Below are 129,848 nucleotides of genomic sequence, written 5' to 3' on the forward strand. Positions count from 1 at the left end.
TGAGGAAACTGAGGCAGGCTTGGAGAGATTATTATTTACCCAAGGTCAATCATCTAGGAACTTGTCCAGCAGGGGTTCAAACTCAGGCAATTTGAACAAACATAGGGAGTGTATTAAATTGTTAATAATAACTGATGATTGGTTAATAAAACATGTTATAGCAATAAAAAGGAATGGAGCACTGATACAATATGGATGACCCTCAAACACATGCCAGATGAAAGAAGCCAGATATAAAAGACCACATCCTATATGATTACGTTTCTATGAAACATCCAGGGTAGGCAAGTGTATACAGACAGGGTGTAAATTAGTGTTTGCTTAGGGTTGGGAGAGGGGCAGGGGCTGGGATGGCAGCTAATGGACACAGAATTTCTTTTGGGGGAAATAAAAATGTCCTAAAATTAGATTGTAATGGTTGCCCATCCCTGGGAATATACCAAAACACACTGAATTATACACTTTATTTTTTTTAAGATTTTATTTGTTCATTTGAGAGAGAGACAGAAAGAAAGAGAGCAGAAGCTGGGGGGGGGCGCCTGGGTGGCACAGCGGTTGGGCGCCTGCCTTCGGCTCAGGGCGTGATCCCGGCGTTGTGGGATCGAGCCCCACATCAGGCTCTTCCGCTATGAGCCTGCTTCTTCCTCTCCCACTCCCCCTGCTTGTGTTCCCTCTCTCGCTGGCTGTCTCTATCTCTGTCGAATAAATAAATAAAATCTTTAAAAAAAAAAATATAAAAAAGAAGCTGGGGGGAAGGACAGAGGAAGAGGGAGAAGCAGGCTCCCCGCTGAGCAAGGAGCCCAATGTAGGGCTTGATCCCAGGACCCTGGGATCATGATCTGAGCCAAAGGCAGACGCTTAACCGACTCAGCCACCCAGGCACCCCCTGAATTACACACTTTAAATGAGCAAATTGTATCGTCTCTGAATTATGTATCAATAAAGCTGTTAATTTTTTTTTAAGCTGGTGTTTGCCTGTGGGGATTAGATTGGAAGAAAAATGAGAATTTTAAAAATGTTTTTCAATGCACATGTTATTTTCAATTACAAAAAATATTTTAAAAACAACTAATTTGGGGTCGCCTGGGTGGCTCAGTCGGTTAAGCGTCTCCTTTTGGCTCAGGTCATGATCCCAGAACCAGCCCCGCATCGGGCTCCTTGCTTGGTGGGGAGCCTGCTTCTCCCTCTGCCTGCCACTCCCCCTGCTTGTGCTCTCTCTCTCTCTGACAAATAGATAAATAAAATCTTTAAAAAAAAAAAAAAACAACGCTAATTTGGGGTGCCTGGGTGACTTAGTTGGTTGAGCATCAACTTTTGGTTTTGGCTCAGTACATAATCTCAGGGTTATGAGATTGAGCCCTGCATCAGGCTCTGTGCTCAGCATGGAGTCTGCTTGAGATTTTCACCCCTCCCTCTCCCTGCCCCCTTTGCTCCCCCCTACCTCTCTCTCGCTCTCTCTAAAATAAACAAATCTTTTTAAAAACCCCAACAACTAATTTACTTTAAAAAATCAGCAAATAGGGGCGCCTGGGTGGCACAGCGGTTAAGCGTCTGCCTTCGGCTCAGGGCGTGATCCTGGCGTTGTGGGATCGAGCCCCACATCAGGCTCTTCCGCACTGAGCCTGCTTCTTCCTCTCCCACTCCCCTACTTGTGTTCCCTCTCTCGCTGGCTTTCTCTATCTCTGTCAAATAAATAAATAAATAAATCTTTAAAAAATAAAAAATAATAAAAAATCAGCAAATAAATAAAATGCTACCCTAGACCCAGCTGGCCTAAATTGTGTAGAGGGTCCCCATACCTCCTTTGAGGACAGCAGCCCCCACGAAGGAGCACTAAAGATGTTCATTGTGTTATTCACTTAGCAAATATGTACTGATGGCCCATTTGGTGGTGATGACTCACATGTGAATAATACGCACCTCCCGCCCTAGCTAGCTGACAGCCTAGTTGGGGAATCAGCTCTGGGCAGCAACAACTACAACACACAGTGTTTAGACGCAATAAAGCAGAGGAGAGAATGACTAATGAGGTGGAGAGGCGTCCCAAAGCCAGGGGTGTTTGAGCTGGTTGTGGGGAGGAGCACCCAAGGCCAAGGCTTCAGGGATGGGCTTCCACAGAAGACAAGCTAATGCCTCTCTGAGGGCCCCATGGAAAAATAGCTAAGCTCCAGGTTCTCCAAAGGAGGCCACCGTAAGACTTTGGGGGCCATTTACAGTCATTCTGCCTATCCCCTAAGGGTAGCCAAATAGTCAGGAGTGAAGCCCTTTCTCCCAAGGAAGGCTGCCCAAAAGGACCCTGTGCAATGAGATAATGCAGCCAACAAAACTGCACTAGGCAATGGCTGAAACTTCTGGAGGACCTGTCCCCACTCAGGGCCTCCCTGTAGCTTTCCTAACTTGAGGCTGAAGAATGAGTCTTTGTTCTTTGCCACCCAAAGCATACAAACCTAGAAAATGGCTTTCCCCCCCTTAACAGCTGGCTTTTTAGGCAGAGCTTATCTATTATGTACAAAGGCTCAGAGTATGAGCAAACCCTGTGTGTCTTCCATGTAGAAATGTCCTTTGGTACACGGAGCTATTAGGTCTAGAGCTCAGAAGAAAACTCACAAAAACTTTTGAAGGTATATGTAGAAATTGAAGCCGTTGAAGTTAAGTCACCCAGGGAGAGTCTACAATATTGAGACTTACTTGGTGCTTACCAGGTGCCAGAGAGTTGATCTCAGCCCTTCACAGGGGTGTGCTTATTAAGTCGTCACAAGAGTCCAATGAGGTTATGTGCCGGGCACTGCGTTAGCATGGTCTCATCTACTTCTCTCAGGAGTTTGCAGAGTTAAGCACCACGATCAGCCTCTTTCACAGAGAGGGAAGTGAAGCTCAGAGAAGAGTTACAAAGTATCAGAGCCGGGATGCTCTCTCTTCTCTGGCCACCTCCCAACATCTACACGCACCAGCACTACCCCAACCTTACCTCTGAGTTTTAGGGCCTACCAACATCAGGGATGCCTCCCTATTCTGCCCTAGACCTTCTTGATGCACCAAAGTAGAAAATGTAGGGGAGACAAGCCAGGCAAGGCTTGCATTCTCCTGAAGCAGATAAATCCTATACAGCACTCAGGCCTCTGCCGAAATGGCTCTTGTCCATTGTCCGACCAGTCCTGGACCCTCAAGCTGGCAATGAGGATGGACACAGAAGTTTTGCCTATGGTCAAGGCCCTGAAGGAAACGCCAGCAAAGTTGAGTAGGTGGTGATCTCTTTTTTAGCATCCCAGGAGCAGGAATTGTAAACCCTTGGTGACCTCCAATCATGGGTTGTATTCCTGGGCACGCAAGAATGAGGCTGTCAAGTGTGGTGGTTACAGATATGAGCTCTGTGGCCAGACAGACTGGGTTAAATTCAGTACCTACCTTACAGAGTCGGTGTGTCTAGAGGGGTACCTTGCAAGTGGCAAGCATGAAAAAAAATATATCCAAATATATCCAAAGCAAGGAAATAAGATTTTGGTTGAAGAAAGCATTAAGTATATGGTGATATATGTATGTCCTCTAGTTCCCCTCATTGCAGATATACTGTCCCATCTTCTTGGAAAAATCATGAAGCCTTTCATTACCCACCTTACCTTGGAACAGTTGACATGAGTTGAGTTAAAGGTTTCTAGTGAGTAAGAAAATGTGTTAAATGGCAGTGCAGGACTTGGAGGGTGGGGTGGGAATGAGTGGTCAGCCCCATTCAAGGGATTTTCCTGGAGTCTCCCCAAGTGGTAGGCAGGCGGGCATCCCCAAAGATGTCCACACCCAAATCCTCCAGAACCTGTGGATATGTTACTATATATGCCTAAAGGGACTTTCCAGATGTGAGTAAGTTTATGGACCTTATGATGGCAAGATTATCGTGAATCATTTGGATGGGCCCAGTCTGATCGCATGGGTCCTTCAAAGAGGAGAATCTTTCCAGCTGAGTTAGAGGGAGGTGTAACTATGGAAGAAGAGTCAGACAGATGTAACTTTTCTAGTTCTGAAGATGGAGGAAGGGGCCATGAGCCTCTAGAAACCAGAAAAGGCAAGGAAACGGATTCTCCACTGAGCCTCCAGAAGGGACTGCAGCCCTGCCAAACCTTAATTTTAGCCCTGTGAGACCCATGTAAGGCTTCTAACCTATAGAACTGTGAGATAATAGAGGTGTCTGGGTGGCTCAGTCGGCTGAGCATCAGACTCTTGATTTCGGCTCATGTCATGATCTCAGCGTCCTGGGATCTAGCCTCAAGTCAGACTCCCTGCTCAACGGGAAGTCTGCTTGTCTCCCTGTCCCTCTGCCCCTCTCCCTGCTTGTGCTCTCTCTCTCTCTCTAAAATAATAAATAATCTTTAAAAAAAGAATTGTGAGATAATAAATTTGTGGGGGTTTATTACAGCAACAATGGGAAATGAATACACTCCCATACAAATCCTTTATTCCATGCAGACTGTCCTCCTGTTTATTCACTGTCCACAGTCACAAAAGGCTGCTTCTCCAGTTCTGTCTCTACCTTTCCTGCGGGAGGCTGAAGACCCCTCAAACGACTCCTAGATAGATCCATGTGTCTCACAGTATTGTGTGTGTGCAAGTGCACGCGTGAGGACACACACAGCTCTGGGACCCCCTACTGTGGCTGCCACTGACCTTGTTGCAGTGATGGCAGCTGGGCAGGGTGCTGTTGTTCCCAGGGCCTAAGGCATGGCCTCCTGCCTGACACCATTGCTGTAGATGCTTATAATTTTCATTCTCTGGCTGCTGGAGTCTGTGGGGCCAGGTGGGGGGACAGTCAGAATGTAACGCATAGTTCTGTGCCTTTCAACCAAGCAGGAGACTTCACTCTGTGCTCTTGGGAGGGGGCCTTTTCCCCAGAGGCTCCTTGGTCTCCGTCCCATCCCCAGCCCAGGCAACCTAAGCCTGACTCCTGGGGCCCTCTACCCGAGCTTACGTAGTTCTCTGAAACTTACATAGTTCCCTGAAAAGTACTCAGCACAGTGCCTGGCATATAGTAAGCACTGCATAAGAGAGCTTATAAACAATTATCTTACATATGTTCTGTCTTCTGTCTAGTGTGATTTGTATAGCATAGGGATTAAGGACACAGATGTTAGGGTCAGACTGCTGGCCTTAGTTTGTTTTGGATCCTGTTTGCCCCACCTACTAACTTTATGACGTGGGCAAATCACTTAATCTTCCAAGTATCTAATCTTCTAAATTTCCCTATCTGTAAATTAGTGATAATTCTGTTTACCTCCTAAGATTAAATGTGATGATAAACTTGCAGTGGTTTTAAAGCGTGTCTGCAAATTGTTTGTTTGACACTCTTCCTACCCAGGGTGGAGACTAATTCCCCCCATCTTGAATATAGGCTGGACTAGCAACTCACTAGTAATGAGTAGAAGGCCGTAGAAATGACACCATGTGACTTCTGAGGCTGGGGCAAAAGGCTATGCAGCTTCCGTCTGGCTCATTCTTTCAGAACATGGGTTTTAGAGCCCTGAGTCATCCAGTAAGAAGTGCAGCTACCTTCAAACCACTAGGCGGGAGGTACCACATGGAGAAATTACACACTTACGCGGACTCTTGCAGCCCCCAGCCATTTGAATCGTCCCAGCCCAGGCATCAGACCTGTGACTGACGAAGCCTTTGAAATGACCCCAACTCCAGCCAGTGTCTGACGGCAACTCCATGAGAAACCCTTTAGCCAGAACCTCCTAGCTGAGCCCATTCAACCTCCAGAATGAGCAAAAGTAATAGTAATTATTACAGTTGTTGTTTTACAATTTGGGATGTTTTGTTATAGCAATAGCCATAGAGAGAGCAATACATAACTAATATGCACATAGAGCCCCTTGAACATGAAAAGCACTGAGTAAATAATAGTCTTGATTCTTATTACTTCAAACTAGCATCATCCTGGCCCACTAGGGCTTCATTTATTCATAATGGCAACAATCATTTCTTGAGTGCTTAGTATAAATCAAGCATAGTCCATATACGACTTCTTCACTCAGTGCTCAGTGTATGAGTATCAATATCCCTTTTTTACTGAACCTCCAAGGGGTTGAGTAATTACCTGAGGCTACACCCAAGGAGTAACGTGGCTTAGATTCAACCCCGGGCTCTTCTGACTCTCAGAGCCTGACATAAAGCATACTCCAGGATAGTAACGGTCGCTTGAGTCCTTCTGAAGTGCTGCCGGTGGTGATCTTCTGCCCAGGCTGGGCCATGGGCTATCTCTATGAAGATCTAACTAGGGCTCTTGCCATCCCCTGCGGCATTCGTTCCGGTTGGCTTCTGCACACTCGACACCAGATATGTATGGTCAAACATAAAAGAGTACAGCAACTGACAAGCCCAAGACTCCTTGTCCAACTTCTGTTTTCACCACAAGGACTGGAAAGACAGTTGATTGACATATAAGATTTCGCGATGTTTCTCTTAGCCAGTTGTTAACTTGATCCCTCAGGTAATTAATTTCTGATGAATCAACCTCTTGGCATGCTCCCTAGACCAATGTTATTGCTGTCCTGCACATAACGTGAGCTTTGTGGCCAGACTAATGGGGTTCAATTCCCAACTCAGCCACTTCCTAGCTGAATATTGGTGGGCAAGCCACTTAATCCCTCCCGGACTCAGTATCCTCATCAGTAGAATGGGAGTAATTATAGCATTGGCCACAAGAGGTGGTTGTGAAGATTTAAGGAGATAATCAATATGTAAGGTTAAGTTTAGCAAGAGCCTAGCACACAGTTAGAGCTCAAGGAATATTAGCTATCATTGTTATTCTGTGTTTATTGCCCTATTTATATATAGAAAACACCTCAGCTTACCTTTAAACTATTTCCTTAACTACTTCCCTCAGGCAGGAGCCAGAACTTGAAATTTCCTACCATGATGCTCGGGAGGTGTGATGAGGGAAGAGCCTATCCCTTTCCTCCTTGTTTCCCCCTTCTCCGGGGAGTTCAGTTGTTGTTGTGAATTATAGCAATGACGACATATGTACTGAGTGCCGATTATGTAGCTGCCAGACCCAGTCTTGAAATCGTACCTATATTATTAACTCAGATCTCACAACAAATCATACAGGCGAGGTCATCCTTTTTTCTTTTTCATTTAACAAATAGTTATTGTGTTCCTTCAATGATCTAGGTACTTGGAATGCGTTAAAGAGTAAGACAGACAGAAATCCCCACTCACATTCTAGTGTGCAGGGACTGCTGTAAATAAACAGATAACAAATGTCGCATGTCAAAGAGTGATAAATACTGTGGAGAAAAACAAAGGTAAGAAGGTAGAAAGAGAAATTTCTCCTTTAAACGAGGTAGTTGAGGGAAGTCCTCACTTTGTGAGAGGGTGACTTGTGGGCAGGGATATGAAGAAGGTTTCGAGGACGTGAGACATGAAGAGACGTGGGGCAACGTTCTTGACAAGGGGAACAGCAAGAAGTATAAAGTGTAAGGAAACATAAAGGAACATGCCTGAATGTTTGAAGAACACAGGGAGCCAGTGTGACTGGAGTAGAGAGTGATTGAGTGACAGGAGAGTCATGGGAGAAGAGGGTAGAGAGGTATTAAGGAAGAAGGGAGCAGGGCAGGTCACTGGGTTCTAGGCCACTGGAAGGACACTGGCTTGCACTCTGAGTGAAATGGGGAGCCGTAGGGGACGTTTGAGCATAGAAGTGGCATGCTCTAATTTAAACTGTAAAAGAATCTTTCTGGCTCCTGTGTTGAGAAAAGACCCTATAAGGGGGGCACCTGGGTGGCTCAGTCGTTAAGCGTCTGCCTTCGGCTCAAGCCGTGATCCCAGGGTCCTGGGATCGAGCACAGCATCGGGCTCCATGCTCTGCTGGGAAGCCTGCTTCTTCCTCTCCCACTCCCCCTGCTTGTGTTCCCTCTCTCGCTGTGTCTCTCTCTCTGTCCAATTAATAAATAAAATCTTAAAAAGAGAGAGAGAGAGAGACCCTATAAGGGCAAGGGTAGAAGCAGGGACAGTGGGAAGGCAAAAGATCATGGTCCATGATGGCTCAGTCCAGGAAGAAGCAGTGGAGAGGGGAGAAACAGTCAGATTCTGGGTATATTTGAAATATATCCAAGAAGATTATATGACTGATTGAATTTGGGTATAAGGAAAAACAGGGGTCAAGGATGACACTACAGTTTTTGGTCTGAGCAACTAGACGGATGGTATTGCCATTTATTGTCATGGGAAGGACAGAACCACGACCACATTTGGGGGGAAGATCAGGGATTCAGTTTTGAATGTCTTTTAAACATCGAAAGGGCGCCTGGATGGCTCAGTCCGTTAAGCATCTGCCTTTGGCTCACGTCATGATCTCAGGGTCCTGGGATCAAGCCCCAAGGCAGGCTCCCGCTCAGTGGGGAGCTTGCTTCTCCCTCCCCCCTGTTCATGCTCTGTCTCTCAAATAAATGCATTTAAAAAAATCAAAACAATCAAATAAGCATTTGGATACAGAAGTTTTCCTCCACTTTAAGTGACTGAGTTGGGATTTAAACCAAGGTAAGTCTGACTCCATCACCCTGTCTTTCGTGTTAAATAACTGCCACTGGATTTTTGCTTCTGACCAAGATGGAGTCACTTGGACCTGATTTACCATCATGGCTGAAACAACCAAAAAAAAAAAATTTTTTTTTTTAGATTTTATTTATTTATTCGACAGAGACAGAGACAGCCAGCGAGAGAGGGAACACAAAGCAGGGGGAGTGGGAAAGGAAGAAGCAGGCTCATAGCGGAAGAGCCTGATGTGGGGCTCGATCCCACAACGCCGGGATCACGCCCTGAGCCGAAGGCAGACGTTTAACCGCTGTGCCACCCAGGTGCCCACCAAAAAAAATTTTTTTTAAAGAAAAAGTACATGAAAGAAAGATTTTCGATGAAGGATGGCAATTTCTGAGAGACAGAAATAAAAGAAGTGAGCCCTATAGTAATCCAGCTTACTGTTTTGAGAAAGTTCTCAGGACATGATGCAGGGAGGCAGAACAGAGGCAGAGCCTGGCGGACTCCCTGAGTTGAGAAGACAAAATGGAGAGCCAAAAGAATCAGAGGCTTCTAGAATTCATGAAACAGAGTAGCAGAGAGAAGAGAACCATAGAGGGAGAGGACTCTGGAGATCTACAGAGGGTCCTCCTCAAGTATCCAGCGGGTTACTGAACCAATGCATGCATGTGAGGAAACTGAATGTGGGGGAAAGAACAATCAGGAAAAAAAAGGAAAATAGTGCCTGTTTCTGCCAATCAGACTGGGAAAACTTGTAATTCATTGGGTAGAATATTGAGGAAAATCTTCCCTCATGAGTGGGAAATAATGAGCTCTAGACTGAGCATTGCTACTGACCTACCTAGAAAATAATGAAAACAAAACCTAAAAGGATCAAACTGTTTCCAAGTAATATAACTGCATCCCAGAGCAAAACTCAAGAAGATTTATAGGGACATAGATGAACGTTGAGGACATTATGCTAAGTGAAATAAGCCAGTCACAAAAGTTAAAATAACGTGTGATTCCACTTATACGAGAAATATAAAGTAGTCAAATTCATATACAGAGTAAGTAAAATGATGGTGACCGGGGCTTGGGGGCAGTGGGTAAAGGGGAGTTGTTGTTTAATGTATATAGTGTCAGTTCTGCAAGACGAAAAAGTTCTGGAGACCTGCCTCACAACAATGTTAATATACTCCACACTACTGAACCGTAGTTCAGTACACTTAAAAATGGCTAAGATGATAAATTTTATGATACATGTTTTCTACCACAACAAAAAGTTAATAGATAATAGCATTTCTATATGATGTCAATAATAAGTTAAAATGTTATGAAAATGATAATAAAATTATCACCTCATACAAAAAAAAAAGAAGGTTAACCAGAGACATAAAAGATATCAAAAAAGGCCCAAACCAAAGTCTAGAGTTGAAAACTAAAAGATTTGAGCTTTTTTTTTTGCCCCATCTACCATGAGAATAAAGATCATTCTCAGGAATCAGACTGATGGCATACCAGAAAATGTTGACATCACTTTGGAGGGCTATACCGTTATTGTGAAGCCCCCTCGAAGAAACCTGAGGGGGGCCCTTGGGTGGCTCAGTCATTAAGCATCTGCCTTCGGCCCAGGGGGTGATCCCAGGGTCCTGGGACCGAGCCCCGCATCGGGCTCCCTGCTCCGCTGGGAGCTTGCTTCTTCCTCTCTGACTCCCCCTGCTTGTGTTCCCTCTCTCTCTGGCTGTCTCTCTCTGTCAAATAAATAAATAAAATCTTTAAAAAAAAGAAGAAGAAGAAGAAGAAGAAGAAGAAACCTTAGAAGGGACTCCAATTACATCAATGTAGAACTCAGTTTCCTTGAAAAGAAAAAGAAGGGGCTCCAAGTGGACAGATGGTAGGGCAATAGAAAGGAACTGGCTACTGTTCACACTCTGTAGTCATGCGCAGAACACGGTTACGTGTGTTACACTGGGCTTCCAGTACAAGATAAAGTCTCTGTGTGTTCACTTCCCCATCAATGCTGTGATTCAGAACTATGATTCTCTTGTTGAAATCTGAAATTTCTTGGGCAAAAAATGCATCTGCTGGGTTCAGATGAGGCCAGGCATTGCCTGTTCAGTATCACGAGCCCAAAAGATGAGTTAATTCTTGAAGGAATGACATTGAACTTGTATCAAATTCAGCTGCTTTGATTCAGCAAGCTACAAGAGTTAAAAATAAGGATATCAGAACATTTTTGGATGGTATCTGTTTCTGAAAAAGGAAAAGTTCAGCAGGCTAATGGATAAGATCTAAGCTGTTCAACTACAGAAACAGTGAGATGCCAGATGATTTTTCAGACTTCTTTGTGATATTTTAAAGATGCACCAGCAGCTGTGTGTTAAAAAAGAAAAGGAAAGAAAACTGCGAGATTTGAGATACTGGATTGGATGGATAGCAGATTAGACATTATAGAGAAAAAGTTGGGTGAATTAGAGGCATAAAAATAGGCACCATCCAAAATGAAACACAGAAAAAAAAGAATCAGCAAAAATAAAAGACCATCAATGAGCCGTGGGATACTTCAAGCCTGTGTACAAAAAAAAAGAAGCAAGAAGGGGTAGAAAGATATTTTAATATTAAAACCTCTAAATCCACAGACCTAAGATACTCAACAAGAAAAATGAAGAAAACTGCACCAAGACATATCGCAATCAGTTTCTCAAAATCAGTGATCAAGAAAAAATCTTAAAAGCAGCTAGAGGGAAAAAGAAAAAAGACATGTGACATATAGAGGTACAAAGATGAGCTTGACAGATTTGTCGTTAGAAACAATGCAAGTGAGATGACAGTGGAGCAACATCTTCAAAATACTGGGGAAAGGAGTCAAGGTAGAATTCCGTATGTGGGAGAAATATTTCTCAGAACAACAACAGGATGACATGAAGACATTTTCAGGGATACAAAAGCTGGAAGGATTCATCATCGGTGCTATAGAAAAATAGGGAAATGCTTCAGACAAAAGGAAGATGATAGCAGATGGAAATCTGGATCCATACAAAGGAATAAAAAGCCAAGGAAATGCTGACTACATAGGCAAATATGTAAGATTTTTTCTTACTACTTAAGTCTCTATAAACACAATTGATTGTTTACACAGAAATAACCATGAAGTAAGAATAGAACGGAACTTTCTCAACTTGGTAAAGGGCATCTAATAAAATCTGACTGTAGTGGATTGAATTGTGCACCCCCCACCCCCACCCCCCGGCCCCGACCCCCGGAAAATATATTCAAGTCACAACCCCTAGGACCTGTGAATATGACCTTATTTGGAAATAGGATCTTTGCATTATACTCAAGTTAAAAGATTAGGGTGGGCCCTAAATCCAAAGATTGCTGTCTTTCTAAGAGAAAGGAGAGGGAGATTTAGATACAAAGACACAGAGGAGACCTAGGAGAGAAGGCTGTGTAAAGATAAAGGCAGAAATCAGAATGATGCAGCTACAAGTCAAAGAATGCCAAGGATGGCTGAGAGTCACCAGAAGCTAGGAAGAGGCAAAGAAGCCTTCTTCCCTAGAGACTTCAGAAGGAGCATGGCCATGCTGACACCTTCATTCCAAACTTCTAGCCTTCAGAACTGTGAGAGGATAAACTTCTGTTGTTTTAAGCCACTGCAGCTTGTGGTACTTTGTTATGGCCATTCTAGGAAACCAATACACCTACGTCTAACACCATACTTAATGGTAAAAGACTGGATGTCTTCTCCCTAAGATCAGGAACAGGACAAAGATGTCCGCTCTCACCACTTCTATTCAAAATTGTACTGGAAGTACTAGTCAGAGCAATTAAGCAAGAAAAAAAAAGCACTCAGATTGGAAAGGAAGAAGCAAAAACTATATTAGCAGATAACATGATATTGTATGTAGAGAATCATAAGAAGTCCACTAAAAAAAACTGCTGGATAATCAAATTCAACAAGATTGCAAGACACAAGATCAATATATTGAAATAAATCACATTTCTATACATCAACAGTGAACAGCTGGGAAATGAAATCAAGAAAAACAATTCCATTTATAATAGCATCAAAAAGAATAAAATTCTTGGGAACAAATTTATCAAAAGTAATCCAAAACTTGTGCTCTGAAAATTATAAAATATTATTGAAGGAAATTAAATAAGATCTTATTAAATTAGAAGCATCCCGTGTTTGTGACTGGAAGACTTAATATTGTTAAAATATCAGTACTCTCCAAATTGATGTCAATACATCCTTATCAAAATTCCAACTGCCTTTTTTGCAGAAATTAACAAGTTAATTATACAATTCATATGAGGATGCAAGGGACCCAGAATGGCCAAAATAAGCAACAAAAGAAAAAAAATGGATAAACTGGACTTCATCAAGATTAAAAACATTTGTGCCACAAACAGTACAAACAAGAAAGTGAAAAAACAATCCACAGAATAGGAAAAAAATATTTGCAGATCATACATCATATACCTGATAAGGGACTTGTATCATCAAAATTAAAAACTTCTGCTCTAGACAAAGCATAAGAGACTCTTAATCTCAGGAAACAAACTGCGGGTTGCTGGAGAGGAGGGGGGTGGGAGGGATGGGGTGGCTGGGTGATGGACATTGGGGAGGTATGTGCTATGGCGAGTGTTGTGAATTGCATAAGAGTGATGAATCATAGGCCTCTACCCCTGAAACAAATAATACATTATATGTTAATAAAAAATTTTTTTTTTATTCTAAGAAAAATGCTGTTCAGACAAAGAAAAGACAAACCACAGACTGGATGAAAATCTTTGCAAAGTGCTTATCTGGGTGAATGACTTGTATCCAGAACATATAAAGAACTCTCAAAATACAGCAATAAGCAAAGAATCCAATTTAAAAAGGGCAAAAAATTTGAATAGACACCTCACCAAAGAAGATAACACATGGATGGCAAATAACCATATGAAAAAATGCTCAGCATTAGTCATTAAGGAAATGCAAATTAAAGCAATAATGAAACACACTATACACCTATAAGAGTGACTAAAGTCAAAAAGACTGACCATTCTAAGTGTTGACAAAGATGTGCAGAACTGAAACTCTCATATACTGTTGGTGGGAAAAGTAAATTTGTATAACACTCTGCAAAACTATTTGGTAATTTCCTAAAAAATAAAATATACATCGACCATATGGTCCAGTCATTCCATTCATAGGTATTTATCCAAGGGAAATGAAAGCATATGTGCATAGAAAGACTTGTACATGCATGTTTTATTTGTAATAGCCAAAAATTGGAAGCAACCCAAATGTCCATCAACAGACAATGGGATAAACAAATTGGGGCATATCCCTACAACAGAATACTACTTATCAATAAAAAGAAATGAACTATTGATACATGCAATAACATGGATGAACCTCAAAATAATTATGCCGAGTGAGAAAGCCAGACAAGAAATAAATTAGATAGATAGATAGATAGATAGATAGATAGATAGATAGATAGATGATAAATAGATTGATCTGGAAAATACAAACTAATCTATGATTACAAAAGGGAGTTCAGTGTTTTCTGGCTGTGAATTTTTGCACCTGTCATTTAATAAGCCTTGAGAATTTGATTCAATCTCAGCCACCATTTCTTTTGCATTATAAGATTGAGACAACACTAGCAATTCCCTGGGAATGGACTCACCCAGTCTGCAAACACCAGCAGCCACATCCTGTCAGTCTAAAGGGGAACTGGGTCTGATGGTCATCAAAGAGGTCCTTAAGAACGATGCACTTGTAACTGCTTTCCACAATGGCCCAAGAGCCAGTTTTCTTTCCAGTCATGCTCCCAGGCCAAACTTAGGGTCCTCCTGAACCTCCTACTTGGGGCAGGAGTGGCTAGGCTATTGTATGGACTAAGTGTTGCCTCTTGAAGGCCCGAGATAGTCACCCTTCAGATCCCTTGTCTGACCTGTCTATGGACTACAGGTAGCAGAGGGTGGCCTCCAGTGGTTGGAGAGGACCTCTTCTTCTTATCCATCTTCCCTGTGCTGGCAACAGACTGGCCACTGGCAGGAACCCTTCTCCAAACCTCTCTCAGCCTCCCTGAGGTTTTGCTCAGGGACCTCAGCTTTTTCAGAGAGAACTTGGTTACTGTGCTTCCATGAGTCTTTAATGCCAAGGGCATTTCCTTAAGATCAAGGGTCATGTCCATGTTAGTGTCTACTGTCAGAGCCTTAACTGCAGACTCTTTTGATTTGTCTGCCTTTTTTTCCTTCACAAACCTTCATGCTGCCTTCTCGTCTTCCTTCTTCTGAGTTTCTTTCCCCACCCGTGCAGGGGCCTCTGCACAGACAGAACAGGCTTGCTATATGCTGCAAGCAAATCTGAGGTGACAGTCTCTCTTCTGTCATGTGTGGTCAGCCAGACTGTCTGTTTCTAACTGGTTGCTCACAGGCGTGTCCGCTAACCCCTAACCCTTTGCAGCCTCAACCTGTAAATAGGACCATTGTAAATAGGACCATTGTTAGGATAAATTAGCACTGTCTGGCACCTGGTGAGCCGATGTGTGAAGTGTTGTATTTACAGCCTTACCTGTGTTATGCCTCATGCTTATAGCCTTGCTCTCAGACATCTTCCTGACTCTCTTTCCAGCCTCAATTCATTCACCAGAGGGTTTGCCCCTGCATGTTGCTAGATATTCAGGGATGTGAACTCATGTTTGCAAAGTACCACTGGTGCTCACACGTGGCCACCCGGGAAGCGAATGTCAGGCTTCAGACCCTAGCAGGTAGATCCCAGGGACTTGCCACAATGCTCTCTCAGTTTAGAGGACCACATGGCTCACGGCTGGTTTCATGGGCTTCCCCATCTTTATCTAACTGTGCCCTGATGCAGCCCAGTTCTGGGGGCTTCTGTGGGAGAAGACAAGAAAGGGTGGGAGTCATGGAGATAATGTGGATGAGGCCTGGGTAGGGGAGAGGACTCAGAAGCTACAACTACAGTGCTCTCCATTCAGGAAAAGACTACTAGATGCTCCTATAGGATCTAATGGGAGCCCAGAGCTGGACACGTGTCAGCTGGGAGTCTCCCCAGCATTGATGATGGTTGGCTAGAATACTGATGGACAAATGGGAATAGTGAGACACAGTGAAGGAAGGGCATTCCAAGCACAGGAAAGAGCACTTAAGGAGGCTTGAAAGAGCCTGATGCATTCTAGGAACTGCAAGTAATTCCGGTCTGTTGGTCCCTATGATCTACAGGACCACTTGACATTCAAAGCCCTTCGTAATCTTGCCCAAACATACTTCCCACCACTCCTGGTCACCCTGCTCCTGTCCCTTTGTTACAGCTGCTCTAACCGGTTCCTGTTCTCCAAGCAGGCCATTCACATTCTGGCCTGCAGGCCTTTGCCCAGCTACTCCCTTTGCCGGGAAAATTCTAATCCTCTTCCTTGCAGAGCTAATTCCCTCTCATCTTCGGGGACATCTCCATCAGAAGCCCTTTCAGGGCACAAGCTGGATGCCGTACCTCCACTGTCTAGAACCCAGCTTCTCATTTTGTTGAATAGTTAATCACGTCAGGGAAATCTTCCCTGAGTACCCCAAATAGACGCCGCCCTCCGTGCTGCCGTCAGGGCTCCCCGAACACTTGTCCACGCTTTGTCAGGGCTTTTTGAGCCAGGTATCATTTCTTGTGCTCATTTCTTTTTCTTCAGTGTCCAACTCTACCTGGCACAAAGGAGGTGCCCGGTACCTTTTGTTGAATGAATGAATGAATGAATGAATAATCGGGCATGCCTTTTCACATTATGTACCCTGTGAGCCCGCCAGGCCTGGACGGGTGTTTCCAATGCCAGGCACAGTGTGTGGCCCTCAGCGCTGTCGCTCAGGCACTACCCTCACCACCCTCACCCCAGCCCTGGAGCCGCTGGATCCTAAGCCACTCCCGAAGCGGCTCCGCCCACAGCCAGGGTTGGAGGGCCCAGGCAACGCCCACTCCGCCAGGCCTCCTGGGATTGGTGCGCCCGCCGCCAGGAGGCGGGCACAGGGCCGGGCAGCTGCTGACGCTCGCGCGGCCAGAAAAGCCCCGCCAGGTGGCTGGCTAGGGGACTGACCGCGCGGTCAGGAGGTGGTAAGTGCGGGACAGGCGGGACGGGCGGGACGCGCGCGGCGGGCGGAGCGGAGGACGCCGACGACCGTGGCGCGCGCGCTGGGCGCTGCCCACGTTCGCCTCCCCACAGGCTGCGCGGGGCCAAGCGTAGAGCCGGAGGCCGGAGCCGGCCCCGCCCGAGGGACCCCGTCCGGGCACCGAGGAGGTTGTCAGTCCCGGCTTGTCTTCCAGACCAGGATCACCCAGGTTCCTGGACGACGAGGAACCGCCCATCATGGCATCGGAGGTGAGTGGGATCTCGGGGACGCAGGTCCTCCTAGTCTCCAAACGAGGGGGAGGGGCGCTCTGGGAGCCAACCAGGGCCGTGACCTGCACACGGGATCTCCCGATGCCAGACCCGTCGCCGGCCACCTTCCTGGTAGTCGTCTTCGCTGGCTCCAGGCGACGCGTACGTCCTGGTGCACATGCCGGAGCCTGGGAGAGACCTGTGCCTGGACTTCCCGGTGGCCGCATTACCGTCGGCTCTCTCCCCTCTCCTCCCCAGGGACCTGTGTGGCACTCACCAAGTCACAAGGCTAGGAAAGGCCCTGACCTGACCTGATAGTGCTCCCAGCGAGGGGGCAGGAAAGGAGCTGCCCACTCCTTCAGCTCCCTCACCTCTTCATTCCTTCTTCCCAGATGCCCTTCCTGTTAGTCCTCACCCTGCGCCCCTTCTCCTGCTGCCGCAGTTGTCCCTGTGTAGCCCAGTCCACTTGATTCTGGCTTGTGCGAAGAACCAGGAGGTGGGGGACCATGTCCTGTGGCCCTAGTGGCCCCAGTGCCTGGTGGCTTCCTGTCTCACTGGCCTCCCTTCCTTAGAGCCAGGGGGCCCCTGGGTTCTCTTCCTGACCACTGACTAGGCACAAGTCCCTTTTCTCGGGCCTCAGTTGAATTATCTGGCAAATGGGGATAATAATAGATCTCTGCCTGCTTCTGTAAGGTACTGGATCATGAAGTCAGGGCTTTGAACCTTTCAGGTAAAAGGGGCTCTTTGCTTGATGCCAGTGAAGGTACCTGTGGCCTGGGAAGCAGGAGGTCTGGGTTCCAGTCCTTTTGGGTCCTCATTAGTTAGCAAGGCACTTCCCTCTCTCTGGACCTCGGTTTGTTCATCTGAATAAACTGGGTAAGAACGCCTGCCCTGCTAGTTTCTGGATCATGGTGCGGGGGGGGGGGGGGGGGGCGGACAACAGGCCTTTGACTTTGGAGGCAAACGAAGTTGGTTTCTGAAGCAGTCAGTCGACCTCCCAGGGTAACAGTGCCCACCTCATGCCTGGCACAGGGCCAGGCTCTCGTACTACATAGCAGGTGCCTGGTAAATGGTGGCTAATGATACTGACAGTAAGAACACGTTATTTTCCTTGTGCATTCTAAACGGGCTGTTGCTCATTCATCCCAGCCCAAACCAGTGCTCCTGCCCCCTTGCCTCAGAGGTATCATTCTGGCCCAGATGTGCCCTAGGTCAGAGGAGAGCCCTTTCTGCCACATTGGGTCTCCCCCTCTCTTCAGAGCCCACAGGGTGGCACCTCATTCTGACATCCTTCTGGGATCTTTTTTTTTTTTTTAAGATTTTATTTATTTATTTGAGGGAGAGATTGAGAGCTTGTGGTGGGGATAGGTGGCCAGGAGCGGGAGAGAGAATCCCAAACTGCACACTCCCCGCAGAGCAGGGAGCTGAGCGGAGCAGCTCTATTTCAGGACTTTGAGCAGAAACCAAGAGTCAGACGCTGAACGGACTGAACTACCCCGGCCCCCTCTTTCCGGGTTCTTTTTAAGCCTGCCAGTGGGGTGGGAGCTTGGCGCCCATCCAGAGTGGGCTGCCTTCAGGAGACCAGAGCATCAGGTGCCTTCTGCTTGCCCCAGGCTGCCCTGTGGGTTGGTGCTAATTGGTTTGGCTGCAGCCTCGCTTGTTAAGTAGTTGTTATTACTAACAACCCAGGCAGGGAGTCCAGGGCCTGCTGGAGGAGGCAGTGCCAGGTTCTGGCTGAGGGGCCGGCTGGTCCCAATCCTGACCGGCACTGGCCGGCCCTGGTCCTCTGACCCCAGCAGACAGGAAAGGGACCCACGTGGTGCTTTGCGGAAGGTCTAGGCTTGGCGGGTAAGGGGCGGATCTAGCTCAAGAGGTTGAGGGGGGCGGAGGCTGCTTCTGCAGGGCAGAGTCCTCAGACAGCCAGGGCTGCTGGGCAATGAGGGGTCACTTCACAGCCTGGAGCCTGAGCGGGCTGGAGGCCCCCACCCTGCCCCTGGCAGCCCTCGGCCCCTCCCTTACTAAGAGAATTTACTGAGTGCCAGGCACTGTGCTATGTATGCACTTAGAAATTTTACCTAATTGAATGCTCACAAGAACTCCGGCAGAGAGGTGCTGCTATTGCCCTTATGTTATCGAGGGGTAACCCTGCAGCTTAGAGAGGTTATATACATACTCACAATCGGGGGGCTAGGAAAGGTCTGGGACACTGCAGGGTGACAGAGGAGGACAAACGTCCCCAGCAGCAGTTATAAACTCCCCCTCCGCAGGAAAGTTGGCAATGCCTACCCTCACCCAGGGAGCACTCTGCTAATCCTTGGCATCCTGGGAGCTGGGACAGCTCCCCATGTGTTCCGTACCCCTCCCCCATCTGTCACATGCCCTGGCCTCTGTACTCTTTCAAAACAGAGGTGTCTCTGTCCCACCCCTCCGCCCTTAGCTCCTGGGGGGCAGAGGGTCAGCTAGTGACCTTCTAGAAGGCCTATGATAACAGATGTGCCAGAGGCGCTCTCCAAAGGAGTGGTGGAGGTTGGGATCTTAAGCCCTGCCCCAAGCTGTGGGAGAGAAATGCAGGCCATTGGAGCCTGATGGGGCCCCTCAGGCGCTCCTTTGCCTGTCCCTGCTGCAAAAGTTCAGGATACCAGAGCCAGCAGAGAGGCCCTGGTGGAACACGGGGTTTAGTGTGTGCGGACTCTGCTTCAGATAGCTGGGCTGCAGTCCTGGCTCTACCACCCAGCAGGGGCTCTGTGCCTTGGTTTCCCCCGTCTGTAGCAGGTTAGGATTGGTAGCAACTTCAGAGAGCTTCTGTCGGTGCATGCCAAGCAATTAAAATTATGCCTGGCCCACAGTAAGAATGTGATATATGTTAGCCAGGATTATTATCCTTATTGTTGGAATATCAGAGCTGGATTCAAACTCCAGATTCCAGCGTGACTTCTCCCCTCGGTCAGTGGCAGGACAGGTCCCAGAAGTTCTGCTGTAGTCTCAGGGTGCCTTGTACCCTGCCATCATTTCCTTAGACAAGCATCACAGGGTGGGAGAGAACCCTAACTTCAGTGTCCAGCCACATTCCCACGCTGACTCCGTGAGTGACTTCGGGCAAGTTCCTGAGCCTCTCTGAGCCTCAGTTTCCTTATCTGTCCAGTGAGAATAATCCTGCCTGCTGGTTGCCACTGCCATCAGACTTGATAGCTCTCCTGTGGGCCTTTTGTGAGAGTCACTGTTCTCAAGGGTGGGGAGATTAACTGCTCCTGCTCTCCTGGCCAGAGTGGGAAGCTATGGGGTGGCCGGTTTGTGGGCACAGTGGACCCCATCATGGAGAAGTTCAACTCATCCATTGCCTACGACCGGCACCTGTGGGAGGTGGACGTGCAGGGCAGCAAGGCCTACAGCCGGGGCCTGGAGAAGGCGGGGCTCCTCACCAAGGCTGAGATGGACCAGATACTCCGTGGACTGGACAAGGTATTCTCTACACCCCAAGGCCCACCCTAGAGCCCCTTCCCGTGGTCCCAGCCTCCTACCAAGTCCCGAGCACAGGTGGTAGGGCCATCCAAGCACATCATTTTCCCTTGTGATGATATGTCTATTGAGAGCTCTTTATTTTTTAAAAAAACTTTTAAAAGCTTTATTTATTTTAGAAAGAAAGCAGGGGGAGGGGCAGAGGGCGAAGAAGAGAGAGAGAATCTGCAGCAGACTCCCCACTGAGCGAAGAGCCAACACGGGGTTCAGTCCCACAACCCCGAGATTATGACCTGAGCTGAAATCAAGAGTCGGCCGCTTAGCCTACTGAGCCACCCAGGCGCCACCGTCAAGGTGCCCTTTAAACCATGTGCTGTGCTGTGTCTCTCTTCATCCTTTAATGCCTCCATGGCCCGTGGCTCATGGGGGAAGGAAACCTGGGCCTGAGATGCTCCCTTGGGGGTGGGGGCTACACTTCCCTGTGGAGCACTCCTAGGACTCAGCTCTTACACGGAGACCCTCAGTGATCAGAGTCAGGGTGGGACCAAGGCTGTGGATGGCTGACCCCTGACACCTGCGGTTGTTGCCATCTGCTACAGGTGGCTGAGGAGTGGGCTCAGGGCACCTTCAAGCTAAACCCCAATGATGAAGATATTCACACAGCCAACGAGCGGCGTCTGAAGGTATGCCCCCCTCCCTGTCCGCCTGGCCTCCCCTCTCCACCTCGCCCTAGGCCACTTGGAGCATAAGCACCGCCATCCTGTTCCCTTCATCAGTGGCAGAGTGCAGGCCAGCCCTCAGAGCAGGCGGCCTCCGCAGAGATGGCAGGGCCCAGGAGTAGGGAGGGAAGGTGACAGGGCTGGGAGGAGCCAGGCCCTTCCTGGGCTGACCCCACTGGGCTACAAGCAGGCAGACCCTGACCCCATGCCTCCCTCCACCCCCAGGAGCTCATCGGTGAAACCGCAGGGAAGCTACACACGGGCCGAAGTCGGAATGACCAGGTGCTGCCTGCTCCTACGCCCCCCGCCCCACCCCACCCTCGGGCCCTGTGCATTCCCAGTCTCGGGGAGCCTAGGTGGCAGATTTAGGGCTCGGCAGTGGCCCTGGCTCCCCAGCGAAGCCATGCATCTGTCTCCCTGAGTGCCACCCTCTCCTCCCCGCAGGTGGTCACAGACCTCAGGCTGTGGATGCGGCAGAACTGCTCTAAACTTTCTGCCCTCCTCCGGGAGCTCATCAGAACTATGGTGGACCGGGCAGAGGCGTGAGTCTCCCGTGGACTCCCAGGTGGTGGCAGGGAGGGGCACGAGGGCAGCCAGGGTCTCCTCTTCCCCAAGACGGGCAGCCTGAAGGCCAGATCTAGGTGGCAAGGGTGAAGAGGGTCGGGGAGCCAGGCCCTGGGGTTCAGGGGTGTCCTGGAACTCCTAGACCAAGTAAGCCAAAGCAGCCAGGAATGGGGATGTTTCCTGCCGTGTTTCCTACTCCCGTGTCTGCTGAGCTCAGCAGGCAGGGCAGGCTCCCCTCTGAGGCTTCATAAGTAGGAGGCTGAGGCCCTAGGCAGATGCTTGAAGCCTGAGGAAAGGGGCTGCCTATGCTTGGGTAGGCTTGGGGCAGCCCAGGTCTGTGCCCTCTGTCTGCCATCCCTCCCCCCAGTCCCTACCCAGCGTGGCTGGCGTAGGACAGCCAAAGCTGCCTCCCACGGGCCTCATCCCAAGTTTTGGCTCCTGTGACCTCACGTCTTTGGGGTTGGCTTTGTTCCTGGCAGACCTGGTGTCAGAGACAGGGTTGACCCTTCCTCTTCCCCAGCTCCCTGTGACCTCTTTCACAGACCTTACCGTCTGGGGGAAAACAAGGGCTAAGAACCGCCACCCTGGGGGTGCTGGGAGAAATAGGGGGTGACTGCTAATGTCTACAGGGTTTCTTCTCCGGGGGAATGAAAATGTTCTGAAATTGATGTGGCGATGGGTATACACTGACGTGTAGAGTTTAAATGGGTGAGTTTTAGGTGATTTACATCTCAGTAAAGCTGTTTATTAAGCAGAACAAAACAAAAAACCAAAACATCGCGTACAGCACCTTGGTCTCTGTCTTGCCTACGGGAAAGTGCCCCCTGCTCTTCCGAAGTCCCTGGGAGCTTCTCAAGGGGTCACGAATGCGACTCCCCCTGCCGAGTAGTACCCATTCTGTGTCTCCTCCTTTGCTCTCCAGTCCTGCTCCGGGGAGGCTCCACGGCCCTGGCCCAGTCCTTGGATCACACCGCCCCACTTCTGGTTTCTTCTTTTATGATGTGTTTGTCCCCAGGAGATCACTTGGTTTCTTGTGCAGGCAGATCCTTGGAAGGCTGGCCCTGCTTTTCCCTGGTGGGGCTCAGGCCTGCAGGGTGTGGGGTGACACAGGCACACCTTGCATGGACTTCCTGAGCCCCTTAGGCCCCTGCTCCTAATCTTCCCCCACAGGGAACGTGACGTCCTCTTCCCAGGGTATACACACCTGCAAAGGGCTCAGCCCATCCGCTGGAGCCACTGGATCCTGAGGTGAGTGGGCTGGGGCATAGGGCAGGGGTGCTGTGGAGGGGCTGTGATGGAAGGGAGGGCCCCGGGATGCCCTGACTTCTTGCCCCCTGGCTTCCTACAGCCATGCCGTGGCGCTGACCAGAGACTCTGAGAGGCTGTTGGAGGTACAGAAGCGGGTCAACGTCCTGCCCCTGGGGAGGTAAGACCCCCGTGTTCTGAGGACCTAGTTGGGGGTGGGGGTTGTGCCACATAGTTAGCATGGTCCTCGGGGAGCAACAGAAGAAGGGGAGCTAGGACGGACAGGGCAGACAGCCAGGTAACTAACTGCCCTCTCCGTCAGGGGTTCTTCGTACCTGGAAGGGAGGGAACCCTGCATAGACCTGCAGCTCTCTCTAAGATGGGGATAACCGGGGGGTTCTCAAGTATGTCAGAGCAGAGCCAGAGCTCTCCAGAGAGGTTCCAGAGAGCCAGCCAGTTGCCCACAGCCTGCCATTGCGGCTCCCTGGGGACAAGTGTTCCATCAGCCATGCTGCCTGGGTGGCAGGCCTGACAGGCAGGGCTTGGCTTTGGGTGTGCACGTGCGTATGTGCCAGGAGCCCTGGTCACCTGGGATCCCCTGTTCCTGCAGCGGGGCCATTGCAGGCAACCCTCTGGGTGTGGACCGGGAGCTGCTCCGAGCAGGTGAGGTGCCCTGCCCCTCCTCCCCATGGAGATCCCCCTCAGCGCCTGTCAGCTCCCACAGACACACACTTGGAGGGGGCAGGGGTCTGGTTGAAACCCTCATTTATTAACTACGGAAGCTGAGGCTAGAGAGGCAAGAGAAGGCTTGTGGCAGGGGTGCGTGGCGCTGGGGACACTCAGGGCTCCTCCTTCCTTCCTGGGACCTGTACGAGAGACCTTCCCCCGCTCCTGCCCCTCCCTACACCCCTCCCTAGAAGGGTCTCAAGGAGGACATGGGTGGGCAACCTGATTTGGGGTGCAGGAAGCCCCTCCTTGCCCTCCAGCCCAGCCCTATTGCCTTCCCCATCTCCCCCTCCTCCAGAATTGAACTTTGGGGCCATCACCCTCAACAGCATGGATGCCACCAGTGAGCGCGACTTCGTGGGTGAGTCTAGGAGCCAGCATGCTTACCCTCGATAGGGCCACTCCCCTGCAGTGTGCTCTGATTTGTCCTCTAGCCCTGGCACCTCTCCAGCCTCCTCCCACAACATGTCTGTTCCACCTGGGGCTTCTCCAGACTGAGTGAGGGGAAGCCCGGGGACCAGAAGGCCTGCTCTCCCTTTCCTCCCACAAGCTGAGTTCCTGTTCTGGGCTTCGCTGTGCATGACCCACCTCAGCAGGATGGCTGAGGATCTCATCCTCTATGGCACTAAGGAATTCAGCTTTGTGCAGCTCTCAGATGCCTACAGGTAAGCCTGGGCCCTGCCCTGCCCTGCCCCAGCCCTGAGCCCACCCGCGTGGCTTCCTTCCTCCCCACCCCCCGCAGGCCCTGGGCAGACCTGGACTGCTGGACTGCCTGCTGCTGGACCTCACCTGATCCAGCCTGCAGACCAGCCCCGGGGGCAGGGGAGCCCTTTCAGCATCTCTCTCCCCAGCACCGGAAGCAGCCTGATGCCCCAGAAGAAAAACCCAGACAGCCTGGAGCTGATCCGGAGCAAGGCGGGGCGAGTGTTTGGCCGGGTAAACAGGGCGGAGAGCGGGGCAAGGCTTCTGGGCTGACCAGGAGGGTCTTACGGGAACTTCCAGGATGGGCTCTGAGGTCCAGCCTCCCCATTCTCACTCTTTTCCCAGTGTGCTGGACTCCTGATGACACTCAAGGGCCTTCCGAGCACCTACAACAAGGACTTACAGGTGCGAGGCTGGGCCGTGGGTGAGGGACCCACGGGCACATACACCACCCATTTCTCAGGGCCCTGGCACACCCAGGCAGGGGCCCCACAGAACTGCCACCGCCCCTGCTATGCAGCCAGCCCTTGACTGCCCTTGAGAACTGTCTCCTCTCTGTTGGTGTGGGTTGTATGAGGTGCTGAGTGTTCCCTGTGGAGGGCAGTGGGGATACCTCCGTGGGGGACAAGGCTGCTGGGCTCTCACCTCCCTCCACGTGCCTCCCAGGAGGACAAGGAAGCTGTATTTGAAGTGTCAGACACCATGAGTGCCGTCCTCCAGGTGGCCACGGGCGTCATCTCTACACTGCAGGCAAGCCCCCGGTCTTCTCCCCCAGGCCCCTACACTCTGGGATGGGGATGCTGGGAAGTGATCTTGCGAGGAGGTGAGGGTGGGTGCATCCAGAAGATCCGGGGGTTGGGGGAGGTGGGCAGGCGTTTGCTCCTGCCCGTGGGAACAGGGAAGGGACAAAATGTGTTAGCTGCAGTAGAATGGAAGTGGGTTAGACTCTAAGGGTCCCATCAACGAGCCTGACCAGATTTCTTTTTTAGTCATTTGCGATGGGAAATCTCAGGATGCACAGTTGAGAGCACGCATAGGGAACCCCTATGGACTAACCCCCAGCTTCAACAATAATCAACTCACGGCGTTTCTTGCTTTGGCCATCTGTATCCACTACCCACCACCACCCGGTGCTTCTGATGCATGCTAAAGCTGGGGGCAACCCCAGTAGCACCCCTAAACATCATCAGTGATGATGGCAAATGGCTCAAGCAGAGAGAGCAGAATAGGCTGGGTCAGAGTGGATCTGCCCAAGGCTGGGGACGTCCTGGGTAAGGGTACCCCCCCTTAGGCCTGAGGCTGGCAGCTTCACCACCCAGGTCCCCAGGACTCACCACTCCCCCCACCGGTGTCCCCCAGATTCACCGTGACAACATGGCACGGGCTCTTAGTCCTGACATGCTGGCCACTGACCTCGCGTACTACCTGGTCCGCAAAGGGGTGAGTGTGGGGTGGTTGGGGGGAGGGCCGAGGAGATGGGGATGTCCCCTAGGCAGAGGATGGGGGGCGTGAGGGAGGTCATGGGCAGAACAGGGAGCAGAGGAAGATTGAGTCGGTGCTGCCCTTACCCCGGCTGTCCCAGATGCCATTCCGCCAGGCCCATGAGGCCTCCGGGAAAGCTGTGTTCATGGCCGAGACCAAGGGGGTCGCCCTCAACCAGCTGTCACTGAAGGATCTACAGACCATCAGGTACAGCCCCCTCCCCTCCCTCTGCTGCCTCCCAGGAGGTAAGCCTGGGCCCCTGAGGCCCCCGGATGGCCCTGCTGGGCCCTGGCCCACCTTCTCTTCTTTCCCCCAGCCCCCTGTTCTCGGGCGACGTGAGCCGCGTGTGGGACTACAGCCACAGCGTGGAGCAGTACGCCGCCCTGGGTGGCACGGCGCACTCCAGTGTCGACTGGCAGATCGGCCAGGTGCGAGCGCTGCTGCGGGCCCAGCAGGCCTAGAGCCTTCTCCACCCCGCTCCCAAATAAAGCAGGCCCAAGAGGAGGCCTCTGCTTCTTTCCTGCCCAGCCCGACTCCCTCAGCAGTTGGCTTTCAGGGGTCTGTCAAGTGGGCAGTAGGGGCCATCAAGGAAACAGAGAAAATGGACAAGGGTGGCAGTAGTCATAGATGGGGAGGGAGGAGAGCGGATTGCCTTCATTAGAACCTCCGCCCTGCTCAGGCCCTACACCGTTCACTGCAGGCATCATAGTAACCTCCTGCTTAGAGCGTTCTGGGAGGGCTGGCCTCCTTGGAGCCTTGATGGTACCTGATACGCTTGGTTATCTCAGTCAGTCCTTGTTCATTGTCCTTCCTCCCAGTGTCCTCTAGGCTCCCCTGCTCATACTCTCCCCTTGCTTAACCCACCCTTCCCTGAACATGACAGCGCGTCCTGTGCCCTCGTGGGGAGAATGGTATATTTGGTGGTGAAGTCGGTCATCCAGCTAGCCTGTGATGCCAGGCACTAGGTGAGATTCATACACATGCAAAGATGTCTCCTTTGGACCATGAGGTGAGGGGCCCAGACAGGCAGTGCCTGGAGGGGCCTGCCCCATGTTGCAGTCAAGGACTTGCATTTAGTCTGCAAAGGGCCTGAGGCCAGGTCTGGTACACAGTAAATGTTCAATAGCAGTGAGTCCAGGGCCAGCAGAGACCTCTTCTACACAGATGTCACCAAAATCCTGATTAGAAATAGCTGAAATTTATGTTTTATTAACAACAAAGCTAAACTCAAGGAAGAATGAATAACCCCCCCCCAAGTGTTTCTTGGGAGCAATGGAAACACTTCATAAACTCAACAGCCAAAGCTCCAGCAGTGGGGACACCACACCACATTCCAAAAAGGGCCAAAGCCGTGGCTCGCAGAATGTTCTAGAGTCTTGGCTCTCAAAGTGTGGTTCCTCCTTCCCCTCCTCCTCCTCATCTGGAAATTTGTTTAAAAATGCAAACTTTCAGGCCTGAGACGTGCTAAATCAGATTCCAGGTGGGGGCCCAGCTATCTGTTTTTGCAAGGCCTTCAGGTGGTTCTGATGCACGTTCAAGTTTGAGAGTCACTGGTCTCTCGAATCTTGTTACCTAAAATTGCCGCAGACCGCCAACCTCTCCCGGGTCCCAGCCTGACCTGATCCAGAATGTGCATTTTAGCAAACTCCCCAGATGCTTCTTGTACACATTAAAGTCAAAGTGCTGATCCAGAGAAATCTCAAATCTGGTCTCAGAAAGGAAGGAGGGACTTATGTCCGTCAAACACCAGACAGGATTGAAATAATGATTGCAATCCATGTGACACAGGGCACAGTTGGTTGGTAGGGCAGCACCGCAATCTAAGTGGGAACTCTGTTTTCAGATAATCCTATTAGAAGTTTCTCCTTAATTAGAATCAGCCCCCCAGTGCTTCCCACCTGTGAGCCTGGCCACATGCCCTCTGACCGGACCAGAGGAATGAGCCTCTTCTGGCTCAGGGAGAGCAAGAGTTTGTGTAGCCTTTCTCCAGACTGTCCATACATGTCCATACCTTAGAACATACCCTTGTCTGCCTCTTTCTGTTCTGTCACCAACTGACTACACCAAAGTTCAGTAGGACCTATATTGTTTTCCCGTTGCTGCTGTAACAAATTATGCCATATGGTGCCATAAGACAACATAAACATTATCTTATAATTCTTGAGGTCAGAGTCTGAAATGGGTTTTACAAAATCAAGTGTCAACAAGCCTCTGGGAGAATCTGTTTCTTTGCCTTTTCCAGTTTCTAGAAGCCACCTGCATTCCTTGGCTTGTGGCCCGTTCCTTCTTCTCTGAGGCCAGCAATACAACATCTTCAAGTCCGTCTCTAACTCTGACCCTCTGCTTCCTTTGTCACATCCTCTAACTGACCTTTCTGCCTCCCTCTTATAAAGACCCATGTGATTACACTGGATCCACCTGGATAAATCAAGATAATTGCTTCACCTCATGATCCTTAACTTAATCACATGTGCAAAGTTCCTTGTACCATGTTAGGTGACATAGTCACAAGTTTGGGGATTATGATATTGGAGAATCATTGTTCAGTCTACTACGTTCTGTTGTCTGGCTCTCAAAGACTAATGTCCTTCCCATGTGCCAAGTATTCACTCCATCCCATGCCCCCCGCCCAAGTTTTAACCCTTTAAACACCAACACAAGTTCTAAATCTCATCAGCTCAGAAGTCCCATATCTCATCATCCAAATCATCTAAATTAGGTATGAGTGAGACTCTGGGTATGATCCATCCTGGGGCAAAATTCCTCTCTATCCACGGATCTGAGAATCTCATGTGATTGTGGTGTGGAATAGAGTTCACACAAACAAACTCAAGAAACAAATGATCTAATCCCAGAATACAGGGCTTGGTTAGGCACAGGATAACACTTAGAGGCATTTCAATTTATTATTTTTTTTGAAAGATTTTACTTATTTATTTTAGAGCACAAGTGGGGTGGAGGGGGGTGCGAGGAGCAGAGGAAGAGGGACAAGCAGACTCTGCACTGAGCACAGAGTCCTATGTGGGGCTCGATGCCAGGATCCCACAATCATGACCCGAGGTGAAATCAAGAGTCAGACACTCAACTGACTGAGCCACCCAGGCGCCCCAAGGCATTTCAATTTTAAAAAGAAGAAGATGGGAGGGAAAAAGGAATCACTGGTTCCAAGCAATTTTGAAATCCAATCCAGAAAATTCCACTAGGTTTCAAGGCCTTGGGAATGCAGGTTTCCCCTGGTCTCTGAAAGTACAGTGTTCCTATGAAACTTTTCATAAGCCAGAATGGGATAAAGTAAAGAAGCAATTACCTTTAATGTCATATGGAAAATTTTTGAGGCTCTCTTAGGCTTTTCTGATACCTTAGAATATACCTTGGTAACAGAGGCACAAAATAAATCAAGACAAAGCACAGATGCTCACAGACACAGTTCAAAGCTCTGGTGGCTTGATGCTGAGAGGCTGAGTGCAGTTCCTGGGGAAGGAGCTAGGTTGGGGCCGCTCTTGCTGCTTGGGGTGCACACTGCCTCCATAAAGGCTCATGGCAAAACAAACAGAATGCCGATTTTGCTTTTTTGCCTTTTTAAAAGCAAAACTCTTTGGATTTCTTTTGGTTAGTGAAAACGGGTACTAACGTAGATCTTTCATAAAAGGGAAGTGGCATAAGGCAAACTTGAAAAGCATGGGATGCCTGCAATCCTCCCTGCTTTTAAGCTCTGCCCTCTGGACCTGCCCCAACCCCTGCAGAGCCATCATTCCTTTTTCCCCGAAGGATAGCACATCTTTACAGTAGAGCAACATGTAAGTACATCGGCCCGTTTCCTGCTTGTAGAATTTTGAGAAAACTCAGGAAGCCTTTAATTTCCTCTCCTCTCTCTCCCTTTTAGTCCTCGCTAGCAGTGCTTTGGCTGATATAATATCCTCAAAAACTTTGCAGGTCTCGTGCGAATGTCACAGGGCTTCACTTCATGAGACCGGAGAAAATGGACAATCGTGGCAGGGGGAGAGAAAAGTTGGGGATCTCAAACTTCCTGATTTCAAAACCTACCACAAAGCTACAGTAATCAGAATGGTGTGATACTGGCATAAAGACAGACATATGGACTAATAGAGTTTAGAAATAAATCCTCACACATATGGTCCAACAGTTTTCAACAAGGGTGCCAGAACATTCAGTGGGGAAAGATCATCTTCAATAAATGGTATTCAGGAAACTGAATATCCATGTACAAAAGAAGGAAGTCGGACTCTAACTGAACGCCGTGTTAAAATGGATCTATGACCTAAATGTAAGACCTTAGAACTGTAAAACCCTTGGAGGAAACCACAGGGAAAAAGCCATAGGACATTGGATTTGGCAATGATTTCTTGGATATAATCCAAAGGCATAGACAACAAAGAAAAAAAAATAGATTGACTTGATCAAAGTTTAAGAATTTGGTACATCAAGGATACCTAGCAACAGAGTAAAAAGGCAACACACAGAATGGGAGAAAATAGTTGCAAATCATATCTGTTAAGGAAATAATATCCAGAACCCATAGACAACTCTAACTCCACCACCAAAAAACAAACAACCCAATTCAAAGATGGGCAAAGGCCTTGAACAGACATGTCTCCAAAGAAGAGATACAAAAGGCCAATAACCACATAAAAAGATGCTTAATATCTCTAATCAATAGGGAAATGCAAATCAAAACTACACTCAGTAGGATGGCTACTATCAAAAACCAGAAAATAGCAAATGACAATTATGTGGAGAAATTAGAGCCCTTGTGCACTGTTGAAGAAGGGAATGTAGAAAGACATCCGTCACTGGATTTAGGGCTCCTCCTAATCCAATATGACCTCGTCTTAACTGATTGTTAATCGGGTCTCCATTCGGCACTGGACCTTTTTTTCTGCTTCCCATCTACTCCAGCTCAGCTAAAATGCCCCCCTCCCACCCCTTTAAGATTGCCCTAGTAGAGTTTAGATTGAGGTTTCCGGAGCCACCCTTCTCCCTAGAGCATCTAAACTCCATGAGTTTACACTGCAACAGCAGCTCACTTCTGGGTCATGTGCTAGAGTTGTATGATTCCCGCCCAATATTTGAGACAAAGATTGTCATTTTTGCTAAGGAAAGGGTGCATTGTGGGAGCAGGGACCTGGTTGACCTTCCCTAAAGGTGGACAATGACTTCATAAGGAGTGGATCAGTTTGACAAGCTCCCTCCTTAGGGTCAGGACCCAAGCAGAGCTTCCATGTGCTGCCTTAGCGGATGCCCGTCCTGTGGCTGACCTTGAAGAACACCTCCAACCCCCTGAAGTGCCCTGTGCTCCCCCAAGCAGGCTCAAGAGCTGGCCTGGTCAGTTGGCAATGGCCTCATCTTCAGCTCTTGCTCTGATAAGTGCTCCCACCTCTGGCCAATGGGACATTCCTCTCTTTTCTCCACTCTTGCGCCTTTGAAAGGCCAACTCTGGGGTGTCCTCAAGCATCCTTCCTACTGGCAGAGCAGCTCTGCAGTCTGGAAATGGGAGAGGAGAGGCAGCCTTGACCCATCTCCCAGGCTTTTGCTCCTCAGAGGTGAACTCAGACCCCTGAGCAGGCATAGCCTGGAGACCAGGGGCCTAGATAGCGAGAACTTTAATAAAAGTTCAAGACATCCTAACTCCCTAGGTTGTTATTTTTTCCTTCTCTTCATTTTGTTTCCCCTGGAGTGAATTCTTTTTTTTTTTTTTTTAAGAATTATTTATTTATTTGAGAGAGAGAGAGTGAGCAAGAGAGAGAGCACCGAGCAGGGGGAGGAGCAGAGGGAGAGGGAGAAGCGGACTCACAGCTGAGCAGGGAGCCCGATGTGGGGCTCGATCCCAGGACCCTGAGATCATGACCTGAACCAAAGGCAGACGCTTAACCAACTGAGCCACCCAGGCACTACCTCCCCCTACCGCCCTCCCTCCCCCAACTGGAGTGGACTCTTAAAGGAAAAAAAAAAGCCTCTGGGAATTTTTTCAGGGATGGGAGGAGAAAATTAAATTCTGTATTTGCTGTAATATTCTGCTTATCTTGAAAAAAAATGTATGAAGTCACAGAGCTAAAAACACCGATTTCATTGTTTATTTGTTTGTTTTAAGATTTTATTTATTTATTTGACAGAGAGAGAGACAGCCAGTGAGAGAGGGAACACAAGCAGGGGGAGTGGGAGAGGAAGAAACAGGCTCATAGCGGAGGAGCCTGATGTGGGGCTCGATCCCAGAATGCTGGGATCATGCCCTGAGCCGAAGGCAGACGCTTAACGACTGTGCCACCCAGGCGCCCCTTAAAACACTGATTTCAAATTTGGAATTTCACAAAGCAGAATTACAGTATAAACATATTTATTTTAAAACATTAAGAGACAAAAGACCGCATATATAATTCCATTTACACAAAACACCTGGAATAGCCAAATTTATGGAGACAAAAGATAGATTAGTGGTTGCTTAGGACTAGATGCGAGGAACAGAAGGATAGAAAGCAAAGAACACAGAATTTCCTTTCAAGGTGATGAAAATGTTCCAAACTTAATTGCAATGATGGTCATGCACATCTGGGAATATACCAGAAACTATCGCTTTGTACACTGTAAGTGGATGAGTTATGTGGTATTTGAATTATATGTCAATAAAACTGTTTAAAAAAATAAACATTAGGGTGCTCTCTTTGCTGAATCCACTGTGAGAATGAAGAGCATTTTCAGTAACCACGCTGTCCACATTCCAGAAAATGTCATCACTCTGAAGTGACAGTTATTGTGAAAAGCCCAGAGGAATCCTGTGGAGGGATGTCATCAGTGTAGAAATCAGCCTCCTTGGAAAGAAAAGAGAGAGGCACTGGGCTGACAAACAGAGAGGAACTGGCGACCGTTCCGTCTGTAGTCAAATATAGCACATGAGCCAGCGTGTTCCACCGGGTTTCCATTAGGATGAGGTTATTTCCCCATTTATGCTTTATTCAGGAGAGCAGGTCTCTTGTTAAAATCTGCAAATTCGGGACACCTGGGTGGCTCAGTCGGTTGAGCCTCTGCCTTTGGCTCGGGTTATGATCCCAGGACCCTGGGATCAAGTCCCATATTGGGCTCCCTGCTCAGTGGGGAGTCTTCTTCTCTCTCTGCGCCTTACCCTGCTCGCTCTCTCTCTCTCTCTCTCTCTCTCTCGCTCTCTCTGACAAATAAAAAAAATCTTTTAAAAAAATCTGAAAATTCTTGGATGAAAAAAATCTATCTGCTGGTTCAAATGAGGCCAGGTATTGCTTGGTCAGTATCTCAAGCCCAGAAATTTACTGGCATTGAACTTGTACAAATTCACCTCTTTGATTCAGCAAGGTACAACAGTTAATGACAGGGATGTCAGAAAATTTTTAGATGTGCTAGACAGATCGCTGACGAAAAAGGTCTGAGGTTGTCCATCTCGAGAAACAAGAAGATGCCAAATGAGTCCCAAGACCTATTTGAGATATTGTTTAAAAGCAATAAAATTTATCTATTGGGAAAAAAAAAAAAAGGAAGTCTCAGGTGCCTGGGTGGCTCAGTCGCTTGAGTGTCTGCCTTTGGCTCAGGTCGTCATGATCCCGGAGTCCCAACATCGAGCCCCATGTCAGGCTCCCTGCTCAGTCGGGAGTCTGCTTCTCCCTCTCCCTCTGCCCCTTCCCCTGCTCGTGCTCTCTCGCTCACTCACTCTCTCAAATAAATAAATAAATTCTTAAAAAAAAAAAACCAAAAAAACAGGAAGTCTCAAACTTGTGCTCTGATCAGCTGAGTATCCTGTGACTTGCTTGTTTAAGCTCAAGGCTGCATCCCACCACAAGGGGAAGCATTCTCTATTAGTACTTCCTGTCCGGGACATCAGAAAGTCCTTTGCATGCAGGGTCATTTGGGAAAAGGAGTGGAAGTGCCATCAACAATGTTAATGCAATTTGGGGTGTATTGCCTTGAGTAAGTCATTTTACCTCTCTGAGCCTTAATTTCCTCATCTGTAACAGAGACAGAAGAAGCATTTTACAGTGTTTCGAGCTGTAAGGATCCCTTCGCAGAATCCCAGCTCACAGGGATTGCTATCAGTATTGTCATCAAGCAAGAGGAATCCAGCGGGCTCCCCCACACACCCCCAGGTCACCTTTGCCCCAGGGATGGTCTATATGTTCTCCCCTGGCAGGGCCCATGGGATGGTCATGGAACACGGAGGGGGATCCGTTGCCAGAAAGTCATAGTCTGGCTACAACCAGGCAGCCAGGACTCCAGTGCGGATCCCTGAGTACAAACGTAGTCACAGCGGCTGTCCCAGGAAGAAGGAAAAGGGAGGGGTTGCTTCTGACTGAGGAAACAAAATAGCTGGTGTCTGAACCAAGCTTAGAAAGATGACCCGGAGAACAGGACAAAGAACGCTGCAGTCTCCAAGACAAGCCTGGGAAAGTATTTCTGGGCCCAAGAGGCAGGTGCACGAGTAGGAGTGCGCGGAGCTATGGGAGAGACGCTCGGAAAAGCAGCTTAAGACAGACAAGCTTACAGTCACATAGCAAAGTGACTCCAGGCTTCAGATGTACAATAAGGGTGACTAAAACACAAACAGAAGAAGACCCCAAAAGATCTATCTCGTCAAGATTAAAGTAAGTGAGGGGCGCCTGGGTGGCACAGCGGTTAAGTGTCTGCCTTCGGCTCAGGGCGTGATCCCGGCGTTATGGGATCGAGCCCCACATCAGGCTCCTCCGCTATGAGCCTGCTTCTTCCTCTCCCACTCCCCCTGCTTGTGTTCCCTCTCTCGCTGGCTGTCTCTATCTCTGTCAAATAAATAAATAAAATCTTTAAAAAAAAAGAAAGAAAAAAAATTACAAAAAAAAATTACAAAAAAAAAAAAAAAAGATTAAAGTAAGTGAGACCTCTTTGCGAACCAGACACAAGCAGGAGGGGTGAACGGGGAGCCACAGGGCCTGCCCCTGGCTCAAGGGCAGAGCTCATGGCTGAGGGCTTCCATTTTCTCTCCCCTGGGGTAGCAGGAAGTACAGCTGCCCATGGGTGCAACCCCCATGGAGAGCCCTCAAGATGCCCGGTAAAGGGGGAGATGGACGGACCCTCCACCCCGCAGCTCTACGCCTAGAACATACCCAGGCAAAGTCTCACACGGGAGCACAGGGTCAGGAGTCACCTGAGGAATGGAGGCTGCAGTGTTGATGGTGAACGTGAAAAATGGAAACAGCCTACACGCTGAACAGGGTAAGGGCACAATCAGTGGTGGTGTATTTGCACAGGGGAATCCTCTCCAGCAATCGAATGGTTGAGTTAGAGCTACGTGTCCCAGCGTGGACAGCTCTGGCCAAAGCACGTGGCCACGCTGGTTTCCGGGGTGGGAGAGTAGACTCCTCTCCCAGGGAGGGGCGCTGCGGTCCGTGAAGGGTTGTTCAGTCTACCACGGGTATTCAGAGCAAGAAATGAGCGAGGTCACTTCAGACTGCGACCAGGGTCAGGGATGAATCAGGGAGATGTGAGAAGGTGACTGGAGAGGCTGCTACTTTATCTCAGGTGTATGAGAGAAGAACATTACATGCCCCTTACTCCTCCCATCTTCTGTTTTTCTCTTTCCCATACTGTTGGTTTTGAGCTCTTTTCTTGAGGTGGTGGAAGGCTGATATTGGGTCTTGAGAATGCTGCGGGAGAAAAGGAGTTTCAGGAAGGGTATGTCTCCTCTTTCCAGCAACTGCTACGCGGAGACGCCATTCCATGTCATGAAGTTGGTTCAAGGAATCTTACCTGAATGAAGTGTGGAATTGAGAATATTTATTTATTTGTTTGTTTTTTGTTTTTGTTTTTGGGGTTTAAAATTTTTTTATATAAAATGGAATTGAGAATATTTATGAAAGTTCTGTCCAGACCTGAAACTTGTTCTATTTTCTGTTACTAGAAGCTGTCCTTGGAAAGGAGACACTGATTTATACAGCAACATGGGGCGTCTCAAATCATTATGCTGAGCGAAAGAAGCTAGACACAAAAATCATCCTGCATAATTCTATTTGTGTGAAACTCTAGGGAAGCCAGATCTAACCTGGAGTGACACAAAGCAGATCAGTGGTTGCTTGGGGCCAGGGGTGAGGACAGGATTGACTGGGAAGGGTCAGAGGGACCTGCGTGGTGCAGTGGAAAAGTTCTATATTTTGATAGTGGTGATGGGTACTCAGGTGGGTACATTGGCCAAGTCTTATCAAACTGTACACTTAGAATGGGTATGCGTTTTATTACATGTAAACTATACCTCCAGAATTTGTTTGGAAAAAAAAAAACTGCCCTTGGAAGCATTTCTGAAAGGTGGGGGAAAAACTTAAGACAGTTGAACTTTAGAAACTATTTTTAGATCTTGTAAAAATAATCTTTAATCTCTAAAATACCTGTTACTTTAACTAGTTGTTGTATGTCATAACTGCTGCCCTGATACTGATATTAAAATAGCAGGGGCTCCTCGCTGGCTCCATCAGTAGAGCATAAACTCTCGATCTCAGGGTTGTAAGTTCGAGCCCCACCTTGGGTATAGAGATTACTTAAAAATAAAATCTTTTGGGGCGCCTGGGTGGCTCAGTTGGTTAAGCAGCCAACTCTTGGTTTTGGCTCAGGTCATGACCTCAGGGTCATGAGATGGAGCCCCATGTGGGGTCTACGCTCGGTGGGGAATCTGCTTGAGATTCTCTCCCTCTCCCTCCCCCTTTGCCCCTCCCCCCATAAATAAAGAAAGAAAATCTTTCAAAAAATAAAAAATAAAATCTTTTTAAAAATGAAAATAGCAATCAAAATGTCAAGTGACATCTCTGTATTCCTAAAGATGTAAATACTTGTACTCATTTATGTATTTGTCAACCCTGAGGATAAATCTGACAGTTCCCTTTTCTTTATATATGTATGAATGTATAATAAAACCCATAACGCTGTCAATTCCTGTTCAGACAGGAGTGTGAAAGGCTTTGAGAGGTAGTACGACAGAGTGACTACAAGTATAAATCTGGAACCTGATTGGTTAAGTTCAAATTCCACCTCTGCCTGTTACTAGCTCTGTGGTATTAGCAAAGTTTCTCAACTTTGCTGTGCCTCATCACTGCATTAATAACATGAGAATAATAATAGTATCTACTTTGTAGGGTCATCGTGAGAAGTAAATAAGTTAATACACCAAAAGCAACCAGTATGTGGCACATAGTGTATCGGTCAGGTTAGGCTAGTTATGCTGTGGTAACAAACAGCTCCAAAATCTCAGTTGTTTGAAACAATAAAGGTTTATTTCTCCCTCTTGCCATATATCCATCACAGGTTAGAAGGGGGGCATTGATCACCCTAAGTCACTCAGCCCCTTAGGCTGATGGAAGTTTAATTTTGACTCATGTTTCCATGATCTGACCAAGTCAGGAAAAAGGGATGTGGCCAATTAGACCCTGGCTCTTAAAATGTCTGCTATTTACATTCCATTTAGCAAAAATAGTTACACTGTCACGCCTAACTTCAGAGGGGCAAGACCATGTGTCTAGAAATGGGGAGAACCAGAAATAGTTGGTGACCAGCACTAATGACTACCATGGTTAGTTATTATAATTGCATTTTGAAGTAGGTAGAGGAGGACTTAATGAGGAAGTGACATTTTTGCTGAGGCCAGAATGAAAAAGGAGAAACTATGGGAGAAATATGTGTAAAGTCTGTAAGGAAGGAATGGGCTTGAAGTATTTGAGAAACAGAAAAATGGTTCAGTGTTTGGAAAATGAATGAATGAGAGCTAGGAGGGCTGGGTCACAAGGCCTTATAGGTCATGGTAAGGAGTTTGAATTTTATTCCAAAGTGTAACGGGAAGCCACTGGAAGGTTTTAGCCAGGTGACATGGCGTAATCTTTATAAAGATCGTTCACCGTGGTTGCTCTTGTGGGACGGGCACGTATGGAAAAAGGGAGATCAATCTGGGTGAAGACGCTGGTGGTCTGGACCAAGCCAGTAGCAATATAGTTGGAAACAAGTAGGCATAGGCAAGATTAATTTTGGAAGTGGAGCTGTTGGATTGGATGTGGAAGGGGAGGGAAAAGAAGGAATCAGTAGGTTTCTGGCCTCAGAAACTGAGTGGTTATGTTACCCGAAACTGGGTTCATCTCCTGGTGGGTGTTGAGTCAAAAGACAGAACCAAGCCAAAGAATAGGAAAAGGCAGGGTTTTTACCTGCAATGAGTAAAGGAGAACACCAGGGATATTTCCCAAAGCAGTGACTCCTTCAGCAAAAAGGGAAGTTTTAGGCCAAGAGCACATACATACTTAAGAAGGGGCTTGTGCAGTGGGGGATTCAGCATGGAATTGGGGCAAAAGTCATCTTAATGTGACAGAGTCCAGGTCGAAGTCACAGGGCCAGCAAGGGTCAGCATCATCAATTCTCTGGCGCTGGTAGGTCTGGTATCTGAGTGCTCAAAGGGGTTTAGATCCTGCAAAGATAACTCAAGAATCTTTATCAGGTCAGTCTTCACCTTTGAATCAGAGCTGGGAGTTTTACCATGGATTTATTGTGCCTGATATGATCAGGCTGTCCCTGACAGTGGCTATTTGTTCTTACATTTTTCGTTCCCTTAAAATCTTCTCCTGGGGTCTATTCTTCTGCAATTTCAACATATCCCAGGAAGTGCTGCAAGAAATGTGCTTTGGGCAAGCAGTGCTTGTCAAGCATAGATCTCAAGATGGGTGGGGGCCTAAAAAGACTTTTCTTATGTCAAGAAAGCTATGCCTTGGCTTTCTTTTCCCAGAGACCTCTAACTCCTGCTGCTCATAGTTATTGAGATGGAGATTTTTCCTGAAGTAGAAACTGGGGGGTAGTGGGGTTTTCTGAATCCAGACTTTTGGTTTCCCCTGTTAATTTTGAGATGCTTTTGCATATTTAAGGGTTGATATCAGGTGGTACTTTGGTACATGAATTTGGAGCAATGTGGAGAGGCCAAGGCTGGAGATGTAAACTTAGGGGCTGTGTTAGTTATCTATTGATGTGTAACAAATTACTCCCACACCTAGTAGCCTAAAGCAACAGACATTTATTATATCACAGTTTCTGTTGGTCAGGAATTTGCAAGTGGCTTAGCTGAGTAATTCTGGTTCTGGGTCTCTGATAAAGTTGCAGTCAAGGTGTTAGTTGGGGCTGCAGCCCTTTGAAAGCTTGATAGGGCTGAAGGACCCATTTCCAAGATGGCGAACATAGAAGGCTATTGGCAGGAGGCCTGAGTTCCTTGCTGGCAATTGGCAAGAGGCACATGAAACATCATAGGGTACTTCAATATCCTTCAGGAGTTGGCAGCTAGCTTCTCTAGCAAGAGATCCAAGAGAGAGCAAGAGGCAGAAACCACGCTATGACCCAGTCTTAGTAGCAACATATCATCATTTCTGTCATCTTTTCTTGATCTCACAGACCAACCCTGATGTGATATGGGAGGAGATTACACAAGGACATGAATCTCAGAGAATTTTATCATCATGTATATAGTATAGAAAGCCATGAGAATAGATGAGGTGATTTGGTGGGGGGAGAATATAGATAAAGAACCCTAGGACACTCCAACATTTAAAGATCAGTCAGAAGAGAAGGAGCCAGGAGAGGAGGCCGAGAAGAACTCTTAGTGAGGCAGGGGGCAAAACAGAAGCATGTGGCTTCACAGAAATCTAGGGGAGCACTGACTTGAATAACGAAGTCAAAGGTTACGGAGAGTAAGAAGATTGCAAAGTAGTTTGGATCTAACAACACAAAAATAATTGGTGATCATGCCAAGAGCAGTTTCCATGGAGTGTTAACCCTCACTGGAGTAGGTCGAGAGTAAAGAGAATGGAAAAATCTGGCAACACTGAGCACAGAAAATCCTTCTGCTAAATTTTGCTATGGAGAGGAACTCGGGATCAAGGGAGAACACTTTTCATGATAGGAGATCTAGAACGTGTTTGGATGCTACACAGAAATGGCCCAAAAGCAGGACAAACACTGTCAGTGCCTGAGAAGGATGGGTCACTGAGAGGAAGTCCTTGAGAAGGCATGAAGAGATGGGATTCTGAGCCTACACAGAGGGGCTGGACTTGGATGGGAACAGGGGCAATTCATCCAGGGTAATAGAAATGCAGGCAGAGAACGTGGGGGCAGCTGCACGGGGGTGGGTAGATTTGGTGGTGGAAGGAAGGTATGGATTTCCCATCTCAGAAAGGTTTTATTTTATTTTATTTTATATTTTATTTTATTTCTTCCTTTCCCTTACCTTCCTTCTCTTCCTTCCTTCTTTCCTTGACTTAAAACCACAGAAATTTATTATCTCACAGATCTGAGGCCAGGAGTCTGAAATCAAGGTATTGGCAGAGTTGGTTCCTTCGGGGGCCCTGAGGGAACACCCATACTGTACTCCTCTCTTAGCTTCTGGTAGCCGCCAGCGATTCTTGGTATTCCTTGGCTTCCAGACTCATTACTCCAACCTCTGCTTCTCCTGTTTTCTTCATGAAATGTTAAGATGAAGGTGTACAATAAACATGGATCCTTAGAGTTTTAGTTTCCATTGTGATACGAGAGTTTTGACATTTTGAAGCTTCTGCCAATCTTTTCCTATTTCTTTTCTTTTTTTCCCCCCAGCTTGCCATTTCAGCTTCCTCTAGGATACTTTACTCCCTTCTGTTATGGACTGAATATCTGTGTCTCCCCAAAGCCTGTATGTTAGGGCCGTAATCCCCATTGTGTCTAATCTAGAGTAAGGAAGTAATAAAAGTTAAATGAGGCCCTCAGGGTGGGGTTCTGATCTGATAGGATGAGTGTCCTTGTACGAGGAGACCCCAGAAATCTCTCTGTCTCTGTGTGTGTGCACCCTGAGGAAAGGCCATGTGAGAACACAGCGAGAAGCTGGCAGTCTGCAATCCAGGAGGAGAGCTCTCACCAGAAACCGAATCAGCCAAAGCCTTGATCTTGGACTTCTGGCTTCCAGAACCATGAGAAAATAAAATTCCATGGTTTAAGCCACTCAGTCTGGGGTATTTTATTATGGTGGCCTGAGCAGACTAAGATACCATCATATTTGAAAAATGATATGGTTCATACTGAGAGAGAATACAAAATCAATCTGAAATGAAAGCATTCACAAGAGCAATTCAAATGCATTTCATAATAGTTGCTACATGGATACTGAGCCACATAATCACCCCATCAAATTACTCTTTTTCAACATTCATTGATTTATCGGTATATATGTGTGTGGACAATCCGTCAGTAGAACATTTGTTTCTTCAGACCATTTCGCTGCACTGATGGCAATTTTGCACGCTGTTTCTTTTGGAGCCACCGGACTTTCCAGGACGAATGCAACAGCTATGCAAAGACATGAGCTCATACATGGGATGTGAGTTCACAAAAAGATACAATCACAAAAAGATACAATATAGTACTGGTATAGGTTGTACCCTACCAACACAGGAATTGTAATAAATTCTATTTTACACAAATCTTCTAAACACATTCTGAGGCTATTCTGTTAAGAGTGATCTTACCTTATGAGTAGGTATCAACAAGAATGTCTGCTTGCGGTTGTACTTGCCTAGTGATTGGAAGAATTTTATACACATTCACTTCCGGCTCCGTACATTTAAAGCCTAGTTTCTCCTCCACCACAAACATACATCCAGGGGCCGTAAAGCAAACATTCGTCTCTGGCCCTGCTTGTTGGTATCACGGTATCAGGGAACTAGGTTGGCACAGCAGGTGGCAGGAGCACTGTTGGAAGCCTCCTCCCGCTGGACCCAATGGCAGTCACTCTGTACGACTGACTCAACCACATAATTATATTTCATCAAACCCAAACTAAAGCTCCACTTCCCCTTAGCCGTAAGCCCAAGATGCTGGAGTCCATTCCAATGTCATTGAAAATGAAGACAGGAGAGAAATCAGAGAGGAAAGAAAGAGTGGTCTTAAATAAGTGAAGTAAAAGCTATCTTACTTTTCATAAATTTTACAAAAAACATAAATCTGTGTGTTTTAATTTGGGCTCCCCCAAAGCAGAGCTGGAGATAAGGGCTTGGATGCTGCTAGTTTGAGAGGGGATTCTAGGAAGCAGGGAGAATAAGAGAGGAAAAGGGAACAGCCTAGATAGGGGTGGGTTATTGAAGACAATTTTATAGGAAATGGGGGCTTGATTCCCCTGGGGACTTGGAGAAGCAGACACAAGGTCTGTTAGAACATGCAGCCTAAAGGAAAGGAGGTGGGAGGGGTGCCTGGGTGGCTCTGCCTTTGGGTCAGGGCCTGATCCTCAGGTCCTGGGATTGAGCCCTGCATCAGGCTCCCTGCTCTGCTGGGAGCCGGCTTCTTCCTCTCCCACTCCTCCTGCTTGTGTTCCCTCTCTCACTGTCTCTCTCTGTCAAATAAATAAGAAAATCTTAAAAAAAAAAAAAAAAAAGGAAAGGAGGCGGGAGCATTTATCCACTGGCTCCCAACCCCCACTGTGGGGAGCTGTCCCTGCCCCTCACTTCCCATCTGTGAATTGGATAGGGATAAAATAGGGACCCCCACTCGGGCACACTTTGTCTTAGCTGGTGGCTCCATTCTGCGGTACCATTGGAGTGAAATATTGCTTCTGTTTACTATCTTGGCAGATGGGATTGGGGAAGAGGGGAATTGCCAGGACTTCCTCAATACTCCATCAAAGTAGTTTGAACATCCTTACCTCACTTACAGTTAGCCACTGTTGTCTTCAAGAGGTGAATAGCCTTGCCAGGAGTATAATAGGGTTGACTTCAGATATCCTTTCCAAGACATTACATCCCAAGTCACAGAAAAGTTGCCCTGCCCTATGTCAGTAAACATTCCCTATCCAGCTTAATGTTCCACACCCCGCTCTGACGTATTCAAGTGCACTCCTTCACATGTTCCCCCTTTTCTGTCAGTCTTGAAATTCTTTCATGAGTAAACTATTTCCTCGGAGTGGGGCCTGTATTTTTCTGCTCACGTTGTGCGGAGACCTAACCCCAGGTATTGGTCTGGAGGCAAGGAGAGGAGGAGGGTTGAGATCGGGAGGGGGACATCGTGTGAGGCATCCTTCTCAGGTGGGATCTTCACCTGTGATTTCTGTCAAGGGGAGGCTACTTTCGAGGATTTAGGGCTTATTTAACTGGTCAGAGGACTGAGGTATATCTGGGGGCTCAAGATTTTCAGGTACAACCACCCAAATGTCTGTATCCCAGATCCCAGAGCCTCACCCATTCCTTGTCCGGACCCTTAGTCTAGCAACTCTGGCACCTTACGGGTTAAATACTTGGCCCAATTTTCAATACTGTCTTCTATAACTGCAGGAGGAGAATTCTTTCCAGTGCCAAGGAGGCCTTCTGGCTTTCACACTGAGCCCAGTATTGCCAGTTGGCTGAACGGAGCCTGTCATTCTTTTTCTTCAAGGTTCCCTGGGCACTCAGCAGAAGCAGCTAACTCCAAAATCCTTATAATCACCCTTACTCAAATTTCATTCAGTTATATTGCATGACCTAGCATTTCCCCTCCACCTGTATTTTACCTCGATTCATGCTAAGTAAGAGTCTTAGTAATTCTAAGGCTTCAGCACCCCCGGAGCCATCACTCTCTACCTTGAGCAACCATGGGGTCCTTGTTGAATGACCAGAAATGCTGTCCAGTTCCAGAATCCCATCCTGATGGTTGGCTTTCTAGAGCCACTTCCAGTTGGATCCTCTTGAAAGCGGAGCCTAAAACAAAGACCTATTAGATACAGGCATTTATCTGGGAAGGGATACTAGGAGTAAGGTAGCAGAAAGAGTAACAGAAGAAGGAAAAGCCAACATCAAAGTGCATTATCAAGGTCACACCTTGACTGCACGTAATGCAAAGTCCCTTTCCTAGTGGAGGAAAGGCTGAAACGTTCATCCAATGCTGCTTCTTTCCCTTTGGATGACAGTGTCTCCAGGTTCTTAATAACCTCACTTCTCAAATCTCTTCAAGAAGCAGCATTTAGCAATTTAGAGCTCTAGGTGAGACGCGGTCAGCAGGGGGTGAGCCTGAGCCTTCAGGGAATGGGTCCTTGGTAACTGAGCTTTCAGGGAATTCAACTCTGGTTGAAATCAGAGGTGGTGGAGGGGATGGGACACATGTGAACAATTGCTAGCACCCCTCTTGGGGACTTAGAAGGGGCTTTGGCAAGTGAGGGCCCCTGAAGCTTAAACTTTTAGCTTCAGGATTCATCTACCTCTGCAAGGAACTCGTGTTTATCCTGGAGGGAGCATTTGGGGAGGAACATTTTACTCCAGGCAGGCTTCCACACATGGTTTGCCCTCCTTCCCTAGTCTCCTGCTGCTTTGGCGTCTCACAGGCACATCCTGCCTGCTCCTTTTTCCAGCTCTCCAAGAATCCCGCGGGTGGAGCACAAGGCAGTTGGGAAGCACCAGTCTTGTCATGGGCTTTACTGGGACATTGCTAAGGTTTAGGAAGGACAAATTCAAGTGTCAATTGCTCCATTGAAATACCCTCGATTGAAGATTTTAAAAAAAGGCTGGATTTAGCAATTTGCAGACAGGAAGAAAAGCCTTGCGGGGGTTATTCCAGAACAGGGAGGAATGAGCCCCCTCAAAGCCACTTGGGATTTTCAAGCTGGTCACGGGAGGTTGAAGGGCTACATCATCTGGTGGCCGACTCAGGCAAGGTCTCCGAAAGATGTTTGGAGGAAAGGCTCGGAAATAAGAGCGGGAGCTAGAAAGATGTTTGGAGGAAAGGCTCGGAAATAAGAGCGGGAGCTAGAAAGCGCCCATGAGAGCTGGAGATCAGTAACGTGCCCACATTTGTCAACTCAGTTTCCTTTTTCCTTCTGTAGAGTTACCGGCAGATGAGTCCTTAGACTAGAAAGAGTTTGTGCACCTGGATCTGGGAATAGCAAAGAGGGAGCTGGTCTCATTCCCAGGTCAGGCTGGGGGGCTGTAGAGGGGAGATTTCTTGAGGGTGAGGTGGGTGTGGCAGCAAGTGAGGAAGACAAAGGGGGAGGCAGGGGTGGAGATGCTCCAGAAGAAAAGCTGTGGAGCCGTGGGTGACCCCGGGGAGAGGCAGGGCACTGGTGGAAGAATGGTTTCCAGAAAAATGGGATGAGGGCTGCTAGGTTCAGAAAAATGGGGAGGACAGAGGAAATGGAGCTTCAAGGTGGTAAGGGATCAAGTTTATACTAAACAGGGATGGGGCTAGTTGGAGGAGATTGTGGTCTGGGAGGAATCCCAGAGGTAGTGTGGTTTCAGAAAATTAAAGAATCTAGAGTATTATCCAGTAAATGAGCAACGATGGGAAGAGAAAGGACTAGAGGTCACAGAACTGAGGCCCAGGATGGGGAAGCTACTCACAGGGACAAGAACCGGGATGGAGAAGGGGCCTGAGCCAAGGGCCAAGTTCCTCAGTTAATTCGTGTGTGGGAGGAGAGTCTTGGAGGCCAAAGGGATGTGAGGATAAAGCTGTTTGTTTTTAAATTTTTAAAATTATTAACATATAATGTATTATTTGTTCCAGGGGCACAGGTCTGTGATTCATCAGTCTTACACAATTCACAGAGCTCACCATAGCACATACCCTCCCCAGTGTCCATCACCCAGACACCCCATCCTCCCACCCCCCTCCACTCCAGCAACCCTCAGTTTGTTTCCTAAGATTAAGAGTCTCTTATGGTTTGTCTCCCTCTCTGGTTTCATCTTGTTTCATTTTTTCCTCTCTTCCCCTATGATCCTCTGCCTTGTTTCTTAAATTCTGCATATCAGTGAGATCATATGATAATGGTCTTTCTCGGGTTGACTTATTTCGCTTGACATAATACCCTCTAGTTCCATCCATGTCATTGCAAATGGCAAGATTTCATTTTTTCATGGCCGAGTAGTATTCCATTGTGTATATATACCACATCTTTATCCATTCATCTGTCGATGGACATCTGGGCTCTTTCCATTGTTAGCTATCGTGGACATTGCTGCTATACACATTGGGGTGCAGGTACCCCTTCAGATCACTACATTTTACCTAGCAGTGCAATTGCTGGGTTGTAGGGCAGCTCTATTTTCAACTTTTTGAGGAACCTCCATACTGTTTTCCAGAGTGGCTGCACCAGCTTCCATTCCCAAGGATAAAGTTGTTTGAATGGAGTATCAAAGGATGAGAATGAAGGGCTTCCAGGCAGAGGGAAGGGCACAGAGGTATGCAGCCACATAGCGTGTTCAGGACCCAAAGGCCAGGAACAGGTTAGATCACTGATGAGGGAGCAGAAGGCTAACTGAGGACAGGCAGGAGCCGACCTCACAAACCACCCCACCCCTGCATGGGATAGTATGTGACAGCACTCCTGGTTGCTCTAAAGGAAAAATAAATAGTTAAATTATAGGGATTACAATCCTGCAAGACATGAGTCTCCCTCAGTTCATAAAAATCTTAGCAATTTATAAGAACAAAGCATTTCTATCAATGGCCTAGCTTCCAGAAGGGAATGTAGATACAATTAAACGTCCTTATAACCTGCAGCCCATTGACAGATACTTGAAGTGGGCTGAGTGTAATGTTCCTCCAGGAAGCTCCCAACTGTCTTCATGTTAATGCCTTGCTAGAGGGAAAAACAACCTTAAGTTGACAAAGGCAAGGCCTCCCGTATCCTGTGAGTCTTCTTTAACATACCAAAATCCCTTTGAGAGGGCGCCTGGGTGGCTCAGTCGCTAAGCATCTGCCTTGGGCTCAGGGCTTGATCCCAGGGTCCTGGGATTGAGCCCCGCATCGGGCTCCCTGCTCTGCTGGGAGCCTGCTTCTTCCTCTCCCACTCCCCCTGCTTGTGTTCCCTCTCTAAAATCTTAAAAAAAAATCCCTTCAAAACCCCCCTTCTTATCTTCCCCAACTCCCAAGTATATAATCAACCACCCCTCATGAACCTGGGGCAGCTTTTACTGTCCCTGTGCTTTAATAAAACCACCTTTTTGCACCAGAGATGTCTTAAGAATTCTTTCTTGGCCATTGGCTCTGGACCTCACCCCACCTATATTCTCAAACCCCAGCATGATGACAAACCAAGCTAGGGGGGTTGGGTTCGTCTTCAAAGAGATGGGAGCCTGCTTATCCCCCCTACTCATCTTTTTTTTTTTAATTCTTTATTTATTTATCCGACAGAGACAGAGACAGCCAGCGAGAGAGGGAACACAAGCAGGGGGAGTGGGAGAGGAAGAAGCAGGCTCATAGCGGAAGAGCCTGATGTGGGGCTCAATCCCATAATGCCGGGATCACGCCCTGAGCCGAAGGCAGACGCTAACCGCTGTGCCACCCAGGCGCCCCCTTCCTACTCATCTTCTGTACTCATAATGTTGGGGCGTCTCCAGACTCATTTTCGGATCCCTTCTCTATCTGCCTTCATTCCTCTGGTGACCTCATTCATTCTTAAAGCTGACAAACTCCCAAATCCACAATTCCAGGATCATATATTTGTACAAGGCTGAAAACTTAGGGGTGGAGGTGGGAGCAGGGGGAGAAAACTGGCCAATGGACTTCACCCGCTAGTATCTGGTTTTCAGGTTCACAAGCGCGCAAACTGTTTCATTAGTTCTCTATCCTCTTCTCCATTAGAGAGTAGAAAATCAACTTGTATTAAAGCTGAAGGGTAAATGAAAAATCTATTAATTTATAGGAGCTGATAGACCTTGAATTACTTATTTTTTTGGCCTGTTTGTCTTAAAAACACATGTATTGATTTGATTTGATCCCGCTTTGATGAGGGAACAGAAGGCAAACTGAGGATAAAGCAGAAGGTGACACCCCACAGCCCCCCATCCCCCAGATGGGATCTGTGTGACATTCCTCAGGCACTCCTGGCTGCCCTTAAGCTAAGGAAAGGAAAAACAAACCGTTAATGTGTAGAGATCACAATCCTGCAAGACAGGAGTTTCCCTCAATGCAGCCCATTGATGGATCCTTGAAGCGGGCAGTGTAGTGTTGCTCCGGGAATTCCCAACAAATCTGCACGTTAATGCGTTCCTAGAAGGAAAAACCTTAACTTGACAATGGCAAGGCCTCTGGTATCCTGTGAGTCTTCTTTAACATGTGAAAATCCTTTTGAAACCTCCCTCTTCCCTACCTCCCAACCCCATGGTATATAAACAGCCACCCCTCACAAACCAGTGCAGCAGCTCATTCTGCCCACGGGTCTTGTCCTCGTGCTTTAATAAACCACTGTTTTGCACCAAAGGCGTCTCAAGAGTTCTTTCTTGGTCGTCAGCTCTGGACCCACTGAACCTCACCTATATTCCAAAACCCCCTCAGCTTCAAGTATCTGTTACTGGGCTGCAGATTATAAGGACATTTAATTGGATCTATATTTCCTTCTGGAAGCTAGGCCATTGATAGAAATGCTTTGTTTTTGTAAATTGCTAAAACTTTTGTAAACCGAGGGAGACTCCTGTCTTGCAGGATTGTAATCTCTGTAAGGTAACTTTTTCCTTTAAGGCAGCCAGGAGTGCTGGAATGTCACATATATCCCATGGTGTGTGTGTGGGGGGCGGGTTGTGGGATGTCAGCTCCCTAATCACTTGCTTCTTTCTTTATGACCCTGCAATGCCGACAGGGGGGCACAGAGCCCCCAGTTAGAGATTTGGGTCTCAGGCTGATGAGGGAGCAGGCTAGCTGAGGACAAAGCACAAGGTGACACCCCCCCACACACCCTAGGGTGGGATATGTGTGATATTCTTCCAGGAAGCTCCCAACTATCTTCATGTTAATGCCTTGTCAGAGGGCAAAACAACCTCAACTTGACAATGGCAAGGCCTCCAGTATCTTGTAGGTCCTCTTTAGCAATAGGAAAGTTCTTTTGAAAATCTCCCTTTTCCTTACCTCTCCCAACTCCCAAGTATATAATCACTCGCCCCTCACGACCCTGGTGCAGCAGCTCTTTCTGCCCACAGGTCCTGTCCCTGTGCCTTAATAAACCCACCTTTTTGCACCAAAGCATCTCAAGATGGCCACGGGCTCAGAACCTCACCCCAGCTATATTCCCAAACCACATTAAGGTGACCATAGGTGGAGGCCCGGAGTCAAGGCTATGGCCACACTTCGGACACCACCAGGCACGGCAGAGGCTTCCCCTGGGCTCATTAGGTACCCAGCCAATTCCCTGGGTCCCTCTCTGGCCTGTGGCCCTGGACCCGCGACCCCGGGCTTCCTAGCGGTCCCACCGGCCAGGGCAGGACAGCAGGGCAGGCACAGAGTTGGCGACCTCTGCCTTTTAGGGCTGGGGCTAGAGGCGGGGGAGGAGGGGGGTCCCTCTCCTGAAGGCCCAGCTTCGGGGTCCCTGCCGGCCCTCCCCCGCCGTCGCCATGGGGCCAGCAGGCAGTCTCTCCAGAAGACCCTTGGGCCTCGGGGTTCCTCCGGACCTGGCACTCGCCCTCAACCAAGATGGCGCGGGAGGCTTCAGGCGGGCCACGTGACCTCGCGCACCGCCCCGCCCGCCTCCCGCGGGCTGCTCGCCGGCTGCAGTCGGCAGTTAGCGAGTGGCCGCGAGGGAAGCATGCACGCGGGCGTGTGGGCCGCGCTCGGCCCGCTGCTTTGGGCCTGCGGGCTGGCGCTGCAGGGCGGGATGCTGTACCCCCGGGAGAGCCCGTCGCGGGAGCGCAAGGAGCTCGACGGCCTCTGGAGCTTCCGCGCCGACTTCTCCGAGAACCGACACCAGGGCTTCGAGCAGCAGTGGTACCGGACCCCGCTGCGCGAGGTGCGGCCCCGTGGGGAGGGGGCAGGGAGCCTTGCCCTGGGCCCTCGCGGCGGCCGGCCTGGAGGAGCTTAAAGAAGGACGAACTTGGAGGCGTGGGGGCCGGCCGGCAGGGAGAGGGACCAGGAAGGAGGAAATGGGCGGAGGGCCGGCCGGGACGTCGGTGGGGCGGGGGGGCAGGCCCCTGCTGGACCCCAGTCCAGTGGGACAGGCACCTGCGGCGCGGGCACCGAGCTGGGGGGCGGGAGGAGGGGAGCGCTGGACGGCTTGTCACCAGCTCTGCCTGGCACAAAGGACCAGGACATGCCAAGGTTCAGAGAGAGGACGGGGTGTAACCCCCAGCCAGCCAGGGATCCTCCCCACCCCAGGTCTCCCATCTGACTTGGGGCGGGGATCGGCCTGTACGTCCACTGGCCCTCGCCTCTCCTAGATCTTCTTTTCTCAGTGTTTGCCATCCGTTCATCAGCGGAGGAAGAACGGGAGGCTGGGCGCCAGGCTTGTGCCCCACTCACAGTTTCCTCAGCAGGGCAGCCCCTGCCCCCACCGCGTTCCTCTCTGGGCCAGTCAGTTGATATCTTTCTCTTAGGGTCTAGTCTGCACGGATCCTCTTGCCTCTGGCAGGGTTGTGGCCCTGGGCTCACCCCTGTCCACACCCCTGTCCACAGACTGCCATGAGAAAGAACTGCCCCCTGGCCCCAGCCCCAGCCCTGGACACAAAGCCACTGAGCTCTCTGTCCTCCTGTTCATGCCTAGCCTTCTACCTGAGGTGAACAAGGATTCCCTGCCAGGTTCAGGTTCACCCAGTTCTGCCAGCCTTCCCTGACCCCTACGATAGTTCCCTGCGACCCTCCAGACTCTTCATAGAGCTGATGACCTGACAGCACGGCCTTGTGCACGGTTTTATTCCTAGCATCTCGAACAGCATCGTAGGTGCTCGCTGCACACTGTCCATTAAATGTCTAAGGGACCAGCATCTGCTTCATGGAGTTGTGAGAATTAAATGAGCTCCATAAAAGTCATCAGTCAGTTGCTCACAAAGAATGACAATGGTGGGGCTCCTGGGTGGCTCAGTTGGTTAAGCGCCTGCCTTTGGCTCAGGTCAGGATGCTCAGTGGGGAGTCTGCTTCTCCCTCTACCCCTCCACCCTGCACGTGATCTCTCTCTCACTCTTTCTCTGAAATAAAGTCTTAAAAAAAAAAAAGAATGACAATAGTGGGACGGCCTGGAATCCCAGGGCCTGGGAGAAGTCATCTTGTCCAACTTTCTTCCTGCAGGCAGGGTTGTGGTGTGGGGGAGGACCTGGCCCCTGGGGAGGGGCTGCCTGGGTGCTGGTCTTAGAGCCCTAGGTGGTCTGGACCTGATCGCAGCCCTTCTGTCCTCAGTCGGGCCCCACCCTGGACATGCCGGTTCCCTCCAGCTTCAACGACGTGGGCCAGGATAGGCAGCTCCGCAACTTTGTCGGCTGGGTGTGGTACGAGCGAGAGGTGACCCTGCCCCAGCGATGGACCCAGGACCTGGGCACCAGGGTGGTGCTGAGGATTGGCAGTGCCCACTACTATGCCATTGTGGTCAGTACAGCAAGCAGCAGGCAGGGCGACTGGTCCCGTGCAGTTGCTGAGCGGCTTGGGGACGCCTGGTTCCCAGGGGTCACCGGACAGCCTGCCTCCTGGGGTGGACGGGGGGCACGCTCAGGCCCCACACTGGGGTTCGTGCCCTGGCTCAGGGGAGCCTTGCTTGATCTGTTCTGGAGCTTTATTCCTTCATTCCTGAGACGGGTGGCAGCTGGCAGGGCCCTTGGCCCCCACGGACTGCGCTTTGTGTGAGGGAGTGCCCGAGATGCCGGCCCTGACTTGCTCCCCCCTCCCCATATCCCCCTGTGTCTGTAGTGGGTGAATGGGGTGCACGTGGCGGAGCACGAGGGGGGTCATCTCCCCTTCGAAGCTGACATCAGCAAGCTGGTCCAGAGTGGGCCCCTGTCCTCCTGCCGCATTACCATTGCCATCAACAACACGCTCACCCCCCACACTCTGCCGCCGGGGACCATCCTCCACAAGACGGATCCCGCCATGTGAGCAGCGCCCTGCTCCCCCCTCCACCCCACTCCCCACCCTGCCCACTGGTCTTCTCCCTAGGGGCTGGGTAGCCTTAGCAGAGGTGAGCCCCTGGCTCTGGGAGGCCAGGGAAACACGTGAGCTGAGGTTGAAGGACCCCACTTGGGCATTTTTCTCCCATCCCAGGTACCCCAAGGGTTACTTCGTCCAGAACACAAACTTTGACTTCTTCAACTACGCGGGACTGCATCGGCCTGTGCTCGTCTACACCACACCTACCACCTACATTGATGACATCACCGTCACCACCGGCGTGGACCAGGACACTGGTAAGGGCTCCTGGCAGAACCTCCCTCAGCCAGGCCCCAAGTGGCGCTGCTCCTATAGGAGAGAGGCTCCCTCCCAGCACCTCTTCACCCTCAGGCTTCCCATCCACCAAAGGAGAGCTGAAACCCAGCCTGTCGGAACAGGCCGCAGAAATCACCCATCCGGTCTGACCTCATTTTGTGAGGAAATGAAGCCCAGAGAGAAGTGGGGCTTGCCTAAAATCATAGCTCCAGTGAACAGCTCAGGATTCATGAGATCCTATGTCTCTTCGCACTGTGCTGCCCTCACTTAATCTCCCCTCACTGCAGACAGATCCAGAGTGGTGGCCGCAGGGAGCTCCCCTCCGTATGACCCGGCCTGTGTCCCTCCCTTTTTTGTCTGATCTTTCTTGTCCCTTGCAGGGCTGGTGGATTACCAGATTTTTGTCCAGGGCAATGAATACTTCCAGCTGGAAGTGTATCTTCTGGACCAGGAAGGCAAAGTCGTGGCCCAGGGGACAGGGGGCCGCGGCCAGCTGCAGGTGCCCAACGCCCACCTCTGGTGGCCTTACCTGATGCATGAGCACCCCGCCTACCTGTACTCGTTGGAGGTAATGGTGGTTAGGCCTGGGGCTGCAGAAGGCCTTTTGCTCCCACCCAGCAGCCTTGGCTTCCGGAGGGGGGGTGCAGGTGCAAGACACATGGTCAGGCACACGTGGTCCTCCGAGCTTCCTAGTCAGTGGGATTGCAGTGTTCCCAGCCTGGTCTTCTCATTGCTTGGTGGGGAGGCCCAGTGTTGAAGAGCAGGCCCCAGGGGCCGGGTGGGGGAAGGTTCCTCCTTGCTAGTGGCCAAAGCCCGGAATCTCTGCGTCTCTCTGCTTGCGGGCCCAGGCCTCGGCTGCCGTGCTATATGCAGAGGGCCCTTCCGGCTGAAGGGTGGGCTGTGCGGGGCTCAGGCCAGCGAGGATGCCTCCCACCCGGCGCTCTGCGTTCACAGGTGAGGCTGACTGCACAGACAGCAGCTGGGGCCGTGTCTGACTTCTACACTCTCCCCGTGGGCATTCGCACCGTGGCCGTCACAGAGCACCAGTTCCTCATCAATGGCAAGCCTTTCTATTTCCATGGGGTCAACAAGCACGAGGATGCTGATGTGAGTTGTGGCCCCTGGGTCCCCATGAGGGCTACTTCCTCGCCTCGCCTTCCCCACGACCCCTGAAGCCATGGAGCGTGCCTCGGGGCAGCTCAGCCAACTGCTGGAAACCACTGCCCGATGGGACCCGTGCTTGGGCCAGATCGAGGGCTAACGGGGTGCCCCTCGAGCCGCCCGGCTTTAGGAAGAAGTGCATCAGGACAGGGGCAGGGGGTCACTCCTCGGTGCCTCCCCTAGATCCGAGGGAAGGGCTTTGACTGGCCCCTGCTGGTGAAGGACTTCAGCCTGCTGCGCTGGCTCGGGGCCAACGCCTTCCGCACCAGCCACTACCCCTACGCCGAGGAGGTGATGCAGCTCTGCGACCGCTATGGGATCGTGGTCATCGATGAGAGTCCGGGTGTGGGCATCGTGCTGGTGTGAGTTGTCCCGTCCCCCCCACCCCAGCACCGCTCAGCCTGCCCCGGGCTGGGGGTGGCAGGCCCTGCTGACACGCTTCGTGTCCTCCCTGGGCCGCAGCCAGAGCTACGGCAACGAGTCTCTGCAGCACCACTTGGAGGTGATGGAGGAACTCGTGCGCAGGGACAAGAATCACCCGGCCGTTGTGATGTGGTCCGTGGCCAACGAGCCCGCTTCCTTCCTGAAGCCTGCTGGTTACTACTTCAAGTGAGTGCTCCCGCTGCCCTGGGCCGGGTCAGGGGTGAGAGGTCAGCCCTGTGGCCTGGCTCGGCCTTGGTTAGCAGCCGTGGGCGCGCTGAGGTCAGCGGGGGGCGCGTGGGGGGGCTATCTGTACGCGGTCAGTTCGGAGGACCTCGTGCCACCCATCCCATTAGGGTGTCAACCCAGTGAGACCCAGAGTCCCCTTTCCACACCCGAAAGGAAATCTGGAGTTCACTTACACACAGAGCTCCTTACAGAGCTAACTTCAGGTTATGGGGAGAGCAGCAGTCTGGGCGATGATCTGGGGGACGGTCATTTACAAAAGCCTGTGTGAGCGGATGGGCCTGGCTCTCCAGAAGCCCCGGTGAAGGGCTCGGGGGCTTGCAGCTGCTCGTGGAATTGCCTTGAAAGCGTGGCCACAGGCGCTGGCAGTGGGGGTGCGGGTCTGGTGCCTGCGACCTCCGTCAGCGCTGCCTTCACTGCTGTGCGTTTCTGAAATTGTGAGCCATGCGAGGTGACGTCCAAACGAAACCAGTTATCTTCGTCTCTCAGTTGTTAGGTCGTCTCCATTCCTGGGAAACTCAGTGTATGTTAAAGGTGCAAAAACCACTTTGTGATGCTTTGGGTTTGTTTGTAAAGAGGAGTTAGGCTTTATAAAACTGGATTTTTCAGGCAGATAGTCCTACACAGGTGTTTAAGTGACACGCATATTCTGGCTGTTCCAAAGCGACATCGTTGGGCTGGAGCAGTCCATCTGAAGTTCACGGTCCCATTCACCAAATGCCAGTAGCTGCTCCCTCCCCCACCAGGCACTGCAGTGCACAGAAACCCCGCTCAGGGGCGTCCCCCGGCAATGGGAGTGTTTACTACCTTGGCTGGGGGGGCGGTGGCCCTTGTTCCTTGTCTGTCTTACGATCATGATCACGCGGTTGTAGTGTAGCCTGCAGAGGGGAATGACCTCACGCACTGTGGGGGCACAGCCATGCGAGCTGAGCTGCGGGTAGAAGATGCGGGGCTCTAAGCAGGAGGCCCGCCTGGGCAAAGGACAGCTCTGGACACACAGCCTTGGGGATGTGCTGAGCCAGGGCTGGGGGACAGAAGTTTGTCAAGGGGCGGAGAGGAGTGCAGGTGCCCGAGGTTCCTACAAGCTGTTCTGGGAGGTGCAGAGAGGGAGGTGCGGGACCACTGGGGCAGTGGGGAGCAGGCAGCGTGTGGCTAAAGCCGCCTGGGCCTGAGGAGCTCAGCAAGGCTTCGGAGCTTCCCAGTGACACCCAGGCTGTTTCAGAGTGTGGCTCTGGGGCTCAAGGTGAGGGATACCGTTCTGCCTTGAGGAAACCCCAGCCCTCGAAGGCAAAGGGCAGTGTGGGCAGAGTGTCAAGGAGAAGGAAGCTAGCTGTGCGAAGGGAGAGAAGCAGGCTTCACCAGTGAATGGGGTGACCAGCTCCGGGGTGGCCTCGGACAGGTCCCCGAGCTGAGCCTTGACCACAGGTTGGGCCCTCCATTGGGAAGCCTCTTCTCAGAGTCCCTCCTTGGTGCACGCTGAGTCTGGGGCTGACTTGCCCGTGTCCGTTAAGTGCCCTGTTGCTGCCTCCCAGAGCTCTGCGCCTCCCTTCACGGTCCTCCCGCCACTTGCAGTTGGTGTGTAGCCTTTCCCCGTGCAAGTGTCTGCTCCCACGGCTCCCCGCAGCTGCGGACGGACGGGGCATGAGCCCCATGCACAGCCTCCTCGCACACACCCCTACTTGTTACCATTAGTATCCATCCTGGTCCACACCCCACGCATTCTTGTCTTCAAGAGCTTTTTCAGAGATTCGGAGCGTGGCTTTTAGCCGGAGCCCAAGGACCCCAGTTTTGGGTGCCTGCATACCCCTGCCCTCTGGGCGGGGGGATTTGGGGAGGGAGAAAGATGCTGGGGAACATGATCTAAGGCTGGAAGAACATGTTTGCTCCCCTAAAGTCCTCTTCAAGGTAGGGAGGAGAGCAGGGCTTCTGGCTGGGGGATGGGATGGAGAGAGACGGCTGTGCCGGCGCCCTTCCCGGACTCACAAGCCGTGTCTTCTGCCCTCTGCGGACAGGACGGTGATTGCCCACACCAAAGCCTTGGACCCGTCCCGGCCCGTGACATTTGTGACCAACACCAACTATGAAGCAGACCTGGGGGTGAGCCTGGGGGTCTCTGCACTGCTTCTCCCCTGCCTGTCCTCTTGCCTCCCTGATGCTTGCTAACATGGGCTGCTGGGAAGAGCCCTGAGCAGCTGGTCCAGACGCTTTCCTAGATGGTCTTCAGGTTAAAGAGAACCAGCTGCTTATCTGCCAGGCAGTGTGACTTCATCCAGGGAGGCTGGGCGCAGGGAGGTCTCCCATCGGCATTCGATGCTCCTCAGCGGAAGAGAACTTAGGGTCGTCACGGTCCTGTGTTTCTCAAACCTGGCCGACTGTCGGAACCACCAGGGGAAGCTCTTCGTAAGTCCAGGTGCCTGGATTCTGAGATCCCGGCTTAGTAAGTCCGGGGTGGCAGTCCGAGTTTTGAAAAAGGTCTTCAGTGATTCCAGTCATCACCTGGCTTTGGGAACCGCTGGCTGGGATCGAAGGGATAGCCAGGCTCACCCGTGGCTGGCGAGCCGCAGCCCCTTGGGAAGGACGTGTTGTGCCGCACTGAAGCCAGAAGACACTGGAGCCTGAAAAGGCTTCTTCACGAGAGAAGTACTTCACAAGGCCAGTACTTAGGAGGGAAGTGCGACAGAAGGAGCAAACGTCTTGTGGAAAGAATGGACGAGAAAATGCAGTATACAAATAGAAACCGGAAGCCCCCATTTTAACACGGATGGGAAAGGTTTGTATCCCTGGTGTTTCCCTTGCCATCTCGAGAACACCCCGTTCGAGGAAGCACAGGCACTGGCACAACGCCAGCGTGGCACAGGCAGACGAGGACGTTTTCAGAGCCACGTGCCATCTCCTCTTGTTCCGGCCTTCCGTGTGGACTGGGCAGCCAGTGCCGGAGCCTCAGAGGGTCGCCGGACTCCTGGTGGGACATGCAATGCGGGTGCGTGTGGCCCCACAGGCTTGCTCGTCCTGCTGCTGTCTGCCACCACCGTTTGCGAAGGGGCTCGATCACCTGGGAGCGTCGGACCACATCAGTCCCGTGCAGACTCTGGAGATGGGCATTGGTTCGGGGGATGGGAGGGGTTGGACACCTGGCTTCCTGGTGTTTGCGGCTCTGGCCTGAGCCCCGCACTGTGTAGACCCGAGGCGGTCCTGCCCAGTTTCTGTGCTGCCCGCCCGGAGGGAGTTTTCCAGCCACTCTGTGGCCCACACCACCAGCTCACAAACAGCACGGTTAACCAGGATCTTTGTGAGGAGAAACACTGCGTCCGTCCTTCAGCTGGGAACCTTCCTCTAGGGCCAGGTGAGGGAAGGCCAGTGTGACAGGAGCGCTGCGGAGACAGACCCGCAATCCCGTGTCCGGGCCCCGGGCTGCGCTGAGGCCGGCTCGCGGGCCACCTCTCCGCAGTCCTGCTGCAGCCGGGTCAGGGGCATCGTCCAGAGTGAGACACGTGCCCTGTTCAGGTCACTTCGGCCCACGTTTGCTACACACGGGAGCACCTCGGTCGCTTCCTGCGTCCCCCTCCTCCCTCCTCTGCCGGGAGAGCCCCCCGCCTTCTGGGTTGAGCGGGTTTCATGTTCTCGTCCTAGGCGCCCTATGTGGACGTCATCTGTGTGAACAGTTACTACTCCTGGTACCATGACTACGGGCACTTGGAGGTGATTCAGCTGCAGCTGGCCACTGAGTTTGAGAACTGGTACAGGACCTATCAGAAACCAATAATCCAGAGCGAGTACGGAGCCGCGGCCATCGCGGGCTTCCACCAGGTAAGTGGTGTAGTGCCTTCTGGTCATTCTCTCCCCCTCTAGGACGGGTGTCACCCATTCCCTCTGTCCCTCACTTGTGTGGATGATCTCCCTACGCTCCTTCAGGCTCGCGCCAGCCTGTCCTCTGGAGCTCAGGCCTCTGCCTCGCTCACCTTCTGGCCTTGTTTCCAGAGAGCTTCCCACTGGCAGCCTGAGCAAATCCAAACCTTGGGAGTCCTGTCATTGGCATCCCTGGCCCCGATGTTAAAGCTCCAATCCCTGGTCAGGGTAGTTAGCGTCCTTTGCCCTTTGCCCTCCACCCTCCCCAGGTCATCGTCCTCTTCTGCCTTCACTCCTGGTCCCTGGCTCATTGGCTCCTGCTGCTCATTGGCGCCTGCTGTCGTGTGGGCTGTTCCTTCTGCCCGGAATGCCCATGTTAGCACTACATTCGCCGACTCCTGGATTCTTACTCAGTGTTCAAGCCTCAGCTCCCTTGTCCCCTCTTTGGTGAGGTTCACCCCACCTGCCCCAGGCAGAAGAAGCTGTTCCCTCTGCTTGGTCTCTGTCTCGGCATTTCTCACTGGGTACCGTCATTGTCGCTTTGACTCTCCTTGACCAGACTGTGGGCTCCAAGAGAGCGGCTGAATCCTGTCTACCATTGCTGCCCAAGCCCTCAGCAGCGCCCGGCACTCAGTGGTGCTAAATCGTGCTCGCTAAGGAAATGAATGAAACCTTGGAGCAAAGTTTAATCACCAGCGCTTTCCCTCTCTCTCTCTCCCCCGTTTATCTTACTTCCTACCAAAGATAAGGTGCTTTCGCTTGTGGGCATTTTTTCCTGTGGATTCTTGAACCATGGCCAGCCCCTCGTCCCCGCCCCTGTCACCTCACACTCACCTGTCACGAGTATCACAATCTTTGTTGACACACAGTGTCCTTGCTGCGGTGAACAGCTACCCCTGTGGACTCTAGTTTTCTGTTCACACCCTTAAATTCATCTTGCTCACACAGAATGCCGCTTGTGCAAACTGGTGGAGTCGGGGGAAATGGCTTCTGAGAACAACGCAGATACATACCAGCTCTTCTCTTTGAAAAGCTCACGCACTCTGAATGTGTAGGCAGCTCAGTCTAGACGTAGCACTGACAGAACCGTTTGCCGCGAAGGAATTTTTCTGCAGTGTCCAAAGGGGTAGCCCCTGGCCACCTGTGGCTCCTGAGTCCTCGAAATGTGACTAGTCTGACTCAGTCGACTTAGTTTAATTCAGTCTTGACTTTGAATAGCCAAGCGTGGCTAATATTAGGCCAGGCAGGATTGGTAAGAAAATCTGCCTACGGCCCTGCCCTCGGATTCAGCTCTGGAACCAGAACAGTGCAGCCTAGGTAGCATTTTAATGCTTCTCGCCGGAACAGAAAGCCAAAGCCCGCAGGGTTTGGTTCTCTCGTCACACGGCTGAGATGCTGCCTCCTTGAACATTTAGGATCGAGTGCCCCCCGAATTCCCATGGGCCGAAAACTCGGGCTTTGTGTTGCAGGAACATCTGAACTATCCTTACATGTTAGCCCAGCACACGTAGGCACCCTTCACCGAACACTGACTGAGTCCACAGCTGCGGCCTCTGCTTTTGTTAGGACCCTTCTCACCTGTGTGGAGGGAGCTCGACTGTCCCCTGGGTCACCTCTCAGCCGCCCCCCAGCTAACCGTCCCCCGGCTCCTGCTTCACGCTCTCCTGTTCACCCTCCGCACTCCTACCACTTGAGTTGGCCTGGCTGGAGAGTGGGGCCTGCAGGGGCAGGGACGCTTCCCTCTCCTGCTCCTGGCTCTGTGGCCAGGCCTCCATGGAAGAAGAGGGGGAGCGGTGATTTGTGGAATGGGTGGACATGCTAAGCAGGGGTCACGCTGGTTCCTCTCCACTTACACACTGGCAGCTACTTAAAACTTGAGGCTTAAATTGATTATTCGAAGACTTATTTTTACTTCCCGTGTAGCTCAGCTCTGAGACCGCACCGGTGAGTAGAGACGGAAGCGTGAGAGCAAGAAAATACCAAATTCTGGTGATAAATAAAGCAGTTCCTAATTCAGGTTCTTTACCAAAAATCTCTTTTCCTTGCCCCGGGCTCCCTCACACCCTGGCGGCGTCTGCACAGGCACCAGCGAGCGAGTCCTGCCATCACTACGGCCGGCTGTGAAGATGGGTATTTTGGTCCCCATCACGAGTCTTTATTTTTATCTCACATTTACAATTCCGCCAGTTCTGCCTCTTCTGAATTCCAGGATCCACCTGTGATGTTCAGCGAGGAGTACCAGAAGGCTGTGCTGGAGCAGTATCACTTGGTTCTGGATCAGAGACGCAAAGACTACGTGGTTGGAGAGCTCATCTGGAATTTTGCCGATTTTATGACTAACCAGTGTAAGCAGCAGTTTGGGCTGTGAAATGTACCATTTCTCGTTTTTTTCAGGTTGGCCTGTGAGTTCAGGACATTTGGTTGTAAGAACAGTGGAAACGAGGGGGACAGCTTTCATCAGTATTGGTGACAGGAGAATTTCCTGGAAGAAGCAAGTTCTGTTTAGCAAGCAGTAGTCACTTGCCTGCTTCCCAGATCATTTAATGGGAACAAAACAAAACAAAACAACACCAAACAGGAGAACCTATTATCTTGAGGCAGAAATGGCCAGCTTAACCTTTGTCTGTTTCACAGCAGGGTGAGGAAAAAATGGACCTTGAATTGGATTTACTTGTGGGATACGCTCATTATTCCAGAGTAGGGTACAAAGCCTGGGAAGCTTAGGTTATTTCGGTGTATTTTACATTGTTCGCTTGTAAAAGGCAGGTTTACCAAAGACAGGTAAGTGTCCAAGTGTTTTGAGTGTGGGAGGGTCTGTAAGTCTGCATTCTTTCTGAAGTGTGGAGAGATGAGGGCCGCTTCACTTAAGTCCCAAATGAATGTATCCCATTTCTTCCTGTACCTCTCGGTGTTACTAGTTTCCTGATACACCGTAAATTTAGCATAGCAATTTGGGGAGGTAAGGAAGAATTCGGTAGTAGTGGGAATTAGAACATATTACTTAACAGCGAAAGACGGATCTTTGGAAGGTGAAAGTTTAAAAATTAGAATGGAGAAGCAGGTAAAAGAAAAAGGAATGAGAAGATGAGCCTCTCCCTGTTTGGGGAGATCAGTGGCTTCTGCAGCCAAGTCTCGTGAATGGATGCAATTGGCTTTGGGTAATAAGAAATTAGCTGTGTGACTGGACAGATTACTTAACTCTTCTCTAAGCCTGTAAGGGGATAAACCACCTTGCAAGTTCATGTAGGAATTCATTTGATAAAGGGCTTGGCACAGTGCCTGGCATTGGCTTATCACGGAAAGACCTTCCCATTTAACAGAGGCTGTGGTTTCACCAGGGGGCAGAGGGCAGGTGTGCTGGGAGCCTGTTGCCGGCTTGGTTCCCTTCCCAGCGTCAGCTCCGGCAGAGCAGCCGAGTGGCCCCAGCAGTGAGAGCCCAGCCTTGCCTGCTCCGGGCTCTGGCTCCCGCTCAGAGAGTTGTCTCTTTGGAGAAGCCCCGGTCTTTCCAAGGGTGACTCTGTCTCGGCCCCCCCAGACCAGTTACCAGGCAGCTGCACATGCATGTTTCGCAGAGAAAGGAAACCTAATTTGGGGTGTTTCCCCCCAAACAGACAAAAGAATTAACACCCCAGGGAGGTGAGGTAGTTTGGGGGGGGCAGCAGCGTGGCTCCAAGTTGCTTCCTATTTGGCCCATCAGAATTCATCCGAAACTCCTTTTGCCTTGTTTTTAGCACCGCAGAGAGTAATAGGGAATAAGAAGGGGATCTTCACTCGCCAGAGACAGCCAAAAGCGGCAGCATTCCTTTTGCGAGAGAGATACTGGAAACTTGCCAATGAAACCATGTACCACCAGTCATCCATGAAGTCACGGTGTTTGGAGAACAGCCCGTTTAACTTTTAAAGCAAGAACCACCGCTCCGGGTGGCTCTCAGCACCCCCTCCCCAAGTCAGGGGCCGCGTCCACGGCGATGAGATGGAGTGCGTCCTGGACCATGCGTGGCAGGCTGGGCCGACTCAGGCCCGCAGTTTGTACTAATTCACTAGGAGGGAATGTTAGCGGCGAAGAGAAAGGCTTTTGTTGCGTGTGAACCAAGAGTTGTCTTTATGGAAGTGACCATAAAGACATAAATCGGACGACTGAATAAATCTGTAAATTGAATAACCTTACAGTGCTGGAAAGCATCTGAAATTCTTTTTATGTGTCAGGCTGTTTTCACACACTTTACAGCGTCTCGAGAAACCCGTGCTTCCACTCACACGAGTCAGAGGGGCTGTTCAGACTCCGCTTCCACAGGCCCAGCCCGCGGCCCTGGTGCAGCAGAGCGGCCGCACAAAGGAGACAACTGCCCTTCAGCGTCACACGTGAGCTCAAGTCCCACCGAGGTTACAGAAAGTGGGAGTCCTGGAATAATAAGCAAGGTCTCTGGACCAATTTCCACCAAGTTAAGCTGACAAAGAAGCATAAGAAAGGTAAGAGTTGAAGAATATCGGAATCAGAAGGGAGCTCAGAGGTTACCGGTTCTTCTAGGACATGAGTCCAGCCTCAGCCGTCATCTCGTCTTGACAGAAGTGGACAGATGGGCATTGAAGGCCCACTGTCCCATCACATCTAACTCCATTGAACGTGACGGGACCTTTTGAAACAGGCTGGGCCTACGGACAAATACTCCAGGCCTTTGTGCCCTGTTCCTGGGGGATGGTCTTCGGTCTTCCTTATGGAATCATTCCTCCTCCTCCTCTTCCACAGGCTCCGTGAAGCCGAGTAAGGTAACACTAGTCCTGAGATTTCAGTGTCAATCCTGGTTGAAAGCTCACTCCTATGGAAGAAGACTCCTGTTGGTGTCCAGTCAAATGGAAGACCATGAACCAATGTTTCTTAATACAGAACTCAACTCACTTCACATGTGGTTGATACCTCACGTCTCAACACGTACCCATTTTTATCCTTCCTTTCCAAGCTTCAGGAAAGGAACAGTAAAGATGATTTAACCTCCTTTTAGTGGTCATCTTTAGACCACTTTAAAGAAATGTGAGTGTAGTTGGTTCAGATATTGAGTTAGGGATTCTAGGGGTTCCATGTTTCTTGTGACCCCTGAACTTAAGTTCCTTGAAGGCATCAAGTTTCGTGTTACATTTAATGTCCAGGAATGAGATATAATTCTCTACTTGAAACATTAAAAAAAACATAACAGACACACGTTTTACAAGTTAGGGCTAAGTTCCATTTCCTAAGTCTGAAGTTCTAGCATAGAATACATTTGTTGTATTCAATAAAATCTGGCCGAACTGTATTTTAAACAGATTCATCTTCCTGGCAGATGTTACCTTTTGAGGAGACCGAGTGGAGCCTTCAGGGGGAGCTAACGTAAAGCTGTGGGTGAGAGCTCGTTCTGGGTGCCTACACACCTCGGAGCAGGAACGACTTTCTCATTAATTCTTGACAACCACACACATAACAAGCCCGTGCCAATTCCAGGAACTAGAATCTCTAAGAATGTGTCTTCTACAAATTACAAATAAGTGAAGGGAAAAAGAATCAACTCAGTACACCTGTAGAAGTTACAGTGTCAGCCTCAAGGGTGGTTGATGGGGAGACTGGATCGGTTCCAGCTCCTTGTTTTAACCGTAACACTTCCGCGTAAGAATGGCAGCACAGGGGCGCCTGGGTGGCACAGTCGTTAAGCGTCTGCCTTCGGCTCAGGGCGTGATCCTGGCGTTCCGGGATCGAGTCCCACATCGGGCTCCTCTGCTGGAAGCCTGCTTCTTCCTCTCCCACTCCCCCTGCTTGTGTTCCCTCTCTCGCTGGCTGTCTCTCNTCAAAAAAAAAAAAAAAAATTAAAAAAAAAAAAAAAAAAAAAGAATGGCAGCACAGCTTCCACGGTAACGGCTACATTTATTTTATACCAAAAAAGTTATGTGCAACAAATAAACATTCTTACATATTTACATTTGTTTTTACCAGTTAGCAAAACTGTCCTAAATCTCTGATAAAGAATATTTCTATCTATATTAAAGGGGGAAGTCCGCCCAGTGAACTCCACTTTAAATGAATGTTTGCTCTGGAGCTTAAAGCGCTAGTAATAAATATTTTTGATGGAACATACTATACAGATCATACACCTAATACTTAGGCCATGCTTAATACAGTTTTATGACAAAACATTTCACCTTTTCTGGGCTCATTTGTTTAAAAAAAAAAAAATTTGACCAAGTCGCCTGGATTCCCACTTCTGTCCCTTCTGTTTTATCGAAGGGGAGAGTTCTCACGGATCAGAAATCATAAGTGCTGCCTAAAATGTCTGAATAGAAATGTTCCACCGATGCTTGCGTGTGTGTGTGGGGGAAATACATACGGACAAAGGTTGCATGTTAGGTATTCCTTCCCAAAGAGGTTACCAAAAATGATGGTGGATTTCTTGTTGGCATTTGTCTACTACGAATTTTCAAGACAAGATTTGCCAGCTTCCACTCATGTCGAGCGGTGGGTCCAATCTGTTACGAAGCAGTCGCTGAAGAGAACTCTGCACTTTTGCTGATAATCTTATAAATGAAATACAAGCAAACTAAAGCCAACAAATAGTTATAATTTCACTGGAGTCTTGGTCCTATATCCTACCAAGTAGGGTCCAAAGATCTCTTGTACCAAACGACAGATCTTTGTCTCTGTATGAAAATAGTCAACGCTTTCAACATCTTTAAAAGTAACAGATTTAAAGAGAGGTGACATACATCAAGTAGAAGGAATTCCTGGCACACAGCTAGTTAAACCTGAGTTATTTCACCAGTTTACCTTCGTGGAAAGCACCTAGCTGCAATGAAAAACTGAACGAAATCCTCCAAACCACCTAGATTCCCTAGAATTTGTCATCTAACCACACTTCTCTTATTTTTTTCAAACGATATGGCTACCAAGTAAATAAGGGGCTTCACTTGTTACGACTCATTCCCCAAACCAAGAAGCATGGAATTACAGCAAAATCCAGAAATCCAATCCCTACCCTCTCCCCCCCCCATTTTATTCTTCAGTGTTGATGGCTGGTAATGTTGCAGGGTTTTAAATATCGAGTCTAAAATAGTCATAACAGTCCTCAAATTTTATAGCACGGTGTCTTCTCCTTCTCAGGGTGGAAGAGAGGATGAGCCTACATTCTTCCACCGGGGTCCTGCTGTTTACTGAGATACTGGCATCACGATGCTGTTACTTCAGGCACCACACCTTCATCGCTCAGTGAGAAAAAAAGGTATTAATTCTACTGGGGTCACAGGAACGTGGCAAAAGTTTCTGCACAAATGAAACAGTGGTGTTATCCCCAAGGCTTATTAGGAGAGCAACGGAAAACCTGGAAGGGTCTGGCTGAACATTTTTTTTTACGTTTTATCATATTAAAAGTTGAAGACATTTGCAAGAACGCAACATCTAGACAAGCTTTAACCATACTCTGCTGATTGATACAAAATATGATGAAAAACCATTTTAAACTGGGACACGAGGAACTTATTTAGCACAAGCAGTGTTATATATACCACAGAAGTCTTCACTGTGAACCATTTCCACAAGCCGCTCGGCAGGACTAGAAGCACCTGCTACCAGATGCCCTCACTGGACAAGCTCTTCAACGTTAGGACTTGTTGCTCCGTACACACCAGACATCCAATCCAATGCTTTCCCGAGTTCATTAACTACAGAGACAAGAACAATACATACATAATAAAACAGGCATCGGAATATTCACATTCATGGGAGAACATAAGCCTGGAAATCCGAATTCAGCTTTTACAAAACTGGTGAAAACTGGTGGAAAGTTCGTTACAGTTCAGATGTTACCACCTGCCTTGGGCCAGAAAAATACATTGCATCAATTAGGACAGTTAGTCGGATGCTGCTGCAAGTTGCTGACTCTACGCGTTATGGTTTACAGAGCAGGGCCCGTCCCCTCCCTTCCAAAAGAAGGCTTGTGAAAGCACTCCAAAGTTACCAGTCTATTTATAACATAATGATTAATCTAATCAGAAGCAAAAACATTGCTACTACTTCTCCATCAAAGGAATAAAATGATCATACAGAACCTTTCTAGAGAATAATGCAGGTTTGCTATGTCATGGTAAGAGGAAGGAAGGACACTTCTGCCCAAGTTCAACACAAAATATTTGGTTTGAGGTTTAAGACAGAAGGCACTTTTAACATTCTGATAGAAGGTGTTAACCATAGAAACATACTGTCACAATTTCATTGGGGTTTATTCACGTCACCTTTAAAACCTAGGCATTTGCGTAGTTTCTAGAAAGCGCAGTGACCCCATGAGTGTACTTCACCTTCAGATATTTCTACCTGCACTACTCCCGACTGAGCAAACTGAGCAGCATGTCGGCCCGAAAACTGACAAATCTAATATTGCCTCTAAAACAATCAAGCGAGACATCCAATTAGTGCAGAATGAAACAGGAAATACTACGGAGCTACCCAAGAGCAACCCTACTCTGGAGCAACTGGGCTTATACTGGTTACTTCAAGGTCCTAATACTGTTTGGTCGCCTGGCACCAATGTTAAGGAAAAATATCTGCATGAAAATTCAGCTACTGTAAGAGACTTTACCTAAAAGTGCCATATTAATGTTTCCAGCTTTTCTCAAAGAAATCTAAGCCATTTCCCCATCTTTAGTGTCCTGAAGGCCTTGGACGTGAAGGTCTGGTCACGTGACTCATTTTCAAGGTTATAATTAATTGATCCAGTTTTATGACTAGACACAAGCTTGACTTGAATGTCCAAATTTAGTTTCTTCCTTTCCGAGGAAGGAGATGAAAGGGAACCAGCTACCCTATTATTTTTGCCGTCAGTGCTGGACCCACAGCTGTCAGTACTTCTCACAACATGCTCTGTATGGACTTACTATTTTCACTATTTCTTCAGTCAACGTTGGGCTGACAATTCTTCATCGCTACACTTCAACTGTACAGTACGTTCTGCAGGGGATGGATCCGATATTTCTACCTTTATTTACAAATATCACATAAATGGATTCTAGTTGAATCTACATGTTTAAATCCATCGGCTAAAAACATATTACATATTGTAAACATGGCAATATTTAATACAGGATCTATTCTAAAATATTTTCATGTCATGATCACATTTGTTATACCTGAAATTGAATTTATACACATTAGAGAATTACTAGCAATGGTTGCTCACTTTACAATCAAGGGCAGGGGGCTAGGGCTACATTTTATTATTCCAGAAACATCTTCAAAGTAAAGTTAAAGCTTGTCTTTGATTGGCTCGGCATATCCTCCTTCTTCTTTTTTTTTTTGTATCCATGTTGAAAATGAAGATTGACACACAAAATAGCTAGGGCCCCTTCTAATTTACAGGATTTTAAAAAATCAGTTTAAGATTCTTAGGGAAAGTGTCTGTTGTGAAGAATTAAAAAAAAAAAACACAAAAAAAAACCAAAACCAAAAAACCGCTGCAAAATAAACTTAATGGAAAAGGGGACTTCCGACTGTCAGTTCAGAGTCCGTCCGGCTGTCAGTCCTGCTTAGGCTGCAGCTGCCGTTTCCAGGCCTCATTCAAGTAAACTAGTCGTTTGTAGTTGATAATAAGAAGAACGAAGTTCAGCACGTATGTGATGACGCAGATGATGCAAAACTCCTTCAGCACAAAGTACAGAATGTAGGCCAGGTACAGAGACCCTACCGCAGACACGATGGACGACGTCATGAGCATTAAAGCTGCAACAGCGCTTGCTGTCATGCCTGCAAGAGAGAGAGAGAGAGACACGCGGCTCAGCCAGGCCCTGATGACGGAGAGAAGCCCCTGAGTGAGCTAGCATTCTGTGATCTGCTGCTGTGTTGGGAGTACTGACGTTATCGAGACAGGCCACGAAATCCGGGAACAGAAACTACTGGTCTGTTTTGTTAAGATTGTGCAGGTTGACTTTGCACACGGAATACCAGCCTGATAGCTGCAGTGTTTTTGATTTGTCAGTATGCCGGATGCAATATTACTTAGGCCATCAACTAGCCTTAGTTAAGTCACACAAAGAAAACAGGCAGTCTTCTGATCACCTTCTGCGTGAGGCTCACGTGGAAAATCGACAGCCTCGTCGCTACTAGCGGATAAAGGGACGTGAGGATCGCAACCTTCTCTCCCCCGGCCTTCTCACTGCAGGCTGCCCATTTGTGGGCAGTAAAATGTGCCTTCCCATGTTTAGGTCAAAATTTTCAAAAATCATACAAAGATGATTGTACCAATATGCTGCTGAAGAAGGAGAACACTTGTAATAAACATTTCAGAAAGGGCTCACCCTGGAAGGTAAAAGAAACCACGCTTGGCCAGTTGGCCACATGTGGGTCAAACCAGATCAAGAAAAAAGGCAGTTCTGTGCGCTAAACCAGGGCTCTCTGATGCTATCTGACATCTTACATGCATTGTTTTGTAATTTCCTGTAGCCAACAGTCGTGAGAACGTGTGTGTTTATTCTCAAGGACAAAGGAGACAGCAGAGCATATTAAAACACCCTCCCTCCCAATGACTAATGGACAAAGAGAACAGAAGCAGGAAAAAATAATTGGTGGTAGGAGGTTTGAAGAGGTTAATTAAGGAGCTGAAATCCCCAATGCCAGTCGACAAGAAGCTTGCTTGTGGGCTACTTGCCCCCAGGACCGACCATTCTAGAGCATGACCTCTCAAGGCTCTTCAAGACTAACATACTGTTGGATTCCCTACGCCGGCGGCTGGCAGATCCCATCGGCCACCTGCTCTCGTACATAAAGACTGACTGGACCCAGCCGCGCTCACGCGGACGGAACATCTGTGGCAGAGCTGAGTAGCTCAATAGCCAGCAAAGCCTAAACGGTTTTCGATCTGGCCCTTTACTAAATATCTAAACCTTCAAAAATGAACACTGCCACGTTAATTTTACTAAGAGAGTTAGTTTCAAAATGATATGGACAAGTTATTTACTTTCTCCATGCCAGTCTTTTCCTTAACTTGAGATAATAATATCTTTACCTCCTAATACTGATGTGTGAATTAAAAGAGCTAATAGGTGGGGCGCCTGGCTGTCTCAGCCAGTAGAACTTGTGACTCTTGATCTCAGGGCCGTGAGTTCAAGCCCCACGCTGGGCCTAGAGCTGAATGAATGAATGAATGAATGAATGAATGAGCTAACAGGTATAAAGCACTTCGAATTCTCCATAAATACCGGCTATTAGTTAAATACTACTGGACCCAACCTGTCCCGATGTAATGTAGCTGGTGGCTTGGGATACAATTCCCCGTGGAATTTACCAGGTGCTGTGACTCTAAATAAATGATGGTTCGATCAAGCAGTGGCACGTTTTGCAGCTGTGAAGAAGAGTGAAGATGCTTACTGGACTGCTAGGGAAATATCACGATGAATTAGGTGAGCAAACAAGAAAAAAAGTATGTAAAACAGTATGCACGGCATCTGCCTGTATATTTTTAAAAGGAGACGACAAAGAGGCTAGGTTTGGGTTTCCCTGTACATATGCCTGAAGAAAATACAGCAACAACACGTGGCGACCAGCTGGGGATGAAGGGCAGTAAGAAGCGGGTGGAGGGTGGCAAAGGTCGGGGGCAGGCTTTTCGCCGGACAGCATTTTATATTTTTTTTTACTTTGGGAACTCGTTAAAATATTACCTATGGAAAAATCAAATTAAAAATGCTGTGTCTCAAACAACTTAGAAAGGAGTGAAGATGATGTGCTCTGGAAAACTGTGTTCGATGAGTTCATGTGTGCCTTCAATGTGCCTCCTGACATTAAAATGCTTCATGTGAACACAGAGAATGTGAGCAGACAAAAACACATATGATACACACGATTAAAAAGATAATATATAGGGGCGCGGGTGGCACAGTGGTTAAGCGTCTGCCTTCGGCTCAGGGCGTGGTCCCAGCGTTGTGGGATCGAGCCCCACATCAGGCTCCTTTTCTATGAGCCTGCTTCTTCCTCCCCCACTCCCTGTGCTTGTGTTCCCTCTCTCTCTGGCTGTCTCTATCTCTGTCGAATAAATAAATAAAATCTTTAAAAAAAAAAAAAATCTTTTAAAAAAAATAATATATATATAAGGAAATTCACAAATTAAATATTATAAATGGAAATTTGTTCCATCTCTATCTCCAAAAATTAACATAGTCAAAAGCGTTTCTTAGGCTATTTTAATTTCGGCTTATACGTTATATTCTTCTTTAGAAATCCAAACAGAACAAATAAATGGAATAAAAAATAAAAGTCTCACCCCTGGCCCCCAACCACCGGACCCTTTTCTATGCATTTCTATCCATATATATAAACATATACTTCTCTTACACCTATTATACTACAATTCGCTTTTCTCCAAACTATGTCTTGACCTTTCCAGAATATTCACGTAAGACCTGCTTTTTCCTCTAATGGCTACATAGTATTTTCTAGTATGGATGTAACCTAATTTAGTCAACCATTACGTTTTGCTAAGCTACTTCCAATTTTTTGCTATTTTAAACTATACTGCTATGAATATCCTTGTGCGTATTTTTGTATTTCTACAGGATATGGAACTGGGCAAACCTGATAGGAAGAAAAATTTAGATTCATAATTTGCCTCAAAACAAACCAAATTCAGCTAGGTAGAAAAGCACAGAACAGCTGGCAGGTAACGGGGTCAAATGTTAACAATGGAAACCAAAGGTCAAAAATGGCTGGATTCAACTCAAAAAGTATAAAAAACTTCTGTACAATCGAAATTCACCAAACTACATAAAAAAGGATAAAGAATGGGTAAAATGTGACAAATATGAAAATGGACTATTATCAGGACCCCAATAACGAAAGAGACCATGCAAGAAAATTAAAATGATGGGGATTTGTAAACTATTAAATTAGAAATTTTACAGAAAACACTTTCAAAAAATGAAGATGGATGAAGCTTTGGGGAAGCCGGACAACTGGGGGAAAAGTAGTTTGGTAATACGTATTAAAGTCCCTTAAAAAAATCTGTGTGTTTTGGCTCATTCTCCCAGTGTTCAGAAATTTATTTTGCAGAACTAATTCAAAGAGGGAGGTGTGTGTGAGGGGCACTTCGAATAAAGTCGATCACTGCAGTGTTATTTAGAACACAAAAAACTTGACACATTGATATCAACAGTAACAAAACACCGAAGAGAGGAAACAACATGGAAGAGTTCACATCAAGTTAAGTGAAGAGAGCAGAAGACAATGGACACAGCGGGTGTGGAAAGGTGATGGTACTACGTGCACTGCCTACTGTTAATGTTCTCTCAGGGCATAATATGCTTAAGTAACCACGCAGTGAAGAAACTAATAAGGAAGAAGGTTTCTGGGGAAGACTGTTTGGAATCCTAAGTTCCCTGAACAGGACTGGTTCTTCTGGACGCTATGGGAGGCTGCTGTTCCTGGTTAAATCCAACAGATAACATCAACATCTCAGTGAACCAAATTTTCACAACAGAAAAGTGTGCTACGAACTAGTGCTTCTATCATTAACATCCTTTTATTTAATATAAAGACATTTCAGGGCAAAGACACAAAGTACTAAAAGGAATATAACAAAACAAACTTATTTTTGTATTGCTGTATAAATACTTACCAAGTAATAACTGCAGTATATAAAATATAAGTCCAAAGACACTGTTTGGCTGGTTTAATACACCATCTTTTCCAAAAATGGAACCCAATAGACCAAATCCTCGACCCCATCTGTAAAATAAGGAAAACCAGTAACCCTATTTTGAGTCTTCCTATTGTTAAAAATGTAAAATTGTCTGAGAATGCCATGCCAATATACCCATCTGAATCTCGAAGTTGCCTGTATCTGTATCTCTTATCCAAAAGGTAGGATTAAAGTATTCTTTTCCTGACGGCATCAGTCTTTGCAGAAGAAGGGCTCTCTCAATTTAAGCCAGGCTTCTCAGCAGCACCAATGACATTTTGGGCTGAAGAATTCTTTGCAGTTGGGGCTGTTCAGTGCGTTACAGGGTGTTAGCAGTACCCACTAAATGCGAGTAGTAGTCCCCCACCAGTTGTGACAAGTGAAAATGTCTCCAGCCATTGCCAAAGGTCCCCAGGGGTGGGTGTGCAAAATCTTCCCCAGCTGAAAGCCACTGACTTAAGCTGCCTTATTTCTTCATTCAAAGTATGTGGAGTGAGGGGCACCTGGGTGGCTCAGTCGCTTGAGCATACGACTCTTGGTTTTGGCTCAGGTCACGATCTCGTGGGTCGTGGGATTAAGCCCTGTGTCCGGCTCCCCACTCAGCACAGGGTCTGCTTGGGCTTCTCTGCTTCTCCCTCTGTCCTTCCCCCTGCGCACGCGCTCTCTCTCTCACACACAAATAAGTAAATAAATACACAAATAAATAAAATCACCAAGTATGTGGACTGAAATGTTGCTTCCTGACAAATTTCACCAGGATACGCCATAGGGAACATATCTTAGGAACATACTTTTAAACACAGAACAATATCAGAAACTACAGGTCCTTCCTAGAATCATACCCTCAAGAGTAAAAAACGGATATACAATTTGCTTCATCAGTATTTATTTGCAATTTAACTTCAATTTTGCACTTTAACATTTTCAAAATCTTATTTTCCTGTTTTTAAAAAAGATTATTTCTGATTTAATAAAATTTGACTCAAATATCAAACTAACATTTACTTTGGATGAAAACCTTGGAAGATAACTTTAACTCTGAATGAGAATGGGCTTTTCAAAAATAAGAAGGAAAACACCAGTCATGGTTTCAAGTCCGTAGCGAAGCACTCAGTGAAACCTAAACTTTGGTTTGGAAAACAGACTACCTAAAAACAAGGATATATAAGTGATTCTTTCTTTGTCACACGAGTTTAAGAAAGAGTGAAACCTCTACATAATGATATTGGGAGGGAAGAGTAACCCCGATTTTACAAGCGAGTGAGAGTCCTGAAGATTTTTATTGTACAGTCATACACTCTGAGGAACACAGACTCATCGCCACCGTACTTGCGCATTCTTTAACACAAAATACTTATGGTGCACGTTCTAGGTGCAGATAACGGCCAAGTGCTGGAATACGGGAGCGAACAAGTCAGAACAGCTGGTGTCCTCATGGAGCTCTTACTCCGTTTAGGGAGAAGAAGCAGTTGAACATGTAAACAAATGACAAGTTACCTTCAGAAATGGATGAAACTATTAACAGATATGCAGGAAAAGTGCCGGGGGAGTCATTCTAGACCAGAGCTGCCGAAAAGTTAAAAATTAACACAATCATCTTGGGGTGTCATGAAAATCCAGGTTTTCCTTTAGCAGGTCTGGGGTAGGCCGAAAGATTCTGCATTTCCAAACAAAACAAAACAAAATGCTTCCAGCTCATGTTTCTGGTCTGAGGATCACACGCTACCATTGCTCTAGAAAGAGAAGCGGTGGAGGGAGCTCCTCTAGCTAGATGGTCAGAGATGGCCTTTTTCAGGAACTATATTTTGAATTAAATCCTGAATGATGAAAAGCAGTCAATCTCTTCAGGAATGGCAAGTACAAAGGCCTTGAGGCAGGAATGAGCAATGAGTGGGCAAGAAGGCCAACAAGGCTGACACAGTGATGAGGGAAGAGTGGCAAGAGAATGAGGCACCCAATCATTTATAGCATTTATGGCCTTTTGTAGGCCATGATAAAGAGTCTGAATTTTATTCTAATTGCAATGGGAAGACATTCAGTGGCTTTTATTTTATTTATTTATTTTTAAAATATTTTATTTATTTATTTAACAGAGACAGCCAGTGAGAGAGGGAACACAAGCAGGGGGAGTGGGAGAGGAAGAAGCAGGCTCCTAGCAGAGGAGCCTGATGTGGGGCTCGATCCCAGAACACCGGGATCATGCCCTGAGCCGAAGGCAGACGCTTAACAACTGCGCCACCCAGGCGCGCCTCAGTGGCTTTTAAATAGGAGAGTAATATAAGCTTATTTATGATCACTCTTAACTATTGTGTGAAAAACAAACTGCAGGAGGGCAAGAGCAGACAGGAAGAAACCATGTGCAATCAAACATCTTAGCCCTGCTCATCTGAAGTAGGAATTCAAATGTAAATCACCACCTTTGGCAATGGAAATAATTGGGCATACTGCCAAAATCCTCATGGGTAAACAGAATTTTTCCATATTCCAAGCACTGGTCTGTGTCTAATTATTCACACGGATCATGTCGATGTTTTCCTTGAAAACAATGCAGAAATCCACAAAATAGAACGTTTTATCAAAGTAATACATGCATAAGGTTTAAAAATCAAAAAACACCGAAAATCTTACAAAACAAAATAGACATCCTGTGCTCCAGCCCTCTCCACACACAGTTGTGACCCCCCAGGAACAACTTATGCTATCTCTTAACCTTTTTCCCTATTTAATTCCACATTTTAAAAAAGATTTTATTTATTTATTCGAGAGAGCAAGAGAGAGCGACAGCATGAGTGGGGGGAGGGGCAGAGAGCAAGGAAGCAGACTCCCCGCTGAGCAGGGAGCCAAATGCGGGACTCGATCCCAAGACCCTGGGATCATGACCTGAGCCGAAGGCAGGCGCTCCACCAACTGAGCCACCCAGGTGCCCATTAATTCCACATTTTTATTTTATTTTATAATTTATTTTATTTTTTAAAGATTTTATTTATTCGACAGAGATAGAGACAGCCAGCGAGAGAGGGAACACAAGCAGGGGGAGTGGGAGAGGAAGAAGCAGGCTCCTAGCGGAGGAGCCTGATGTGGGGCTCGATCCCATAACGCCGGGATCACGCCCTGAGCCGAAGGCAGATGCTTAACCGCTGTGCCACACAGGCGCCCCTAATTCCACATTTTTAAATAAATATGCTTACATGGCTATTTCTTGATTTCTGAATTTTTTTTAAATTTAAATTCAATTTAGTTAACATATAGTGTATTATTAGTTTCCGGGGTGATTTCTGAATTCTAAGTATCTTACGCCTTTCTAATATGGTAGACCAGGATATTGCTTTAAAAAAACATTGTGGGCTGACCCCTTAGGGTCCCCTCCCTCCTTGGAAGCTTTGTACTATCACTCTGGTATCGGTCAATAAACCTTGGCTTTGCTGCCCCCAAAACAAACAAACAAAAACAACAAAAAACACTGTGGCGCGCTTTCACTGTGTATACACGAAGTTAACAGAACACGCACCTATCACCTGCTTTGAAACTGCACCTTTCTTACTTCATTTCCACCTCCACCCGCTCACCACTCAAGGATTACTTTGTTATTTTCTTTTTTAAGATCCTATTTATTTATTTGACAGAGATAGAGACAGCCAGCGAGAGAGGAACACAAGCAGGGGGAGGGGGAGAGGAAGAAGCAGGCTCATAGCAGAGGAGCCTGATGTGGGGCTTGATCCCATAACACCGGGATCACGCCCTGAGCCGAAGGCTGACGCTTAACCAATGTGCCACCCAGGCGCCCCTACTTTGTTATTTTTTAAGGCAACATTTAATGCACAAATATTACCTTTTCTGTACTTTTGATGAATGGAACACGTAAGTAACCCTGGATACATCTGAGTAGTCCTGGTATACTGATTCTGGAATACTCACTCAATAGTGTGAAAGGAGCATTTAAGTACCTTTTACAAACAATCGAACAAACACTCCAACACCGTATACAGCTTCCATCTCCCCAGTTAAATTGTTAGTCTGCTCATCAATCCAGACTCTTCTTCGCCACAAGCATCAAGTACCTGGCTAGTGAGGCTTGTAGGAATCCAACTTCAAAACCCAACTTAGATCTCTGGTCTCCTGGGTCACAGCGCTATGCTATTTCCCTTACGTCATATTAAAAGTTATAAAATACAATTACTATTCTATGAATACAAGTAATAATGTTTAATAAACTTTGATAAACTTGATGTTAAAAGTGTTAGCAAGCCGACTCACGAGTGAAGTAGATTGGCATTACACATGATTATTTTCCTTGGAAAGGTGAAGATGATTTTCATAAATGACACTATACTTTAAAACTGCTATGGGTGGTGTAATTGAAAAACCTTTTAGTGAATTTTTTTCAAGATGGAACATTTGAAAATACTGTAGTTTTCCCCCACTTCTAAAAACTATACAGAACTATATGAAATATATTTTATGTGCTAACTTGATTCCTGGCTTTATCTTAGTTTCTAACCATTTTCTCCTCATCCTGTCTATATTCACAATTCTATTATATTACTTATCCCAGAGCTGCCCCAAATAATTTATGGAAGGAGTGGGATATTAAGCAATTGAGCAAAAAGAAATGTCTTCCTTTTTTTAATGATGTTTTGTTGGTCTTTTTTTATTAAGGTTTTTTTTTTTCATTCCAGTAAACATACAATGTGGTATTAGTTTCAGGTACAATATAGTGATTCGACAATTCTATACATTACTCAGTGCTCGTCATAAGTGTGCTCTTTAGTCCCTATCACCTATTTCCCCACCATGTCCCCACCTCCCCTCTGGTAACCATCAGTCTGTCCTTTATAATTAAGAGTCTGTTTCTTGGTTTGTCTTTTGCCCTTTTTTCCCCCCTTTGCTCATTATGTTTTGCTTCTTAAATTTCACATATGAGTGAAATCATATGGTATTTGTCTTCCTCTGATTTATTTCACTTAGACTATACTCTCTAGCTCCATCCATGTTGTTATAAATGGCAAGATTTCATTCTTTTTGATGGCTGAGTAATAGTCCATTGTATATATTATACCACAACTTCTTTACCCATTCATCTATGGATGGACACTTGCGCAGTTTCCATAATTTGGCTATTGTAAATAATGCTGCTATAAACATCGGGTTGCATGTATCCCTTTAAATTAGTGTTTTTGTATTCTTTTTTTTTAAGATTTTATTTATTTATTTGACAGAGATAGGGAGAACAGGCTCCCCAGTGAGAAGAGAGCCTGACACGTTGCTCAATCCCGGGCCCCTGAGATCGTGACCTGAGCCAAAGGTAGACACTTAACTAACTGAGCCACCCAGGCGCCCCAGTGTTTCGGTATTCTTTGAGTAAATATCCAGCAGTGTGATTGCTGGATCATACAGTAGTTTTTTTTGTTTTGTTTTTTGCTTTGTTTTTTAACATTTTGGGGAGCACCTGGGTGGCTCAGTCAGTTAAGCGTCTGCCTTCAGCCAGGTCATGATCCCAGGGTCCTGGGATCGAGCCCCACATAGGGCTCCCTGCTCAGCAGGGAGTCTGCTCCTCTCTCTGCCCCTCTGCTGCTCATGCTCTCTCTCTCTCAAATAAATAAAATCTTTAAAAAAATAAAGATTTTTAAAATCTATTTTGAGAGAGAGAGAGTGTGCACTTGCATGAGTGGGGGAGGAGAAGAGGAAGCAGACTCTGTGCTGAGCGTGGAGCCCGATGCAGGGCTTGATCGCATCACCCCGGGGGTCATAACCTGAGCTGAAACCAAGAGTCAGATGCTCAACCTACTGAGCCACCCAGGTGCCCCAGGGCAGCTCTATTTTTAACTTTTTGAGGAACCCCCATACTGTTTTCCACAGTGGCTGCACCAGCTTGCATTCCCACCAACCGTGTAAGAGGGTTCCTTGTCCCCCACATCCTCACCAAAAGTTGTTGTTTCTTGTTTTTGTTTTAGCCATTCAGACAGGTGTGCGGTGATCTCTCATTGCAGTTGTGATTTGTGTGCCCCTGATCAGTGACGTTGAGCATCCTTTCATGTGCCTGTTGGCCTCTGGATGTCTTCTTTGGAGAAATGTCTATTCATGTCTTCTGCCCAGTTTTTAATTGGATTATTTGTTTCTTGGGCGTTGAATTTTACAAGTTCTTTATATATTTTGGATACCAACCATTTATTGGATACATAACGTGCAAATATCTTCTCTCATTCTGTAGGTTGCCTTTTAGTTTTCTTGACTCCTTTGCTGTGCAGAAGCTTTTTATTTTGATGAAGTTCCCAATAGTTTATTTTTTGCTTTTATTTCCCTTGCCTTAGGAGACATACCATTGGCCATGGCCAATATCAGAGAAATTGCTGCCTGTGCTCTCTTCTAAGATTATGGTTTCAGGTCTCATATTTGAGTCTTTAACCCATTTTGAATTGATCTTTATGTATGGTGTTAGAAAGTGGTCCAGTTTCATTCTTTTGCAGATAGCCGTCCGGTTTTCCCAACACCATTTGCTGAAAAAACTTCTCCCCATTTTATATTCTTTCTTCCTCTGTCAAAGACTGACCACGTAATTGTGGGTTTATTTCTGGGTTTTCTATTCTGTTCCACTGATCTATGTGTCTAATCTAGTACCATACTGTTTTGGATACTACAGCTTTGAAATACAACTTGAAGTCTGGAATTGTGATATACCTCCAGTTTTTTCAAGAATGCTTTGGCTATTCGGGGTCTTTTGTGGTTCCACACAAATTTTAGGATTTAAAAAAAAATTATTTACTTGAGAGAGACAGAGTGCAAGCTGGGGTGGGAGGGACAGAGGCAGAGGGAGAGAGAATCCCAAGCAGATTCCCTGCTCAGTGCGGAGCCTGACTTGGGGCTCTATTTCACGACCCTGAGATCATGACCTGAGCTGAAACGGAGTCTGGGTGCTAAACAGACTGAGCCACCCAGGTGCCCTAGGATTGTCTATTTCTGTCAAAAATGATCTGAGTATTTTGACAGGGATTGCATTAAATGTGTAGATTGCTTTGGGTAGTATAGACATTGTAACAATATTTGTTCTTCCAATCCATGAACATGGAATGTCTTTCCATTTCTTTGTGTCCTCCTTAATTTCTTTCATCAGTGTTTTCTAGTTTTCAAAGTACAGGTCATTCACCTCTTTGGTTAGGTTTATTCCTAGGTATCTTATTTTTGGTGCCACTGTAAATGGGACTGATTCTTTAATGTGTCTTTCTGCTGCTTCATTATTGGTGTATAGAAATGTAACAGATTAGTGCACATTGATTTTGTATCCTGCAACTTATTGAATTCATGTAGCATTTCTAGCAGTTTCCTGGTGGAGGGAGTCTTTCAGGTTTTCTATATAGAGTATCATGTCATCTGTAAATACTGAAAGTTTTACTTCTTCCTTGCTGATACGGATGACTTTTTTTTTTCTTTTTGATGTCTGATTGCTGTGGCTAGGACTTCCAGTACTATGTTGAATAAAAGTGGTGAGAGTGGACATCCCTGTCTTGTTCCTGATCATAAAGCTCTCAGTTTTTCCCTACTGAGGATGATAAGAGCTGTGGGTTTTTCATAGATGGCCTTTATTACACTGAGGTATGTTGCCTCTACACCTACTTTGTTGAGGGTTTATATCATGAATGGATGTTGTAAGGAAATATTTTCTTAAAGTAATAGACATTTATACAGATGTTCATTCTGCTTCAGGATAGTAACATCAGTGAAATAATTATGCAAAAGAGAGTTTCTTTCATCTTTGATTCTTAAAAAAGGTTCATCTTTGACCCACATAATAGCTTCCTTGAATATTTTGTGTTTGGGGCATAAACAACCGGCACTACTTCCTTACGGTATAAAGAAGAAATCATTCAAAGGTTTCTAAACACTCCTATTTTTGCCAGAAACAACAAATATGAAAGTCAACAGTTCTCCAACTCTGGTCTTCTAGGTCCCTGAGGATAAATCTAAGACATTATTTGCTTCTTTCATTCATTCCCCCCTAAGTGTATAAGGAAGTTTTCCAAAGGCTACATACGAGACACGTAATAATGCAACAGACTGAAATGCAGGGGTTGATATGAGAATCTAACAGTCTTCAATTTCAGAGACATTAAAGAGATTTGTGCAGAGAGAAACAATGCCATTCATTTCACTACTCTGTGTGTGTGTGCATGTGTGTGTGTTTGGGATAAGTTATTTTTTGTAAAAATATTTTGTTAACATGTAATGGGACTTACTATTATTTTTAAAGGAATGAATATATTTAAATAATTTAACTAATTTCTCAGTTTTTAATTTTTAATTTCTGTTTAATATAGTAAACACCAAAGATGTAACACACATAAATAAAAACAACTTGGGGTTCTCAATAATTATTAAAGTATAAAGGAGTCCTGAGATCAAATAGTTTGAAAATCACTGCTTTCAACCAATTTCCCAATAAAATATATCACAGTTCAGACGAAATTTTTTAAATTGGCGTGGGATAAAGTAGGGGGAACTTAAAAAAAATAAATAATATGGATTATAGTAAATTGTATTTTTAGAAGATTTCATGGCCATAACATTAAAAGAAATGGAAAATAATAAGTGTTGGTGAGGATATGGAGATACTGGAATCCTTGTACATTGCTGGTGGGTAAAATGGTGCAGCCACTGTGGAAAGCAGTTTGGCGGTTCCTCAAAAAGCTAAACACAGAATTACCATATAAGCCAGCAATTCCACTCCTGGGTATACACCCCAAAGATGTGAAAACAGGTATTCAAGCAAGCACAAGTACTCGTTCATAGCAGCGCTAGTCACAACAGCCAAAAGGTGGAGACAACTCAATGTCCGTCAACTGATGAATAAACAAAACATGGTGCATTCGTACAGAATATTATTCAGCCATAAAAAAGAATGAAGCACTGATACATGCTACAATGTGGTTGAACCTCCAATACATTATGCTAAGCGGAATAAGCCAAACACAAAAGGTCACATGTTTTATCAGCATGTAATAATGCAACAGACTGAAATGCAGGGGTTGATATGAGAATCTAACAGCCCCAGTGCTAGGAGTGTGGGCTCTGGAATCAGACAAACTTGGTTCTGTTATTAATAGGCTGTGTGACTTTGGATAAGTCTCTTAACCTTGGGACTCTGAATCCCCGCATTTGTAAAATGGAGATGATTAGGTGCTTAATTCATAGCACTGCTGTGGGAAATAACTGTGTTAAGAATAATTATGTAGTGGCTCAGATGTCCATCAACAGATGAATGGATAAAGATATGAGATACACACACACAGGACTATTACTCAGCCATCAAAAAGGATGAACTCTTATCATTTACATCAACATGGATTGAAATGTAGGGTAATATGTTGAGCTAAATAAGTCAATGAGAGAAAGACAATTACTATATAACTTCACTCATATGTGGAATATAAGAAACAGTGCAGAGGATCATAGGGGAAGGGAGGGAAAACTAAATGGGAAGAAATCAGAGAGGGAGACCAACCATGAGAGACTCAACTCTAGGAAACAAACTGACGGTTGCTGGAGGGGAGGTCGGTGGGGGATGGAGTAACTGGGTGATGGGCATTAAGGAGGGCACGTGATGTAATGAGAACGGGGTGTTATATGCAACTGATGGTTAACTGAACTCTATATCTGAAACTAATGATGTACCACATGTTGGTTAATAAAATTATGTAGTGGCTTAACGTCACAACAGAAGTAGACATGTACACACAAGACATTCTGCTCTCTAGCACTGTATCTTCTAGGCCCAATGGTTTTGATATAGCATGCCTTTATATAAAGCTTTTTTTCCCTTCCCCAAACACTGGCATACTTTATTAAAACATTTTACATTTGATCTTAAACATTCTGTTTTATATTTTATGGATATACTATAATTGATGGCAGATATCACTGTTGGTGAACATCAGGCTATTTCTACTTCTCATGACTATACAACATTAAATGAATACGTTGTGCAAAGCGTCAGTCTGCGTATTACATTATATCCATAGGATAAACTAAAAAGAGAGAAGTGACTTGAGTAAGTAGCATAAGCATCTTAAAAACTATTGTATCATTGTGCAAAAGATTGTGCACAATTTTATGCTGATTCATATTTCCAGCATAGCCCTGAAATATCGTCTTTAATAATAGCTACAACAGAACAAATGGTAAACATGCTTTTACAAACTTAAATAGAAAAATATATTCACAAGTTTAAACTTCTGATTACCTTTATTTACTTGCTTATTTATATATTGGAAATCATTTGCTTTTTTCTTTTGGTATTTAAATTTCGTAGTAAGTGTGCAATTATCTTGTTTTTACCATTATATTTTAACAATACAATTTAAAAACAGTGATTTTAAAATTCTCTTTATAGACACACACAGATATTAGAATTGTCAAGGTTTCTTTCATGGAAATGACCAGCTTGCACCAGGAAAGGGCCTCATTCTCAGGCCACTGTGGACAGTAGGTGTTGAATAAAATTTAAATTTTTTTCATGATGAAAGGTCTATTTTTTTCACGTCAGCTCAAAAACCCAAAAGGGTTTCATAATGACTTAAAAGGAAAAATGGATCCTGGAAAGTGCACATAATTGGAATACTACTTGTATCGGGACCAGCATGGTATCTGGTAATGCTGTATGTTCAAAAAATACTTGTGATTAAAATTATAAAAATTTCTGAGGAACTTCATGTTAAGACCTGTGTACCCAATTTGGGAAGATTTTTTTGTTTTCATGATACTAAAGTTATACATATACGTTTTTCAAAACCAGATATTACTACAGGACTTAGGACAAAAACTCGCAGTTCGCTGATCTTGGCATCATCCTCCTCAGAGGCAAGTGCTTTCAACTCATTTTTGTGGTTTCTTTGGTATTTACCCAGAAATTTCTTTTTACACAAATTCTGTATCATTTTCAGATTGGATCAGTGAATGCAGCAGGTCACAGAGAAATACAGTCCATACCATGGTTTGGCCTCAGGATGATGCCTGGACCTGCTGCACAGCTGTCATCCTGAGCGCCAATCTCTTCTCTACACCAAACATCCTGTTTCCTTGATTTAGTATCTTCCGTTCCCCCTTGATTAATCACTTGGTTTTGGTGAAACAATCTTTTAATAGCTTCCCTGAGAAAATACAGATTGGAGCTAACATTTCTGAGGATATTGAGAGTCTAAAAATATCCTTCTTCGGGGCGCCTGGGTGGCTCAGTGGTTAAGCGTCTGCCTTCGGCTCAGGGTGTGATCCCGGCATTCTGGGATCGAGCCCCGCAACAGGCTCCTCTGCTATGAGCCTGCTTCTTCCTCTCCCACTCCCCCTGCTTGTGTTCCCTCTCTCACTGGCTGTCTATCTCTGTCGAATAAATAAATAAAATCTTTAAAAAAAAAGATTTTATTTATTTATGTGACAGAGAGACAGCCAGCGAGAAAGGGAACACAGCAGGGGAGTGGAAGAGGAAGAAGAGGCTGCCAGCGGAGGAGCCCGATGTGGGACTCGATCCTGGAACGCCAGAATCATGCCCTGAGCCAAAGGCAGACGCTTAACAACTGCGCTACCCAGGCGCCCCAAGAGTTCATTCTTTTTGAAGGCTGAGTAATATTCCATTGTGTATATTTCCACCTCTTCTTTATCCATTCATCAATGGATATCCGGGCTCCTTCTATTTTTTGGCTATTGTGGATATTACTTCTATAGACATTAGGATGCATATACCCCTTTCAATCACTACATTTGTATCTTTGGGGTAAATACCCAGTAGTGCAATTTCTGGGTCATAGGGTAGCTCTATTTTTAACTTTTTGAGGAACCTCCATCCTGTTTTCCAGAGTGGCTACACCAGTTTGCATTCCTACCAACAGTGTAGGAAGGTTCCCCTTTCTCCACATCTTTGCCAACACTTGTTGTTTCCTGAGCTGTTAATTTTAGCCATTCTTTTTAATCCTAGTGGTCTGATTTCGCAAAGGATGTGCCTTGGTAAAGGTCTTCAGTTATTCATTGTGAAAGTTGTGAAGGGTCCGTGGTGGGCCCTTTCAATGTAGAAATTCATGTTTTTCAATACCAGAAAATTTTCATGTATTACGACTTAGCCAAATGTTGGACTTCTTAAACTGAACCTTTTTTTTTTTACCCTTTTCTTCTATTTTCCATCTCTTTTTCCTTTTGTTCCATTTTCTTCAAGATTAACATGATGTACTCTTCCAAGACTTCTATTAAATTCATTTATTAAACTTACTGCTACCATATATTTAATTTCTAAGCATTCTCTCCTATCTTATGATTGCTCCTTTTACATAAATACATCTTACTTTAAGGATAACCACTCTTTTCTTAGATCTAAGGAGACGCAACCATCGATGTTTATTTTCGGTTTACTTCTGGCAGCTTCATTTTGTTTCTTCTGAGTTCCTTGGTCTGTTTCTGTATTTGTCTCTCATATTGGAAACTTTTCCAAATGTCTGAGGATCCTTCACTGTCAATTCATTTGCAAGACCAAGGCATTGAAAATATGAATGCCAATTCTAGCTCTAGGCAAAATAGAATATGGCCATTCCAGCCTCTTTCTCTCTCCCCCACTGATTACAACTAAAAATTGAACAGAACAAAAAAGCAACCACCAAAGGACCCTAAAAAATAAGATAGCAGGTGGATAGGGGAGAAAGGTCAAAACTTGAAATAAAAACCGGTACAAAGGAGTTTTCTGAGGCTTTTTCCCCATCTTCTATCTTTTTATTATCTCTTCCCCCTGGGTAATCCCACAACTTAAGTTGTGGAATTAAAAATAAAAAAGCCCCACTTTCTGGCCAGAAGATGAGTAAAAGGGACCCATGTGGGCTTGAGAATGTGGAAGTTACCACAGCTGTGGTTTTCACATTTAACTTTTCTCTCCTGGCCTTGCCTAAATGTAAGCAAGAGAACTGCACCTCATGCACGGCGACGCAGGCACCTCAAACTCTGGGAGAAAACCCCTCTCTACCAGAAGAAATAAGAAAAGGGGCCCATGTGGTCTTAAGCATGTGGGAGGACCCCTATGATTTTTCTCTCTTCTATCATGGCTTTTCCCTGAAGGTGAATTCAGTCACACGGAGCTACGTAACAGTAAGGAGGTACTAAAACCCTCTGTGAGAAGCCTGTCTTCTAATCAAGAGGAACTGGGGAAGGGGCCACTGGGAGCCAGAGATAGGAAGAAAATCCCAGCAAGCAGCAAGCCAAAGAAGGGATCCCTAATTCTTTTTTTTTTTTTAAGATTTTATTTATTTATTCGACAGAGATAGAGACAGCCAGCGAGAGAGGGAACACAAGCAGGGGGAGTGGGAGAGGAAGAAGCAGGCTCACAGCAGAAGAGCCTGATGTGGGACTCGATCCCATAACACCAGGATCACGCCCTGAGCCGAAGGCAGACGCTTAACTGCTGTGCCACCCAGGCACCCCAGGGATCCCTAATTCTAAGTAGAACGAACACAAGTCCCAAATTCATCCCTGAGCTTTACATGCGTGGAAGCGATCCAAAGAAGCATAGCAAGTCTTTGAGAACGAACTACAGTATAAACCACCACTCGAGTTGGAGGCTCACTACTGAGTGTGGCATGTGAAGGCAAACCCAAACTCGATGACACTGGAACAAACCATCACCTACAACGGGAGAGACAGAACCTGTAGTCTCACTCTGAGTTAACTGCCAAAACAAAAATGAACATTCTCCAGAAGACTTTTAACAGGACCCAAAGTCTGACAGCATAATATTCAAAATACATTGAAGATACACTCCGAAATTACATAACATACAAAGAACCAAAAGAAGTGACTAACTCTCAAGGGGAAAAATAATTAACAGATGTCAATCCTAAAATGACATAGATATAACCAGTAAAAAATTTAAAACACTTACAGCTATGTTCCACAAGGTGAAGGTAACCAGAAATGACTGGAAAGATAAAAATTCTCAGGAGAGAAAGAATAACTATAAAAAAGGAACAGAATGGAAATTACAGAATAAGACATTACAATACCTGATGTTAAAAATCCTGATGAAGTCAACAGAAGAATAGAGAGGCAAAGGAAGGCTCAGTGAAGTGTGTGTGTGTATATATATATATATATATATATGGGAAGATAAAGGGATCTTTATAGTTGTAAAATTTCCACATTCTCCTTGAAGTTATTAAATACTAACTCTAAATAGAATATGAAAGGTTAACTAATAGAATATGAAAGAGTTCATTAATAGAAGTTATCCAATATGAAGAGTCTTTTATCAGAGGAAAAAAAAATTTTAACGAATGGAGACTTAGGAGCTTGTATCAAAGGGTCTAACACTCATGTCATGGGAGTCTAGAAGAGATTGAGGCACACACACACAAAGTGAAGAAATAATGGTAAAAACTCCACAAATTTAGCCAAATACAAATATTTATGTATTTGAAAAAAATCAGTGAACATGAAAGAGTTGATAAATTCAAAGGACATCATACCCAGACACATCATAAACCGCTAAAAACCAAAGATGGAGGGGAAAAACTCCTCAATGCATCCAGAGAAAAACAATACATTACCTCTAAGGCAACAATAATTCATATGGAACTGGTTTCTCATTAGAAGCCGTGGAGGCCAGGGATGCCTGGGTGGCTCAGTCAGTTAAGCGTCTGCCTTTGGCTCATGTCATGACCCCAGGGTCCTGGGATCAAGTGCTGCATCGGGCTCCTTGTTCAGCAGGGAGCCTGCTTCTCCCTCTGCCTGCCACTCCCCCTGTTTATGCTCTTTCTCTCTCTCTGACAAATAAAAATCTTAAAAAAAAAAAAAAAAAGAAAAGAAAAGAAAGAAATCATGGAGGCCAGAAGATACTGAAACATCTTTCATCTTTTTTTTTTTTTTACGATTTTTTTTTTTCCTAAGTAGACTCCATGTCCAGTGCAGAGCCCAATGCAGGGCTTGAATTCACACCCAGAGATCAAGACCTGAGCTGAGACCAAGAGTTGGATGCTTAAGGAGGGGCGCCTGGGTAGCTCAGTCGTTAGGCATCTGCCTTCGGCTCAGGGCATGATCCTGGCGTTCCGGGATCGAGTCCCACATCGGGCTCCTCCGCTGGGAGCCTGTTTCTTCCTCTCCCACTCCCCCTGCTTGTGTTCCCTCTCTCGCTGGCTGTGTCTCTCTCTGTCAAATAAATTAATAAAAAATCTTAAAAAAAAAAAAGTTGGAATCTTAAGCAACTGAGCCACCCAGGTGCCCCTAAAGATTTTATTTTTAAGTAATCTCTACACCCAACATGGGGCTTGAACTCACAACCCCAAGATCAAGAGTCACGAGCTCCACCAACAGACCCAGCCAGGAGCCCCTGACAATGAAGCACCTTTAAGGTGCTGAAACAAAAACAACTATCAACCAAAAATTCTATATCCAGCAAGAATATCTTTTAGGGATCAAGGAGCATTTCAGAAGCAGGAAAACTAGAAGAACTTATTAACTGTACACTTGCAGTAAGAGAAATGCTGAAGGCAGTTCTTTACACTGAAGGACGATGATACCAGAAGGAAATATGCTACTTCAGAAATGAAGGAGGGGAGAAGAGAAATGGTATATATCTGGGTAAATATAATAGACTATTTGTCTTCTCTTGAGTTCTTTAAATATGTAAGACTGTTAAAAGCAAATGTTATACCATTGTTGAGTGGGGGTTTTCAACATATGTGGTTAAAACACACATGACAATTATAACAGAAATGGGGGGATAAAATGACCTTTATAGTTGTAAAATTTCCACATTCTTCTTGAAGTTATTAAATACTAAATCCAAATAGAATATGAAAGGTTATGTATGTATATCATAATCTTTAGAACCACTAAAAAAAATTCGAATTAAAAATTCAAAGAGATACAAAGAAAGAGTCTATAGATAAGTTAAAATGAAATAGAAAAACATCCAGATATCCAAAAGAAGATATGAAATGGGGAATGGATGAGCAAAATGGAGAGAGTACAACCAGAAAACCAAAAAAATGAAAAGGCAGACCTCAATTTAAACGTATCAATAATTCCATTAAACGAAAACAGTCTGAACACATCAATTAAAAGACAGATCATTATGTTGTACACCCGAAACTAATATAATATTGTATACATCACTTATACTTCAATAAGAAAATCATCCCCTCCCAAATTAAAAGACAGACATTGTCAAAGTGAACTTAACGAAGAGAAAAAAAAAAGAATTATATGCTGCCTAAAAGAAAACCACTTAAATATAACATAGGTTAAAACTAAAAAGATGAAAAAAAGATATACCATACAAACATTAATCAAAAGAAAACTAGAAAATGGTTAAAATGTTAAAGTTTGTGTTATGTATATTTTACCATGAGGGGAAAAAAAAAACCTAGAGAAGCTGTATTAACATAAGAAAAAGTAGTCTTCAGAACAAGGGAATTTATCTGGGTATAAAAAGAGACATGATATAATGTTGAAAGGGTCAATTAACCAAGATGACAAAACAATCCTAAATGTGTAAGCATCTAATAAGAGAACTCCAAAATAAATGAAGCAAACAGTGACAGAACTGTAATAAGAGATAAATAAATCCATAATTAGAGACTTCAACAAATCTCAGTAATTGATCGAACAAACAAAATCAGAAAGGACATAGAAGATCTGAATAGAACAATCAACCAACCTGATCTGACATTTACAGAACAATCCACCCAACAATAACAGAATACATGTTCTTTTCAAATACACATAGAACATTCACCAAGATAAGCCATATTGTAAATAAAACGTAAACAAATATGTTATAAACAAACCTTAACAAATTTAAAATAACTGAATCCATACAGAGGATATACTCTGACCATAACGGGAATTAAAGCGGAAATCAGTACAGAAAGATACCTAAAAAATGCCCCCAATTATATGGAAATTAACACACTTCTTAAAAAAAAAAATCCACAGATTGAAGAAGTCTCAAGGAAATTAGAAAATACTTTGGACCAAATGAAAATATAACATATCAAAAGTAGTGGTATCCAGCTAAAGTAATGATTAAAGGGAAATCTACAGGGTTAAAAGAAGAAAGGGAAAAAACTAAGATTAGAGCAAACATCAATGAAACTTAAAACAGAAAAACAGGAAAAGTAAATGAAATCAAAAGCTGATTCTCCGATCAAAAAAACTGATAAACCACTAGCTACAGTTGACAGAGGGAAAAAGAGAGAGAGAGAGAGGACACAAAGTATCAATATCACATATGGAAGAGAGGATATCATTACAGACAGGTATAGAGGGGAAGAGAATACTACAAACAACTCTTACACCCATAAATTCGACAATTTACAAATAGTTCAATACTTTGAAATTCACAAATACTAAAACTCACTTAAGAAGAAACAGAGAATCTGAATGGTCCTACAAACAGTTTATAATCTTTCCCCAAAACAAAAACTCCAGGTCTAGATGGTTTCATTGTCGAATTCTACCAACTATAGAAGGAAGGAATAATACTAATTCTACACAATCGCTTCCAGAAAACTGAAGAGAATAGAACACTTCTCAACTCAATTAATTTGTAAGGCAAGCAGTACCCTGACATCAAAACCAGACAAAAACATTACAAGACAAACAAAAACAAAAAGAAACAAGAAAAACACTACAGACCAGAATCACTCACGAAAACAGACACAAAAATCCTCAATAAAATACTACCAAATCCAGCAATATACATAAGGGATAATGTAGCATGACCCAAATGGGATTAATTCTGAAAATGCAAGTCTGGTTCAACATTCAAAAATCTATCAATGTGATTCATCATATTAAAAGACTAAAGAAGGAAAACTACATGATGATCTCAACAGATGCAAATAATGCATTTGCTAAAATAGGCCATCCATTCACGATTTTGAAAATGCTCAGCAACCTAGTTAGAGAAGGGATTTTCTTGGCTCTGATAAAGGTTATCTAAAAAAAAAAAAAAAAACCTACAGCTAACATCACGTTCAACAAGGAAAGACCTTAAGTTCTTTCTCTCTAAGATCAGGAACAAAAACAAAGATGTCTGCTCTCACCACTCCTATTCAACATTGTACAGAAGTCCTAGCCAGTACAATAAAGGAAGAAAATAAACCAAAGTCATGTAGATTAGAAAGGAAGACATAAAATTCTATCTGCAGGCCACATGATGGTCTACACAGAATCCACGTGACAGGATAGATAAAGAGACAAGAGCCAGATCGTACACAAAAACAGAACGCTGACCTACAGCCTGTGGCCTAGACTAGCTCAGGAGGCCAAACCACAACTTCCGTAGTGATCGACTGGTTCCAAACAGCCAGGACTTGATCAGTAACTGCCAGCCTCCCTAATTTTTACCCCGACCTTCCATTTAGGACCAACAAGAGAAAGCTAAGTAAAGCTCCCTTAACCAATCACATAGGATGCCCCACTTCTGGTCAGGCCAGTTTCCAGCTTCCCCATGCCAACAACTTCCAATTAGGACAATCTGAAGCTTTCCCTTTTTTCATAAAAAAGCTTTTACAGTCTCCTTTTAGATTCCCTTTTGAGTCTGTGCCAAATGCAAGTAATGGTGGCTGATGCCCTACTTATTCTCATTTAGGTGGTCTTCATTTATTTCCATACAAGAAACCTACCAAAAAAAGCTAGAATTGATAGGTAAGTGAGTTTATAAGGTCACACAACACAAGGTCAATATACAAAAATCACCTGTATTTCCATATACTTGCAATGAATTATTGGAAATAAAAATTCTGGAGCACCATTTATAATAATGTATACACACACAAATAAAGAAAATATACAGATATAAATCTAACAAAATAATGTAGTATCTGTATGCTGAAAATTATGAAACACTGATAAAATTAGTCAAAGAAGACATACATAGATGGAGAAAGAGATTGTGTTCATAGACTGGAAGATTCAATATGGATATGATATTAATTCTCCTCAGACTGATCTATAGATTCATTCAATGCAATTCTTTTTTTTTCTAAGATTTATTTATTTGTCAGAGAGAATGGGAGAGAGAGAGAGAGAGAGAGAAAGAGTGAGCACAAGCAGGGGTAGTGACAGTCAGAAGGAGAAGCAGGCTCCTCACTGAGCAAGGAGCTCAATGCAGGACTCGATCCCAGGACTCCGGGATCATGACCTGAGCCAAGGGCAGATGCTTAACCAACTGAGCCACCCAGGCATCCCTCATTCAATGCAATTCTAATCAAAATACCAGTGGGATTTTTTTGTAGATAGTGACAAAAAATTTATACAGAAAAGTGAAGGAACTAGAAAAGCCAAAGAATTTCTGAAAAAGAATGTAGTTGGAAAATACACACTAATTTCAAGATATTCTATGGGGTGCCTGGGTGCTCCAGTCGGTTAAGCATTTGACTCTTGGTTTCCGCTCAAGTCCTGATCTCAGGGTCATGAGATGGAGTCCTGAATTGGGCTCCCTGATCAGCGCGGAGTCTGCTTGAGTTTCTCTCTCCCTCTGCTCTTCGTCCCCACTTGCTCTCTCTTTCTCAAATAAATCTTAATAAATCAGTAAAATAGGGGGAAAAAAGATATTCTAGAGCTACAGTACTCAAGACAGCATTAGCAAAAGGACAGACCACAGATCAAAAGAGTAGAATACAGAGCTCAGACACAAGTGATGTTTTTAACAAAAGTACAAAAACAACTTAATGAAGAAAAACGTCTTCAACAAATGGTGTTGGAATAATTAAACATGGATATGCAAAAAAAAAAGGAAGAAAGGAAGGAAGGAAGGAAGGAAGGAAGGAAGGAAGGAAGGAAGGAAGGACGGACTTGACCCATACCTGATACCTCAAACACAATTCACAATAGAGAAGATTAGCAAAGTGGACTTCAAAACTTAAAATATTTGCTCTGTGAAGACATTCTTAAGAAAATGAAAAGAAAATAGAGACTGGGAAAAAATACTTGAAAATTACATGTCAGGAAAGAACTTTTATACAGAATATATAAAATCACTAAAAACTCAAGCATAAGAAAACAAAACTCAATTAAAAAAGACAAAGCAAATGATTTAAATAAACATATCGCCAGATATATAGAGATGGTACATAAGTACATGGAAAGATGCTCAGTAATTAGAAATGCAAATTAAAAATCCAACGACCTCCAACTACATACCTACCAGAATGGCAAATAAACATAATAATACAAGACCACACATACACATCTAAGTGCTGGTGAGGATGAGAAGCAAATGGAACTCATACATTGTTGATGCTCATGCAAAATGGTACAGCTATTTTGGAAAACAAATGATCAGTTTCTTATGAAGTTAAACATACATGTGTTATATGACCCAGCAATTCCACCTGTTTATCCGTGAGAAATGAACACTTACACTTACTCAAAAATCTGTTTGCAAATGTTTATAGTAACTTTATTTGTAATTGCCAGAAATTGGAAACAACTCAAGTGTCCTTCAACAAGTAAATGGATGAACAAACTGGTACATACCATGGAATATCACTCAACAATAAAACGAAAAGACTACTGATATATGCAACAACATGACCAAACTGCAAATACATTATAATAAGTTAACAAAGCCAGACTCAAAGACTGGATACTATAAAATTCATTTAAATGATATTCTGGAAAAGGCAAAAGTATAAAGACAGAATAGATAAATGCCTGCCAGGTATTAGGGATGGAGGAAAGCTGATCACAAAGGGGAACTCTTCTGATGCTGATGGGATCGGTGGCTACCTGGCTGTACACATCTGTTTAAACTCAACAATCTGTAAACCAAATAGTGAACTTCACTATATGTAAGTTTAAATTAATTAAATTCAAAAAGCAGAATGGATTTTCTATTATTGGATGTGGTTTTGTCAACATTAAATATTACCATAGGTAGATAATTAGGCAAAGAGCTAATCATAACATTAAGGGTCCCCGAATGTCAGTATCTGTACATATTTTTTCTGGGAAAAAAACCCCACCAGTCCCCTACTGCTAGAGGTAGGGATAGGGATGGAGATGCCTAGCTGCTAGTGGTCTTACAGCTGTGTCTACTTTCCTACTCTTTCTGTCCTTGTGGTTTTACACAATTCTTTTATTCTTTTATTTTCATTTCCATGGGATTTCCTGAGGATGTAGAGATAAACACATGCATAAAAGCCCTTATGTTTACCTGGAAATCCAAAATTCACTTTCTCAAATTTTGTCAAATACCTATAGGCCAAGCAGGTAGTGTTTGAAGCAGTAGATAGGAGTTGTGAAGTTGGCCATAGGAATACATGAAAGAGTCTACCCTCAAGAAACTTACTCTTTAAAGAACAGGGGAAAGTCCTATTCAGAAACACTAAGTAATAAACACTGTAAAGTACCTATGTATCTAAGTGGAGAGAGCTTGCTCTGCCTAAGAGGGCTGACAAGTAACTGTGGCATTGGCATACAGCAGAGATTGCTCAAGGGGGTCAGAATTGAAAGAATGAGACCAGTTAGGAGACTACTCAATAGTTCAGGTGAAATGTGAAGGTTTGAACTAGGACTACGAGCACAAAAGATGGACTCAAAAGAAATTCAGGAAGAAAGATCAACAGATTTGGTAACTGAATTATGAGGGGACGATGACTGGGTAAATGGTGAGGCCATTCATGAGACCCCACAAGAGGAAGAACAGTGGATGACTGAGTTGCTTTGACATGCTGAGTTTACACATATCTCTGAGCCACAGATAGTTATGTTTAATAAGCAGCCCAAAATAAAAATCTAAAAATTTATAAATGGGTCTAAAATGTGGATTTAGCAGTGTGGTTCTAAAAACTACAGCCATGAATAAGATGGCTCAGGGAGAGTTTTAAGAAAAAAGATTATAGAGAAGGACTCCATGGGGGTGACTGCAAACTGGCTAGAGCCGTAGGAGAACCAGGAGGCAGCAGAAGAGGAGTGAATGAGAGAGAATTTGAGGAAGAAAACAGTATTCACTATCAAATCCCAAGGAAAAGATTAGTAAAATACAAAGTAAAAAATAGCTTCTATATTTGGCAATTAAGCTAGTGATGAAGCATGACTTAAAAGAATGGGCAGGTCTTTTTGATGTTGGTATTCCCAATTTCAATGTGGGGCAGGGGGCTCCCCATCCCCCAAAAAACCAAGCAATTCTGGGACACCAGCAAGCTGAGAAGTCAACTCAATTCCACCACTATCTACCTGGAGATAGCATCAGATTCCACAGATTAAGGGCTCAGTTCTACAAGACTGCCTCCGCCCCCAACTTCAGAAGCCAGTTGCAAGCCCCAACAGCTCTCCAAACCCAGTCCTTCTGGGTTTTTAATGGAGGTTTCATTACACAGACTAGCCAAAAAAACCTCCCCAAACCAAAAACCACAACTCTTTGACTAATCCAAGAAGAGAAAGAAAAATGAACACAAAACTAGTGGGAGAAATAGAAGTCGTGAGATGTTATTTTTAAATCCAAATATATCAGTAATTAAATTAACTATGTGAAATTTATTATTTACATATTTATTAAAATATCTGCTAAAAATACTATCAATACTTGTGGGATTTAGCTAACACTACGTGTAGAGGGAATTTAGAACCATAAACACATGTATTAGTGATCTATGTATCAATCTCAACAAGTTAGAAAAATAATAGCAAATTAAACCTCCCTAAAATAAAATACAAATAGTCAATGAAATGGAAACAGTATAATGGCAGAAATCAAACACTAATAAAAGGAATCAATACCCAGAAAGACCCATCTTTAATTTAAATAAGAGAAAAAACTTCAAGAATGAGAAAGGCACACCACTTCCCGAAGCTACTTAACATTCATTTTTCAGATCCCAGCTTTTGACCCTTGACCGGGAAGAGCCTCCCCACCCCTCCTGTCAGCTTCCTATGTTTTTTACTCTCAGACAACCAAGCTCCTTTCTCAAGAGCTTTTCTCTGATTCTGTACATATGTCTCTGTGTTATTTCTGTGTCTCCCGTATGAGTCTATGTTCCGTGAGGTGAGGGATAACTCACTGTGACTACCCACAGTCTAGCACAGTGTACAGCATGTGGTAGGGTAGGGACTCAATAATCATTAACCCAGCAAATACTGAGTGCCCACCATGTGCCTGGTACTGTTTTAGGCACTTAGAATACAATAAGCAAAACAGACAAAATTCTACGCCCTTATGGAGTTTACATTCTCATGGAAGCAGACGAGCAAACAAATAAAATACATACTATGTCAGATGGGGACAGACAAAGCAGGGAAACGTGAGTGTAGAACTGAAAAACTGCAACTTAAACTTTAAACCTTAAAGTCAGGTGGTCAGGGAAAGCTTTATTGAGGTAAGAAAGCAAACCGTGCCCACCTGGCAGGTTTGAAGAACAGTCAGAAGGCATGGATGGACCATGAGAGACTGTGGACTCTGGGAAACAAACAGGGCTTCAGAGGGGAGGGGGGTGGGGGATTGGGATAGGCTGGTGATAGGTATTAAGGAGGGCACATATTGCATGGTGCACTGGGTGTTATACGCAAATAATGAATCATAGAACATTGCATCAAAAAATGGGGATGTACTGTATGGTGACTAATATAACAAAATAAAAATTATTAAAAAAAAAAAAAGGAGGAGGCATGGATGGAACAAAGCGTATCACAGAAGGGGAGAGCAACAGGAGACAAAGCCACAAAACATCAGGGCAAGGGTCTCAGCAGATAATACGGGGTGTTTATGCCATTATTAAATAGGACTGGTTTTTACTCTGAATGAAACAGGGAGCTAATTTGTGGGTGTTGCTACTGTTTGTATTTTAAAAGGATCACTCTGGCTGTAGTGTTGAACACGGTCTAGGAGGGAAAAAGGTGGAAATCAGGAGTCCAGTTGTGACGCTACTGCAGTAATCCCAGAAAAAGATGATGGTGGCTTGGACCAGATGACAGAAGTGGAGGTGGTGAGAAATGGTTAGATCTAGCATGAATTTTGAAGGTAGAGCCACACAGGACTTGCTCTCAAATTGGATGTGCAGTGTGAGAGACAAGGAAAATAGTCTAACATGATACCAAGGTTTCAACTTGAGCAGCTGAAAACAAAAGTTACTTTCTAAGCTAGGAAAGAGGAGGCTTCGGGGAGACAGAGAATTCAGGGAGAATTCCGTTATGGACACATCATTTAAACTGCCCTTTATGTATCCAAGTAGAGATGTCAGGTAGGCAATGGGATGATCAGTTTTCAGTTTAAGCTAGAGATAACAATTTGAAAGTTGTCAGCATTGGGGTGGTATTTAAAATCAGGAGACTGAATGACATCACCACGTAACCTTTGACAAATGCATCAATTCATCAATCAATGACTAATCAACATATGACTGTTAGCCATCTGAGCTGTCACAGATGAAAAACTGTTGTTGAACTTTGGGGACTTGAACTTCAGTTGGAGTGAAACCACAACTACGTTTGTTTTGGTTTTTAAAGAAGAATCTTCTCAAATAGCACCTCCAATGGCAAAAAATGCATAGCCAACATTAAGGGAAGGCAAGTTTCCTCAGTTTCCCCTTACTTGTTCTCCAAAGTTGGTAGATTTCCTAGTTGACACCATGTTACCTGTACTCTCTATATATCTTGAAATGGATGTTGTACATATCTTATCAAATCCTGGGGCGGGGGGAGTAGCTTTGTGGAGTGTTCAAAGATCGTCCCAACCATTCATTTTGATGGGTATTAATTGGAAATCAACCTGGACCATCAGACATCTATCCCTTTGTGGGGTGCTTGGGTGGCTCAGCCGTTAAGCATCTGCCTTTGGCTTGGGTCATGATCCCAGGGTCCTGGGATCGAGCCCCGAATTGGGCTCCCTGCTCAGTGGGAAGCCTGCTTCTCCCTCCCACACTCCCTTTGCTTGTGTTCCCTCTCTCCCTGTCTCTCTCTGTCAAAAAAAAAAAAAAAAAAAAAAAAAAAAAAAAAAAAAAAAAAAAAAAAAGACAAGAAAAGAAAAGAAAAGAAAAGAAAAGAAAAGAAAAGAAAAGAAAAAGGAAAAAAAAAATCTATGCCTTTGAACAATACTACCTCTCCTATGTAGAACTGCTTGCACTGAGTTTCATGTGGGCATTACATCTTGGTAATTTCTTTTTTTTTCCAAGATTTTATTTATTTATTCGTTTGAGAGCAAGACAGACAGAGAGCACATGCAAGTGGGGGTAGGGGTGGAGGGAGAGAAAGGATCTCAAGCAGACTCCACTTTGAGCACAGAGCCTGACGCAGGGCTCGATACCAGGACCCTGAGATCATGGCCTGAGCTGAAATCAAGAGTCAGCCGCTTAACCAACTGAGCCACCCAGGTGCCCCACAACTTGGTAATTTCTAAAGGAAACAATCATATGAACGCCTTTACTTTGTTTGGTATAGGACTGTTGCCGAAAACACTGTCTATATATGTGTCACCTTACAAGAGATTTCTTTTATAATTAATGGGGAAAATTTTGCCTTCCCTGAAGAGTTATATATGCAATGTTTCCTTTTTCAGGCAAGACTACGTTGAAGTACATGTTTGATCCCATTTATATGATACACTATAACAAGCAAAACTACAGTAGAAAAAAAAATCACAGCAATGGATACCTCTGGAAGGTTGGGGGGTTGACTAGCAAGAGGCAGGATGAAACCTGATGAGGTTATAGTAATGCTCCACATCAGGATTTCTCGGAAGTGGCACTACTGACAAAGAATTGTGACTAGACTCTACCCACTAGATGTCAGTACTACCCTAGCCTTACCAACCCAGCTGGGATAGCCAAAAATATCTCCACGTGGTTAAATGTTCCCTGGGAGGCAAAATCGCCCCTCACTGAGTACCATCGCCTTGTTCCCTGGGAGGCAAAATCGCCCCTCACTGAGTACCATCGCCTTGTATCTTCACAGGTTTGGCTTACAAAGGTGTATGCATTTACGTCAAAACTCAGAGAACATATACTTACTATCTGTGTGTTGCAGTGTATGTGTATTTTAGCTCAAAAGAAAACAAACTGTCAACACATAATAAACTCTAGTTAATGATACGCATGCTAAAGTATTTAATTTTTTTTTCAGTGATGGTTGGATAGAGAGGTGGATATTTGTATAGTCATGTAATAATGCCTGTATAGCAAAATATTAATGGTAGAATCTAGGTGGTGGATATACAGGCACTCTATAAAATTCTTTGAACTTTTCTGTATGTTTGAAAATGTTCATAATAAAATGTTGGGTGATTCTCATCAATCTGTTACACAAATCAAGTACCCAGTGGAGCCAGTTCAGAAACATGGGGATACTTGTGCACTGGAAAGTATCAGCTGTAAGCACTGCGATCTTGGAAAGAGTCACAACTTATACCACGTGGTCTGTGGTTCTTGATGGCTTCTTGAAGAAGGAACTATGCTCTACCGCTCCACAATCACTAGTAAGTTACATTAGCAAATTCACACGTCACATTCACATTTAGGAACACTTCAAATATTCTGAAATTTCAGTTAAAACTGTAAATGCCTGCATTGTTTCATAAATGCATTGTTGAGTATTTGAAAAGTAAAATGTAATGATGATTAAATATAAGTTATCTCTTGTTTCTAACAAGGCATTTTTTACCTTAGTACTATCTTATTATGTAATTATAACTCAATAGTGTGTAATGTGCTCTGTTGTGTCATATAATAGGTATCAAATCCTTTTAAAAGATGCAGTGAAACTAGTTATTTCCTATCGACTTAAGTACGAGTGCACGTAAAGCCTACAACTTTACTGGGGGTGATACCATCATCTGACATTCAAACCATGCATCACAAACCGGTGATGGTCTATGAACTCTCTTATGGATCCACGTGGAGATCTGTTCAGAAACGGAAAGGAAGCACTTAGAAACTTCCACAGAAGTGTGACACTGCCATGACACCAAAGTGCATCAGTGGATTTGTCTTTTTGAACAGAATAGAGGCAGATCCAAGTGCTGTCAAACTCACATGATGAGCTGCACATGGCGCAGAATCAAGTTACATGGGATATTTCAAGGTTATCTTGTCAGCTACCTCAAGGTGCATAAAAATCTGAGAAAACGTGCAGTCTTACTCATTTTTATAATGTTAATTCTATGAACATTTTCATCTTAATCAAGCCTGCTTTTTATTTTATAATTTAACATAATTCACTAAACTAGAGAAGGGAAATTTATATTATTTTAACCCAATTTACATGTGGACAAACAAGCTTCAGTGGATTTTTCAGCATCCTTTTAGTGGAGAAGACACACATTTTCTGAATGCACCAGTAGCAGTAAACCAAATGAGGATGAAGGATGGGATTGATTCTGAACAGATGAAGACTAACAGAGGCCTACTTTCACTCAGGAGTACGATCCCTTGTAGAATGAGTTCATTTTTGTAGCCATAATTGATGGTGAGGTGCTAACATCACAGTATATTAACTGCAGAATACACTGGTTAATGGAGCAACAAAACCATCTAAATTTCAGGAGTATTTATATACAAAATGTACACAAAAATAAGTTTGAAGCCAAAAGAATTATTTGAAAGAGAGAACACTGACTTTAAAAGGCTAACAGAAGCAGATATGCAGTATTTCATCCATACACGTTTAACAGGCCTCCTATCCTAGCATTTTGTCCTGCTAATACTAAAACGGTAAATACAATTATTAAGAAACAAGAAGGTAACTACATCAAAAATACTTGCTTAGAAATATTGGGTAGGGGCGCCTGGGTGGCACAGCGGTTAAGGGTCTGCCTTCGGCTCAGGGCGTGATCCCGGCATTGTGGGATCGAGCCCCACATCAGGCTCTTCCGCTATGAGCCTGCTTCTTCCTCTCCCACTCCCCCTGCTTACGTTCCCCCTCTCGCTGGCTGTCTCTATCTCTGTCGAATAAATAAAATCTTTAAAAAAAAAAAGAAATATTGGGTAAATCAGTAATTTCCAAAACTAGCACAGCTCACCACATTTAGAAACTCATGATCTGGGGGGCGCCTGGGTGGCACAGCGGTTAGGCGTCTGCCTTCGGCTCAGGGCGTGATCCCCGCATTATGGGATCGAGCCCCACATCAGGCTCCTCCGCTATGAGCCTGCTTCTTCCTCTCCCACTCCCCCTGCTTGTGTTCCCTCTCTCGCTGGCTGTCTCTATCTCTGTCAAATAAATAAATAAAATCTTTAAAAAAAAAAATATTGGGTAAATCAGTAATTTCCAAAACTAGCACAGCTCACCACATTTAGAAATTCATGATCTGGAAGAACCAATTTACAAAACCATACTTGCAAAGTATTTTTCATTGCACCTGGACAAGCGCACAGAGATTGCTAATATGGTATCTGAATATGAGTGCTATGAAGAAAGAATTCTTGTTCTCAGTTTTATAACTAGCAAACACAATCAGCTTTGAACAGGATAAAACTATGAAGAATTACAGTCGACAAAAGTGGTCTGGAGTTTTGCAGAGAACAATATTCTGATGGCACAACTGACATAACAAGAAATCATTCTGGAGTAATTTCCCAGATGAAGGAGCATCAGAAAGTAAATCAACGCATAGCTTCTTTCCTTGACAAATTTTGTTACAAAAAGTCAGTTGAGCTCAATAGCATGTTTAGTACCTATACAATCATGAAAATATAAATGTTAAAGAATTAAACGTTATTCTCTTTATTATGTAATAATAAAGCCATAGCTTATGGATTAATGTTAAAACAATGTCAATGTTAAAACAATGGCTGCTGAGGGAAGTTGAAATTACAAACACTTAAGTGTTTCTGTGAGATAAAAAGCAAGTTTGGTTCCAACTTTTCAAAGATGTGAATTACACAACCAAGTTGTGTAATATCTTCAGTACTTTTAATACTCTTAAGTCTTCCTTACAAGGAAAAAAATGCAAAATGTTTTTCAATGGCAGGTAAGATTAAAGGGTAAAACAAAAGTTCGCTTGGAAGAATAGTTTCTACAGTTATCACCATACAATTTTTATAAATGAAATAGACTCCTTCAAATTTAATTTTCCATCCAAATGAGATCCACAGATAGAAAATGTAATAGAACTTAATCCATTTCTTTCATTTAAAGATAATTTAACTATTTACAGCTTAAACTGCTGGAATTGGCTACTGTTGAAAGATAAAGGATACATTTGGGACTATAGCACCACTTGTTTTTGGTTAAATTCTAAATGAATATCCTGAGCTTGATGAAAGATCTATGCTTTTAAGATCTGTTCTTCTAGAATCCCACCAATATAACTCAACATTTTCTCTACGGTATTATTAAATCAAAGCATAACAAGTTTAACTATAATGTCATCACCTGAAAGTAGTGCTATACAATCTAGATAAATTAATAAGCAAGATATAAGCTCATTTGTCACATTAAAACTTTAAATACTGATAAGACAATGTTTTTTCAAGGTATAAGTTAGGTGTTTAAAATACCCAATTGCTATTTCACAACTTTATTTTTTTTTTAAGTAATCTCTACACCCAACACAGGGCTCGAACTCACGACCTTGAGATCAAGAGTCACATGCTCCACTGACTGAGGGAGTGAGGCGCCCCACTATTTCATAACTTTAGATACAATGACAAAATAACATAAAGTTAAGAGTGTAATAAATTTACCACAGTAATTGACTATAGTGCATAGTTTTTATAATTCTTCATATTATTTTACTGATTAAAATGTGATTTTTGTCATTTGAATAAACTACTTGAGCTTGTATTTACATGTGTTTTCATTTTTTTTTAATAATTCATTTTGTACACATATCAGTCCATAATGGACTGGAAATTTTAAAAACTCATCTTTCACTACAGTTTGAAAAACACTGGGCTAGCCTTAAGTAGCTACTTGTATCTTGAGTTTCTGGCAAGAGTAAATCCACATACATCCTAAATAAATCTTTATAATTGAGAGTTTGTAAACACCTGGAGTAAACTTAAATTTTTAAGTATCTGAAAATTTGAAGGTGTAGAAAAATGTTTTAACCAGTTGCTGGTATTCATACACAGAGTAGCTGCGGCCTCCATTTATCAGAGGAGTTCACAGGTCTGGCACACTGCTTGCTTGTTTTCACAGTAAATAAAGAGAACCTGGATGAGAACATATTTTCATATTTAATCCAGCATTTTAGCCATTGAAACTATTGTCTCTGATGGAAAAAGGAAACTGATGAAGATTCTCTTAAAAGCAAACCTATCCAGCTGAGATTAACAAACTGAACAAAACTGTCTTTGGAAATATCAAAATGTTCTGATTGTAATCTCAGACTCTCTGAAGCTCAAGTAAATTTGAACTTAAAAAATAATTAAGCACCTGGCTCAGAGATCTGTAGATCACTATGCTAGCTAATATCAATGAAAATATTAGACCTCCCCTCCATGATTATAAAATTAGGGAAGGAAAAATAAGATGAAATCAGAGAGGGAGACAAACCATAAGAGACCCTTATCTCTAGAAAACAAACAGAGGGTTGCTGGAAGGGAGGGGGGTGGAGGGATGGGGTAACTGAGTGATGGGCATTAAGGAGGGCACTTGATGTAATGAGCACTGAGTGTTATAAGCAACTGATGAATCACTAAATTCTACCCGAGACTAATAATACACTCTATGTTAACTAAATTGAATTTAAATAAAAATTTTTTTAAAATAAAATAACGGTAGCATTCACAGTGGCATATATTGTCAGTAATCAAAACTGAACCCTGGGAGGTGTACCGTGGGTCATTCAGGAATGCGAAAGCAAATCTAAGCCACTCTTTCAAGACAGTAATCAGTGTTGGGAAGAAGATGCCTGAGGCCATCAGAATTACTGCTCCCATAAATAGTTTTCAAGTACAAGGGGAAAAAAAATTTAAACCTCCATTTTAAGGTTTTAATGATTAATTTTGTGTTAATGTGAAAAGAAATAGAATTCTAGCAGCTACATGCACAAAACTGAGGTTGACTGTCAAGCACTGTTGTCCAGTCCCATTCCCATTCAAATCACCTATCTTGACCCAATACATTGAGTTTTCTATCCCTCTATGAGCACTGTTACAAATAGAAAAAACCTTAAGCACTGCTTTGTAATTTTTAAATTCATCCCAGGTTAAATGCTATCACTCCAAAATGCAATCTCAAATCTCCTTCATTCTGCAAAAACTCTGCTGGCCTCTCGCAGTAGAAAATGTAAAATCATGAATTATGGATCTCCTTCACCTTCTGGTACACCCCCCCGACCACTACTGTTTTACTTATTTTGCTTATATCATCTGTGTCTGGCATTAAACCAGGCTTCAGGAGAATAGGAACTCTCATTCATCACTGGGTTTCTGTCAAAATTCCAAAGTATAAGTAATCAAGGAAAGGAATAACCAATTCTTTCAAGATCCCAATTTGTTGTCCTCTCAAGAACAGGTATTTTCATAGCAGCAACGTCCACAATAGCAAAACTGTGGAAGGAGCCGAGATGTACTTCAACAGATGAATGGATAAAGATGTGGTTCAAATATAATGGAGTATTACTCAGCCATCAAAAAGGATGAATACCTACCATTTATATTGACATGGATGGAACTGGAGGGTATTATGCTAAGGGAAATAAGTCAGTCAGAAAAAGACAAATGTCATATGCCTTTACTCATATGTGGAATATAAGAAATAGTGCAGAGGACAATAGGAGAAGGGAGGGGAAACTGAATGGGGAGAAATCAGAGAGGGAGACAAATCATGAGAGACTCTTGACTCTGGGAAACAAACTGAGGGTTGCGGATAGGAAGGTGGGTGGGGGGATGGGGAACTGGGTGACGGGCAGTAAGGAGGGCACATGATGAGATGAGCACTGGATGTTATACACAACTAAAGAATCATTGAACATTATATTAAAAACTAAGTACTATACGTTGGCTAATTGAATTTAAAAAAAAAGAATAGGTATTTTGCATTCAAACTTTCTTTGATTACTTGTTTCTTTGATCCAGTTCTCTACCTTTCCGGAAGTCTCAAAAAATAGTTGAAGAAGTAGATGCTGTTTAGAATACTCCCACTTAACAATCTTTGCAAATAAAAACTTGAGCCCTAACTTTGTACTACTAAAAACCTTGTGATACCACATTTTAATTGTATCAAAGTGAAATAAGGAAACACATGACAATACGAATGAACAAATGGACTTTCCATTTCCCTTATTTTCCAGCCTTAATGTGTTTCAAAATATACTACATAGTGAAGTACTCGAGAGCTGAAAAACAGATAAAAAAATCCGACAGCCTCAAACAGCTGGTATAAATTGAGGAGAAAATAATAAAATGCACAGTATTTAACGTTTTAAAAGAATCTCAGAGAATTCTGCGTATGAGGAAAGGACTAATAGAGATGAAAAGATTTTCAGAGATGAAAAACATGATTTGCCAAATTTAAAACTGCAATAGAAGCAGGGACACCTGGGTGGCTTAGTCGGTTAAGCGACTGACTTTTTTTTTTAAAGATTTTATTTATTTATTTGACAGAGAGAAAGACAGCCAGCGAGAGAGGGAACACAAACAGGGGGAGTGGGAGAGGAAGAAGCAGGCTTCCAGCGGAGGAGCCTGATGTGGGGCTCGATCCCAGGACTCTGGGATCACACCCTGAACTGAAGGCAGACACCTAACGACTGAGCCACCCAGGCGCCCCTAAGCCACTGACCTTGATTTCAGCTCAGGTCATGATCTCAGGGTCATGAGATAAAGCCCAGCAGTGGGCTCCATGTTTAGAAGGGAGTCTGCTTGAGACGCTCTCCCTCGCCATCTGCCCCTCCCTCCACTCACTCATTTTCTCTCGATCTCTAAAATAAATAAAATTTTAAAAAAAGTAGTGAGTAGCAGATGAAATATTACCAATCAAAAAGTGATGTAAAACACAATAAATGGATAAATGATCCCACAATTCTATAAAAAGGACAAAACAGATTAATAAGATGAAAGAAAAAAATGTTACAAATATTATACAGATTGGGGTGGCACAGTTAGTTAAGCGACCAACTCTTGGTTTCTGTTCAGGCTATGAAATCAGGGTCATGAGATCAAGTCTGTGACAGGCACCACGCTCAGTGCAGAGCCTGCTTAAGACTCTCTCTCCTCCTCTCTAGTAAGTAAATCCTTAAAAAAAAAAAATACCATACAGATCAACCTTACCAATAATAGGAGTTGTAGAAAGAAAAAAACAGTATTTATTCTTTTAACAAATTTATTGAGCATACAGTATACTATTGTAGGGCACCAAGGAGACAATGGTCTCCTTCCACTGACATGGTAAAGTTCATATTCTAGAACAAATGAAGCTGAAGTAATAACCAAAGAAATGAAAACTATAATGCCGAAAAGAAGGAAGGGAGGGAGGGAGGGTGGAAGGGAGGAGAAAAGAAAAAAAAATGAGGAAAGGAAGGAGGGAAAGGAGGAAAATGGAAAATAAATGTACACACTTTGTGTTCTAGCTAGATTTAATGCAAAGTGATTGATAGAATTTTTTTAAAAGATTTTATTTATTTGAAAGCGAGCACACGCAGGGGGAGGGACAGAAGGAGAGGGAGAAGCAGGCTCCCCACTGAGCAGGGAGCCTTGATGTGGGGCTTGATCCAAGGATTCTGGGATCATGACCTGAGCGGAAGGCAGATGCTTAACCAACTGAGCCACCCAGGTGACCCTCTTTTAAAATATTTTATTACATGTCAAAATGCTTGCGAGTCAAAGTCAAATGAAAACAAAGAGGATGGCCTCAATTTTTTTTCTTAAAAAAAAGCACATATTTATGTGTATACATTCATATGAATATACATATATACATGTGCACAATACATATTTATAGACAAAAATCAACTGGGAGTGAACTAAAATGTTAACGGAGGTAATTTTTATCTTCTCTTTTACTTTGCAGTTTTTTTTTTAAACAAGAATGAGGTTTATCAAGACCATTTACATTTAATGTAATGACAGACTGATATGGCTGTGTATAAGTCTTGTTTGCTACTTGTCCCAGCTATGGTTTGTTCCTTTCCCCCTCATTTCCTGCCTTCTTTTGAATTAACAGAGTATTTCTTTAGGATTCCATCTCCACAATTAGTTTATTGGCTATAATTCTGCTTATTTTTTCTAGTGGTTTCTCTAGGTTTTACATTGTATCTTTACATTAACTTATTTTGCTTTCCTATAGTATAGCCCCTCATGTATAATGTAAGAACTTGACAATCATATATTTCCATTTTCCTCCCATCCTTTTGCTGTTGTCATACATTTTGAGTTGTAAAACCCACAATACATTATTTGTTTTAAAAACCAAGTATCTTTTTAAGCTAATAATTCCAGAACATTTCCATCACTCCAAAAAGAAATACCATACCTGTGTGTCACTCATCTCAATTACCTTGTAAAGGAATTAAGAAATAAATGTCTTTATATTTACCCCCACATTTACCACTTCCAGTACTTTTCAATCCTTTATAAAGATCCAGATATCCATCTTAAATAATCTTCCTTTTGTCTGAATAACTTCCTCTAACATCTCTTGTTGTATAGGTCTGCTGGCGACTCATGCTCTTAGCATGAGTTTGTTCAAAAAGTCTTTATCTCACTCCCATTTCTTTTCTTTTTCTTTTCTTTTTTTAGATTTTATTTATTTGACACAGACAGCTAGACTGGGAACACAAGCAGGGGGAGAGGGAGAAGCAGGCTCCCCTCAGAGCAGGGAGGCTGACTTGGGGCTCGATCCCAGGATCCTGCGATCATGACCTGAGCCGAAGGCAGGTGCTTAACAACTGAGCCACCCAGGCGCCCCTTCACTCCCATTTCTGAAAAGTATTTTCCAAGATAAAGAATACTAGGCTGACAGGTTGTTTTTTTAAGCACTTTAATGATGTCTCTCCATTGTCTTTTGATTTGTTGTATTTCTGGTAAATCTGCTGACATTCTTGTTACTCTACATCATGTGTCTTTTTTCTCTGCCTGAGATTTTGCTCTATCACTGGTGGTCAGCAATTTACGACGTATCTTGATGTAGTTTTCTTTATATATATTCTCCTTGGGATTTGTTGTGCTTCTTGAATCTGTGGGTTTGCAATTTTCATCCAATTTGGAAATTTTTTGGTCATGATTCTTAAAAATGTCTTTCGTTCCCCTCTCTCCCTCTTTTCTGGACTCCAATACACATGTGAGACTGTTCTTGCTCCTGACTACTCTCCCTGGTCTAGACCTTGATAATCTATTCATTTTCCTCACATTTTACTGTTATATCTTCAAGTTCACTGATCTGCTGTGCCTCATCTGCTAATCCCTTGAGTATGTTTTTCACTTCATTTCCATCTCTGCAAGTTACACTGAGGTCTTTTTTTTTTTTTAAGATTTTATTTATTTGAGAGATAGAGCACAAGCAGAGAGGCAGAGGGAGGAGAAGCAGAACCCCCACTGAGCAGGAAGCCCCAAAGCAGGGCTCGATCCCAGGATTCTGAGATCATGACCTGAGCCAACGGCAGATGCTTAACTGACAGCCACCCAGACACCCCAAGTTTTTTTTTATATCTTCCATTTCTCTCTCCATTATGTTAACCATTTCCTCTACCTGCCTGAACATATAAAGCATATTTAAAAGAGCTGCTTTAATGAACTTATTTGTTAATTCCATCATTTCTGGGTCTGTTTCCATTTTTTATTTTTCAGATTATTTTCTAATTATAGGTCATATTTTCCTGGTTCTTTGCATGCCTGGTAATTTTTTAACTGGATGCCAGAGACACTGTGAATTTTATGTTTGGGGTGCTGGATTTTGCTATATTCCTTTAAAGAGTGCATGATTTTGTTCTGGCATACAATTAAGTTTCTTGGAATCATCTGGATCCTCCAAGTCTTGCTTTTATGCTTTCTTAGGGTAGTCCAGAGCAGCCCTTAAATTAGGGCTAATTTGGCCCTATTACCAAGTCAATACCTTTTTGATGTCCTGTCTATACTCTGGCTAGGGAGAATACAGATTTTTCCTAACCCTGTGTGAGTTTCAGCCTATTTTCCAGTGGAATTCTTTATCCGGCTTTAGGTGGTTTCTTCCTCTCATGCATGTGAAGATCAGTACTCAACCAGACTCAAGGGTACACATCTGCATATCTCTGGAGTTCCCTGTGCAACTTCTCTCTTACATTGTGCACCACAAATTATGGCTGCTTTTGCCCCCTCAAGCCCCCATCTCTATTTTCTTAATGAAACCACTGGGCTCTATTTGGGTTCCCGGCTTTGCTCTGCAGCCTGAAAACTACCTCCAGACAAGAAACTGGGGTAACCATTGAGCTCCATAGGTTTGTTTCTCTTCTTTCATTGATCACAGTCCTGTGTTGTCTATTATCCAATGTCTCTAAATTGTTATTTCCTATACTAATTTTCTAGTTGTTTAAGGTAGCAAGGTATATTCAGTCCCTGTTATTCCATCATTGTTCAACAGAATATATTTTGTAAGTCAACCAGTGATTTCACAATTTCCTATCCAAGTATTAATCTCATTCTCTCTTCCTTAATATCTAACAATGCTAACTACTCTTTTTTCTCTTGGAATTTGCTCCACTCTTAGTTTGACACTAAACTCTTAATTCTTCTATTTCTCTGTGATTTCTTATTCTTGAATCCTCGAATATAGACAAGTTTCCCAAAGTACTGTCCTTGCTATGTTTTCTTCTCCATCTGTGCAGGATCTCACCATATGTGATTTCAACGAGCCTACAATTTCATTTATGACCTCTTCTGTTACTGACTCTTAACATAACAGAAGCATCATATGTAACTGGCCTTGGACTTTTTCATTCATGAATAAAATACAAAGAAAAAAGCAGAATACAAAATATAATATGTCAACTCCATTTTAAAATGTGAGAGTTTAGGAAAACCTGGATGGTTCAGTCGGTTAAGTGGCCAACTCTTGATTTCAGCTCAGTTCATGATCTCAGGGTCATGAGATCAAGCCCCACATCAGGCTCCATGGTCAGCACAATCTGCTTCCCCCTCCCAGTGCCCCTCCCCTCACTTGCACTCTCTCTAAATAAAATCTTTAAAATAAATAAATGTGAGTTTACATATGTACTTTCATAACATGTAACCAAAACAGACAAACCCAGAAGTAAACTCAATTAAAATGTTAAGAATGATTATCTGTTTTATGGATATTTTTTCTTCTATATACTTTTCTGTATTTTCTACATATACACAGGCATACACTAAATTTGTAATGAGAAATTATTTTCTAAATCCCCATTTCCAGCTCACAGCTTCAGTTATTTCATAGGCCAGCATCTCAAACCAACATATTCAAAGACCAGTCACATATCTTCAACCTAGAGCCTGCCTGTCCCTCTCTGTTCTATTCTATCTAATGGTACAAAGTCCTCTCATAAATTTCAGTCATTTCAACTTATTCCTCTGTCCCCACATCCAGTCAACAATCCTAATGGAAACAATTTCAATTCGTGGGAAACAATATTACTTCAGAAAGCTATAGAATAATGATCTCAACAGCACTGAGGGGCGCCTGGGTGGCTCAGTCGTTAGGAGTCTGCCTTCGGCTCAGGGCGTGATCCCAGAGTCCTGGGATCAAGCCCCACATTGGGCTCCTCTGCTGGCAGCCTGCTTCTTCCTCTCCCACTCCCCCTGTTTGTGTTCCCTCTCTCGCTGGCTGTCTCTCTCTCTGTCAAATAAACAGATAAAATCTTAAAAAAAAAAAAAAAAAAGCAGTACTGAATAGCTAGAGAATGAAAAACCTTGCCTGCCCCCCTGCCCAGGTCAGAGATACAGAAGAAATCTGCAAAGAGGAAGTAATGCCCTTGGCATAGAACCAGACCGTGTGTGGGGTAAAGAGGCAGACTTTGAGGAGGGCCAAAGTTGGACAATAAGCCCAGGGGAAAAACTACTGAGCTGACTGGGGACTTAATGACCCTCCATTCTGACTGGCACCTATATATGAAAATAAGGAGAAACACGTAGTGAAATAAAGCTTCAAATGGCACTTTGGTATAAAGATGTTTTGCTGCTAAAACTGGCATTAAACGTTGGTTGATGTGAATAATACACACTACCAACTTTTTACTGTATAATTAACCAGCTCTGAATAAGGTCATAATTTTTTTTTATTTTAATGCTCTTTTAAAAATAAGTAATAGGGGCGCCTGGGTGGCACAGCGGTTAAGCGTCTGCCTTCAGCTCAGGGCGTGATCCCGGTGTTATGGGTTCGAGCCCCACATCAGGCTCCTCTGCTATGAGCCTGCTTCTTCCTCTCCCACTCCCCCTGCTTGTGTTCCCTCTCTCGCTGGCTGTCTCTATCTGTCAAATAAATAAATAATATCTTTAAAAAAAAAAAAAATAAGTAATAAATGAACAAGGAACAGAATTCAAAGATCACATATACTATGGATGGGCCTTGAGGACATTATGGTAAGTGAAATAAGCCACTCACAAAAATACATATGATACAAATATTGTATGACTCCACTTTTTTTTTTTAAGATTTTATTTATTTATCTGAGAGAGGGAGTGAGAGAAATCACAGAGGGAGAAGCAGACTCGCCGCTGAGCAGAGAGCTCAATTCGGGGCTTGATCGCAGGACCCTGAGATCATGATCTAAGCCGAAGGCAGATGCATAACCAACTTAGCCACCCAGGCGCACCTGTATGACTCCACTTTTATGAGGCATCTAGAGTAGCCAAATTCATAGAAACACAATTTAGAAGGGTGATTGCCAGAGGTAAAGGGGGGAGGAAATAAGGAGTTGTTTAATGCACATGAAAAAGTTTTGGAAATTGGTTACACTATGACCTGAATAAACTTAACAGTATTGAATTATACACTTAGAGTGCTTAATATGGTAAATTTTATGTTACATCCTTTTGCCACTATGAAAAATTTTTTAAGTTTAAGAGTGTGTAATAGTATACAGAGAAAGTATCTCTCATTTTGTCCCCCAGCCACCAACTTCTCCTCAGAAAGAGCCAGCATTAATGTATTTTTTCTTTTTAAAGATTTTATTTATTTATGAGAGCAAGATAGAGAGCACAAAGGCGGGGAGGGGCAGAGGAAGAGGGAGAAGCAAACTTCCTACTGAGCAGGGAGCCTTACATGGGGCTCCATCCCAGGACCGTGGGATCATGACCTGAGCCAAAGGCAGATGCTTAATGGACTGAGCCACCCAGGCGCCCCTTAATATATTTTTCTATCCTTCCAAAACATTCTACTTATATATTTTTTATGTAAATGACTTAAAAAGTATACCCACACAGAAATACAGTTGATCTTTGAACAACACAGGTTTGAGTGTGGGTCTAGTTACACGCAAATTTTTTTTGACAAACACAGTAAAGTACTGTAAGTGTATTTTCTCTTCCTTTTTAACATCTGCTTTTCTCTAGCTTACTTTATTCTAAGAACACAGTATAGAACACATATAATATACAAAATACGTGTTAAATGACTTTATGTTATCAGTAAGGCTTCCAGTCAACGTAGGCTATTAGCAGCTAAGTTCTGGGGGAGTCGAAAGTTACACACAGGGAAATGCAAATCAAAACCACAATGACCTGATATTAGTCAGAATGGCTAGTATGAAAAAGACAAGGAATAACAAGTGCTGGCAAGGATGTGGAGAAAAGGGAACGCTCGTGCACTGATGGTGGGAACGTAAACTGGTGCAGCCACTGTGGAAAATAATATGGACTTCCTCAAAAGACTATAAATACTGTATAACCCACTAATTCCATTCCCACTGCTAGGTACTTATCCAAATGAAAACACTAATTTGAAAAGATATATGCACCCCTATTTACTGTAGTATTATTTACAATCGCCAAGAAGTGGAAACAAGTTGCCCATCAACGGATGGATGGATAAAAAAGCTGTGGTATACATACACACTGGAGTATGACTTGGCCATAAAAAAGAATGAAATCTTGCCTCTAGTGACAACATGGATGGACCTAGAGGGTATCATGCCAGGTGAAATCAGTCAGAAAAAGACAAATGCCACAAGATTTCATTTATATGTAGAATCTAAAAAACAAAACAAATGAACAAACAAAAACAGAAAAATTCTCACAAATACTGAGAACACACTGTGGTTGCCAGAGGGGAGGGAGGTGAGGGGATGGGTGAAACAGGTGAAGGGAATTAAGAGGTATAAACTTTCAGTTATAAAGTAAGTCAACGGGATGAAAATTATAGCATAAGGAATATAGTCAATAACATTGCAGTAATGTTATACAGTGACAGATTACAGGTTCATAATGTTGTACAACTGAAATATAACACTGCATGTCAACTATACTTCAATTTAAAATAATGCAGGGGCACCTGGGTGGCACAGCGGTTAACCGTCTGCCTTCGGCTCAGGGCGTGATCCCGGCGTTATGGGATCGAGCCCCACATCAGGCTCCTCTGCCATGAGGCTGCTTCTTCCTCTCCCACTCCCCCTGCTTGTGTTCCCTCTCTCGCTGGCTGTCTCTCTCTCTGTCGAATAAATAAATAAATAAAAATCTTAAAAAAAAAAAAATAATGCAGATTAGACTACACAGGTAGTCAGTGTCCCTAATCCCCATGTTGTTCAAGGGTCAACTGTATTAGCATACTACATGTATCATTCATGCATCTTGCTTAAGATATTTAAAATACCTTAAGAGATGTTTCAAAATTAGTTCACAAAGAACTCTCTTTCTCCTTTTAAGAGCTGCTAATAATTCACTATATGACAATACCAGTAATTTTACCAGTTTCCCACCAACAGGTAATTAGGTTTTGTCCAAACTTTTGTTATTACAAGCACAGAAATTAATGTCTTCATACTATTTACCCCCACATATGAGTGTGTATGTATATGTATGCATGTGTTTACAAGCATAGGAAAGAACTGCTTAACAAAGGGTATGTGCATTCCTTATGACTGTGTGTATACACACTATTTTTATTTAAAATTTGTTACTGAATTATAGCATATATTCAGAAAAGTACACAAATCCTGTTTATAACTTAACGAATTTTCCCAATTGTAAATACAACTGCATAACCAGGACCCACATTAAGATATAGAACATCAGATGCCCCCGAAAACTCATTTTGTGGTCCTTTTCAGTGAGGTAACACTATCCTGACTTCTAACACAATAGAATAATTTTGTGTGTTTTCAAACTTTGTATTTTTGTGCCGGCTCTTTCACTCACCATCACAGTTGTAAGAATCCATCTATTTTTGTTTGTAAATTCTTTTTCTTTTTTTTAAGACTTTATTTATTTATTTATTTATTTATTTGGTGGGGCGCAGAGAGAGGGAGAATCTCAAGCAAGCACCATGCTCAGCATGGAGCCTGACGTGGGGCTCAATCTCATGACCCTAAGATCATGACCTGAGCTGAAACCAAGAGTTAGACGCTTAACCAACTGAGCCACCCAGGCACCCTCCCTGCTTTTTAAAGACTTTCTTTTGTATATAAATTCTAATTCATTCATTCTTGTTCTCTGTAATATTCTATTGTGTAAACACACTATTTATCCTTACTACTCTTGAGGTACATATATTCTTAATTTTAATGGATATTATCAAACTGCTCTCCAGAGTTTAGAATCCTAAAGGAAGTCACTGCTTTAGCCAAGATAATTAAATTTTTTTTATCTTTTGGGGGTGCCTGGGTGGCACAGCGGTTAAGCGTCTGCCTTCGGCTCAGGGCGTGATCCCGGCGTTATGGGATCGAGCCCCACATCAGGCTTTTCCACTATGAGCCTGCTTCTTCTCCCACTCCCCCTGCTTGTGTTCCCTCTCTCACTGGCTGTCTCTATCTCTGTTGAATAAATAAATAAAATCTTTAAAAAAAATTTTTTTTATCTTTGCCAATCTAATATGATAAAACGCTAGTTTCAATTTGCTCTTATGACTGAAAGGTCCTGTTTAAGAACTATTTGTGTTTATTTTCAACTGTCTTTTAATGTCCTGTGCCCACTTATCTATTGAGAGTTGTTGGTCTTTCCTGTATTTACTTAAAAGGATTCCTGTTTGTTTGTTTTTGAAGGAAATTAAGTCCTTGAACATGATGCATGGCAAATGTTTTTTCCCAGTTTATCTTTGGAGTTCCACCTTTGTTTATGCTAGTTTTTGCCATGCATAGGTTTTGTCTGTCTTTATGCAAATTCATCAAATTTCTTTATGGCTTCCGGGATTTTGTAAAACTTAGAGCAGTTGGAATTCTCATATGTTGCTGGTAGGAATGTAACCCGGTACACTTACTCTGGAAAACTGTTTGGCGATATATACTAAAATTAAACATATCTATATATATATCTCTATCTCTATCTCCTAGGACCCAGCAGTTTCACTCAATTCCAATAACAAATAAGTACTTAACACCCATCAAACACATACAAGAATGTTCTAAGCGGTTTTATTCATTTTAGCCAAAAAGAAAAAGAAAGAAAATGTATAAACAACCAAAATTTCTAACAGTAGAATAAAGTGTGGCATATTAACACGATACTATACAACAATAAAAAAAGAATTGCTACATGCAACATAAATAAATCTCATAGACATAATGTTAAGCAAAAGAAGCTAGCCACAAAAGACGACTTACTATATAATTTGATTTATTTGAAGATCAAAAACAGGCCAAACTAATCTATGGATAGGAGTCAAAAAAGGGGCTACCAGTGAGCGGGGCTGGTACTGACTGGGAGGCATATAAAGGAAATTTGGGGCATGCCAGAGATAGTCTATATCTTGATCTAGGTGATAGACTTTGTGTGTTTAGTTACATAAAAATGCATTACTGGTCCCTTAAAACGTGTACTTTCCTATCTGTGAACTGTATCTCATTAAAGGTTTTCTTTTTTGTGTGTGTTAGATGACAAGCTAGCTTTCTTTTTTTTCTCAAATGGCTAACTCAGTTGACCCAATACTACTTATTGGAGAATTCACTGCTTTCATCTTTACTACCTATAACATTTCTACAAATGAGGTTACGTCACTACTCTCAACTCTGTTCCAGGGATCACCTGTCTGCTCTTAATTACTTTAGCTTTAACACTGACTTTAACAGCAGTAATCCCCCCTTCATGAATATTGATTTTCATATTTTTTATGAAAAATTCTGCTTTTGTTCTTTCATATAACCTTTAGAATCATGGTTTGAAAAGCCTGTGGAAATACTAACTGGGATTACACTGAATTTACAAATTATGTTTTATCAACTCCAAAATACCTTCAATGTAAGATGTATAATTTTACGTAGCACTAAAAAAAAAGGACGTTGCCACACTGACAGAATGCTGCCTTGAGATTGAGGATTTTTCTTTTGGGTCTATTAAAGTAGCTCTTTTAGACCTACATACCGTTCTGTCTTTATATCACATACGACTTGTGCTTACAATCAAAGGAAAATAAGTTAAGATAAATACAATAAATTTGTTAAGATGTTCATAAATAAAACTTCTTCACCACTACTACATGGCCAGAAGTGACTGGAAGGGTAGCTTCAATTTTTTTGTTTTGTTTTGTTTTAAAGATTTATTTACTGATTTGAGAGAGACAGAGAAAGCACACACACACACACACACATCAGACAAGGGGCAGACAGAATCCCCAGCAGACTCCCTACTGAGGGCAGAGTCCTCAGGACTCCATCCCAAGACCATGAGATCATGACCTGAGCCAAAATCAAGAGTCAGATGTTTAAATGACTAAGCCACCCAGGCACCCCTGTAAGGTATCCTCAATTTTAAGGCACATCTCAATTTTAGAAATGACAAAATGCAAAAGTGTATCTAGCAATATGCAATACGACCATTTAGAGGGGATACTGACATCTTTCCAATGTGAGAGTTATCCTATCCAAGAACAAGTTTTGTTTCAGCATTTATTCAATTCTTTTATGTACCTTGTTAAAAGTTTCACGTTTTTCAGAGATATCCTTTGTTTTCTTGTTAAATTTTTTTTTAAAGATTTTATTTATTTATTTGACAGAGATAGAGACAGCCAGCGAGAGAGGGAACACAAGCAGGGGGAGTGGGAGAGGAAGAAGCAGGCTCACAGCAGAGGAGCCTGATGTGGGGCTCGATCCCATAACGCCGGGATCACGTCCTGAGCCAAAGGCAGACGCTTAATGACTGAGCCACCCAGGCGCCCCTCTTCTTAAATTCTTTTTAATGTATTTCTACGTACACTTTTTTTTCTTTAAAAATTCTGTCAGGAAGATGTGCAAAACCTCTCCCTAAACTTACTCAATGCCCATTCCAATCAAAATCCTAACAAGCATTCCTGTGGAACCTTACAAGCTGATTCTAAAATGCATATGAATGTCCAAGGGGCCAAAAATAAGAAGACTTATTAATCTACTGGTTGTCAGGATTTATAAAACTATGCAGTAATTCTCAAACTTGAGACTCTAAAGCGCGTTAGCTTATGTGATTTTATTCATTACATTTATTTTTGAAATTAAAATATATTGTGAAATACATGTTCACTTAAAAATAACACTGTGTTAACTAGAGTTTAAATAAAAATTTGAAAAAAATAATAAAAACAAGAAACTGATTATATATTAACAGAAATAAATTCTTTATGAAAAATAATGTTCTCCAAAACATAAAAATTTAGTGAAAAGAAAGGCAGCGTTTTACATTTTTGTAAATCTCCTTAATATCTGGCTTATCAGGAGACAGTTGGAATTCAATCTGTTTCAATACCAGATGTCATGCAGCCTCTAGAAAACCTACTGTACAACTGTGAGGGAATGAGAGTAAATAAGGCAAATAACATCTTACTATTACTATGAAAATAGTTTTGACCTTAAAGACCCTCTGAAAAGGGGCGCCTGGGTGGCTCAGTCATTAAGCGTCTGCCTTGGGCTCAGGGCGTGATCCCGGCATTCTGGGATCGAGCCCAGCATCAGGCTCCTCTGCTGGGAGCCTGCTTCTTCCTCTCCCACTCCCCCTGCCTGTGTTCCCTCTGTCCCTGGCTATCTCTCCCTCTGTCAAGTAAATAAATAAAATTAAAAAAAAAAAAAAAAGACCCTCTGAAAAGGTCTGGACCCACCTGGTCCCAGGAGAACTGCTGAAATAGAGTAGTTAAGATAGTGGCACCCTGGCATAAGGGCAAATAAAAGAATGGAATAGAAGAGCCCAAATTTTATACACAATCAGCTGATTTATGAAAAAATAACTCTACAGAGCAAGGGAGAATGATCTTAAATTGGTGCCACAATAACTGAACAGTCATATAGGAAAAAAATTAAATTGACCCCAACTCAGACCATTAAAAAAAATTCCACTTAGGTTGTTGATCTAAATGTGAAAGGCAGGGGCGCCTGGGTGGCACAGCGGTTAAGCGTCTGCCTTCGGCTCAGGGCGTGATCCTGGCGTTATGGGATCGAGCCCCACATCAGGCTTCTCCAGTAGGAGCCTGCTTCTTCCTCTCCCACTCCCCCTGCTTGTGTTCCCTCTCTCACTGGCTGTCTCTATCTCTGTCAAATAAATAAATAAAATCTTTAAAAAAAAAAATAAATGTGAAAGGCAAAACAAAATATTTTCATGCAGGGTATCTTCAACACCCAGATACAAAGAGCTCTGATGATAAAGGTTAACTATGTTAAAATTAATAATTTCTGTTAATCAAAACACACCTTTAAGAAAATGAAAAGGCAAGGCAAGCCACAGAGTGGAAGACGATTATGTGCAATACAGATTATCTGAAAATATACAGAAGTATATACATATCTTATACACATATACACATACATATATATACATATATACACATATGCAAATCTATCTTAAAATATCTTAAAATGAGTAAGACAAAGATGAACACCAGGCAGAAAAATGGGCAAAAGATTTCAATGAGACTTTAATGACCCTTTCAAAGAGAAGATAATCCAAATGGCCAATAAACATATAAAGGGCTGCTCAACCCCATTAGTAATCAGGGAAATGAAAATTAAAACCAAACAGGAGAGTTAAATAGAACAACCACTTTGGGAAACTGTTCTATGGTTTCTAATAAAATTAAACACCTACCCTATGACCCAAAAATCCACTCTTCAATATATACCCCAGAGAAATGAGTATGTGTGTGTGTGCACATGTGTGTAAAACCATACAATGGCACTAAGCGATAAAAACGAATAACTGATAAAACCAACAACTTGGATGAACTGTAAAAAACATTATTATGCTGGGCAAAAGAAGCCAGACACAAGAGAGTTCACACTGTTATGAGTACATCTACATAGGCAAAGCAAATTTACAGTGATAGAAGTCAAAACAGGATTGTCAGAATAACAGCTTCTGACCAAAAACAAGCATGAGAGAACTTTCTGGGGTGATGGGAATGCTCATCTGAGTAGTGGCACATGCATATGTGATAAAATTTTCAAGCTGTACATTTAAAATTTTTGCATTATATATGAAATACACCTCAACTACCCACAAAAATCCCCTACATATATACCAGAATGGTTAATAAAATTTAACAGATTGACAATTCCAAGGCTTGGCAAACAGGTGGAGTAACAGGAAATCTCATACACTGTTTGTAGGAACTGAAATTATCGCAATCACTTTGGAAAACAGTCTGGCATTACCAACTAAAATTGAAAATACACAGGGGCATCTGGGTGACTCAGTTGGTTAAGTGTCTGCCTTCAGCTCAGGTCATGATCCCAGGGTCCTGGGATCAAGCCCCACGTCAGGCTCCAGGCTCAGTGGGGAGCCCGCTTCTCCTTCTCCCCCCTGCTCATGCTCTCTCTCTCACACTCTCTCAAATAAATAAAATCTTTAAAAATATATATATATTAAAATTGAAATACAAAAAAATGTTCATAGCAGCATTATTCATAATTACCACAAAGTGAAAACAACTTAAATGTCCATTCAAAAAAAGAGTGAATAAGTTAACTGTGAAATATTTGTATAACAGAATACTCAGCAATGAAACAAACTATAGCTCCATAGAACATGGATGAATCTCAAAAGATAATGTTGAATGAAAGCAACCGGAATAAAGAATACAGACTAAATGGTTCTATTTATAAGTTTAAAAAGCAGGGAAAACTAAACTACCGAGTTTAAATACAACCTTAGGTAGAAAAGTTAGAAAGTGATTACCATAAAAGTGAGGACAGAAGTTAGTTAATCTTGAGAAGGAGGAAGAGTATATTTTATAAAGAGGAAGTTAAAGGAAGGCTTTCTAAAGTGCTGGCAATAGTTTATTTAATGACCTGAATGTTGGTTACAAGGGTTATGCTTTGTGATTACTACATCAAAAAAGATGCACAGTTCAATGATTCTTCCATATCTATGTTACAAATCAGAACAAAAAAGGTTTAAAAAAAAAAGCAACTGGACCTGGTGACTGATTGGATTTGAGGGGGGGAGTGGAGAAGCAACCAAAGACAACTCCCAGGTTTCTGACTTGCACAACAGCTTGGGTGGTGATGTCTTTCACTGGGATCAGAAACATCATTTTCAGGGGAAGAACATTAATTAAATCTTGGACATGTTAAGTTTACATACTTTGGAGACATCCAAGTTGAGATGTCTAGCAGGCAATTAGATAGGCAGATTTCAGAGTTCAAAAGGGAGATGGAAATTTTGAGGCTGAAAACATAAATTTCCTGGCTAGAGATAGAAATTTTATGTTCATCTGTGAGTGAAGCCGTGGACAGAGATGTTACAAGAGGGTGTAGGGCTGATGCCTGGTATGTCAACATTTAATGGGCAGGTACAGGAAGAGAAGCCAGTAAAGGAAAATGAGAAGGAACCAAGCGGGAGGAGGAAAATCAAGAACACATCATGAACCATTAAGCAAGGGAAGAGAACGTCTCCTGAGAAATGTCACCCACCACAGGTTGATGCATAGTTAAGAAAGGATATGGGTATGTGCAATACTTTGCAAGCCAGTTTTTACTCCACCTCTTTCTGGTTGATTTGAGACAAGCAACAACCCAAAAGAAAAACCAATGCTTCTGAGAATGGCTGAAAGTTTTTGTGTTATCTTTAGAAGTGAGGAACTAAGGCCCCTCTCACTGTTCTTTCTCCCCGACTCTTAGGAAGGAAGAGGACAGATTTGAAAGCACTGATTGGGTCTGTGCATTACTGGATAGAATCACCATTAAAAGGTCAGCACAAAGTACAGGTTCACTTTTCTGCTTCTTCCATGTGACTGAAGTGGTATGAGAAGTCCTCAAGAAGGGTTTCTCTTCTCTAAGTGAGAGCCAGGGACAAACCTACTACTTGGGCAGAAAAGGCCTAGGGCATGTGGCCAAGGCCTGATCAGCAGTCAGCCAGAGCAAATGTGCACTCTGGTTACATGGCCCTGAGCACTGATAGGAATGACTTAGATAGAGCAGGTTTTGCTCACATCACGTGGGAAAAATCTAGCCATGTTTGAGAACTGAGGAGATGAAAGGGGTCCAACTCACCGCCTGTTTTAGTTTGAAACAATTTAAGCTTAACTGGATTGGGGGGGAAGCATTCCCACATGAACGCAGCTGGGCTCACTCCAGTCTTTTGTCTTGGGAGTTTGGCGCCCAAGTCCTAGTTAAGAATTTGCAAGTACAAATATTTAATACAAATTTCTTCCTCAGGGGCCCTATAGACTTGAAAATAGTGGCTATAGACTGGAGAGAATTCTGTTACTGGGATCCCCGTCCAGAAGACCATCATAAAATTTCTCAATTTCTAGCACCACATTAATCACATACAAAACAAAACCACAATGGGCATCTAGGTTAAAATAATAACAGATTAACAACTCCAGAATAAATAGATATGTTCGTTCCTTGATGGGAAGCTTTGAGTAAAGGTTGACTCTTTCCCAACTTCACCTATAAATTCAGTACAATTTTAATCAAAATCTCATTGGGACTGTTTTTTAGAACTAATCAAAATAATTCTAAAATTTACCTGAACAGTAAATGTATGAGAATAGCCAAGAAATGTTTTAAAATGAGCATATTTGCCCTATCAGATATCAAACTTACTATTTAAAGAAACAGGGGAGAGAGAGACTATAGTAATGGAAATTAGTGGAAACACAGACAACATACCACTAGAACAGAACTGAGAATCCAGAAAGAGGCCCTATGTATATAAGGAAATTCTTGTGGCATTTCATATATGGTCAAGTCAATACATGGGAGTTAGGCAAAAGCCCACCAATTAGGAAAAAAAAAAAAAAAGTTTGATCCCTACCTCACACCACACACCAAAGAAAATTCCATTCAAACTAAAGGAGCTAAATATGAAAAAATTCAAGCAAAATACATGAAAGTTAAAAAAAAAAAATCTTGGGATGCTAGAGATTTTGCTAACCAAGATTAAAGGGGAAAAAAAAAAAGCTACCAAGAAGTCAAAGATGGGACCACATAAAAAAGTTTAAACTTCTATTGAATAAAGATACCATTAATAAAATTAAAAGACAAATGAGAAATGAGGAGAAAATATGTATAATACATATAACAAAAAATTACTGTGATACCTGAAGAACTCCCATTAACCAATAAGGAACAAAAAGACAACCTAGAAGAGAAATAAATGGGCAAAGGTATAAACAGGCAATCTCCAGAAGAAATTTAAGTGAACATTAAACATATGTCTATACAAAAATTAGGTTATAGATTCATCTAACCTGTAAGCTACATTCTACGTGATTAAGGAATTTTTTTTCAAAACTAAAAGAAATCATAAATACTATTCATCTGATATCAGAATGAGACATGCCCTTGTAAACTCAAAACCTATGGGGAAAAATTACAAAGAAAAATAATTAAATTTTTCACACACTTTCAAAAAACCTATGTACTACAAAAATTAACGAAATAGAACTAAAATGGCAAAAATATTAACAACAAATGATAAAATATCCATATCCTTTAAATATATAAAACATTTGTCTAATCAACACAAAAAATTCTAAGATGTATACAGGCAAGACTGAAGAGAAAAAATGCAAACAACTAATAAAAATGTGAAAAACCACTAAAACCTGTTTATGCTTGGGGGGAAATGCAAATCAAAACAATGAGATGACATTTTTCATAAAACAAATCCATAAAGGTCTAAATAATGAGAATACCCAACGACAAGGGTACAGGACTCCTGACATTCTCTTACATTACTGGTGGAATTTCTAAGAACAAGAGAAAATAGTTGTGACATGTTAAATGATGAAAAAAAAGATATAAAATACATACAGTATGATTGCAACCATGTTTTAAAATAACAGGGGCGCCTGGGTGGCACAGCGGTTAAGCGTCTGCCTTCGGCTCAGGGCGTGATCCCGGCGTTATGGGATGGAGCCCCACATCAGGCTCCTCTGCTATGAGCCTGCTTCTTCCTCTCCCACTCCCCCTGCTTGTGTTCCCTCTCTCGCTGGCTGTCTCTATTTCTGTCAAATAAATAAATAAAATCTTTAAAAAAATAAATAAATAAATAAATAAAATAAAATAAAATAACAGCTACATCTTATGAGCACTTACTTTTGTGCCCAGGTGCTGTGCTAAGACTGTTTATAGACCCTGATGCATTGGTGTACTTCATATTCACGATAATCCTGAGTTAGAGACACTCTTACCCTCATTTTATGAAGAGGAAACTAAGACAAAAAAGGATCAAGTTATGCAGCCAAGATTTCAATCCAGGTACCCTTTACTCTACTGTCTCTGATCTTAACTATTAGCACAATGTACAAGTGGAAATAAAGCAAACTTGTAAAAAACAGTGGAGTTCACTATACTCCACTTTAATTCTTATTTTGTCATGGATCTTCCACTATTTTACTCCTCAAAAACAATGATTGTTTTTAAAGGTCAATAATCACACAACGGGGGGAGAGGGGGCGCCTGGGTGGCTCAGTCGTTAAGCGTCTGCCTTTGGCTCAGGGTGTGATCCCCGCGTTATGGGATCGAGCCCCACATCGGGATCCTCCGCTATGAGCCTGCTTCTTCCTCTCCCACTCCCCCTGCTTGTGTTCCCTCTCTTGCTGGCTGTCTCTATCTCTGTCAAATAAATAAATAAAATATTTAAAAAAAATAATCACACAACGGGATAACAGCATCCTTGAAATACCCCTAAATTATAGATGCTAATAACAAAAGAAAGAGTACGGCTTATAATCCAACGGTTTAAAAAAAATTTTTAGAAAAAAAATTTTTTTCCTAATGAAATTTTATGTGGATCTATAATGAAAAACAGATTAAAGCAGTATTTCACTCTATCAGTGTATTTTAAAAGCTCAATTTTATGACATTTACAATGAAGGTCTTCTGATCAACACAAACTTTATAAACTATAGATGATTGGGGCAGTCAGACTTGTTCTGTTTTGATTGCGCAGTATGAAGAAAAACCTGATCCAAAGACATTAGCAGATGCAAATGATGAGTTTTGTTGTTTTTTTAAATAGTACATTAATGCTATCTAAGGATTTTATTATACCTGTCCAAAAGTCTAAGCAGAAGAACACGTCTAAGTTAAATCTCTAATAATAAATCTTAAAATATGTAATAATCATGCCATCAGTACATTATGCATAAGGCAGTCACATGTTACAGCATAATACAATGAGAGTTCTATAGTAGTGAATTTGCTGATATAATTTTACATGAGCAAACAAGCACTGGCCCGAATTTTTAAAATACCAATATAAAGCTATAATCCTAATCACTAGAATTAAAAATTCAAGTATTAACACAAAGAAAGCAAGAAACCTTACTATAAGGATTTTTTATCCTGAGTGTTGGCATTATAGGTAATTTTATTTTTTTCCTTTTGCTTATTTTCCCTCAAATATTTTAAATACATTGATTTTTTCCCTTTTTTTTCCTTTTTTACTTTTTATCTTTGAATAACTATAAATCACAGGAATTTGCAAAAAACGCACAGGATGGTCCCTAGCACGCTTCGCCAAACCTCCTCAAAGGTAACATCTTGTATAACTATAGTACACCACCACAACCAGGAAACCAACCTTGGTACAATCTAGAGTTTACTGAGATTTCACCAGTTTTACATGTGTGTATCTATGCAATTTCATCACATTTGTAGCTTCCTGTAGCCACAACTGAAATACAGACTGTTCTTTCCCTGCAAGGCTCCTTCATGCTACCTTCCTTAACCAAACCACCCCCATTCTGAACTCCCTGGGCAACTATTAATTTGATCTACATCGCTATAATTTTGTTATTTCAAAAATGCTATTATAAATGCAATCATATGGTATGTAAACTTTTAAGACTGGCCCTTTTTTCACCTGGTGTAACTCCTTTGAGATAACCTGGCAGTATAAATCAGTGGTCTCTACTGTGTTAAAATTTAGCATGTTATGCATTTGAGTATATATAAATGTTTATAAACGTTTTAAAGTTTAACATGTTAAAATGTGAATCAAATGCTTACAAAAATCCCTGCTGCGCTGCCACACAACTAGGAGTTGGGGGAACAAATTTTGAAAACTGATCATCTAATCCCAGTCTAGTGCAACTGAGTACAAAGACTATACAGAAGAGAAACCCAAGGCTCCGTGCTTGTAAGTCTTGTCCATGTTTACAAGAACATGTGGTTTACAAGAATGCCTGGTTTTGCATTTTTCTGGACAAGCTCCAGATTCCAGTCCTTTCCCAGCCCAGGTGGGTCTGTGTTACATTCAAATATGGCCACTTGCTATTCCCCCCAAATGCCACCGTCTTCTGCCTTTCCTCATGCTGTTCCCAGAGTCTTCCAAATCAAGGAAATGAATCCCTCTTAATTCCTACTTCTGTGTGGTGACTTAGCCAGCACCACACCCCAGCCCCAATTCTCCAGATTCTTTGAACAGCAGATCCATGACTCAACACCTCTCTCAGAAAAAGCTTCCGCACCCTAGCACAAATTCAAACTAACTTTTTCCCCTCCCCACCCCAGGTGCCTAGATGCCCTTTATCTTCCTTCCCTTGGCAATTCTGTTAAGTCTTCCTGATAGCTTACCCCACTGCATACCTGTTCACTAACTAGGTGTGACAAATGCCTTATCTTCACAAGTTTAGGCTCAGAAGGCAAACACTCCAGAAACTTACTTCTTGAATACTGTGCCTTCATAGTAGCGTCCTTGCTTTCCCCCCAAAATTGCTCTAAACAATAAAAGCTATAATGCAAATGCTAGGCATTTTTGGCATACAGATATTAAAAAAAAATGGCACCTATGTTTGCATAGTTTTTAAAAAGTTGGCTGATACTGGCATCACTCAATCAATATTAGATCTAAATGGAATTCAAAGTAATAGTAAAGAACTTGGACTCTTGAAACAGATTGCTTGGGTTATAATCAGGTCTCTGCCACTGTATTATCTAAATCAAGTTTCATTTACATTCTGTATGCCTCAGTTTTCTCACCTGTAAAATGGTGATAAAAGCACCTCACAGGACTGTTAAGATAAGTAAGTAAGCAAGCATTAGAACACTGCTTTGCACAGAGTAAGCATTATCTTAAGTATTAACAGTTATCTCTAACACCACAGCAGTCCAGTTACTTCGTGGTATCTTTCCTCTTATCCTCTAAGTTCATACTGCCTCTGAAATTTCCATATCAAGAAACAATAGTAACAGAAGAACCAATATTTTATTAGTCAAAACTCCTAGAACAAATTTTTTTACACACTAGCTGTTATTAGCACTGCACCAAATACAAATATAAGTACTTAAAAATAAGTGGTGATGGAAAGAATGCTAGCAAAAAGTAGGGCATAGATCAGAATATATAATATGATAATTTTGTGTTTAAAAATGGGAAGAATAATATGGTCATATTTATGCTTATATACAGATAAAATGGCTCTGGAAAGTTTCACAGCTGCTTATGGAGAGGGAGAACTGCATGTCTGGGTGAAAGGGTATGAAAAAGATTATTTACCATGTACTCTTCAGTATCTTGAAATGTGAAACAGCAAATGCATTATCTATACAAGAATTTAACTGAGGGGCGCCTGGGTGGCACAGCGGTTAAGCGTCTGCCTTCAGCTCAGGGCGTGATCCCGGCGTTACGGGATCGAGCCCCACATCAGGCTCCTCCGCTATGAGCCTGCTTCTTCCTCTCCCACTCCCCCTGCTTGTGTTCCCTCTCTCACTGGTGGCTGTCTCTATCTCTGTCTAATAAATAAATAAAATCTTTAAAAAAAAAAAAAAAAAAAGAATTTAACTGAAAAAAATGTAGGGGTGCGGTCCTTAAACAAGTACTCTACAAGCCAGGTTTCTAGTCCCAGTCTGCCATTAACTGTGTTACCTTGGGCAAGTTGTTGAACCTCTGAATCTAGGTGAACAAAGCAAGGAGAAGCAAAGATTTCTAGGTTCTGTTCTAAAAACTTAAGATCTTGAGGTGCCTGGATGGCTCAGTCAGTAGAGCATGTGACTCTTGACCTTGGGGTCATGAGTTCAAGCCCCACGCTGAGCAGTAGAGCTTACTTAAAAAGAAAAAAAAAAAGTAGTAAGATCTTAACGAAAAGGGTAGTAAGTAGATGGCACTACTACTTTTTTTAAGATGTGAGAGAGGTACTAGTTGAATATTTTGCAAAAGAAGGCAATTTTTTGAGGAATTGATGGTTTTCAAATACTATTTTACAGTTTTTAAAAGTGTAGAATTGTCAAGCCTATTAATCTTTAAAGATCACTCGTATTATTCTTAACATAAAAACCCTTTTTAGAAGGGGGGGTCTAATGTAACTTGCAGAAAATACCTATAAAGAATATTCTGCACATTATACTGTTTCTCTTGCCACACTTCTGAAATTGTTTTAAATGGAAGTGAAGTCTTTACACTATGGCTTGGAGTGAGCAATAAAGTAAACTAAACCAATTAACATCTAAAATACATAAATGACTATACCTGAAACAAAAAACTTACACTACTTAAAGGCATTTATTATCAGGTACTGCAAATACCTCCAACCAATGATAACAGTTATAACTGAGTATATAATTTATTCCAGGTATCATCCAGGTATTTATTCCTTTTATAATCATTAATTGCACCATTCTTCTGACAAAGTAGGTTTGACTAGCCTCATTTAACAAGAAGCACTGAAGCTCCATGAAGATAACTGAAGTGACTAGCTTGAGACCAGAGTCTAACAAGCAGCAGAGCGAAGGGCCCACCCAGAATCTTTGGATCTGAGCTCTGCAACAGACAGGGGTTACTTAATGTTGGCTGGGAGGCTGGTGTAGGTTTGCAACAGACTATTTACTGATTTATATAAAAATGAGGAAAAATGAGAAGAAAGCAAGCCTTTTAATAAAGCTAAATGATTCAATTTAAAGTCTTTTATTGTGAAATTCTGTCCTCTCAAATTATTTGAGTTAAAATATCCTTTTTATAAATGAAATGATGGTGAAAGAAGCTAGTGATGTGGGTTACTGTTGCTGTTTTTATTGGTTATACCTGGCAAAACAAAACAAAAATTGGCAACTCCACTGCACCCTCCCAGTTTGGCGGAGGGGGGGGGATCATTAATCCAAAGTCTGGGGCACCTGGCTGGCTCAGTCAGTGGAGCATGCAACTCTTGATCTCAGGGTTGTGGGTTCAAGACCCACACTGGGTATATAGATTACTTAAAAATAAAATCTTTAAAAAAAGAAAAGAAAAGAAATTCAAAGTTTGGGAACTACTCCCTTAGACAATGATGCTTCCCAAAGTACTAGAGGACTTTACACACACACACCCCTCAAGATTCTCTCATTAATCTCTATTCTATTTGGATCAAGACATTTAAGGATTGAGAAATGAGAATAAAGTGAGTTTTAGCAATCCAAAGTCACGTGAGTTAACAGTGGATTCTGGTAGAGGACTTTCCTCAAGATTCTTTTCATTGGGTAACCTCTCATCCTTTATCTGCAACTCTACTCACTCTAACCTGGGCTCAGACTTTCTTTTCCTAAGATAGTCACATTTTTTAATACTTCTGCTAAGTAGCAATCAATACTTAAGTCAAATAAAAAAAAATTACTTGAGGTCTCCAATAATCTGATTTTATTTAAAGCCACTCTGACAAAATAAAATGTTAAACAATGTTTATTCTACCTACTTAAAAAAAAAAAAACTGGTCTATTTCCAGATTTCTGTACCTCCATTAAATATATTCATACACACACACACACACACACAGAGACATATATGTGGTATATACATGAATGTAGGTTTGCAAGTAATTTATAAACGGGCTGATGAAACTGAATAAATTTCTTGAAAATAATTTTGTTGTGTTTATAGCAAATAAGCTATTTACTCCTTTTCTTAGCCATGTCTTATTTCTTACCAATCCTCCTTAGCGAGCATCGATTTTAAAATATTTTATGTACACAATTAAACATTAGTTCCAGTCACAACATATTAAATTCACATTTAAAACTACAAAGAGATCTAGTTATTTTTAGTCTTACATACTTACATATACTTAGTATACTTATATATACTTTTAATATTCTACTTGATGTTATTTATATTATTTTATGGTACTTTATTAAAAATTTTAAAAAGAGCACAAAAACCTGGATCTTATAGGATATGTAACTGAAAATATTTACAGTCTATACTAATTGCATGGCTCAAAAGCACTCCTTTTTGAAGGCAAGTCAATTTTAAAAATATAACCATACAGTTTGGGTAACATAAAGCACTCTTTACACGCCCACAAGTTAAAAGGTCCAGTTAAATTTATTATAGACTACAACGTTTGCAAATCTAAAACTGGTAATAATTCTGTCTAAATGCCATATTAATCTAGTATCAAAAGTTATTTTTATTTCCTTTTTAAAAAAATTACTTGAAATATACTGCTGAATAGTCTTATGTATTTATTCAACTAACTTTGGGTACTAGGTACTTTTAAGTATAAAAGTCCTTCCAATGGAAGTGAAATAAACATTAAAATGTTTGCATAAAATACATTCTGTGGTTCTCAAAAGGATGCTGAATCTATGAAGTCTATTGACTTGGTTCAAAAACCTAACCAAAAATGTGAGCTTTTTGTAACGCTGATATATTTGAACTGTTAACTAACATCTACATTTTAAAAAATATTGTGTTTAATGTAGGAATAATGATGACTATTTTCCCACTAAAGCAACAGGATTTTGGTTTAAGGGCAAATGAGACAGAGCTGTCTAAGTGGAAAAGACTGGCCGCCTGAAGTTTGTAAATAGTAACAAGACAAACTCCAATGGTTGCCTGTTCATGTAATCACCAATATGTAGGTCAAAATAAACTAGTGAGCTATATACATTGCCATCTACCTAGTAATTTACAGATCAACAGGAGGGGAAGAAACTGCTCAAATATAACTATTGTTAAGAAATGCAAAATATTAAGCATAGTATGTCTATAAAAATTGTAACCTATCAATTTTGAAGTCATTTCTTTCACTTTTACTACTTTTTTTTTTTTAAAGATTTTTTATTTATTTATTCAACAGAGATAGAGACAGCCAGCGAGAGAAGGAACACAAGCAGGGGGAGTGGGAGAGGAAGAAGCAGGCTCATAGCGGAGGAGCCTGATGTGGGGCTCGATCCCACAATGCCAGGATCACGCCCTGAGCCGAAGGCAGACACTTAACCGCTGTGCCACCCAGGCGCCCCCACTTTTACTACTTTTAATGAACCCTCCTCAATAATTTTTTTTTAAAAAGGCAGCCACTTTAATTGTAAATTCCTCCTTTTTTTTCCTAAAGTAACTTGTCTAGGAAAAACTAGTGCAGCAAATAGAATGTAACAGATAAATCACTACAGCATTTTTAAAAACCTAAAGTTATCAGTAAAACAAACCAATCCCTCCACTTAGGCGAGGAGTGTATTTTTAATCTTCTCTGAGTATCCCATTATACTAATCAACAACGTTTAAAAGTCAGCCTAATGCCCCAAACATTATCACTACACTTGACATACTCCTATTTTAGGCAAATGAAGCTTAAACTAGACCCAAAGTGTGGCCAATTCCCCCTCTCCGGCACCCATAAATATACGAGGGGGAATCCAAGAAATCAGTTATGTTAAGTGCCGGTATCTTCTTCCAGAGTAGGGTCAAATTCGTGTTTGTCTGCAAATGTCACCGTCTCAAGAAGTCTGCAAATTCTCATTAGCGCTACAGAGTACAAAGAGGCCTGACCACAGAAACACCTGTCCTAGCACCGGGAAGACAGTGGGAAATGCAACCCCCCCGAGTCCACGCCGGCCGCACAGCCTCCGGCTGCAGAGAGCCCGCACCAGGGGTGGACAGTGACCTCACGGCTCCCTGGGGCAGGGTCCCACACTCCCGACCCGCCTCCACCGGCGAGAACCAAGAAATCTGTCAAGCCGGCCGGGACCCACCCTCGGCGAACCCCTCTCGCTCCCTCCCAGCCCGGCCCCAGCCTGCCCAACTGCTCCCGGTCCGCTCTGGCCTCCCGGCTGCACTCTGCCACCTCATCCCTCCTCGCCGGTCTCGCGGCCCCACCACCTCCACCCCGGCGGCCTGAACTCGGGCCGCCCCTCGGGCCGGAGCCCCCGGCCGCCGCCTCCCGCCCTGGCCAGGCTCGCAGCGCCGTCGGTCCTTCCGCGGCCCGGTCCCCGCCGCCCCCCAGGCCCCGAG

The 129,848-nt window shown here is 43.9% G+C and overlaps 3 protein-coding genes across 5 annotated transcripts; 2 read left to right on the top strand and 1 right to left on the bottom strand.

Annotated features, from left to right (window-relative positions):
• Nucleotides 1-16,502: 16,502 nt before the first annotated feature.
• Nucleotides 16,503-26,287, top strand: ASL (argininosuccinate lyase). Of its 2 annotated transcripts, none has more exons than XM_002925792.4 (17): nucleotides 16,503-16,624; nucleotides 16,734-16,889; nucleotides 20,154-20,348; nucleotides 20,945-21,028; nucleotides 21,290-21,346; nucleotides 21,509-21,606; nucleotides 22,799-22,876; nucleotides 22,977-23,054; nucleotides 23,484-23,536; nucleotides 23,898-23,960; nucleotides 24,150-24,264; nucleotides 24,451-24,535; nucleotides 24,647-24,706; nucleotides 24,968-25,051; nucleotides 25,661-25,741; nucleotides 25,884-25,990; nucleotides 26,100-26,287. In XM_002925792.4, the coding sequence occupies exons 2-17, from the start codon at nucleotides 16,878-16,880 to the stop codon at nucleotides 26,242-26,244; spliced, it is 1,395 nt and encodes a 464-aa protein (XP_002925838.1). In that variant the 5' UTR covers nucleotides 16,503-16,624; nucleotides 16,734-16,877; the 3' UTR covers nucleotides 26,245-26,287. The 2 variants fall into 2 exon arrangements, with proteins under 2 accessions (XP_002925838.1, XP_011231342.1); XM_011233040.3 differs by having other exon boundaries at nucleotides 16,525-16,624; nucleotides 16,835-16,889.
• A 22,951-nt stretch (nucleotides 26,288-49,238) lies between these two features.
• Nucleotides 49,239-61,735, top strand: GUSB (glucuronidase beta). 2 transcript variants are annotated; one of them, XM_002925795.4, is made up of 12 exons: nucleotides 49,239-49,499; nucleotides 50,879-51,064; nucleotides 51,383-51,564; nucleotides 51,734-51,876; nucleotides 52,276-52,463; nucleotides 52,850-53,002; nucleotides 53,240-53,418; nucleotides 53,519-53,665; nucleotides 55,735-55,819; nucleotides 57,353-57,529; nucleotides 59,778-59,913; nucleotides 61,300-61,735. In XM_002925795.4, the coding sequence occupies exons 1-12, from the start codon at nucleotides 49,299-49,301 to the stop codon at nucleotides 61,467-61,469; spliced, it is 1,947 nt and encodes a 648-aa protein (XP_002925841.1). In that variant the 5' UTR covers nucleotides 49,239-49,298; the 3' UTR covers nucleotides 61,470-61,735. The 2 variants fall into 2 exon arrangements, with proteins under 2 accessions (XP_002925841.1, XP_011231344.1); XM_011233042.3 differs by lacking the exons at nucleotides 49,239-49,499; nucleotides 51,383-51,564; nucleotides 51,734-51,876 and having other exon boundaries at nucleotides 50,998-51,064.
• A 1,706-nt stretch (nucleotides 61,736-63,441) lies between these two features.
• On the bottom strand, nucleotides 63,442-95,833 carry VKORC1L1 (vitamin K epoxide reductase complex subunit 1 like 1). Its single transcript, XM_034669545.1, has 3 exons — nucleotides 95,795-95,833; nucleotides 71,182-71,317; nucleotides 63,442-67,322 (listed from the first exon to the last, which is right to left on the bottom strand). Exons 1-3 carry the CDS (start codon nucleotides 95,831-95,833, stop codon nucleotides 67,096-67,098), a joined length of 402 nt encoding a protein of 133 aa, XP_034525436.1. The 3' UTR covers nucleotides 63,442-67,095.
• Nucleotides 95,834-129,848: the final 34,015 nt, after the last annotated feature.

The sequence above is a fragment of the Ailuropoda melanoleuca genome, chromosome 10, assembly GCF_002007445.2.
Source record: "Ailuropoda melanoleuca isolate Jingjing chromosome 10, ASM200744v2, whole genome shotgun sequence".
Lineage (NCBI taxonomy): Eukaryota > Metazoa > Chordata > Mammalia > Carnivora > Ursidae > Ailuropoda > Ailuropoda melanoleuca.

Coding starts and splice junctions, on each gene's coding strand:
- VKORC1L1 (XM_034669545.1), bottom strand. CDS start 95,833: ATGGTGTCAACTAGGAAATCTACCAACTTTGGAGAACAA. Junction 71,318..95,794: donor CTACCAACTTTGGAGAACAA/GTAAGGGGAAAC, acceptor GACTCAAAATAG/GGTTACTGGTTTTCCTTATT. Junction 67,323..71,181: donor TATACTGCAGTTATTACTTG/GTAAGTATTTAT, acceptor TCTCTCTTGCAG/GCATGACAGCAAGCGCTGTT.
- GUSB (XM_002925795.4), top strand. CDS start 49,299: ATGCACGCGGGCGTGTGGGCCGCGCTCGGCCCGCTGCTTTGGGCCTGC. Junction 51,065..51,382: donor CCCACTACTATGCCATTGTG/GTCAGTACAGCA, acceptor CTGTGTCTGTAG/TGGGTGAATGGGGTGCACGT. Junction 51,565..51,733: donor CACAAGACGGATCCCGCCAT/GTGAGCAGCGCC, acceptor CTCCCATCCCAG/GTACCCCAAGGGTTACTTCG.
- ASL (XM_002925792.4), top strand. Junction 20,349..20,944: donor TACTCCGTGGACTGGACAAG/GTATTCTCTACA, acceptor CATCTGCTACAG/GTGGCTGAGGAGTGGGCTCA. Junction 22,877..22,976: donor TGGAGCCACTGGATCCTGAG/GTGAGTGGGCTG, acceptor GGCTTCCTACAG/CCATGCCGTGGCGCTGACCA.